Below are 144,179 nucleotides of genomic sequence, written 5' to 3'. Positions count from 1 at the left end.
AAGTGATGACGTGATAAATATTACATCAACAAAAATTATTTTATTTTTAAAGTAATTATATATAATTTTTTAATAATTGTCCCAATACAATGAACAGGAGAAGAAAACCAAAGACCAAAACCTACATAAAAAATGGAGAGTCGCGCCGATAGCATTGACCTCCCCCACCCCCCAAAAAAAGGTTGAGAGAGAATGTAGTCATTTATTTAATATACTTAAATAAGTGTTTAATAGAGATTTCAATGATCACTACTAGAATTATGGGAATATCTATTTTGTTTACTTATTACATAAGCCAAATATAATTCATTAAAAATGTTAAACTTCCAATAACTTTAACATATTTAATTTTAAAAAAATATTATCTTCTTTATTCTTTAAGCTCTTATATAGTTTTTGAAAAATGACTTTTAAAAATGCTATAAAAATTAACTTTTAAAAGTACTGGACAAAAGCGCAATTTAAAGTTTAATTGTTTAGATTATTGTTAAAAATTGAGTTTGAAAAAATAAAATGTCTAGTATAAACATTATGTTGTAAATTAAAAACACATCATTTAAATTACAATTACACTTATATATGAACCATGTCAATTTAAATTATAATAAAGATATAATTTAAATAACTCACTATTAATATTTTAATATATGAATCATGAATTTTATTATTTTAAATTGATAAAATAAATTATTAAAAGTAATAAATAATTTTTAAGAAAGTTAATATTAAATTATTAAAATGTAAATATACAATCGAGTAAAACTTATGCATTAGTAAAGGAAAATATAATTTGCAATGAAAAATAAAAAATCTTAATTTTTACGGTAAGTTTGAAATAATTGTTTTCACCGTATTTTCTCATATTTTAATTGTTTGACATTAGTTTTACGAAAAAATAATTTTTTTAACTAAAAGTCTTAAAAGAAAATTACCAAATGGACCCTAAATCTAACCCTGAACTCTGCTGTCTAATCTATGTCGGTAAGCTATTATACATTCTTCACGTAACTTGAGTCCTGAAATTATTGACAAATCAATAACATAACAAAACAAAACCAAAAAGGTGCTATTTGCTAAGCTTAATTATGAGACTTCACACTTGTCTTATATACGCAAACGATGAATGAATTGGAAAATAACCAATGACATGCTAAAATTTGTGCACGCATCATACGCCTTATCCACAAATACATGCACCGCAGCACACCGGACGAGCTGGGGTGACCATAGTTTGACCAGCCAGCAAAGGTTTGAATAGACCCACCGCATTGAGTGCCAGATTACTTTACTCATGGCCGCCCCACACTTATATAAACTCCTCTTGTACACACAACGAATCCACTTCCATCTCTCACAAACCATGAAGAACCTTTCTCCTTCATTCTCGCCTTTCCTTGTTTTGATCCTGACCGTCAGTTTCATCAAGATTGCCTCAGCGACCTGCCACGTGGATGATGAAGCGGGTCTCTTAGGCTTCAAATCGGGTATCACCCAGGACCCGTCTGGCATGCTCAGCACATGGAAACCGGGTACTGATTGTTGTAGTTGGGCGGGTATAAATTGCCTTTTCGACGATCGGGTTACCACCATTTCTCTATACGGCCAACTCGATCAACCCAACAGCTTCTTATCGGGTACGATCTCTCCTTCCCTGTCAAAAGTCCAAGATCTAAACGGTATTTACTTTCAGGATCTAAGAAATATTTCGGGTCCGTTTCCGGATATCCTCTTCCGGTTACCCAAGCTTACTTATGTTTACATTGAGAACAACAAGCTTTCGGGTCAAATACCTGTGAGCATAGGTCGGTTAACTCAACTTGAGGCACTGAGTCTTGCTGGGAATCGGTTCACTGGACAAATACCGAGTTCCATTTCTAAGTTGACTCGGTTAACTCAGCTAAACGTTGGCAAAAACCTTCTCAACGGAAAGTTCCCCGAAGGAATCAAACAGCTTAGGAATCTTACCTATTTGAATTTGGAGCAAAACAAGCTTTCGGGCACCATTCCAGACATTTTCAAATCATTCCCCGACCTTAGAATTCTTACACTTACCCGTAATGCATTTTCCGGGAAAATCCCAGAGTCAGTCTCGTCTCTGGCACCAAGATTGATGTATCTTGAGCTGGGCCACAATGCTCTCAGGGCAAATTGTTTTCTTGGAAATTTCAGGGCATTGGACACTTTAGATCTTACATGGAACTCATTCACGGGAGTAGTACCTAAAACCTTTGCAAACTTGACCAAAATTTTCAATCTGGACCTCTCTCACAATTCCCTAAACGACCCATTTCCCCAGATGAATGTGAAAGGGATAGAGTCACTGGATTTATCGTACAACAACTTCCATCTGAAGCAAATCCCGAAATGGGTCACTTCATCTCCGATAATTTATTCACTCAAGCTTGCGAAATGTGGGATTACAATGAAGTTAGACAATTGGAAGCCGGCAGAGACTTACTTTTATGACTTCATCGATCTATCGGAGAATGAAATCTCAGGTAGTCCTGTTGCATTATTGAATCGAACGGATTTCTTGGTGGAATTTAAGGCCGCCGGGAATAAGCTGAAGTTTGATTTGGGGAAGTTGAGGATCGTTGAGACACTGAAAGAGTTGGATATATCTCGGAATTTGGTGTACGGCAAGGTTCCTATGGCGGTGGTTGGGTTGAAAAGATTGAACGTAAGTTATAATCATCTGTGCGGCCAGCTTCCCAAGACCCAATTCCCAGTTTCTTCAGTAGTGGGAAATGACTGTTTGTGCGGTTCTCCGTTACCTCCATGCAAACTGTAGTTGGCTACCAAGTGTTTGTGGAAATGCCACTGAAGTTAATACTAGTAAATAAAAGTGTTTGAAGAAATGTCACAGCTCAAGCTGAAGATCAAATAAAAGCTTGTAGTACTGTTTTCCAGCTAAGATTTTGTATTTAATATGTACTCTTTGCCTTTGCGAAAAAAAAATTAATAGAACAAAATATGCAATAATAAATTAATCATTAGTGTTTTTTATCATATTAATCATTAGTGTGTTGTAATTTACGTTTTGTTAATGAAGTGGACCAGACCATTAATTCAAGGGTAAAGTATATAAATAGTCCATAAACTTTCAAGATGCTTATATTTTGATCACCCAACTTTTGAAATTTGTAATACAATCATCGAACTTTTAGTTTTTTTTAAAATTTTTTTATCCCTACCGTTACCTCCCATTAGTTTTTACTAACGTGACCGTTAACCCACCCTTCTTCTTTTTCTTTTTCACCCTTTATCCTTAAACTCCAATTTCTTCCTCAATCTCATCACGTAGCTTTCATGAACCTTTGTTCAACGAAGAAATGAACATATACATAAAAGGAATTTTTGTAACATAAAAAAATACACAAGCCAAGTTTAAAAATTAACTAAAGATTAATTTTTCCCCAAAATTATATATGGATGAATTACCAAATAGAGGTAAATGAGAGGGACGAAATAAGCAAGTGGATGGCAAAGACTGTAGTGAGAAAGCATCCAAAGTAGCAGCAAAACCAATCCAACGAGAAGCATTATTGAAATCTCCATTAAACCCATTTCAATGAACAAGGAAAAAGAAAACTCCACTTCAACAAAAATTACAACTTTTCACTCTTTCTGCTTTAAATGCCATATCAACAAAAATTAATGGGTAACTGCATGGACAAATGAAAACGGACTAAAAATTCGATGATTCTATTATAAATTTTAAAAGTTAGGTGACCAAAATACAAGTATCCTAAAAATTCAGAGACTATTTATATACTTTACCCTTACTTTAAAATTAAGTATATATGATTAAAATAATATTTAATTAAAACTGATTTTTTTTTTCTTTAAAAATTTTTCTTTCATTCCCCGTTTAAACTGATCCATAGCCAAGTCTTTCGGCTTGGACAAGCCATGAGATTGCAGTTATAGTTGTCACTCGATCACTATTCTTAAAATGATAATTAAATTTTCTTTAATTTACTCCTCCTTCCTTTTTCTTTGTGAATTTTTTACCTTCATTTTTTTCTTTATTATGATTTTTGTTATTACTTTTTAAGATATAATTATCATATTTTATTTATTAATCGACTAATTCATATAAGATATTATAAAAGACAAGACCAACCATCTCAACTTGTTAAGAATTTTGGAATGAAAAAAATAATCAAAACAATATCAACATAAAATAAAACATGCACAAAAAACAAGATTTAGCGTGGTTAGACCATGCTTACCTCCACAAACGAGATAAATAATAATTAACTATAAACATAAAGAATATGAATAATACAAATACATGATATCACATATATCTCAAAACCTGATATAGATACCAAAACCCGATATATCCCAAAACACTCTTCTAACATTTTTACAAAATTATATATGCAACATAAACCCCAAAAGTTGTAGAGATCCCAAAGAATATTGCGTCTCTTGAAAAAAATTCTCACACATATTCTATAGCATAAGACATTATCTCTATTTATAGAGCCAAAAATTTAGTCATCAAGAATTCTTATTTTATAAGAGTTATTGCCTAAATAAATATTTATTTTATTAAATAACCCTAATTACCAAGAAATCTTCAACCACTAGAATTACAATAAAATCAAACTTAATTATCAATTATAATTTACGTAAAAAATATAACAAATTTTTGACCTAAATTTAATCAAAAATTGATATTCAAATCTTCAACAACTTTAATCATTACGTAAGTCGCATATTAGTTGAAACACTGCTGCTAAGTCGTCAACAACTTCAATTCTTACATAATATTCATAGAAGTATCACTGGAACAGTTGAGGATTACTCCCCTGCAATTGAAAACTCATTGCAACAAATTCATCTTGCATGCCCCAAAAATCACATATAAAGTATGTATCAACAAATTTCTTTAAAACTCCACTGCTCGAACTAAAACTATAATACCACTTCTTAAGAATTTGGGAGCGAAAAAATAATTAAAGCGACGTCAACATAGAATAAGACATGCATAAGAGACAAGATTTAACGTGGTTCGGCCTTACCTACCTCTACAGGCGAGATGAACAATAATCCACTATAAACGTAAAGAACACGAAGACTACAAATATATGATATCACATGTATCTCAAAACCTGATATAGATACCAAAATTCAGTGTAACAACCTAAACCCAATTTGGGCCTAAAGTGCCATATTGGGCACCAGGATTACCCCTGAATTTCAAAACCTGCTCGTTTTGTTTTAACAATATTTAATGGTATCATACAACAATATAAAAAAATTATTAAAATATTTTACGAACCAGAGTGTAACACCCATAACTCGTATAATTATACCTATATAGATTATAGATGTCACCCGAATTTCTAAAACCATTTCCAACTCTCTTAATTGATTTAAAATTTATTTTCTTAAAATGATAAATGATATTATAAAATTATCATATCATATGAATTATATTTCATTATAACAAATTCAAAAAAAAAATATTTTTTATGAACATTACTGTGAATAGTGAACAGTGTACCGATGCATTGCTACAGTAATGTGAACAGCATACCGATGCACAAAATATTGAATTTAAAATGTGTATCGATGCACTGCTACAGTAATTTCAGCAATATATATATATATATAAATAAAATTCATAAAAACTTAACCTTTCATCACTATAAAGTTACAATTTTGTTTCCAAATATGTTCAACAAAACAAATAGAACATTAATAAGTACATGCCGCTAATAAAGTCAACATTACATCATAGGATGCCTTGCTGATATTGAAATATGCTCTTAGATGCTGATGACGCTTTGAACTCTTTATTCCACTACATGTTTTATACCTACGCGTGAAAATCATCACACCCTAAGTATAAACTTAATGAGGCAATTGAAACAATAAACAGTGCAATACAATTCATTCATAATTTCAATGTCAACATCAAATGCCATAAAATCATGTTACCAACATATCCAATATTTTACCATGATCAAAATAATATATCTGAATATAAAATTTCTTACCAATATACTTGCCATTTATTCTATAAGATCGTAAGCTTATTTGCATGCTTACCATTTATTAACCAATATACCATAAACCATAGACAATAGCCCAGTATAAAACCCTGAGGACCCTGGGTATTCGAGTAATATTTGCACCGTAGTGCTACACATAAGGTCGTGCCCACCATATACATCGAAGTGTATTATACATAAGGTCATGCACACCATATACACCGAAGTGTATTACACATAAGGTCATGCCCACCATATATACTTAGTTTCCTTACACACTATAGTGTAATATAAACCCGCAGCTGCTATACTCTATGGCATGCCAACTATACCCTGTCCCTCAATGACTTACTTGGGCATATAATCTATTTTATTTGGTCAATCCATGGCAAAGTATATTATCAATTATTTAACATTGGACAATTTATACCCAAAAACATTCATGGTAAAATATCACATTTTTCACGATCAATGCATTATAATTTCACACTATGACATATCAATGTCATATCGAAGTTATAAAAAACATAGATGATGTATAAAACATCCATGTATAATGTCATGCATGTATTGCACTCACCTTGACACTTTATATATTTCAAAATATATATGCCTCACTATTGTCTACAATAAACCCTTTTCTATTTAACTTGCTTCAGTCACAAATCAATCACGAGCTGTATAAATCACAAATTCATAACAATACATATGTTAGTATTATACTAACATAAACATATCCCATAAAAACTCCATAATATACTTGAAACTCACTTTCTATCAAAATACTCAATACTTAATAATTCATTTTAACATTGGAACCAACTCTTCCAATTTATATAAAATGATCCTTCACCTTTTTACCACTTAAAATTTCAATACAAAAATTCCAGTATTGAAAGTATTATCAAACAAGTACCCATACAAAGACATAATTACAATAAATACTCCCAAACAATTCAAAATTTGCATTACAATCACCAAACTTTCTAAACTTCCCAAAAAAATCAAATTTCACATTCTAACACTCATTTTAATTCGCAAATGCAATTTCTAGCATAGTACACCAATTATATAACACTTACACAATAACCCATCAATTTTCCAAAATTGTCGAATTGATCCCATATTGTTCAAAAATTACAAAATGGTCCCTAAATTTTTCTAAGGCTTGTAGAATACTTCCATCATCATTACCAACCCTTATATAATTTTTCCATAATTTTTCTCACTCAAACAATCCATGGTCGAAACTTAAAGAACAAGTTCTAGAAAGATTAAACATGTTCTAATCATCATACATGCTTGAATATGAATCAACTACCTCACAAATATCAAGATCCATCATTAATTTCATGATCCCTTATATGAACACAAACTGTATAATTTGGGATCTTTGAACACCATCAAGATTATCATGCAATATTGGTATCAAATGATAGCGTTTTTCGCATATACAATTTTCTATTTTACGACATACTCAAAATCCTAATAAATTTGCTTAAAAATTGAATTGAAGCTTTCTCTCATATTTGGAGAAACCCACGACAGTTTGGAGAAGAAGATGAGCAAGTTGGATGAAATGTTGGGTGCATTTCATATTAGTTTACATTTAATTCAACTATAAATGAATAAAATATTAATTTAATGGAGATAAGACCAAAACACCCTTAAAAAATCTTTTTATTCACCATAAAACCAAAAAACCTCATCCTTATCATCTTTCAAAGTCAAAGATGAATTAATTTGACTTTAATTTATGAAATTTCGCATGAAATTTTCAAAACTTGTGTTTTACTCACTAAATTCCATTGTTTCAGTTAAATCTGAAAAATTGCACATTTCCAAACCAAATTTCTATGATCTAAAATATTAAAATAATATTTCCAACCATTTTATAACATCCTTCAAATTTTCGTAAAATTCCATTTCGATCTGAATTACCGATTCCTTATCGGGCTTTACTCATTTTCTAATTTTTCTTTACTAAAATTCCAAATCCAAAAATATGATTTCTATAAAACCCACTCTCAAGAGTAAACCATCTATTTATGGAATAAAATTCTTTTTAGGAAATTTATCACTTAATTCCCTAATTTTCCCCCCAAGTTTTATACTTTGGCCACCAAACTTCAAAAGTTACAATTTGGTTACTAACCAAAATTTGGGGTATTACACAGAGCTCCATGACACTTAGTTGAAAATAAAATAATACATCTTGAGGTTTATAACTTAAATACATAAGTAAGGTTCTATGAATAGACATACCCACTAAAGTTACATTATAGTACTCTGAAGGAGATGCTGGAAATCATGTTGCAACAGTGCTCCACGAACTACTCAGGCTACTAACTTGCCCATGGAAAACATCCGAAGGCTGAGCTTACAAAACCCAACAGTATAATCACTAATCTAGAGCAACATTAAGAGTTCATAAACATAAGCACGCTAAAGATATGGTACTAAACGGTAGGTACATGCATGAACTAGATCAAGTGCTACCTATTTTAAGGCTTTACTATTCAATCACTGAAGTAGGAGTCTCACACTTCCCTTAGTCCTCTCCTAAGGGCCTCGCCACGAGTACATCAATAAAGAGTCTCTACCGTAATAATTGTGACTACTACACATTGTCTAAATGTGAGACAAACTATGCTATGCATCACACAAACATATACACATAGCTGAGGTAAGCATCATGGTACGACTGAGGGGCTACATCTCGGAGATCACGCACCCCTCTAGCCTACATATATTACTATACAACACACAAGCAGAGGTAGACATCATGGTGTGACTGAGGTACATCTTGGAGCTCACGCACCCCTCTATCCTACCTATACCTGTATGTAAATTAGGGTGAGATTCGGAACTACATCGAAAACGTACACCTTGCCAACTTACTCCATCGATTCTTGGGGCATCCATGCCCAGCAGGAAAAAGAAGTGTCGTGGCACTGACTGGTATATAACTGGACATACTGACAACAAGATAATCATCCTACTGCTAAAGTAACTCAGGTGTCCTGACTGTTTCTTGAGTGTCACACAAAGGCTAGTTTTATGATACTTATCTCTTTAGCTATTTAAGTTATTCGTGTTCTTATTTATTGTTCATCCTAGGTGCTATCTCTCTCGTTCCCTTATCTAGAACGTGTCACGATTGTTTGTCGGTCTGTTACTATTGTTATCTATTAGGCTGTGCTATTCTAGTCGTTTGATATTTAAGGGTGTTTTAGTCATTCTCTTCATTTGATGAAGTCTCTACATGCTCTCGAGGTTTTACGACAATTTCTGTGTTTGTTGTTCATTGGCTCACTATTCACTAGCCTGATACCTGAATCGGGTTCACTTCTGAGTAGCGACACTCTAGTCACTCCTTCTGTATTTACCTTTGAATTAGATGGATGATTTGAACATCAACCATTCACTGACATTTCTACCGTTCACAACCCCGCTGGCTCGTGATCTAATGACATCATATTATTTTTGTCGTTACATCCTCAGAAATGATCCATCATTCTTGGATACTTGCTACATGTTAGACTGAAGGAACTTGAATTTGTTACGTCTGTTATGGTTACGTCAGTTGTAACCCACTCCTATGAGTGTTTCTAGGTATGTTTAGGTATCCAGGTCCCTTACAGACATATTCTTACTATTACAGATCATTTTTAGCTCTTACTTGCCTTAACCGGGTCAAAACTAACAATCCAAAGTGAGTAGTATCGATACTCTACATTTAGTATCGATACCTAGGGTCAAGTATCGATACCCTTATGAGTATCGATACAAAAAATACATTCTGTTTTTAAATTTGAGGCCCAGTATGGATACTGCCACCCTGAGTATTGATACTCCCCTTGGCATTATCGATACTCCCATCTTAAAATCCCTAATTTTAGCCCTAATTCATCCAATATCAATATTATTCATCCTAATATCGATAATTAACCCTGAAAAAAGTTATTTTAGGCTCAAAAAACACCTAATATTTACCCTAAATGACTTGATTTGGTTTCTTACCTTATTTTGACGCTTTAGGGAGTTAACTAGGGTCTTAAAGTAGCATAAAAACATCTTTTTAATCTCTAAAACTTTATTTGATCATAAAGTCAAATATAAACCCTAAAATTCTTAAATACACATATCATAACTAAACTTCATACTTATGATAATCCTAACACTCCAACAGGATTATAAATACACTACCTTGATTTTAGAAACTTGAAATAAAGTCCCTTGCTTAGTTGAACTCTTTTCCTTGGAGATTTTGGTGAAAACTCTCACTTTTCTATTTAACTATAAAACCCCAAAGCTTTATTCATTAAAACAATGTTGCTGGAGAAATTATTAATGAAAATGAAGCATGGAAATGGCTCAAGACCTTACCTTTAGCTTGGTCTTTTAAAGAGGAAGAAGAAAAAAGAAAACGAGAGAAAATGGGAAGGAAAAGAAAATGAAAGAATATAAAGGCTCGTCTTTTGAAAATGGGGAAATAATGCTTTTGGTCATTCCTCATTTTTCTACTAATTAAAACCTCTTTTATATGACTAATTTGGCTCGATCCAGACCCAATTAAGCATAACAACTTAAATTATGAAATTCACTGTATCTACTTACCTCTTTGGGTAAACCTGAAACTACCAACCCTGAGTTTGGGGCGTTACAACTCTACCATCCTTGAAAGAAATTTTGTCCTCGAAATTTACTCAGTCCAAACAACGATACCTCTTTAAGTCAAACACTTAAAAACCTCAAAGCACCTAAACTCATATTAATTTATTATGCACTAAAGAAATCACTGCAACATGATTTGTAACTCAGTAACTCATAAACTGATCTATAACTCTCTCCCCCTTTCTTATAGGGTGCTAACTTCGTCGAACCTTAAGCAATAACCTTCGAGATGTGCAGAACTGTTGAGTCTTACTCTAGATGTCCCAACTCTGAATACTTAGAATATTTTGCAAGGAGGATGCTATTACACAACTCAACTACTATCATAAAAACCTTTTCAGTCTAACCTTACTCAATTAAGTTAATCCCCTGTATATCCCAGTAACCTCTTTTATCAGCTGAACATAGGCAACTCATCATGATACACCTTTTGATCTTGTTGCACTTGCCAAACTGTCCAGATACTGACTACTAAAGATATGATGACAATCCTTGACTAACGTCAATCTTTATGCTTCTACTGTGCAACTCTGATTTAATACTCATCCATGCTACCTCCTGACTTCTTTCTCAATCCTTTTGGCTTACACTTTCTCTACTCATATGATTTAGGGTCTAAGGTGCCCATAACTAAAAATTGACCACTTGCCAGGTGAACTAGAAACATCTGGCTCTCCCGGAGAGCATGCCTCACAAAATGGAGATCTCACGTGATCGCACTCCGACTTAAGGATTCTAACTCTATGTCTTAATGCTCACTAATGCTTACTACCCCAAAACTAAATGATGACGACTAACACTATTTGAACTAGCAATACTGTATGCTTCTATGTGTTGTATATGACTTGCGCTCATATACCAATACAAAGACACCACTGATGGGGCTTGGCTCTCCTAGCTAAATCACTTACTGCTCATACACGAATACACACTAACAAAACTGAAAGGTTCTCAACACCTCAAGAATCGTACCTCTAAACTAGCAACTTGTTATCTTACATATATTATCCGTAGTACTTAGAATGAAATTTTGGAACTACTACATCAAAATATACACTTTACTTACTCCTCGCGAGTACTTATGGCATCTACGTGTAGTTAGCAACTGAAGTGCCTTGGTACTAAATGAGATACATCCTGATACTTATGGCTAGGCGATTGGGGTACTCTTAGCGCTATCATGAATATCTTTATCTCCAACGCTGAACTTGGGATTACTAAATCGTTGCTGGTCGGTCACACGAACCCTCTCAACTGGCAACGTGAAAAGTCCTTATAGACCCACACATATATTCCTCTAGGGAACAAACAAGGGTAGAAGACTCTGCGGCTTGACATTCTCTTAGAGTTGACCTTCAACTTGGCTAGGAATAACTACTTATTATCCCATATTCAGATCCACAATCCTGAGGTCTAACAATACTTATGCTAACAATTTCCCTTAGGTTTAACTATTAAATCTAAATCGAGTCGTCAAAGAATATAGGTCACTCTGATCTATTTCACTAAGGTCCACCAACTAAACACTTGGATCCTCGCCCTTGGGTTCCCCATACAAATTTTTTTCTTAGCTAGCTCACTTGACCACCTAAGAATGCATGTTGTTACACTTATTGAAGCCAAATTGAGATAGTTGAAAACACACCTGACATCATTTTTGCAACATCAACATCCCAACTTTGCCCTCCAGAAATCTGACAAGCAGGATTGCGTATCATTAAACCGAGAATAGGTTGATTAACTCCTAAGCTATCCTACCCAGACATCGAACTGACACCCCTCTGGGTAATTCCTCTTCCTTGACGAGCTACTGGTATTATTCCTCTAAGTCGAGCAGACATATTACCATCCAAACTAGAGTAATCTCTCACCAGATGAACTAAGGATACACAAAACTCTATCAAAGGCTCCAAATCTCACTGCAGATGGTGACATTGGTGGTCTTCTGTGAGACCCTACATTTGACCTTTGACCTAATTGGAGTGAAAACGTTGACGTCACTATTCTGTATTTACTCAAAAATATAATCCTTAAACTTAGAGCATTGGACTCACTCAAAAAATTATTCCTCATACTTTGCATTCTCTCTACGGTCTTAGATTATCGTACAAATTCTGAAAATACCTTAGGCAAGTATGCTGCCAATTACTCAAGATCTCCTTATGAAGTCCCTCAAGGAACCTCTTGCACCTCAAGAAATCAGTTGTAACTAACTCTAGAGCGTAGCGACTCAAACGCATAAATTATCTCTCATACTCGTATACTCAATGTCCGCGATTTGTGAGTACTAAATATGGGTGCGAAAATATGTGCAAGTATACACAATTGAACAAGTAATACAATTATGAGTGAGTATCGTATTTTTAGCTCCTTTTCTCCAAATTTTTAGCTCTTGGCTGCTGGTCAAAAAGTTCAAAGGCCCCCAAGTCTCTAAAAGTCAGGCTTCATCTCCTATTTATAGGGGAGAATGAACCTAGGGTTTTGTGTTAAAATTACACTAGCACACTAAAGTTTATTCCTTTTATATGAGAGTCCGTGCAAAGATGGTAATTGGCCCCTCCATTATGGCTGATTGCAGAAAACACTTTTTATGCCATGACAACTGGCTCTTATTAAAAATATTCTTCTTTCGTTTTGATCGCTCTCGAAATGCCAACTGGTTCGGCATTTGCATTCTTCTCAACAATCTCCTTATGTCATGGCATTTCCCTTTCTCTTTTCCTTGCTCCCAAATCTTGTACATCACCAGACAAACACCTTCCCCATAAAACAACACTGATTATAAAATAAAATGCATCGACAAACAGAATTTCACCACATGCAACTATATGCTTCTAAATGCATCGATATGATCCTATATGAGCTCTTAGACAGTCAATAACTTAAGTGAAAAGGTCTCAAATATGTCCTTTTTACGAAGTTATCACACCCCCAAACTTAAGCTATTGCTTGTCCTCAAGTAATGAATAGTATTAAGAAAAATAAAAATACCATGGCAAGTTTAGAAGCATAATAGTTATATGGGATAGAATTTCAACCCTCGGAACATTTGGCTTCAACATGCTAGACTGGTTTGAGAAATCAAGTACTGTCCCCTAGGGCAAGATTCTTTGTGTGGGTGTGTGCGTGTTTGTATCAAGTCTATGCTTAACAAACCTAAAAATTTTCTACGCAAGTTTTCTTGTTTTTCCACGACATTTACAATTTTTACTCCCACATTATTTCTTTTCCTTTTTCCTTTTTTTAACACTACTATGAGGGGAGTCAGCCCATCACACCTACCATCCCATACTCTAGGTGAAAGAGAGTATATCTTCCACCCCAAGCTAGTCAAGTAGAGTTATCCCGTGACTACTTTCATTCACTCATATACCATAGCTGCCATTTATTTATTTGGAGTTTCCAGGAAATGTCATGGCATAGCGGAGTGTCCCTCTACAGATATGCCGAAGCATTTATTCACAACTTCAAAATTTTTTTTAAAGTGGGGTTTTCATCGTTTATGCCAAGACATGCAAGAATTATCTTATAAAAAATTTCTAAGTTCCTTAAGCATGAAAAAAACATACAATCGTGTATTCAAGGGTTTTAAAGAAGCAAGTCCTAGAGTTGGTTCTATTATCCTCAACAGTCATGTACATTCAATCCTAGCCATCAAGAGTTCATCATCGTTGGGCATCCTTAATTTATTCCAGAAAACCAATTCAACCACTTGCTAATGTCATGGCATATTCATTCTACTAATACTATCATGCAATGATTTAAGAACCCTACCTCCCCTAAACTTGAGAGAAGCATTGTCCTCAATGCTAAATAAAAACTAAGGAAAAACCTAAACTACATGAAGTTCAATGCAATGCAAGGTACCATGACTTCATGCTTGTGGTGGTGTGGCGGTCGTGCGACGTGTGCGCTTTTAAAATTGTGTAGGGCTGAAGTGTTCAGAATCTGATGCTGGTACAGTTGAAATTTGGATGAAACCTAACCTTGCAAAGAAAAATAAAATATTCAATTAAAAGGAAACTGAATAAAAACAGTAACAAAATAAACATTTATTTATGCACATGAGTAAATCCAAAATGTAATGGCATCTTCAAGATGCTTGGGAAGTCTCAATATCGTGCAAGAGGAGTGCAGATTTGTCGCGTTCAATCGGAGCACCAGTATAGACCAAAATGCCCCACACATATAACAGTTCCACATTCAAAGTATTTTGCCCTGACATTTTGTGTCTTTCACATCTGAATTGTAGGACCTTTTCAGTATTCCTCTCTTCTTCAAAGTGCTTTTTGCCTGAAGCTAAATGGTAGTGGAGTGAGATCTCTTTTCGCTCCTTTTTACCATGGCAACTTGAAATCATTTAGGCAGCAAATTCATTGGAGAGGTCGATGTCATCCCTATGAAAGTATCCACCATCATGTATGACCTTGTTCTTTCCTATGCTATTCAAGTAAAGAAGCAAAACAACACTAACGAGAAAATTGACAATGTTAGCATACCACAAAATTGTCGCGGCAAATAATAAATTCTCATTAGGGAATTTTTCCTTAATCTCTATTTCATTCCTTAATTCTTTTATAATTTCTAGTCTAGACAGATGGGCAGTTACTTGGGGTTTGGGATGAGTAAATTCAATAGAATCCAAAGGTTCAAATTTCATACCTGGTCTAGCTATGGGTGAGCTAGACTCACTCATCTCCTTTTGAATATCATCGAGCTCCTCTTCGTCTTCTTGATCAAGCTTCAAATGTTTATCAGTGCATAAAAATTTGTTGCGGTAAAAGTCTGTAACTTTCCTTTGGTCATCAACTCCTACTGATGGGGGCTTTTATTTTGCCGTGGTAAAAATTTTCTTATCTTCATTAGTTGCACTCTTCGAACCCTCATCATTGTTTTCCAAAAAATATGAAGCTTTTTGCACCTTCAGATCTTCGTGCATAATCTCATTACCGGTCTCTCTGAGTGTCTCCCCCCAAACTTAGCATCTTTGTCAATTTTAGTGCCACTCCTTAAGGTGAATGTACCACAATGTTCTATGTCTTGAGCCTTAGTGACTTCAGTATCACTAGGTAGACTGCCATGTGGGCGAGACTGTAATGCCGTGGTAATTTGGCCAACCTGACCCTCTAAGGCCCTTAAAGACGAACTGTGACTTTGAAGCAAAGCTTCTTGGCTTTTTATAGAGGTCGCATGGTCATGCAGCATGGTCTTCGTGGTTGCTATAAAATCTTGCATTGTGGCCTCCAAAGAACTAGTGTTGGATGAAGATGGCACTCACTCGTTAGAATTATGCCATGGCATATTCGTTTGAAAACCCTGGGTGTCATTGAAGTTCTGTTGCTTAGCGGGCTGACTAGCATTGTTGGTTCCTTGATTTCCCCAAGAGAAGTTTGGATGCTGACACCATCCAAGATTTTTAAAATAGGGGTTGTTGTTGCCTCAATTGTATTTCTCTACGTAATTGATGGACTCTAGATTGGTCGGACACTCGCTCTCATGGTGTTTGCCATGGCATAATAGACATGCTGAGTTGGATGTGTTCCTTCTAGTTCCAGACCTGAAATAGGGAAATTGGTAATCATGATTAGCAATTTGATCAAGAATTTCATAAGCCTCTTCAGGTGATTTATCGAGCAATGTCCCATTTGTCATGACATCTAGCATCATCCTCGTGGGTGCATTGACTCCATTGTAGAACATCAAACCTTGAGTCCAGTCGTGGAATCCATGATTGGGGAACTTGCAAAGAAAACTTTTGTATCAGTCCCATCACTCATGCATAGACTCTTCATCGCCTTGGTGAAAAGATGCTATGGTATTTCTGAGATAGTTGTTCATATTGGGTTGATTATGCCGTAGAAAAAAACCTTTGCACAAGTCATCCCAAGACCTTATCGAGTAGGAAGATAATCCATTGCGCCATGCCATAGCGTGATCTTTCAAAGAATATGGGAATAATTTCAATTTTAGCACATCTTCATGCACACCTTGTTGTTGAAAAGAGTCACAGACCTCTAAAAATTCCCGAACATGTTGCCTTGCATCCTCATGAGGAGCACCACCAAATTATCCAATCAAGTCCAACATGTCGAACATAACCTGTTTGAGCTCGAATTGGGTTGCCTGAATCTTGGGAGCTACAATAGCAGGTTTTAGGTCGTCTAATGTGGGAGTTAAGTGATCTCTAATAGTTCATGGTTGAGCAACATTCCCATCATTTGGAATTGTCGTGGGATTTAGAACTGCAGGATCCTTCACCTGATTTTTTATAACATGAGCCTCAGGTTCAATATGAAATAATGGTTCCTTGGGTCTTTTACGGGTCATGCGACAACGTAACACCTGAGAAAGGTAAACCCAAAAATAAGTAACTATGTACAAAGAAAAGAAATAAAATTGTGCAATAACTAAACTCAACATCATCAATTGCCAATCCCCGACAACAGCGCCAAAAACTTGTCCGCGATTTGTGAGTACTAAATATGGGTGCGGAAATATGTGCAAGTATACACAATCGAACAAGTAATATAGTGATGAGTGAGTATCGTATCCACAGGGATTGGAGAGATTTGAGTAAAGTTTATGCACTATTCTAAAGTAACTAAGTATAGCTAATGATATTCACAAATGAGAATGCTGTGGCAAAATGGATGGAGATGTCGTGACAAATTAAATTGTGTTTAGTGCAAACAATTGGAAATGAAAAGGTAATATAAAATGTAAATACTGGATTTGATTATCAGGACTTTAGACTTCCTCACATGACAAGCTACTATGGTAATGAGTGATAGAAGTCACTAAGGCAAATCTAAGCCCACTTCTCAGAATGGTATTACTTCTATGCCTAATCTGCCCGACAGAGTCTACTAGGGTGCCCTATGCTATCTCTAGTAAGGGACGCGATAGAGTGAAGATGCCTTGGCAAAACTGGTTGGCGTAACCCCTGCAGTGATCCTATTGGTCCATATAACAGGATATTTCTCGGCAATGCCTTTTTACGGCAACATCTAACCTATCGCTCATGCACAACTCCTTTTAGTCGAATGAAATCCTAGCCTTATCTCGAAGGTGGATTAGGCCTAGTTACTATCTAGAACCCCTTGCTTATATGGTTCCTCCCTAGTTTCTCTCAAACACTAAAGATGTGCTACCTAGACATTCTCTCGAACACTAAGAATCTCCTAAGGAACGTCTACTCTCGTAGATCCTACAACCTTAAGGCACTAAGCTTCATAAACAAAACAGAATATAACATAGAAAAATAATCATTCATTAAAGCAAAACTTAAATATCCAAAATAAACTCCCACCAAATAGGATTAGTTCATGGTGGGGGTTCAAAATAAGCAAGCACAAAGCAAGTTAATCCGTTCCTTACAACCCAAACGATAAAATATGAAAGCAAAAAGCAAAGGGAAGGAGGAAAAACCTTCGACGTGCACTGCCAGAGCTTCCCTCGGCCACCACGGACAGTCTCAGCGAACTAGCTCCTCTTGGACGCCTAGAACGCCACTCCCTCTAGCTTTTCAACGGAGGAATGCCTTGGCAAAAATGATTGATGGAAAAAGGGTAGATCTTTTTCTCTGAATTTTTAGCTCTTGGCTGCTGGTCAAAAAGTTCAAAGTCCCCAAAGTCTCTAAAAGTCAGGCTTCATCTCCTATTTATAGTGAAAATGAACCTAGGGTTTTGTGTTAAATTACACTAGCACCCTAAAGTTCATTCCTTTTATGTGAGAGTCGGTGCAAAGATGGTAACTGGCCCCTCCATTATAGCTGATTGCAGAAAGCACTTTTTATGCCATGACAGTTGGCTTTTACTAAAAATATTTTTCTTTCATTTTGATCGCTCTCGAAATACCAACTGGTCGGCATTTGCATTTTGCTCAACAGTCTCCTTATGTCATGGAATTTCCCTTTTGCTTTTCCTTGCTCCCAAATCCTGCACACCACCAGACAAAAATCTTCCCCATAAAGCAGCACTGATTACAAAATAAAATGCTGCGACAAACAGATTTTCACCACATGCAACTATATGCTCCTAAATGCATCTATATGATCCTATATGAGCTCTTAGACAGTCAATAACTTAAGTGAAAAGGTCCCAAATATGACATTTTTACGGAGTTATCACTCAACAGTCTTCTTGAACTAGCTGAGAGAACTGCCTCCTCAGACCATGCTCGAAACTATCGCCCATCACAAAACTCTACGACATAGATTAATGAATGAAGTACTATTAGAATTCCAGACTTATACAAGTACTTTCAGTACCTAGGGGTATGTATTCACTAACACCTTACTAAAATTGACCACTGGGTCCTAGGAATGGCTTAATCTGATGCTATGATACCACTAAATATAACACCCTAAACCCGATTTTGGCCTAAAATACTATATTGGGCTACCGATACAACCCTTAAATTTCAAAACCTATTCGTTTTCTTTTAAAACATACTTAACGGTATCATACAATAATATAAAATAGTTACTAAAATATTTTGCAAACTGAAACTCCATGACACTTAGTTTAAAAGAAAATAATACACCTTAAGGTTTATAATAGAAATACATAAGTAAAGTTCTATGAATACACATTCCCACTAAAGCTACAATACAGTACTCTAAAGGAGATTCTGGAAGTCCTGCTGCGACGGTGCTCCACTAATCTACCCAGGGAAAACATTCGAAGGCTAAGCATACAAAGCCCAATAAAAAATCGCTAATCTAGAGCAACATTAAGAGTTAATAAACAAAAGAGTTGTAAATATATGATACTAAACGGTAAGTACATGCATAGTCTAGATCAAGTGTTACCTACTGAGGGCATTACTGTTCAATTAATGAAGTAGGAGTCTCACGCTTCCCTTAGTCCTCTGCTAAGTGATTCTCCACGAGTACACCACTAAAGAGTCTCTACCATAATAATTGTGATTATTACACATTATCTAAATACAAGACTAACTCTGCTATAAATCACACAAGCATGTACATAGAGTTGAGGTAGGCATCATAGTGTAGCTGAGGGGCTACATCTCGGAGCTCACGTACCCCTCTAAACTACTTATACTACTATGCAACACACAAGCGAATTTAGACATCATGGTATGTCTGAGGGGCTATATCTCATAGCTCACACACCCCTCTAGCCTACCTATACATATGTGTAAACTAGGGTGATATCTGGAACTATATCAGAAACGTACACCCCGCCAACTTACTCCATCGATTCTTAGGGCATCTACGCCCAATTGGTAAAAGAAGTGTCGTGGAACTGACTGGTATATAACTGGACATACTAACAACAAGATAATTGTCCTACTACTAAAGTAACTCGGGTGTCCTAGATGTTTCCCGAGTGTCACACAAAGGCTAGTTTTATGATACTTATCTCTTTAGTTATTTAAGCTATTCATGTTCTCGTTTACTATTTATCGTAGATGTTATCTCGCTCGTTCCCTTATCTATAATGTGCCACGAGGGTTTTTGAGTTTGTTACTATTGTTATCTATTAGGATGTATTATTCTAGTCCTTTGATATTTAAGGGCATTTTAGTCATTCTCTATCTCTTATGAAGTCTCTATACGTTCTCAAGGTTTTACGGTAGTTTATGTGTTTGTTGTTCAATGGTAGTACTATTCACTATCCCGATACCTTAATCGGGTTCACTTCTGAGTAACGACTCTCTAATCACTCTTGTTTCATTTCCCTTTAATTCACCATTAATTAGAGGAATGACTGGATATCTACCTTTCACTGACATTTCTATTGTTCATAACCCTGATGGCTCATAATCTAATGACATCATCCTATTGTTTGTCGTTACATTTTTACAAGTGATCCCTCATTCTTAGATACTCACTACATGTTCGATTGAAGAAACTTAAATGCGTTACACTTGCTATGATTACTTCGGTTATAACCCACTCCTACGAGTGTTTCTAGGTATGTTTAGGTATTCATGTCCCACACGAACTTATTCTTATTATTACGAATCATTTTTAGCTCTTACTAGCCTTAACCAGGTCAAAACTGACCATCCTAAGTGAGTAGTATCGATACTTTACTTATAGTATCAATACCCTAGGGTTAAGTTTCGTATGAGTATAGGTACGAAAAATTCATTATGTTTCTGAAATTGAGAACCAATATCGTTACTGCCACACTGAGTATCGATGTTGTAGTGGCAATATCAATACTCCAGCTTGAAATCCTTAATTTTATCCCAATTAATCCAATATCGACACTGTTCATCCCAATATCGATACTCAACCTTGAAAATGGTTATTTTATGCTGAAAAACACTTAAAATTTACCCTAAATGACTTGATTTGGTTCTAATCTTATTCTAAAGCTTTAGGGAGTTAACTAGGGTCTTAAAGTAGCATTAAAACATCTTTTTAATCTTTAAATCTTTATTTGAACATAAAATCAAATATAAACCCTAAAATGCTTAAATACACATATCGTAACCAAACTTCATACTTATGATAATCTTAACACTCCAAAGGATTAGAAATACACTACCTTGGTTTTAAAAACCCTAAATAAAACCCTTTGCTTAATCGAACTCATTTTCTTGGTATTTTGACTAAATCAACGTTGTTGGAGGAATTATGAACGAAAATGAAGCATGAAAAGGGCTCAAGACCTTACCTTTAACTTGGCCTTTTAAAGAGGAAGAAGAAGAAGAAGGAAAATGAGAGAAAATATGAAGGAGAACAAAATTAAAGAATATAAAGGCTCATCTTTTAAAAATGGGGAAATAACGCTTTTGGTCATTTCTTATTCTTATAGTAATTAAAACCCCATTTTATGACTAATTGGGCCCGATCCCGACCCAATTAAGCCTAACAACTTATATTATGAAATTCATGGAATCCACTTACCTCTTGGGTAAACCCGAAACTACTAGCCCTCAGTTTGGGATGTTACATCCGGTATATTCTAGAACACTATTTTAACATCCACACAAAATTATCTCAATAATATAAACCCTAAAATTTACAAAGATCCCAAAAAGAATTACATCTCTCCAAAATAATTCTCTCGTATTATTAAGACTAAGACATTATCTCAATTTATAGAGTCAAACACTTGGTCACTAAGAATTCTTATTCATAAATATTTACATTATTAAATATGTAATTAGGTTTATCTGTTTTGAAGTGTGGTACACCAAAATCTAAGGTTTACTATTTTATTGATGCACCGTCTTACTGGTGATGGCTTATGGACTATGACTGTTATCTGATTATTGGTTTTCATTGGTATATGATTAGAATGATTTCAAATTTATGGAAATGTTGATTATTGTACAACTTGTATCTTTGAGATACCGATTTTGGATAGGATTGGTATATGGAAGCACATCTCTGATCAAGCTAGTAAAACTTTACGGACCTAATGTGACTCTCGTGTAGGCTCTATGGCCTCGAGATCATTCTTAGGTAGGCCCTGGGATTTTTCTTGGATAGGCCCCGTGTTCCCTGAGATCATTCTTAGGTAGGCCCTGCGGCCCTAAGATCATTCTTGGATAAGCAACGTGGCCCTGAGAACTTTCTTGTGTAGGCCCATAGGCCCCAAGATTCTCCTTTAGGTTGGATCCTTTTGTTGTGTGCTTAGGGTAAGCCCTTATGGATGCAGTTATGGGAAACTGCATAATGGAATATGGTTGGAGGTTTCTACTATGGTTTTAAAAGATTATATCTTTTCACGGGTTTTGGTTGGAACACACTAGATATCCTATTCGATCTCCTAAAAATGTGATACTATGAATGCTTCCTATGAACTGAGAACTTCATGGCTTCTACTCGATGAACTACCAGTGGAACCCCAGATTAACAGAAAAACTAGCATACGTCTGATTCAATAAGGAAAATATATGGTTTTCCATTTATCTGCATGATATGTAGCATTAACTGGTAGTATTGTATTACTGAGCTTTCTAAAGTTCACTTTGTTACTTACCTTTTCAGGTTAAGAGAATCGTATCAGCGCATCTATCGACATCAGTAAGGAAGTTCTTCCGACGTTACTTGTAGAGTATGGTACATGTGATTAGGGCGCATGTAATTGTATTTTGTTTTATATATATGAATTTGAAAATCTATTTTATCTATGCATACTGATAAATCATTTTATGGGTTATATGTTCTAGTAAAAGTTTTAAATTTTCTAAGATTTTTACATTGGGTCACTCCGGTGGGCTAATGCGACACTCTAGATCGAATCGAGTTACCCGCGTCTGTCTGAGGGGTTACATTTAGTGGTATTAGAGCCATGGTTGAGTCAAAAATTTCAAGATAGACCGGCCGATCGAATTTCAAAAGATTTTTTATCAGTATATGCCCCTAGAGTACAATCGTACTTCTCTGAACCGAAACTCTAAGGTTGAGTCCCTCTCTGAAATGATCAAACCTAAGTTTTCTATCCGTCAGGGCTCTACTTTTGCATGAAGGAATACCAGAAACGTTTGCCTAAATTTTATAAAGTACCTTACGAGTAATGTGAGAGTTACTCATCTGATAAATTTTGATCTTACTCCAGAAATGAAATTGGGATATTTTACTGCGCAATGAGCATTTTTTGTAACCAAGACTGAATTGATTCCACAAAGATATTTCCGTTCTGATTCTTTTATTGGAATGAGGGAGAGTTTTGATAAGAATGTATACTCAACTGGTTAAGGATTAGTGGAGGATCCGTACTTCTATAAAAGCTACTTGAAGATATGGAAGAACTGATGGAAGTTTCATTTCTGTATTTATGTGACTTGAATGAATTTCGAGGACGAAATTCTTTTAAGGAGGGGAGAACTGTAACACCCCAATTTAGGGGCTAAATTTTAGAAATTATAAAGTATTGAATTTAAGTGGTATTTTGGAAGAAATTGAGGATTAAAGTGTAAAAATTTCAAAGTTGGCAGACCATTTTATGAAGTATAGGAAATTCAGGGACTCAGTCTTGAATTTACCCATTTTTCTTATGTGTTGAATTATAAACCCCTTCCCTGTATGTTTTTGCAGAATGTTTCTCATTTTCTCTTCCCTGGTCAACTACTTTGAGCTCCGATTTTTTCATCGTCCGACCACCGTTCGACAATTTGAAACCACCATCATGTTCGTTGTCGATCGATGAACAAAACCCCTCAAACCTCTCATAGTGAATCGACGTCATTACCGTAAATCTCAACCGGAAGTATCGTCAGTTTTAACTCTATCGTTATTGGTTTTTCGTTGATTCAGGTAGATCCGGCCACCCGTTTTCGACACCTCCCGCACCATCGTGTTCCTTGCATCGTTCCGAGTCTTCTAGTGTTCTTCATGGCTCCCTCGTTGCTGGCACGTTAAGGGGTGAGGAAGTTAAACTTTTTGATGTTTCAGAATCGAGCTCTCCGTCGTTCAAAATTGTGAACCGAGCTTGGAAAGTGTCTCAAAATGCCTTAAAATATGTTTAGAATTTTTATGGAATATTTTGGACCCTCTAGGCCTCCGCACGCGCCCCTACGCGCCACCCCTGCGAGTGGGCTTCGTTTGACATCATAGGGGAGTCGATTGAGCCGAGCCGCCGAGTCAAGCCACCGAGCCGAGCCATTGAGCCGACCTAACTGAGTCAACCCGCGTGGAGGTAACTTGGCTGAGTTAATTCACTAGGTTAACTCATTGAATTTGAACGAGTCAAACTGTTGACTTTGACCAAAAAGTCAAAATTTTGAAAAGTCATATTTTATGTTTTTTGACGTCCTGAGTTCGATTCCGTAGTCTGTTTTGCCAAATTCGAACTTAAAAGCCTCGAATTTTTCAGTCAAACCTGTTAACTTTAGACTTTGACCAAAAAGTCAAAATTTTCAAAAAGTCATTTTTTATGTTTTTCGACGTCCTGAATCCGATTCTGAAGTCCGTTTTGCCAAATTTGAACCAGGAAAGCTGTTTTTCATTGATTTATCACCCGATTTGATTTGTTTTTCGCAATTAAGCTCCGTTTTTTATGAAATTTCTGTTGTTATGTATTTGAGGAATTATTGAAAGTTGAATTAAAGATCTAGGGCATTCGAATGGAATTTAAATGGTCGATTAGTATGGCACAAAAATTGAGGTAATACATTAATACCTCTTTATGCTTTATGTAACATGTTGATAATGGATAAATGCATGGATATATATATATATATGATTAGTCTATTATGTCTGTTTGATTATGGATGGATTTGAACCGAATAAAATTTAAGTGATAAATTATGAGAATACGTCGATTAGGTAAAATTACAAAAATACCCTTATGTTGTAAAAAAGATAAGAATTGACCCTGAAATTTGGATAAGAATATTGTAAAGACATATTGATATGATGAAACTACTGATGTGTATAGAAAATATTAGTTTTGTTTAGGAAACCAAATTCTAAACCCAAGATGGCTTGTACAAGATACTAGAAGTTTGATAAGGAATAATTTAAAGTTTAGAGATTATCCAGAAAAAATAACCCTAGAATCTCTAAATTATAATTATCTTTGTTAAGAGATTTAATACCAAAATTACATGGTTAAGAAATTACTAAATTACCCTTGAGAGGGAAAAGTAGCTCGAATTGACCCTATATGGATAAGTACTCAAGAGGTCATGCCTAAATCGATGAATTACTAGTTTCATCATTAAGTTCATACGTTGATATAAAAATTTCTTGATAATCCGTAAATCTCCGAGTTGTGAGTAAATACATGAAAGATAATTTATTGAGGGTGTTATTTTGTCAGAATTGTTTGAAAAGATTGAAATAAATGATAAATTCAGATTAAATAATAAGATCGGATGAAAATAAATGATTGAAATACCCTGTATCTATAAACTGACCAAAATACCCCTGGAATGCAAATGACCCACGAAATTCATCAAGCCCATGAAGGATTGGATATTTTCAATCTATGAAATTACAGGAACAACATTGAGCACCAAAAAGTCCAAAATACCCTTATGGCCAAGACTAAGTAAATGTCTTGGATTAATTAAGAAATGCAAATAAACATTAATGTTGTATTGTTCTTAAAAGTTATGGAACACAGATTACACCGGTTAACCAACACTAGTGATATATCAGTACCTGAATGATATATATACCACTTGAATGCTTGTTCGTCTCCTCAAGTTTGGATCGATGATAATTCTGGAAGTACTCAGATCAGTTCCACTCTAGAGTGCATTCGGTACTAAGAAGTGGATATTCATTAGACAAATCAACCACGACTACTAAATTGAATTGAATGGAAGTACAATATGTATCTAAAATTAATTTAGTATAAAGGTTCTTGAACACCTTCCGGATGAACCTAAATCATAGTGGGATTTTAAAGTATCAATTTAATTGTATGATTAAAACGACTAGTAATCGATTCCTTTCAATAGGACCTCATTCCTGGGATCTGATCAAAAGACGTCAACTTCATGTTACTCATCTTGATAACTACTAAGTGTCTCTGAAAAATACTTGGACCCTCTAGTGTGTTCCCTATGTATTACGTAATTGGTTTATCTGTTTTGAAGTGTGGTACACCAAAATCTAAGGTTTATTATTTATTGATGCACCGTCTTGCTGGTGATGGCTTATGGACTATGTATGTTATCTGATTATAATTTTTAATGGTATATGATTACGATCATTACAGATTTATGGAAATGCTGATTACTGTACAACTTGTATCTTTGTGATTTCGATTTTGGATAGGATATGGAAGCACAACTCTGATAAAGCTGGTAAAACTTTACGGACCTAATGTGACTCTTAGGTAGGTTCTACAGCCCCGATATCATTCTTGGGTAGGTCCTATGGCCCTGGGATTTTTCTTGGGTAGGACCTGTGGCCCTGAGATCATTCTTGGGTAGGCCCTACGGCCTTAGGATCTTTCTTGGGAAGGCCTCGTGGCCCTGAGAACTTTCTTGGGTAGTCCTATAGGCCCCAAGATGATTCCTTAGGTTGGATCCCTTTGTTGTGTGCTTAGGGTAAGCCCTTATGGATGCAGTTATAGGAAACTACATAATGGAATATGGTTGCAGGTTTCCGCTATGGTTTTAAAAGAGTATATCTTTTCACGGGTTTTGGTTGGAACACACTAGATATCCTATTCGATCTCCTGAAAATGTGATACTATGAATGCTTCCTATGAACTGAGAACTTCATCGCTTCTACTCGATGAACTACCAGTGGAACCCCAGATTAACCGAATAACAGGCATACGTCTGATTCAATAAGGAAAATATATGGTTTTCCATTTATCTGCATGACATGTAGCATTAACTGGTAGTATTGTATTATTGAGCTTTCCAAAGTTCACGTTGTTACTTACATTTTCAGGTTAAAAGAATCGTATCAGTGCATCTATCGATATAAGAAATGAAGTTCTTCCGACGTTACTTGCAGAGTATGATACATGTGATTAGGGGGCAAGTAATTGTATTTTGTTTTATATATATGTGTTTGAAAATCTATTTTATCTCTACATAGTGATAATTCATTTTATGAGTTACATGTTTTAATAAAAGTTTTAAATTTTCTAAGATTTTTATAGTGGGTCGATCCAGTAGCCTAATGTAACACTCTAGATTGGATGGGGTTGCCTGTATCGGTCTGAGGGGGTTGCATTTAGTGATATCAGAGCCATGGTTAAGTAAAAAATTTAAGATAGACCAGCCGATCGAATTTTAAAAGTTGTTTGATTAGTACATGCCCCTAGATTACAATCGTACTTCCCTGAGCCGGAACTCTAAGGTTGAGTCCCTCTTTTAAATGATCAAACCTAGGTTTTCTATCAGTTAGGGCTCTACTTTTGCATAAAGGAATACCAGTAACGTTTGCCTAAATTCTATAAAGTACCTTACGAGTAATGTGAGAGTTTCTCATCTGAGAAATTCCGATCCAACTCCAGAAATCAAATTGAGATATGTTACTACGCTATGAGCCTATTTTCGTAACCAAGACTGAATTGATTCCACAAGGATATTTCCGTTCTGATTCTTTTATTGGAACGAGAGAGAGTTCTGATAAGAATGTATACTCAACTAGTTAAGGATTAGTGGAGGATCCGTACTTCTGTAAAAGCTACTTGAAGATATGGAAGAACTGATAGAAGTTTCATTTCTGCATTTATGTGACTTGAATGAATTTTGAGGACAAAATTCTTTTATGGAGGGGAGAATTGTAACTCACCAATTTAGGTGCTAAATTTTAGAAATTATAAAGTATTGAATTTAAGTGTTATTTTGGAAGAAATTAAGGATTAAAGTATAAAAATTTCAAAGTTTGCAGACTATTTTAGGAAGTGTAGGAAATTCAGGGACCCAGTCTTGAATTTACCTATTTTTCTTATGTGTTGAATTATAAACCCCCTCCCCCGTATGTTTTTCCAGAATGTTTCTCATTTTCTCTTCCCTAGTCAACTACTTTGAGCTCCGATTTCTCCACTGTCTGACCATCGTTCGACAATCTAAAACCACCATTGTGTTCATTGTCGATCGATGAACAAAACCCCTTAAAGCTCTCATCTTGAATCGGTGTCATGACCGTAAATCTCAACCGGAAGTATCGTTAGTTTTAACTTGATCGTTATTGATTTTTCGTTGATTCAGGTTGATCCGACCACCCTTTTTTGACACCTCCCGCACCATCGTGTTCCTTGCATCGTTCTGAGTCTGCCGGTGTTCTTATTGTCTCCCTTGTTGCCGGCGCGTGAAGGGGTGAGGAAGTTAAAATTTTTGATGTTTTGGAATCGAGCTCTCCGCCATTCAAAATTGTGAACCGAGCTTGGTAAGTGTCTCTAAATGCCTTAAAATATTTTTATAAATTTTTACGAAATTTTTTGGACCCTCTAGGCCTCCGCACGCGCCCTCATGTGTCGTCTCTGTGAGTGGGCTTTGTTTGGTAGCTTAGGGGAGCCAATTGAGTCGAGCCACTAAGTTGAGTCGGCTGAGTCAACTCACTGGGTTAACTCGTTGACTTTGACTGAGTCAACCCGTTGACCGTTGACTTTGACCAAAAAGACAAATTTTTGAGAAAGTCATATGTTATGTTTTTCGACGTCTTGAGTTCAATTACGCAGTCTGTTTTTCCAAATTCGAACCCGAAAGCCTCAAAATTGTTAGTCGAACCCGTTGACTTTGACTTTGACCAAAAAGCCAAAATTTTTGAAAAGTCACTGAATTCAAACCAAATTTGAACCCGATAAGCTGTTTTTCACTGATTTATCACCCGATTCAATCTATTTTTCGCAATTAAGCTCCGTTTTATGGAATTTATGTTGTTATGTATTTGAGGAATTATTGGAAGTTGAATTAAAGATCGAGGGCGTTCAAATGGAATTTAAATGGTCGATTAGTATGACACGAAAATTGAGGTAATACATTACTACCTCTTTATGCTTTATAAAACATGTTGATAATGGATATATATATATATATATGATTAGTCTATTATGTCTGTTTGATTATGGATGTATTCGAACCGAATACGGTTTAAGTGATAAATTATGAGAATACTTCAATTAGGTAAAATTAAAAAATACCCTTATGTTGTAAAAAACACAAGAATTGAACCTGGAATTTGGATAAGAAGTTTGTAAAGACATATTGATCTGATGAAACTACTGATGTGTATAGAAATTACTAGTTTTGCTTAGGAAATATGGATAACCGAATTCTAAACCCAAGATGGCTTGTACAAGATACTAGAAGTTTGATAAGGAATAATTTAAAGTTTAGAGATTATCCGGAAAAACGATTAATCCTAGAATCTCTAAATTATAATTATCTTTGTTAAGAGTTTTAATACCAAATTATATAGTTAAGAAATTACGAAATTACCCTTGAGAGGGAAAAGTAGCCCGAATTGATCCTGAATGGAAAAGTACTCAATAAGTCATGCCTAAATCGATGAATTACTAGTTTCATCGTTAAGTTCATACGTTTATATAAAAATTTCATGATAATCTGTAAATCTTCGAGTTCTGAGTAAATACGTGAAAGATAATTTATCGAGGGTGCTCCTTTGTCGGAATTGTTTAAAAAGACTGAAATAAATGATAAATTTGGATTAAATAATAAGATCGGATGGAAAGAAATGATTGAAATACCCTGTTTCTATAAAATGACCAAAATACCCTTGGAATGCAAATGACCCACGAAATTCATCAAGCATAGGAATGATTGGATATTCTCAATCTATGAAATGACATGAACAATATTGAGCACCAAAATGACCAAAATACGCTTATGGCCAAGACTATGTAAATGTCTTGGATTAATTATCCAAATAAACATGGATGTTGTACTGCTCTTAAATGTTATGGAACACATATTAAGCCGGTTAACCAACACTAGCGATATATCAGTACCTGAATGGCATATATTCCACTGGAATGCTTGTTCGTCTCCTCAAGTTTAAATTGATGATAATTCTGGAAGTACTCAGATAAGTTCCACTCTAGAGTGTATTCGGTACTAAGAAGTGGATATTCGTTAGACAAATCAACCACAAATACTAAATTGAATTGAACGAAAGTACAACATGTATATAAAATTGATTCAGTATAAAGGTTCCTGAACACCTTCCGGATGCACCTGGATCATAGTGGGATTCTAAAGTATCGATTTAAATGTATGATTAGAACAACTAGTAATCGATTTCTTTCAATAGGACCTCATTCATGGGATCTAATCAAAAGACATCAGTTTCATGTTACCCATCTTGATAACTACTAAGTGTCTTTGAAATTTTTTTAGACCCTATAGTGTGTTCCTTATGTATTACTTAATTGGTTTATCTGGTTTGAAGTGTAGTACACCGAAATCTAAGGTATACTATTTTATTGATGCACCGTCTTACTGGTGATGGCTTATGGACCATGACTGTTATCTGATTATTGGTTTTCTCTTGTATATGATTACGATGATTACGGATTTATGGAAATGTTGATTATTGTATAACTTGTATCTTTGAGATACTGATTTTGGATAGGACTGGCATATGAAAGCACAACTCTGATCAAACTGGTAAAACTTTACGGACCCAATGTGAGTTTTGGGTAGGCTCTACAGCCCCGAGATCATTCTTGGTTAGGCCTTGTGGCCATGGGATTTTACTTGGGTAGGCCCCGTGGCCCTGAGATCATTCTTGGGTAGGCCCTGCGGCCCTAATATCTTTCTTGGGTAGGCCCCGTAACCCTGAGAACTTTCTTGGGTAGGCCCGTAGGCCCCAAGATGCTCCCTTAGGTTGGCTTCCTTTGCTATGTGCTTAGGGTAAGCCCTTATGGATGCAGTTATGGAAAACTCCATAATGTAATATAGTTGGAGGTTTCCGCTATGGTTTTAATAGATTATTTATTTTCACAGGTTTTGGTTGGAACACACTAGATGTCCTATTCGATCTCCTAAAAATGTGATACTATGAATGCTTCCTATGAACTGAGAACTTTATGGCTTCTACTCGATGATCTACCAGTGAAACATATTATCCGAAAAATTGTTATACGTCTAATTCAATAATAAAATTATATGGTTTTCCATTTATCTGCATGACATGTAGCATCAATTGGTAGTATTGTTTTATTGAGATTTCCAAAGCTCACTCTGCTACTTACCTTTTTAGGTTAAAAGAATCGTATCAGTGCATCTATCGACATCAGTAAGGAAGTTCTTCCGGTGTTACTTGCAGAGTATGGTACATGTGATTAGGGGGCATGCAATTTTATTTTATTTATATGAGTTTGAAAATCTATTTTATCTCTGCATACTGATAAATCATTTTATAAGTTACATGTTTTAATAAAAGTTTTAAATTTTCTGAGATTTTTATAGTGGGTCACTCCGGTGACTTAATGTGACACTCTAGATCGGATCGGGTTACCCGCATTGGTCTGAAGGGGTTAGAGTTGCGAGGTCTACTTGAGCTGGAGATAAGAGAAAAGTCGTCAATTATAGGTTAGAGGTACCTATAAACATCAAACAGTAGGTGACCCTACCATAAATACACAACTTTGGAATTTAATTGCACGATATCGTGGATTATCTCGTACATGCACACTGCTTTGGCTAATTAGTAAAGACCGACTCGAGACTAATGTGGAGCAAGTTCGACGTTATATATCGGATTGATAGGAACTATGTATGTTGTGGTGCACATATGGAATCACTAACCCATAACTTCTGAGACTCAGTGTCTGCATTATCGCAAGATCCACTCAGAACGAAATAATAAAGCCCAAACATTTGGAGGAATTCCTAAACATGGATTTGACGAATTGGCTCCAAGTGAATCTCCAACAACCAAAGTATTTTCTACTGCGTGAGAAAAATTATGACTTGTTGTTTGGTTCCATAATTTAGCATCTTTGGATTAGACATTGTTAGAACCAAATCATAATAAATATAAAAATTAATCAAGATTTAATCATGTCAAATTATCAAGAATAAAATACTAGATACAAAAGTGTACCTAAAGTAATTGATTGGTTGAAATATTTAAATATTTATTTGGTTATAATCATCCAAGAAGATAGAGTTTCCTTGAGTATAAACTCTCTCACAAGAATAAAAGTAATACGAGATAAATCTATTTCTTGGGGACCCCTTTATATAGCTAATTTGAGAATCGTTTATTGTTTATACTTATAACTCTGTCTCTTATCAACTTATAAATACAAATTTAATAGTATCTACACTTTTATTTTCATGACACTTCTAATACCTTATGATTTTATAACATAATTGGTCACTTAATTTATGTCATATTGTATGGTAACAATATACATTAAGAATATGTGCCCATAATTATAGATTTTAATTTAACAATCTCCCACTTGGGCAACATACGTTTCCTGATAAATGTATAACCTTATGAGCTCAAAATTTGTTATCTTGCAATAGATATATAACAATCTCGTCCATCAAATATATCCATATAAGATCAAACCGGTCTTTACCGTACCAATCATGACTAAACCCATCAATGGTCAAGTATACAGTCACAATCAAATGACATAAATCAATCATGGAGTATAACATGTAAATTACATGCAATGTGAACAACACATGTCTATTTCCAACTAGCACTCTTTAAATATTATTGAGATCAAATTTTACCAAAACCAGAGTGTGGATAAACCAAAACAAACTTTATTTCTACAGATAATAACCTTAAAATAAATATCTTTAAACTGAAGTAACTGAAATTGTGTTTGTAACAAACGGGCATTTTAATGTTACAAACTCCCACTAAAATTGAATATCCTTAAGTGATATTACATACATGAGTAGTGTGCCCATGAAAGACATTAGGTGACAATTTCTTAGTAAGCGCGTAATTATGAGTTTGTACTAATATGCTCTATACACACAACCATTGTAAATTTTCTTTAATAATCAGAAACATAATGACTATGTTCTTAGACTTTAAGTTTAAGGTGTTTCTGTTGTATATGGAATAAAGGACTGCAATTTTGTTGTCACCAAATAATTCAATTGCTCTTCTTATCAATCCATAATTAGCAATCCATGTGACAAAATTTTGCATCCATATTCCAAACAGTCAGAGTCCATAAACATGACGATCTCTTACTTACTAGACCTCTGATATGTGAGCATGTAACATTTTTTTTTCTTAAATCTATCATATGAATCAATTTGGTTACTATCCAATGATTCATACCTAAATTGCTTAAATACCTATTTAAAATCCTAAAATCATACTTTATGTCTGAATGCATATAAATTTGATTATACATTAAATTCTTTATTTATTTTAAAGCATAAGGAACTTTTTTTTCTTGCATTTCCTTATTTTCAAAATCATCCTTAGGGTGTTGATCAAGACTAAATTTATTTTCTTTAGTAATAAGAGGTATCATTTGGTTTACTACCACTACTCATATAGTATATACAATTATCAACCAAATTTATCTCAAAATCAAACGAGATAATCACTTGGTAAAATTTGTTATACAACTAACGAGAGTCATACTTAAACTTATAAATAAGTTTTCTTATGGATTTTATTAATTTACATATTAATTTTGTATTATCATACACAATTTTCTAATTGTACCGTATAAAACATCCTATAAATGTTACCATTGGGAACTAAAATTTTGAAATCCAACTTATGTATCTCAAAATCAAATATGAGCTACAAATATCACGATTATCATGAAAGAGTCTTTCAATGAAACCAAAGAGAAATTCTCTACAAAATTAATGCATTTTTTTAAGTATATCCTTTAGATACAAGACATGCCTTATACCTGTCATATCACCCTTTGTATTTGTATTGGTTTTAAATATCCATTTGCAACCAATCAGTTTTGCACCTACAGGTAATGAGACAAGTTCTCAAGCTTTATTATCTTATATAGAACTTGTAGTCTTCTTTTTCGCATTAATCTACTTTTGAGAGTCAGAACTTTATGACACGATGAAAGTTGATTAGACCATCTTTCACCATTCAATTGTCATCCTTATTTATTGGAGAAATATAACATGATAATCTAAATAACATTTATCTCATCTCGTAGATCTTTCTTAATGACACTTGTTCATTGAGGTTATTGAGTTTGTTCTTCTGAAATAATTTTTCATCTTAAATGGAGGTTTATTCAAAATTACCTTGTTGAGATTCTAGATGCACTTCTTGATTAAGGACATGTATATAATCAAAAGTGATAATGCAAATTGAGTTATAATTCAATTCCTCCTCAAAATCAATTTTTTAAACCATATTTCGTTTTCCAAACTCAACATCATAAAAAATAATGTTATAGTTCTCACCTTAAAAATATTCTTAATTATGAGAGCATAAAACTTATAACCCCTAAATCACTCAAAATAACCAAATTAGTGGCTTAATTTTTAAGAATTCAATATATTCTTATATGTCCTAACTTATTACAAAAGAGAACAACCCTTTATAACATATTGTTATCACTTTTGAGTTGGACCTTTAACAACTACATTATGATTTTATTTTTGCTCTTATATTTATATGCATTTTTTAAATGAGTACTTTCAAACTTATTATGCCTCAAAGCTCATTTATGAGTTCATTTCTCCCTTAGAGTTGATTAAACTCTATAGAAATAAATATTGAAATTATAAGAACAACAAATATTTCAAAAAAAAAAACAAAACTAGATCTTAAGTGTCTTAAGTCTTGAAGCAATATGAAATTTATCCATAATGTACTCCCTCGCATTTCTTTGACCCTTATACTTTATAGGCATCAAAGAAGAAAAAAATGATGTCCTTTAAACCTTATTATTTTTGGGAAAACATTTCTCAGTTTAGTCAAGGAAATCATTAGCCATTGTAATCTTTTCAGATTATGTACCCCTAAAGGCTTTTAAAATGTTGTTCTTTATGACTGCTAAACTCATAAAATTGGAATAAATTTCACTTCTCAAAATCTCTTATACCAATTAAGGATGTTATCCTCATGAGAGATGGAAATTGTTCTTTCCTTAGTGCAAAGTCTATATTCATACAATCAAAACCTTATGTAAGTGCATTTTCCATTACTTGAATTTTATCCCATTAAGCACGAGAATAAAATTCATATTAGTAGAAACTGTGACAACAAAAGAATTAGATGAACAAAATAAACAACAAGCTCACATAAGAAAACAATTAATTCAAAATAATGACTAATTGCTATCTCGAGATACCAAACGCTAAATTAATACCAAGTCTCTGGATAATAATACTAATAACAGACAATACTCTTATTGTGTAATCAAACATTGACAATAAACTATGTAGAACAAAAGATTAATTTTTGGATTACTGTAATGCTTATACAAAATACTTTATAATTGTCACATGTTATTACCACGTGTCTCTTGAAATTTGTTCAAATATTAATTTTCCTTTGGGCCAATTAATAAATGCATGAATCACAAGAAATACATCATTATCTTGATATTTTAAATAAATCAGTCTACACAAAAGAGGTCACTTTGGCGATATTATGTTTCAACTAATCTATCAAAATATCAAATACAACCATAATATGAATTCATTTGTTTCAAAATATATCTAATAACCAACAATCAAAATTGAAAAAATCAAATTGAATATACACATATATTGCACTAACAAAATATTCACCTTAAATAATATCTAATGCAATAATCAAACACTGATAATAAGAACATGTCAAGAAAAAATCTTCTTTTGGGCTGATTTATTACTAACAAATCAAACCGAATAATTATTACATGCTTATTACCAAAGTTTTACATACGATTATGTCAACTATTAATCTTTCTTTGGGTCGATCAATACTAACATATCCTAAGTTACACGTACATAAAAATAAGATATTTTTCATAACTGATGTCACTTTAACGACTTATTGCTTTAATTAAGTCGTCTCAAAATAAATATCAATCTTCAAATAATATTTCTGTAACAATCAAATGTCAAATTTGAAATTTTTGATTTAACTAAAGTATTCAAAATAATCTAAAATAATGTTGCGTAAATGGTGCTATCAAAAAACTTAAACACAAGTCTTTGATTGTTTCTAAATAATTCCTTAAACATGAAGTTAACTCATAACTTCATTATTATCAAAGACAAACCAAATTCAAAATAATCAATATTTAACTAAATGTCAAAATCAATCAAAATCAAATATAATTTCATTCCTAATATATATTCCATAGTCCAAATCGGTTAAAAATTAAAATTGAATTTTCTAATCACGTCATGGTTTTCGAAGTAACTCGTAATTATGTTGTCTAAAAGACGCTATTAGACACCAAAAACCTATTTTTTTTTCTCAAGAATTTCTTAATCATGTATTCTCCAAATCAATTCTAATTCATGATCACGAAAAGACTTAATAAAATAGGATTACTAAAGATACAAGAAACCAAAACAAAATTGAATTTTCCATAGAATAAATTTGATCAAATTAAATACGTATAAACTACTCATAAGCAAAATTAATACATGCTAGAATTAGGCCTTAGCCTACGCCATCTAGATAACGCATAACGTTTTTCCAATATTATGATCAAGATACTAGCATTCATTCATTCATAAAAGGTTTAACAACAAAAACACTTATGAATGCTAAAGTTGCATGAATTTCTAGTTAAAGGGCACCAAAAGGTCAAAGGTCATAATTCATCATTTAAGGCGTAAAAAATGGTATAGGTAACTCTAAATAGGTAAGGTAAACATGTTTAAGCAAACAAATGTACATTTAGGCATACTTTGATTTTAGTGAAAAATCTCAACTCCCCGTAACTAATTACATAGTAGGCATCAAAGGAGTCATTTAGCATGCTTTTTTCCACAAAATCATAAAAGTGTATAAAATGTTTAAACACAAAGTCAAGGTAGATTTGTTAAACCTAAATCTCTCCCAAGTGCCTAAAAATTTTCCTTATATTTAAGGTTTAGTAAAGATATTTGTTACATGATGCAAAGTATTTACATACTTTAGAACTATATCTTCGTTTGAGACATGATCTCTAATGAAATTATTTCTAATTTCAATATGCTTAGTTCTAGAATGTTGGATGTGATTTTTGGTGAGACAAATAACACTAGTATTATCATACTTGACAGGGATAATACCTTCTTCAATTTCATAGTCTATAGTTGTTTCATTCATAAAATTTGAGCACAACAACTAATAACCGAAATGTATACCACTCCGGTGGTTGATAATGATACACTAATTTGTTTCTTTGAAAACCATGAAATCAACATACTACATAGAAATTGAAAACTGTCGGTGGTGCTTTCCTATCTAATTTACAACCTCCATAATTTGCATCCGAGAAGGCATGCAAGATAAAATTATAGTCTCTAAGATAATGAAGTCCTATACTAGGAGTATCTTTAATGTATCTAAATATTCTTTTAATGGCATGTAAATGTGATTCCTTAGGGTATTATGAAATTTAGCACATAAGAAAATACTAAACATAATATATGGTTTACTCACGGTAAGATAAAGAAATGATCCAATTATAGGCCTATAAAGTGTAACATCTATACACAAACCTTTTTAATCCTTGTCAAGCTTTGTAGATATGCTCATTGGGGTGGCTTGAGGTTCCACATCCTCCAATCCAAACTTCTTGAGCATATCTTTGATTTACTTTTCTTGATTGATGAAAATGTCATCTTTTCTTTGCTTGATTTAGAGTGCAAAGAAGAATGAGAGCTCCCCTATCATGCTCATCTCAAACTCACCTTGCATTAACTTAAAAAAATTATCATTAGTAGACCCAGAAATAATATCATCAAAATAAACTTGAACTACTAACAAAACATTTACCTATAATTTTTATAAATAAGATACTGTCAATCTTCCCTTTTGAAAAAGCATTTTTAATAAGAAAATTGACAATCTTGCATACCAAGCTCTAGGAGCTTATTTTAAACCATATAAAGCTTTTGTGAATTTAAAAAAGTGATTTGGAAATTTTAAATCCTCAAAATTGGGTTGTACCACATACACTCTTCTTTCATAAAACTATTTAGAAAATCACTTTTAACATCCATTTGATATAAAGTAAAATAATAATAACATGCAAATGCTAATAACATTCCAATTACTTTTATCCTAGCTACGGGAGCATAAGTTTCATCAAAATCTATTCTTTTTTCTTTAGTATACCCTTGAGCAACAAGTCTAGTCTTGTTCCTCAATATGTTACCACTTCCATCTAATTTATTTCTAAATACCCATTTAGTACCTATAGTAGATTTGTCACTAGGCATTTCAACTAATGTTCATACTTGAATCCTTTCAAATTGATTTAACTTATCTTGCATAGTCAATATCAAGAATTCATCATTTAATACTTCTTTCGTATTCTTAAGCTTAATGCATGATATAAATATAACAAAGTTATAAATATTTCTAAGATAGGATCTAATAGTTACCCCTTTGGATAGATCACCCAAAATCTCACTATCCCTAACATAGTTGTACTCCATTGGGCATGAGATTTCCCTTTCCTATAAAGTTGGCTCCTTAAGAGCATCTTGTGTTTGTTCTTGTATATCCTCTATAGATGATGGTTCACCAAATTCATTTGATTTCATAATACCTACGTCATCTTCAACACAAGAATCCTTCCTCAAAGGGGGTTATCATAAAAAACAACATGAATAGACTCTTCTACCACTAGAGCTCTTTTGTTAAAAACTCGATAAGCTTTATAATTCATGGAATATCCAAGGAATATTTTTTCATCACTCTTTTCATCAAGTTTTCTAATATTGTCTTTTCTATTGTTTTAAACAAAACAGTTACACCCAAAGGGGTGAAAATATATAATGTTAGACTTTTTATTTTTGAAAAGTTCGTATGGAGTTTTCTTTAAAATATGCCTAATCATTACTTTATTTATAATATAGTAAGTAGTGTTTATGGCTTCCATCCAAAAATATTTTGGCAAATTTTTCTCTCCATAAAACATGGTTCTAGCCATTTCTTCTAAAGTTCTATTTTCCTCTCAATAACTTTATTTTGTTGAGGGGTTCTTGGGGCTAAATATTTATAGCTAATACCACAAGAGTTGCAAAAATATTCAAAACGAAGATTTTGAAAGTCGGTTCCATGGTCACTCCTAACACTAGAAATTGAGTAACATTTTTCATTTTGGTTTATTTTTTAAAATGTAATGAATTTGTCCAAAGCTTCATCTTTAATACTTAAAAAGAACACATGTGATCTAGAATAATCATCAACAAGCACAAAAGTATATTGTTTTCCACCCAAGCTAGTAGTCCTAATAGGCCCAAATAAATTCATGTGAATCAATGGCAATACTCTACTAGAGGATACATCATTAATGGATTTAAAGGGAACTCTTTTATGCTTACCCTTTACACATGCATCACAATTTTTTTAAAATCAAATTTTAGCTTTGGTAAACCTCTTACTAGACCACCTTTAACAAGTTTATCTAATATGCTCATGCTAGCATATACAAGCTTTCTATGTCATAATCATAAATCATTGTAACACCCCGAAAACCCGAATTAGTAGTTTGGGTCAACCCAAGACCCATAAACCGAACTCGATGACCCAATAAAATGGTTGGTTTTAGCTAATTAAGGAGTGGACTTGAGTTAGACAAAAAGGACAATAGTGATTTTAATTGATTTTGGAGTCAAATGGACTAAAAGTGAATTTACCCATTTTTATTTGGAAGATGAAAATCCCTTCTCATATTATATGATTTACGTGAACCAAACCCCCCAAATATCTCACCGAACACTCTTATTCATTCATTCATTTTTCTTCTCTTCCTCTTCCTTTCACAAGTAGAGATTTCAAGCATTTCGATTCTAGTTTGGTTAAGCCAAGGTAAGAATGTGAATCATCATCCTTTAAGCTTCAAATTAAACTCCTTTTTTGTATGTTTGTAGCCATAGTTTCCAAAATGAGTTTTTGAGAGGTTTAGTAGAATCTAAGGATTCTAGGTTATTTTGTTAGATTCAAGATGTAAGAAGTGTTCTAATCTTTATTCCTACCATATAGATAACTTAGAAATTTCTTTTTCTTACCCTTGAATATTGAAAGAAGTGTGAGAAAGTTCAAAAGCTAAGGGAAAAGATAAAACACCTCTTGAGTGAGTTGGGGCTTTGCTATTAGCCAATAAATTCAATGTAACCACACTTACAAATCTTTTATACTCTCTAGTGGGTCATTTTGAAGTACAAGGTAGCATAAAGATTGATATTAAAGCTTGATGAGCATGTTCATGGTAGATGTTATGTTTTATGTTATTAACATGTTTTAAATCCTTAATTATGAGCCTTATTGATTACATAAAACACTAAGGACATTTGGGAACCTGAATATAGAAATATGAGTGAGTTTAAGTTCCCAAATAGGGCAATCTCGAGGGTAGGTATCGGTACAGGAGGGGTCAATACCGATACTATTCGTGTTTCAAGCTTAAAATTTTAAAGTTCGTGAGGGAAATATCGATACCTCTTTAAGGAGTATCGATATTGGGGGTTGGGTATCGAGACTGGGATGCTTGGTATCAATACTACCCCCTTTTTATTTAAAAGAGTTTACCCTTGAGGTATCGAGACCTTGGGTAAGGTATCAGTACTCAATAGATAGTATCGATACAAATATTTTATTTTGGGCTTCAAATTTAGAGAAATTGTAAAGGTTAGTGAGGTTTCCCAACAAGCTCCATTTACCCTCAAATAGAACTATAGGTGGAACAATAATAATTCTTAATTACACATAAAAACAAGATTAAGCAGGGTGACATAAAATTAGCCTTATTTGATGCAAGTGAAATGATTCAGACACCCGAGTTCCCTTAGAAATATTAAGTGTATCGAAGTATAGAATCAATATGGATATCCTTAGGTAGTGTGCAAGGAACTATAAAATGACTAGCTAGGGTACAAGGTTCGACACTCGCAAGGGGTAGACTAGTAAAGGGTGTTGTGTCTGATGCAGAGATTCCAAGCCTCATCCTCTATAGACTAGAGGGGTGCATGAGCTCTAAGATGTAGAAATCCCTCAGTCGCACCATGATGTCTGCCATTGAGTAGAGAGTGAGTACATGTGTATACTCACTATATTATTTTATCAGTTGGCTTGAACATGTTAATGAGCACCTTTTAGTGTAATTTAATTGTTAATATGACACTGGACTAGTTAGCTCAGCGTTTGGAATTTGTTTCCTTACACAGATTCATAGGTGAAGCAGTTGAAGAGTTTTTGTACAGAGATCCAAATCCAAATTTCAGAGCATAATACATCTTGGTTCTTCTTAGAGGGCGTGTATATTTATAACCCTGTTTTATATATTTGAGTTATAACTCATTTTAAATTTATGGTCTGTATATTTTGGAATGTTATTTTGGGAGTTGTAAACTGATTTATATAAATATTATTATTTATTTTATTCTGAGAAATTTAAAATGAATGTTTTCAACTGATCATGTTAAAGAAAATTTTTGTTAGCCACTTGGATCCGTATGACACTATTATCGGTCGATTATGTGGCGTACTAGTGTAGGGTGTTACAATCATTTTTATCTTTAATTACTAGTATACATTTGAGGAAACAATTTTGTTGAGTTAATCGATTGATAGAATCGGCCAAGAGGGGGTGAATTGGCAATTAAAAATTTGGTGGAAGCTTTTGCAGAAAATTGAAAGTAATTGCACAACGATTTAGAGTGGTCTGACATTCTCAACCAAAGTCTACGTACACTACCTTAACTATCCACACTAAGGATTTTCCAAAAATTCACTAATTTGTCTTTTTTTGAGGACAAAATGTAACCTTACAAATCCCTCAATAATTATACCCCAAATTCTTGAGAACACTCTCTCCTAAAGAGAACAATACAAATTTTGCAAACTTACAAGAAAATCCTCACAAGGCAAGATGTTTGCACAATTCTAAAACAAAGAAAGAACACTCAAGAATAATACAATTGAGCACAATAAGTGTTCTTGAAAGAAAAAATGAATATTGAATGAAATAGGTTTGAAAATGCTCAAACTTGCGGTTTGATGCTTTCTCTTTGATTCTCTCTTGATTCTTGTTGAATGTTGTTTTCTTATTTTGATCAATGGCTTCTAATCTTGTTTAAATACTCCTTTGATCACTTCTGAATGTTGGAGATCATTAGTGGAGTCAATAGAGCTGTTATTGTGCGAAAACAATTAAGAATCTAGTTGGGAGCGTGGGGTGCATCGATGCATAGACAGGGTGCATCGGTGCATCAAGTGTAAAATTCAAATATTTCTACCGTTGGCTGACCAAGTGCATCAATGCACTGGGGTGTGTATTGGTGCACAAATCTTCTTCGATGTTTTCAAATAGCTGGGGTGCATCGATGCATGGATTGTGCATCGGTGCATAAAATCAATTCGATGTTTTAATAATACATGGAGTGCATCGATGCATGGTATGTGCATCGGTACACAAAAGCTATTCGATGTTCAATTAAAACAAGGGTGCATCGAAGTATTGATTTATGCATCAGTATACTTACCTGAAAAATTGATTTTAGGCTCGTTTTTTGTTCGAAATAATTTGTGAAAATTGTTTCAAAAATATTTTAAGTATAAAACACAACTTTACATTTTAGTAAGGATTAAAATTGAACTTTGAAAGACTTGGAGTAATATATTGATATTCGAATAATTATATCGAATATACTTGGAAAATATTTTGTAAAATCTTAAAATTTATTTATATTAACTTGTTATATTGAAACATCAAAATGTTTCAACAATCTCCCCCTTTTTGATATAATAAAACATTTGAGTAATTTTAAGATTTTTAAGAAAATCATTTTTGAAATCAAATTTGAAATTACTCCCCTTACTATGATACATCTTCTCCCCCTTTTTGTTAAATCAAAAAGACTCTATTAAAAATATTTGAAAGAAAAAGTTTTGAAATATAGCAAATTGATAAATATAGCTAAAGCTGCTAAGATCACAATCAAGAGAAAGATTAGCCATTAGTTTCATAAAACAATATTCATACATAAAATGTGTAATGGAGAATTGGTCATATATGTCTAAATGATGCAAAAATTAAAAAAAAAATTCAAACACAGCAAATATGTATTAAGTTCAAATATCCAAGCATCCAAAACATAAATCCAAACATATAATCATCCAAAATCAAACAATCCAAGAACATCAAAATGTTTATCAATCCAAGTTCTAAATCCAAGAAAGCATGGCAAGGAAAGATCTACTCCATCGGAGGATCGGGATGAGGAGGATAATGTGCTTGTACTTCAGATGTGAGAGCATCCATAGGTTCACGCATCTCCCGCTAAAACTCAGTCAGTTGAGATTCCATGGAAGCAAACCTCATATCAAATGACTCCATAAATGAACTAAAATATGGAGGCATTTGTTCCTCTTGATATGCTGGTTCCGGAGCAGGCTCATCGTCTGGTACGTGATCGTCAATATCTTGCGTTAGCTGTTAAAGCTCGGGATCATCTTCAGCAGCCGATGCCGGAGGAGGTGGAGCACGAGAAGAGCTGGGTGCAAAAGGAACTCGTGAAGAACTAGCTCCCGGAGTTTGCTTATTGGGTCAAAAAACCCATTTACAAGTTTCCTCGTCCTGTTTTCAATCAGCTTTCTTCAAGGAAGTGAGATTTATTTGGTTTTAAAGAGGGATGGTATTGTCAAGAGAAACTCTAAGATCGAGTTTGATAAAAAGATTACTAAGTAGACACCCATAAACTGAAGTTTCTACATGTTTGGATGGGACTACATTTATGGTGTCTACTAGTTCACTAAAAATGATTTGTGGCAAATTTATCTTTCTATTCTGCTGGATACAATGTATCCACCATAAATCTCTGACATGAAGAGTGGAGTACCTACCTTCGGATGGTCTAAACCATTAAGAAATCATCAAATGAATGAATCGATCGTGATGAGATCATAAAGTACTAACACTAGCATTGGGAAGATAGAGTTATGCCACTGTCTCTTTCTCATTATATAAACCATTTTCATCTAGCCCAAAGTGAGTAGCGATCGTTTCAGAATCAATATAAATGTATTGTCCTAAAAGATAGGATCTAATTCCTATGGTACCACTTTGACGCGCATTTTAAACACAACCCGCATTAGAGTAGAAAATGCGGACTAACTGATGATAGACAATTGGTTTAAGGTGAAAAAGTTTATCAAACTTCCAAGACTTAAGAGTTGGTAGGTATTCAAAGTTGATATCTACCATGGCTTGAACAGAGGGAATACGTTCTTCTCAGATTTTGTATGTTCGGAAGGAATCCATGTACCTATGGTAGAGTTCTTCTCTATGATGACCAGGCATATTAAAACAGGAGTTTAGAATGGTCATATTGGGATCGTTTGGATTTAGAGGTTGAGGAGGAATAGGATTAGGAGGTCAGTTAGAATGACTCGAAGAGGACCTAGGTCATTTTTGATTAGACATGGTTTAAGGAATGGAATGGGATAGGTATCCTGCAATTTGAAAAACATGTATGTAATATAATCAATCCCAATACTCAATTGAGTCTATAATAATTCAAGGTTCTCTAAATCGAATCCTAATGGGCAAGATTTTGAAAAACTATTTGAAAATAATAATATAATACGTATAGTTTACATGAAAACAACACAATTAAATAAAAAACATCAATAATTTTCGAAACTAATAATTTTTTTTAATTTCAAAATTTAAAGAACATTTTTGAAATATTTTTTTTTTACTAAATTGATTGTAAAATATAGTTTACAATCATAATATAATTAATGGCCAATATAATGTTAATCCTAGAACTAATTTAAACTAGTTCTAAAATCAAAATTTGATAAAATAGGGTTTTTTAGAAAAATACCTTGAAAAATCTAGGATTGAGAGGAATATGATGATGTTTTGCATGATTTAATGATGTTAGTAGGACTGGAGTTGAAATAGGAATGAATTCTGATAAAAAAAACATTGGTTTTGGAGCAATTTTGAGAGTGAGGTGAGGGAGAGTAGCGGTAACAGAGAGTTTAAGAGGTTAAGGGTTTGAGAAAATGAATAAAATTAGGCATTTAAACCCAAAACCCGACGAATGCATCGATGTATGGCATTGTGCATCGTTGCACATTCAAGGAGTGCATCGGTGCATCTTCATGATGTATCGATTCACATTCAAAGGGATGCATCGATGCACATTCATAGTGTATCGATGCATTATGCAAAAAAAAATGTCAAAAATCCGTTTTAAACACTTAAAATGCTAAATAATTTAGCTCTAGTGGTATTGGCAACTCATATATTGAAAATTAATCATGTTCAATCACTCAATTTTATCTTTAAACTACATTTGAACATATAATTAATTTTTCACTAAGAATCATAAACTCCCCCTAACTAATAGTACAATCAAAATTATTATTATTATAAGAATTTTTTTATTTATTCTTAAAAGTGCTAAAATTAATTTAAACACTAAGTGAAGATAGGTCAATTAAACCTAATTCTCTCCTAAGTGTCCAAAATATTTCTTTGTCTAAAGGTTTTGTAAAAATATATGCTAATTGGTGCAAAGTATCAACAAATACTAGAACTCATCTTCCTTAGCGACATGATCTCTAATGAAGTGATGTCCAATTTCGATGTGCTTAGTTCTAGAGTGTTGGATGTGATTTTTAGTGAGACAAATAGCACTAGTATTGTCACACTTGATAGGAATGGTACCTACTTCAATTCCATAATCAAAAAGTTGTTGTTTCATCCATAAAACTTGTGCACAACAACTACCGACTGAAATGTATTCCGCTTCAGTGGTAGATAATGCAACACAATTTTGTTTCTTTGAAAACCAAGAAATCAACATATTTCCAAGGAATTGAAAAGTACCCGAGTGCTTTTCCTATCTAATTTGCATCCTCCATAATCCACATCAGAGAAGGCATGCAAGCTAAAGCTAGAGTCTATAGGATACCAAAGTCCTAAACTAGGAGTGTCCTTAAGGTATCTAAAGATTCTCTTAACATCTAGAAAATGTGATTCCTTAGGACATGATTGAAATCTAGCACATAAGCAAACATTGAACATAATGTTTGGTCTACTTGCGGTTAAATAAAGCAAAGAGCCAATCTTTGACCTATATAATTTAACATCCACACATTTACCTCCATCATCTTTGTCAAGCTTTATAGATGAGCTTATTGGAGTGTCATGAGGTTTCCCATTTTCCAGTCCAAACTTCTTGAGCATATCTTTGACGTACTTAGCTTGATTGATAAAGATGCCATCTTTTCTTTGCTTGATTTGGAGTCCCAAGAAAAATGAGAGCTCCCCCATCATGGTCATCTCGAATTCACTTTGCATTAGCTTAGAAAATTCTTGGCAAAGAACATCATTAGTAGAACCAAATATTATATCATCAATATAAATTTGAACTACTAATAAATCTTTACCTTTATGCTTTAAAAACAATGTAGTGTCAACCTTCCTTTTTGAAAAACCTTTTTCAATTAAAAAGTTTGACAATCTTTCATACCAAGCTCTATGAGCTTGTTTTAAGCCATAAAGCACTTTTGTCAATTTAAGAAGATGATTTGGAAATTTTGAATCTTCAAAACCAGGAGGTTGTTCCACATACACTTCTTCTTTTATAAAACCATTTAAAAATGCACTTTTAACATCTATTTGATATAATTTAAATTCATTGAAACATGCAAATGCTAATAACATTCTAATTGCTTCCATCCTAGCTACGGGAGCGTATGTTTCATCATAATCTATGCCCTCTTCTTGAGTATACCCTTGAGCAACAAGTCTGGCCTTGTTTCTCACTATATTACCACTTTCATCAAGCTTATTTCTAAATACCCATCTAGTACCTACAGTAGATTTATTATTAGGCCTTTCGACTAATGTCCATACTTTACTTCTCTCAAATTGATTTAACTCTTCTTGCATAATCATAATCCAATGTTCATCATTTAATGATTCTTTAATATTCTTAGGCTCTATGCATGAGATAAATGCAACATAATTATAAATATTTCCAAGAGAAGATCGAGTTGTTACCCCTTTGGATGGATCACTTATTATTTCACCATCATTGACATAGTTGTATTCCTTTGGGTAAGAGACTTCCCTTTCTTCAATGGTTGGGTTCTTGAGAGGATCTTGAGTTTCCTCATCTTTCGTTTCTTCCTTTGATGATGGTTTTCCAACGTCATTTATGTTTATAATACCTACATCATCATTTACACAAGAATCCTTCCTCGGAAGGGGATTATCATCGAAAACAACATGTATAGACTCTTCTACAACTAAAGTTCTTTTATTAAATACCCGATAAGCTTTAGAATTTAAGGAATAACCCAAAAAAATTCCTTCATCACTTTTAGCATCAAATTTTCCAAGATTGTCTTTACCGTTGTTTAAAACAAAAAATATTTACATCCAAAAGGATGAAAATAACTAATGTTAGGCTTTTTAATTTTAAAAAGTGCATATAGAGTTTTCTTCAAAATAGTCCTAATCATTACTCGATTAATAACATAACAAGCAATATTTATGGCTTCCGCCCAAAATTATTTTGGCAAATTGTTTTCACAAAGCATGGTTCTAGTCATTTCTTCTAAAGTTTGATTTTTCCTCTCAACAACTCCATTTTGTTGAGGGGTTCTAGGTGCTGAAAAATTATGGCTAATACCATTAGAATTACAAAATTCAGTAAATCCAATATTTTCAAATTCAGTTCCATGATCACTCTTAACACTAGTTATAGAGTAACCTTTTTCATTTTGGATTACTTTTGAAAACGTGATATTTTTCTAATACTTCATCTTTAGTACTTAAGAATAGAACCCAAGTATATCTAGAATAGTCATCTACCAACACAAATGCATATTATTTTCCACCCAAGCTAGTAGTTCTAGATGGCCCAAAAAGATCTAAATGAATCGATTATAATACTCTACTAGTGGATACATCATTAATGGATTTAAAAGAAATTCACTTTTGTTTTCCTTTAGCACAAGCATCACAGATTTTACCATTATCAAATTTTAGTTTAGGCAACCCTCGAACTAAATCTCCTTGAATTAACCGTTGCAAAATACTCATGCTAGCATGTCCTAGTCTCTTATGCCATAACCAACTATCATGCTCATCCTTAGCAACTAGGCATAAATTTGTCATATCTATAGAATCTAAATGCACCATGTAAATCTTTCCTATTCTATGACCAACAAGCATAATCTGATTAGATGCAATGTCAATGACTTTACAACCATTAGTATCAAACATGAAATTGAATCCCTTATCGCATAATTGATTAATACTTAATAGATTATGCTTTAATCCATTTACGAATAAGACATTCTTAATTTGTATGGAAGAGGTATTACCTATAGTGCCTATACCTTCGATGTGACCTTTTAAGTTATCACCAAAAGTCACCTCTCCTCCATTTTTGGCGTTGAGCTCTATGAACCGGCTTTTGTCACCAGTCATGTGTATTGAGCATCCTCTATCAAGGTACCATGAGTTTGAATTTGTTTTTCATGCCTTGTAGCATTGCTCCTTTCCCTATAAACATAGATTAATTTTTTATTTTTGGTACCCAAATTCTTTTGGGTTCATATTCATTAGTTTTCAAAATTCTAGTCCCCTTAGGTATCCATTTGTGTAGGATATCCTTATCTTTAGTAGTAATGAGTTCTTTAAGAACACATATACTTCTAATTATTTTTCCATTAGAGGTTCTTTGGGGACCTCTATGATTGTAGTTTTTAAAACTTTTTATAACAAAACTGGATTTTGAATTTTCTCTATTTTCAAAACGTTTTGTTCCAACTTTATTAAAAAAACCTTTAAGATCATCAATTTTCTTTTGATGATCATCATTGACCTTTGAAAGTAAATTATGAAAATCAGAATTTTTCTTTTCAAACTCTTCTAGTTTGATTTGCAAATTTTTTATTTTACTTTCAAGATCATTGTTGGTCTTGGTTATGAGATTATTTTCATTTTTCAATTTCTAAATATCATTTTTATATTTTAAAAACAATTTCTCATAATCCGAAGCCAACCCATTATAATCCTCTAATAACTCATCATAAGATAATTCATCCGAATCGAATGAGTTAGAGGTTACCTTAGAATCTTCTCTGAATGTCATCAAGCACAAGTTTGCTACTTCTTGTTCCTCTTCATCGGAACCTTCTTCATCGCTCCATGTAGCCACTTGAGCCTTGTACTTATTCTTTGATTGACCCTTTCTCTTCAATTGTGGGCAATTATATTTGACATGCCCCAGTTTCTTGCATTCATAGTAAATGATCGGGTCTTTCTCTTTTGGTTCATTCTTGAAGCCTTCATTTCGTTTGAATTTTCTTCCTCGGTTTGGCCTCATTAATTTTCTGAACCGTTTGGAAAACAATGCCATTTCCTCATCATCGTCATCTTCATCTGAATCACTCTCCTCCTTTGTTGATTTAAGAGAAACTCCTACGTTCTTCTTCTTCTCCATCTCCTTCTTTGGCTCATCTCTTTTCTCGAGGTCTTCCTCTTCTTTAAGCATCATATCATGCATGAGAAGAAAGACAATAAGCTCATCAAGAGTCAAGGATTTTAAGTTCTTAGCCTCGGTGATCGTTGTCTTCTTTGATTGTCAAGCTTTTGAAAGAGAGTAAACTAACTTCCTTACAAGCTTGTCATTTGGAAGGATTTCTCCATATGATTTGAGACTATTGACAATCATGGACAATCTATCCCTCATAGCTTTGACATCTTCATTCGGTTTCATCCTGAAATTTTCATAGCTATGAGTTAAAAGACTAATTTTAGATTCTTTTACCTCGTTTGTGCCTTCATGAGTGACTTGTAGTTTTTCCCATATCTCCTTGGTGGTTGTACAAGATGAAACTCTCATGTATTCATCCAGTCCAAGAGTACAAAAGATAATATGGATGGCTTTGGAGTTGAGCTAGAACATTCTTGTTTCTCCTCCACTCCACAATCCTAGATGAGTAGAAGGTTTGATGTATCCATCTTCTATAATATTCCATGCCCGTATGTCATTTTCTTGAATGAAATACATCATCATATTCTTCTAATAAGTATAATTAGCTCAATTGAAGAAAGGAGGTTTGTTGACGGGAAATAAATCAAGACTGAAGTCGAAGTTTGAAGTGGAGGCCATTGATGACTTGATTATCGATGTATCTCTTCCCGGATCTACTCAAGAGACGATTAAACCTTCAAATGAGTCAAGCTCTGATACCAATTGTTGAGTTAATCGATTGATAGAATCAGCCAAGAGGGGGTGAATTGGCAATTAAAAGTTTGGTGTAAGCTTTTGCAGAAAAGTGAAAGTAATTGCACAACGATTTAGAGTGGTTTGACTTTCTCAACCAAAGTATACGTCCACTACCTTAGCTATCCACCCTAAGAATTTTCCACAAATTCACTAATTTGTCTTTCTTTTGAGGACAAAGAGTAACCTTACAAATCCGTCAAGAATTATACCCCAAATTCTTGAGAACACTCTCTCCCAAAGAGAACAATATAAATTTTGCAAACTTACAAGAAAATCCTCACAAGGCAAGATGTTTGCAAATTCTAGAACAAAGAAAGAACACTCAAGAATAATACAATTGAGCACAATAAGTGTTCTTGAAAGCAAAAATGAATATTGAATGAAATAGGCTTGAAAATGCTCAAACTTGAGGTTTGATGCTTTCTCTTTGATTCTTGTTGAATGTTGTTTCTTATTTTGATCAATGGCTTCTAAGCTTGTTTAAATACTCCTTGGATCACTTCTGAACGTTGGAGATCAGTAGTGAAGTCAATAGAGTTGTTATTGTGTGAAAACAATTAAGAATCTGGTTGGGAGCATGGGGTGCATCGATGCATAGACAGGGTGCATCGGTGCATCAAGTGTAAAATTTAAATATTTCGATTGTTGGCTGACCAAGTGCATCAGTGCACTGGGGTGTGTATCGGTGCACAAATATGATTCGATGTTTTAAAATAGATGGGGTGCATCGATGCATAGATTGTGCATCAGTGCATAAAATTAATTCGATGTTTTAATAATACATGGAGTGCATCGATACATGGTATGTGTATCGGTACACAAAAGCTATTCAATGTTCAATTAAAACAAGGGAGCATCGATGCATTGATTTATGCATCGGTACACTTACCTAAAAAATTGATTTTAGGCTCATTTTTGGTTCGAAATACTTTGTGAAAATTGTTTAAAAATATTTTAAGTATAAAACACAACTTTACATTTTAGTAAGGATTGAAATTGAACTTTGAAAGACTTGGAGTTATATATTGATATTCGAATAATTATATCGAATATACTTGGAAAAACTTTTGTAAAATCTTAAAATTTATTTATCTTAACTTGTTATATCGACACATTAAAATGTTTTCAACAAATATCTTCTAAATGCACTATGTAAATGTTTCATGTACTATGTCCAACAAGCATAATCATGTTAGATTTAATGTCAACTATTTTACAACCATTAGACTAAAAAATGATGTTGTATCCTTTATCACACAATTGACTTATGCTAAGTAGATTATACTTCAAACCATTTATATATAACACATTTTCAATTAAAATGAAAGAATTGTTACCAATTGAATATATTTCTTCTATGTGGCCTTTGGAGTTGTCACTAAAATTTACTACTCATCCACTTTTAGGTTTGAGCTCAATAAAATGGTTCTTGTCACTGGTCATATGTCTTGAGCATCCACTAGTAAGGTATCAATGAATTTGTACTTACGTTGTGTGCCTTCTAGCAATTCTCCTCCACCTACAAACACATATTAATTTTTTTTTATTTTTGGTGACCAAATTCTTTTGGGTCCATAGACATTAGTTCCTAATAATCTAGTCCCCTTAGGTATCCATTTTTCTAGGATATCCTTGTTCTTAGTAGAAATGAGCCCTTTGGGGACACATATGCTCCTAATAACTTTCCCACTAGAGGATTTTTGGGGACATATATGTTTTTATTACCTAAAGTTATTTTTAACATAATTGGATTTTAAAGTTTGACCCTTTTGAAAATAGTTTGAACTAACTTTGTTAAAAGAAGCTTTGAGATCATCAAGTTCCTTTTGATGATCATCATGAACTTTAGAAAGTAGGTTATAGAAATCTTGGCTTTTCTTTTCAAACTTATCAAGTTTAACTTGCATATCTTTAATCTTACTTTCAAGTTCACTATTGGTCTTAGCTAAGAGATCATCTTTATTCTTCATTTTTGAAATATTTTTCTCATTCTTTGAAAGCATGATCTCAAATTCTAAGGCCAATTCATTATAAGTCTCTTGTAGTTCATAAAAAATTCATTTTAAATTGGATGAACAAGAGATTACCTTAGTTTCTCCCTCGCTGGCCAAAAGACACAAGTTTACTACTTCTTGTTATTTTTCATCGGAGCATTCTTATCACTCCATGTAGCTAAATGTTCCTTTTATGTCTTCTTGTTTGATCTCTTTTTCTTCAATTGAGAACACTTAAACTGATATGTCCCAGTTTTTTGCACTCATAATAAATGACAGGGTCTTTCTCCTTAGATTCATTCTTGAAACCCTCCTTTCTTTGAAATCTTCTTCCTTTATTGGACTTCATGAATCTTCTAAATATTTTGACAAACATTGTCATTTCTTTATCTTCTTCCTCAATAGAATCACCCTCTTCCTTGGTGGACTTGGGAGCAATCCAAACTTTCTTCTTCTCTAGCTTATTCTCTCCCCCATTCTTGAGTCTTATCTTATGGGTGAGAAGAGACCCAATGAGCTCATCAAGTGTAAGAACTACCAAATCTTTGGCTTCCTCAATAGTCATCCTCTTGGATTCCCAAGTAACTGACAAGCTATTAAGAAATTTTCTAACAACTTCTTTATTGTTGTAGAATTTTCCAAAGGCCTTCATGTAACACCCATAACGCGTATAACTATACCTATATAGATTATAGATGTCACCCGAATTTTTCAAATCTATTTTATAATTCAAAAGCGATTTAGAATTTATTTTCTTAAAATAGTAACTGATATTATAAAAATATCATATCATAAAAATTATGTTTCTTTATAACAAATTTAATTCAAAAGATTTTTTTATGAATAGTACCATGAACAGTGAATAGTGAACAGTGAGGGAATCGGTACCTGTAGTAGGGAATCAGTACCTCTTAAATATTCTGGGAATTTTGTTTAAAACATGGTTACTGTTCATTACTATTCACTGCTACAGTAACTTCCGAAAAATACATATAAAACTCATAAAAATTAACCTTTCATCACTATCAATTTACCAATTTGTTTCCAAATTAATTCAACAAAACAAATTAAACATTATCAAATTACATGCCACTATCTAAGTCAAATTCCATCATAGGATGTCTTACTGATATTGAAATATACTCCTCGATGCTTGATGTCACTTTGAACTCTTTAATCCACTACTGGTTTTTACCTATGTGTGAAAATCATCACACGCTAAGTATAAACTTAGTGAGGCAATTTAAACAATAAACAGTGCAATACAATTCATGTATGAATTTCAATGTCAAAATCAAAATGCCATAAAATCATTTTATTTGCATATCCAATATTTTACCATGATCATCATAATATAACATTTCTTATCAATCTACTTACCATTTATCCCATAAGCTCGTAAGCTTATTTTACCAATATACTTATCATTTGTTCCATACGCTCGTAAGCTTATTTTACCAATATACTTACCATTTGTTCCATAAGCTCGTAAGCTTATTTTACCAATACACTTGCCATTATTCCATACTAACATATGTATTATTATGAATTTGTGATTTATACAGATCATGATTGATTTGCGATTGAAGCAAGTCAAGTATAAAAATGGTTTATTGTGGAACATAGTGAGGCTTATATTTTGGAAATTTTAAAGTGTCAAGGTGAGTGCAATACATGCATGACATTATACATATATGTTTTATACATCATCGGGAAGACTTGTGATAAGTCAACCTTGTTTATATCAACATGATAATATGTCATAAATTTATAAATTGACATGACATTGATATGTCATAATATGAAATTATAATGCATTGATTTTGGAAAATGTGATATTTTACCATGAATGTTATTTCGGGTATGAACTGCCCAATGTTAAATTATGTTAATATACTTTGCCATGGATGGATCGAATAAAATAGACTATATGCCCAAGTAAGTCATTGAGGGACAGGGTATAGTTGGCATGCCATAGAGTATAGGAGCTGCAACTTTATAATACACTTCGGTGTATATGGTGGGCACGGCCTTATATGTAATACACTTCAGTGTATATGGTGGGCATGACCTTTTGTGTAATACACTTCGGTGTATATGGTGGGCACGACCTTATGTGTATTACACTTCGTTGTATATGGTGGACACGACCATATGTGTAATACACTTTGGTGTATATGGTGGGCACGACCTTATGTGTAGTACTACGGTGCAAATATTACTCTTAATAATTTCTTTTAACATTGGAACCAACTTTTTCAATTTACACAAAATGGTCCTTCACCATTTTATCACTTAGATTCTTAATACCAATAATTCCATCATTGAAATTATTACCATTCAAATGCTTTTACAAAAGAATAATTACATTTAAGTACCCCAACTATACAAATGTTGTACTTAAATCACAAACCTTTTCAAACTTCCAAAATAGTCATTTTTCACATCTAACACTCATTTCAATTCTAAAACTACATTTTCAGCATAGTATATCAATCATACAACACTTACACAACAACCCATCAATTTTCCATATTCAGACAACTCGCACTACCTTTAAAGAATCAATATTCAATATTGATATACACATTGTAATTCAATTATACTTCTTCCGTTGAAAAATATACTCGAACACGAATCTATCCATATAAAGAACTCCTTCTAATTCATTTTTTACAATTTATGGTGAATTTTCAAAGTTGACCAACAGAATCTGTTTTGCAGAATCTGCTGTTCGATTTTTTTCTGACATTTCCTTGGTTAAAAATTTATATCTTTTTGTATACACCTTGAAATTGATCACCGTTTGTTTTAAACAAAACTATATCGATATTTGAACACAAATATATAAATATAACTTCCAAATTATTTTTATATAATTTCTGATGAATTTTTGAACCCACTACTAAATTCAAAATCTAAACTATTTTCTTAAACTTCATCCTTAGGTTATTCATCAATTCTTACAACCAATTCTTTAAAATCACTTAACTCTTCATAACCCCTAAAATACAAAAATCAACATCTCCTTCATCATTTCCAAACCATATAAAATTTTTCTCATTCAAACAATCCATGGTCGAAACTTAAAGAACAAGTTATAATCATCATACATGCTTGAATATGAATTTACTATCTCACAAACATCAATATTCATCATCAATTTCATGATCCCTTATATGAACACAAACCCTTACATTTGGGATCTTTGAAATCTAGCTAGATTATCATGCAATATTGGTACTAAAAGATAGCCTTTTTTGCGTATAACAATTTTCTATTTATAATAATTTTCTATTTACAACATACTCAAAATCCTAAATAAATTGCTTGAAAATTGAATTGAAGCTTTCTCTCACCTTTGGAGAAAACCCACGGCAGCTTGGATGAAGAAGAAGCTGAAAATGCTCTACCATTATTGATATTTCTAATATTAAATAAAACTAGCACATGGCTTAATATAGTATAATGGAATGTTTTTATTCAATTCAATAGGAAATTCCATTTTTACCATTAATGAATCTCCATATTCACCATAAAACCATGACAAATCATCCTTATCATCTTTCAAAGTCAAAGATGAATTATTTTTTCGAAATTTCCCATGAAATTTCAAAACTTGCGTTTTAGTCATTAAATTCCATTATTTCGGTTAAATCTGAAAAATTACACAATTCCAAACCAAATTTCTCTGATATAAAATATTAAAATAATATTTTTGACCATTTTACAACATCTTTCAAATTTTTGTAAAACTCTAATTCGATCCAAATTACCAATTCCTTATCGGCTTTAACCCTTTCTAATTTTTCTTTACTAAAATTCCAAATCCAAAAAATATGATTTATGTAAAACCCCACTCTCAAGAGTAATCCATCTATTTATGGAATAAAATTTTTTTTAGGAAATTTATCATCTAATTCCCAAACTTTTTCCAATTTTGTACTTTGACCATCAAACTTTCAAAATTTTCATTTTGGTCATTATCTAAATTTTTGGGGTACTGCGCTTCAATTGGTTGATGATGACGGTAAAACGATCTGACATGGTCTTAATGTCTTCATCAACTTTTATTTTGAAATTCTCAGAATTGAGTGTGAGAATTCCAATCTTCTATTTATTTACTTGAGTTGCACCCTCATGTGTGATGTAACACCCTATACCCGATTGGGCCTAAAGTACTATATTGGGCTACCGAGGTAACCCTTGATTTTTAAAACCTTATCATTTTCTTTTCAAACATAATGAATGGTATCAAAATTAAAAACATAAACAACAGTTGTAAAAATAATTTATAAAATTGAAGCTCCATGACACATAATTTAAAATCAAATTAATACAAACTTTGAGTTTAATAAAATAAATATATAAGTAAGGTTATATGAATACATATGCCCACTAAGCTGTGGTACATTACTCTGAAGAAGCTGTTGGAAGTCATATTGTGACAATGCTCCACGAATTGCTCATGCTACTAACCAGCTAACGGAAAACATCCAAAGGATGAGCTTACAAAGCCCAACAGTATAATCGCTAATCTAGTGCAGCATAAGAATTTCATAAACGTAAGCATACAAAAATATGGTACTAAGTAGTAGGCACATGCATGATCTAGATCAAGTACTACCTACTTAAGGCTTAGTTCTCCTATCACTGAAGTAGGGGCCTCATGTTTCTCTAACTTTTCTCCTAAGGGCTTGGTCATGAGTACACCTCTAAAGGGTCTCTAACCATACTGACTGTATCTGCTACGCATTATCTAAATGTTATACTGACACTCATGTGTGTGATCTAAATATAACACTAACTCTGCTATGCATCATCTAAATACAATACTAAGTCTGTTGTGCATTATCTAAATGTTATATTGATTTTGATGTGCATTATCTGAATGCAATACTGAAATTACTATGCAACACACAAGTTGTGGATGACATCATGATATGGATGAGGGTTCTATATCTCAGAGCTCACACACCCCTCTAGCCTACTGGAATACCCTTGTGGTACCTGGGTGAGATCTGGAACTACATCAGAGACGTACACCCGACCCCTCGGATATATGGGGTAAGATACAGAGTTGCATCCGAAACGTACAACCTAGCTGGCGAAAGAAGTATTGTAGCACTAACTGGTATATACCTGGACATACTAACAAACAAGACAAACTTTGTACTGGTACTGTGCCTCGGGTGTCCAGGCTATTTTCCGAGTGTCACACAAAGGCTAGTTTTATGACATCCTAGCTATTATTGTTTCTAACTGTTACTATTACTATTTCTGTTTCTAGTTCTTATCTTGCATGTATTCTTATCTAGAACATTATGCGAGGGTTAATTAATATGTTACTACTAAAAATCTATACTACTCTGGTTATACGTTATTTAAGGGTATTTTATTCATTCTCTGACTCTGAGGAAATCTCTACGCTTTTTTAGACTTCACAACAATTATTATGTTTACTATTTATTGGTTGTGGTTCTGGTTGACTGGATATATGATGTGAGTTCATTTTTGGGTAGCGATACTCTATTCACTATTACTACACTTTCCTTAAATTCATATTCGGATTAAAGGAATGAATGTACGTCAAACACTCTGGGTCGCTCTTGCGCTATACAACACTGTTGTCTCACAATCTGATTACTTAGTCATACCTCTCATGGGTATACCCTGTGCACTAATCCTCCATCCGTAAATACATGTTAAGTGCTCAATGAAGATACTTGGATGCATTACGCCTGCTATGGTTACACTGGTTGTAACCTACTCCTACGAGTGTCACTGGGGCCCTTTAGCCATTTATGTCCCTCACGGACTATGTTTTATACTTACAGACCGTCCCTAACTCTTACAAACCTTAACTAGGTCAAATTTGGCCATACAAAGTGGGTAATATCAATACTCTAGCTGTAGTATATATACCCTAGGGTCAAGTATCGATACCCCTATAAGTATCGGTACCAAAAATGTATTTTGTTGTGAAAATAGGGCATCAGTATACTACTACCTTAAGTATCGATACTGCAAGGATAATATTGATACTCACCTTTGAAAACCTTAATTTTAGACCCAATTCAACAAGTATTATTGATTTTTAGTCTAGTATTGATACTCAAACCCTAAAATTGATATTTTATGCTCAAGAAATCACCCAAAATCATCCTAAACAACTTGGATTAGTTTCTAATATTTTGTTCTAAAGTTTTAGTAAGTTGTTTAGGGTCTTAAGGTGTCTTAAAAATACATTATTAACACCTAAACTTGGGTTGATCATGAAATCAAAGGTAAACCCTAAACATACTCAAATATCCAAATCCTAGCAATTTATTAAAATTTATGGAAACTTAAAACTCCAAAGGATTAAAAATATACTACCTTGATTATTGAATCCAAAATAGAGCTCATTTAGCTAGAAAACATCCTCCGCCATGACTTTGATGATAAAACCCTTTTTTCTTGCAAAATAAAACCCAATCTTGAATCTTTATAATTATGCAGTTGGGGGTTTAATTATGATGAAATTGAAATATAAAAGAGGCTCAAAACCTTACATATGTTATGGCTTAGAGAGAAAGAAGAGGGAAAAGATAAAGAAGATAAATGAATAGAATGAGAATATGAAGAAATAAAAACATTCATCTTTTTTAAAATGGGTTAATTACTCTACTGGTCTCTCTTCATCTTTCTACTATGCAACAATCTCCTTTTTTATGACTAGTTAGACTCAATTCCAACCCAATTAAGCCCAACAACTTAATTTATAAATTCTGTTGGGTTCACTTACTACTCGGGTAAACCCAAAACTACTAGCCTAAAATTTAGGGTGTTACATGTGATTTCAACCTTGTTCCATTTTTCTTTTGCATTTGAGCAAGAAGATACCCTATTATACTCATCAGGGCCTAGTGCACAAAATATGATGTGTATCCCCTTAGCGTTGAGTTGAATGAGTCTTTGGTCTTCATCGGTCCATTCCAACTTGACCTTTGGTATAACTAGCTCTCCTTGCATCTTGAAGGAATAGATGCTCTGTCGGTAATGACATCCCATATTGAATAATCGGTGGCTTGAATGAAAAACATCATCATATTTTTCCAATAAGAATACTTAGTACCATTGAAATAAGGCAACTTTGAAATGGATTGAGACTCACAAAAACTTTTGGAAGTAGATGGAGTGGCCATTGATGTTAATATGATTGACTTCTTCCAAGGATCTTCTCAAGAGGGTGTTAAGCCTTCTAATGACATTTTTCATTTTATTTTGTTATTCAGTACCTTGAATTGCAGACACATATTGAGTTTTGGGATTGATGTTAGCATACATATATGTTATCTTCTTGTATATTTTTTTCCTGATTTCCATAGCCCATAACAAACGTCCTCATAATCCCATTTCTAACTCAAATTCGAACCCAATTAACCTAACCATTTAAAATTCATGTTTTAACGAATCCAATCACCCCCATCTTTTTTAACGTTATTCGCGATATTTTGAGTCATATCCCCTTAAGAGTGATTGTATCCATACCATTCCCGTCATGACTTCTGTATAATTCAAATATCTCTCTCCTCAAAGCTTGGAAATTAGACAATATCTTCAAAGTTAAACCCATTATCTATCATCAGGTTATCCGTATTTTCTATTCTAATGCGTTTTGTCTCCATAATAAAGTTAGAACCCATATCGAGAGTATTCACTCATATCTTATAGGGAAATACATCACTATTGATGTATAGACCATAGCTACCGACCTTGCTATAGAACTAGTAGGGATTGATAATGTGCATGACTCCGTCACATCTTCCTTCTAAGCGGCAATGTGTGCTAGTCTCTTTACTATCAAAAGCACATCCTTTATTTGATTATCTCTTGGTGGTTTCGACCATCTGGAGGTAAATGTTCTAATCTGAGAACCCGTAAAAGATCTATAATTTGTTCATTTTTACTTAGGTTGTTGGTTGTTTAAAATCTCATTTCATTGCATATAGTTATATATAATATATTCATTTGCATTTGGTGGTGTTTCGTTACCTTACTTTTTATTTTTTTCTGAAATTAGTGATGCTTTAAGAAGGTTTGCTTTGTTTTGGTGATGTGCAAGTATATTAAGGAAAGCAAAAGGGAGAGGACGATTATGTTACGGCAAAAGGCATAGCATTTCTGGGCATACTAAAAGACAAAAAAAAGAAGATATTTTGTTTTGGCAGCCCATATGTGACACCTGCCAGCTGACCCCCACACGTGAAGGGTATATTCCCTTAGGGAAACATTAAGAATGAGGTCACAAAACCCTAGGAACCCCCACTATTAAAAGAAAAAGAAAACCATATTTATGATAGGGGAGTGCGTGAGATAAGAAAGAGAACGAAGAAGAGGCGACCACTCTTCAACCTTCTCTTCTCCATCGAGGTAACCTCCATTCTTAAAGCTCCAACGGGGAAAAACATGCTGGATTTTGATAGAAGCATCAGCACTTAGGATGGTTCACAGTGTTCAATAGCAGCTCTCAGTTTGAGAGTCTTCTTCCTTCATTTTGTTGCTTTTATTTCCTCTATTTATTTCTGAAATAGGTTGGATTAAACGAATTATTATGGATGCTTGTTACCCAACCATGAACTAACTTGAGTTGGCTTGGGTTTATTTTGGATGAATATGTTTTTTCTTTTGATTAATTTCATGGTATTTTCAGTTTACCTCATGCTTTGTTCACTATTTTATCACTTGGATATGTAAGAGCTTTCAAGAGATAACCTTTATCTTTGTGTGATGCTTGATATCAGGAGAGTTAAGCCTAGATCTACATGAATAATGGGGTGGATCTGTTAAAAAAAACCATAACTTCCCTTAAAGATAAAGATAAAGTTTCAATGACTAAAAGGAGTAGAGTTTAAGTGAGAGTATCTTGCTAGGGTTTACACTGTCATGTTTCTTGCTAGAGATAGTTTAGAAGCAACTTAGAAAACTCTTTTGAGCAACGTATAGATTGGAAATTATTGATATTCATTAAGGGTAAGACATAGGATTCCAAGGTAAACCTAGCTATTTATCCTTAGTGGTAGTTTCAATCATGTGAGGTCAGATCGTGGTCTTATTTCTTTAGCTTTTCTCAACTTACAGTTTTGTTACAGTATTTCTCATTTAATATTTGTCATACTAGCTAGATGATACTTGTCATAACACTCATATTTTTTTTCATATTATCCTTCTTTAGTTTGTTAATATTTTAAGTGCACAATCTTTACTTGAAATCCCTCCAATCCCTGTGGAGATGATACTCACTCATCACTTATTACTTGTTCGATGTGTGTAGTTGCATAATTTGTGTATCAAAATTAGCACACTATTACACGCAACACGTTTTTGGCACCGTTGTTGGGGATTGGCAAGTGGTGATTTTAAGTGTTGTTTATGCACTGTTTTGTTTCTTAGATTTTGTATATATTTAGTAGTTATTTTTGTTCAAAGAGTCATGTATGGAGTCAGAAATCAAGGTGAACAACATGTTAAGGATCTGGAAAATCCAGATGCTATAGAAAATCCTAATGAAAGAATAGTTTCTCATCCATGTGCTATCAGAGATCATCTAAATCCTATTTTGGATAATTTAAACCTTATTATTGTAACTCCCGAGATTTAGGCAGCCCACTTTGAACTTAAGCCAACTATGTTCAATATGTTGAACTCGATAGGACAATTTGGAGGCATGCCGAATGAAGATGCAAGGCAGTATATTAGAGCTTTCTTGGAAGTTTGTGACTCTTTTTTACAGCAAGGAGTACATGAAGATGTATTGAAGCTCAAACTATTCCCTTACTCCTTGTGTGGTTGAGCTAGAGCATGGATGAGTGGTGTTCCATCCGATTCAATGGAATCGTGGGCAGACTTGTGTAAGAGTTTCTTGTTATAATACAACCCACCTAACATGAATAACCAACTAAGGAATAACATAGCTTCCATCTGCCAAAATGATGATGAGTCCATGTACGAGTGTTGGGACAAATATAAGGGGTTGCTTCGCAAATGTACTAGTCATGGGTTTCATGATTGGACACAAGTGGTGATGTTTTGTAATGGTGTTAATGCTCCTACAAGAATGAGGCTTGATGCTTCAGCAAATGGCAGTTTGCAGGAAAAGTCACCCGAAGAGGCCTTCAACATCTTGTTTTCTATGTCATGGTAACTATCATGTAAGTGAGTGCCCTAAAAACCATGAGTTTACTAACTATGTGGGGAACTTCAACTGAGGCAATAACAATCCATATTGGAATACTTACAATCCAGGATAGCACCAACACCCCAACTTCTCATAGGGAAACTAAGGGACTAATAATGCAAATAGTTTAAATCAACATAATACTATGATTAAACCCCTAGGTTTCTAGCAAAATATGCCATGGTAAAATAAAAACAAGGGGTCAGGATCCTCTTCAAACATAAATTCCTTGAAAGCCACTATGCATGACTCTATGGCTACTATGAGAGCATTAATGCAAGACCATACTACATCCATAATGAATCATGGAGCCTTGTTACATAGTCAAGGAGCATCATTGAGAGCTTTGGAGACCCAAGTGGGTTAAATTGCGCAAGCATTATATGTGTGTCCTCGAGGAAGTTTACCTAGAGACATTGAAGTCACTAAAGCTTCAGAAAAAGAGCAGTGTAGTGCTCTTACTTTGAGGAGTGGAATGAAAATCAAAAAAAGAGATAAGTTTGAGGGAAGTAACATAGAAGATTCAACCCCCAATTTTATCCAAGAAGCACCTGAGTTACAAGCTGACGAGGTTCAAGATCGAGAAATAATGAAGAACATACGAGTAAATATGCTAATGAAGGATAGAGAAATATTACAACAGAAGAATATACTCTATTAGTTATGGAAGAATTTAGACTCCCACCACCCTTCCCTCAACGATTAAAGAAGAAAATTCAAGAGATTCAATTCAAGAAATTTGTTGATGAGCTTGACCAACTGTATATTAATATCCCTTTTCTTGAGGCTATTGAGCATATATTACGTACATGAAGTTTCTAAAGGATTGTTACAAAAAAGAGTAAGGTGGAGCAAAATTAAAATGTGGAGCAAAATTCAAAAAAGTGTTGTTCTGTGCTGAGCAAGTTTCCACTAAAGCAGAAAGGCCCATGCAGTTTCATTATTCCTTGCATAATCAGTTACACTTATGTCGAAAAGGCTTTGTGTGATATAGGGTCAAGTGTGAACCTGATGCCAAAGTCTGTATTTCTTAAGTTAGGGATAGGAAAAGCACGACCAACCATTGTCATCTTACAATTAGCTAATTGATCTCATGTTTAACTTAAAGAAATGATCGAAGATGTATTGGTAAAGGTGGATAAATTTGTTTTTTCAACTGACTTCCTTATTCTTGATATTGAAGCAGATGCGAATGCACCCATCATATTGGGACAACCATTTTTAGCCACCGACCAAATTCTAATTAATTGTGATAAAGGGGAATTTACCATGAGAGTTTCTGACCAAAGTATAACCATTAATGTGTTCAACACTCTTAAATATATAGGCGATCATGAAGAGTGTCAATATGCTCTTGACATGGAGGAAATTTTTGAAGAATGAGCAAAATAATTATGTTACAGTAAATTCCTGAAGATTGAGGATTATGGAAAGCTTAATGAAGATAGTGACAAGGAGATCGAGGATTTTCCTTTGGAGGTACAACAGTCTAACATGCTTGCAACAAAACCAGGTATGCATTTTGAACCTCTGGAATTCACTGAGATTACCACCACAACTATCCCTTTAGCATGCACCAACTTTGGAATTAAAGCCTTTTCCATCTCAACTTAAGTATGCATATTTGGGTAACAATGAAACATTACCTGTGATTATTTCGTCGAGTCTTAAGACTAAATAGGGCATAGCTTGATTAATGTTCTAGCCTAACATAAGTGAGCTTTAGGTTGGACCATGGCTGACTTGAAGGGGATAAGTTTCACTACTTGCATGCATAAGAATCTACTAGAAAAATACCACAACAATTTGCTGAGCCACAAAGAAGATTAAATCCTATCATGAAGAAGGAGGTGATGAAATTGATCATCAAATTGCTCGATGTTGGAGTTATTTACCCTATATCCAACAGTTCATAGGTCAGTCTGGTACAATGTGTACCCAAGAAAGATGGAACGATTGTAGTAAGCAATGAAGAAAATGAGCTTTTACCTACAGGAATTGTTACGAGATAGAGAATATGCATGGATTATCGCAAGCTTAATAATGCTACCAAGAAAGATCATTTTCCTCTCCCATTCATTGATCAAATACTGGATTGGTTAGCAGGGAAATATTTTTTTTGTTTTGTCGATGGTTAATCAGGGTATAACCAGATTGCTATAACACCAGAGGACCAAGATAAGACCACATTTTCTTGTCCTTATGGCACATATGCATTTCGAAGAATGCCTTTTGGTTTGTGCAATGCTCCATCTACGTTTCAAAGATATATGTTGGCAATATTTTTGGATATGGTGGAGGACTTTCTAGAGATTTTCATGGATGACTTTTCTGTATCTCGAGATGACTTTGATTCGTGTTTGGGTAATCTAGAAAAAGTGTTAAAGAGACGTGAAGAAGCTGGCTTGGTTTTCAATTGGGAGAAATGTCACTTCATGGTGGCTGAAGGGAAAATTTTAGGCCACAAAATTTCTAAGAAGGGGATAGATGTTGACAAGGAGAAAATTGAAGTGATAGAAAAATTGCCTCCCCCGACTACAGTAAAAGTCATTTGGAGTTTTTTGGGATATACAAAGTTTTATAGACGATTCATAAAGGAATATACAGGCTTTTGTGTTTACCGCTACAACAAAATTAGGCCTTTGTTTTCAATTATGTTTGCTACAATGCAGTTAAGGAACTCAAGAAGAGACTCGTCATAGTCCCTATTGTTGTTGCACCTGATCGGACCCTACCTTTCGAGCTTATATAAGATGCAAGTGATTACACAGTAGGAGCAGTGGTTGGCCAGCGTCGAGGTAAAATTTTCCATGTTATCTATTATTCTAGTCAAACTTTACATGAGGCACAAATCAACTACACGACCACTGAAAAAGAGTTGTTGGTTGTGGTATTATATTCGATAAGTTTAGTTCGTACTTGATAGGCACTAAGGTTATTGTTCATACTGATCATTTAACCATAAAATACCTAGTGACTAAAAATGATGCAAAACCTAGACTTATTAGGTGGATACTCCTTTTACAATAGTTCAATTTATAGGTGAAAGATAGGAAGGGCACTGAAAATCAAGTAGTCGATCACCTTTCTAGGTTAAAGAATAAGGTCCATAGCTATGGCACCCTTAAAATTAAAGAGTTCCCTGATGAGAAAATATTAATTGCTACAGTAATTCCATGGAATACTAATATTGTTAATTTTCTTGTTAGTGGTATTTTGCCTCGTAATTTAAATAGCCAAGGTAGGAAGAAGTTCAAGCATGATGTGTAATTCTATTATTGGGATTAATCATATTTGTTCAAGCAATATGCCAACCAAATGATTCAAAGGTGTTTCCTCGAGGAAGGGCAATAATATATCATTTTTCAATGCCACACAACACTATGTGGAAGATATTTCAGATGTATGAGGACTGTAGAAAAAGTCTTTTAATCGGGATTCTATTAGTCCTCTCTGTTCATAGATGCACAAGGATTTTATAATGCTTGTGACAAGTATCAACGCACGGGGAATATCTCTAGGAGACATGAGATTCCATTAAAAAATTCTAGAGGATAAGCTTTTCGATGTTTGGGTATAGGATTTATGGGCTCATTTCCTTCTTCTTTTGGAGACTTGTACATTTTGCTTGTCGTCGATTATGTGTCCATGTCGGTTGAGGTAGTAGCTACTCTAAGAAATGATACTAAGGAAGTATTTAAGTTCCTTCATAAGCATATTATTACAAGGTTTGGAGCTCCTAGAGCCATCATAAGTGATGAAGGAACCCACTTTGATAACAAGTTGATTGCAAAGGCATTATAAAGATATGGAGTGAGGCACAAGATTTCTACAACATATTATCCTCGAACGAAAAGGAAAGCTGAGTTCTCCAATCATGAGATTAAACAGATGTTGGATAAGGTTGTGAATTCAAAGAAGAATTATTGGTGTCTAAATCTTGATAAAGCATTATGGGCTAACCGAACAGCCTTTAAGACATCCCTTGGTATGTCCCCCTTTAAGTTAATCTATGGGAAAGCCTGTCACCTCCCAGTGGAGCTCAAGCATAAAGTATTTTAGGTAATTAAAAAGTTTCATATGTATTCTCAGTTGGCTAGAGAAAATAGGTTACTAGAGTTGAATGAAATTGAAGAGTTTAGGGATCAAGCTTATGATAATTCCAGGTTATAAAAGGAGAAAACAAAAAAGTGGAACGACAAACATCTTTTGCCACGACATTTTCACAAAGGACAACAGGTGTTACTCTACAATTCTAGGCTAAAGCTATTCCCTGGGAAACTCAAGTGAAGGTGGTCAGGCCCATTCCTAGTTCACAAGGTCTACCCTCACTGAGCAATTGACATAAAGATTTGGAGGATAGTACAACCTTCAAGGTCAATGGTCAAAGACTGAATGCTTACAATGGATCCCTTATTCTACGTGACAAGTCTTTTTTTCTTCTCCAAGATGCATGAGAGTTTGATTCCTTTTCTTTTTATTTTTTATTTTCATTTTACTATAGTATATTTGTATTTTTAGTATAGCTTAGTACATAAATAAATATATGTTATTGTCTTTGTCTTTTAGCTATTTATTTAACCTTATGGTTTAATATGTCTCATGTTAACCCTTTCTATTCAGCGGCAGATGGAGGCTTGGCTTGTGGATAGAGGAACTTTCTAATTTGAGTTTAGGGTTTTTTCTTTACCCTAATAGAACCAATGAAAGAAGGAGCAATTCTTCCTTGACTTTAGGACAATGTGAAGATTAGAAAAAAAGGGGGGAAATTTTGTCTTTTCACTTTTCATAACCCCACCAAATCTTTAAAAAACCCTTTTTCTTTATTATTTTCTCTATCCCCTTTATATCTTACATTTAAACCCAAACACGTCACAACTCTTCCCCAAAAATCTCTTCCCATCACCCTCATTATTACCCCCACTATTTTTTCAATTTTCTCTTCATAACTTCTTGTCTTCAACCTCTCTCCATATTCTCTCGCACGAAAACCCTCTTTTACTTTCTTATTTTACTTCTTTTCCTCACGGTAGTAAAACCCTAAAAACCTTAACCTTCTTTTTGTTTCTCTTCCACAATGTCTCGGTGCAAGAACGTTATTGCATATCTCGTGCTCCTAATACCCTAAGAATCAAATAGTTTCTTAACGAGGGAGCACGCTTAAGGTTCAAGAACTTCAAGGATATGAAGGTATATCCTGAACAATGACTGATTTTTTCCTCGGGTGATGAGAAGGGTTTCGATGAAGAAGTGATGGAGGTTATCTCTAATCAAAACTGGGAAACTTTGGTTTCTTATCCTAGTTTGATCTCTGTGACACTGGTAAGAGAGTTCTACGCCCATCTGACGAGTCCCACACAGTCTAGTATGGTAGTAAGGGGTGTCAACATCAAGTTCACTGCTGCAACAATCAACAAATTTTACGGTTTGAAGGATGTTGTCGACCTTCATACTTCATTTACTGACAATGTTACACCCAAAACTCACCAAGAACTCTTGGAGGACATTTATTTTGCAAGAACTAAGTAGATTGTCTCCCCTGAGATGCACAATATAACAGTGGAAAGAGCCAACCTCAAGCTTGAAGCCAAACTATAGAACCACTTTTTGAAGACTTGATTGATGCCAACTTCCCATCATACCACGGTCTCACTGAAGAGGATGATGCTTCTCCACTCCATTATCAAGGGTCGATCCATTGATGTGGGAAAATTATTATGGATGAGGTTTATAGGGTTCTAAAAAGGAAGTCAAGTCCTCTGGTTTTTCCCAATCTAATCACTGCATTTTGTAGATCGAATCATGTCTATGAGGATAACACGGATGAAACCCATGTTAGCAAAGAAAGCTTAACTCCAAAGAAAATCCCAAGCTTGAGGGGATTCAATCAGGATGCTCTGGCTAAAATATTTTATGGTGGAGCAAAACCTTTTGCTGCAGTAAGATTGGCCTCAGTGGTTGCATCCACTCGTAGCACGAAGGAGGAATTGGACGAGATTAAGCACATCCTCCAGACCTTCTTCACTTACGTGAAGTGGCTTGATGAGCTGCTGAACACTTATTTTTAGGAGATGTTGCCTCATGTCTCTGGTGACTTCCCTCCATTCCCGAAGTCGTTATTAGCACCATCGATAGTATCCCACCCTTCTATAGATATCCCAGGCCCTCAATAGGAAACCACTCAAGCTTCAGACCACTTGAACCCCTAATACCCAACCCCAATAGTAAAAAGACTAGGGTAAAGCCCCCATACAATCCCTTTAAAAGCCAACAATTGAAAAAGAGCATGCCACTGTGGAGAGTGATGATGATGACCATTACGATCCTCCTACTGAGCCTGTACCACCACCACTACCGGTATCTACACCGACAACCAGGCATCATTTGAAGTGCACTACTGGTCATATTTGGAACTCCCTCACTGAAGGAAATGCTTATTCGAATGATGGCCAAGCTCCCCTACCCGCTGAACTAGAGCCACCCATCGTAGCATTTTGGAAGAAGCGAGTAAAGTACATGGCCACGAAGACTCCACCACCACCATAGTAAAGTATTTCTCTTTCCCATTGTATTTCATTTAGTTAGTTCAAATATTTTTTTCTTTTTATGCATTGAGGACAATGTTCCCTTCAAGTTTGGGGGAGGCAGTGTTATTAAATAGACATTTTCATTTGATAGTTATTAGTAGAGCATTTGTTATGGCATTAGTTAACTTTTAAGTTTTCTTTTGGAATAAATTAATAATGTCTGATGATGAGAATTTTTTATGGATGTGACTGAATGAATGTATATGACTGTTGAGCTTAATAGAACCAACTTTAGGTTTTGATTCTTTGTGATTTATTTGGACATGAGTGTATGCTTTTTATACTTAAGAAACTTATAATTTTTTATGAAATAACTCTCACATGTGACAACATATTCTGTTAATTAATGAATTGAATTATTAAAACTCCCTTATGTTATGAATTGTATTGAATTGTGAATAAATGCTTCATCATAACTGTAGAGGTACACTCCTCTATGCTACAACATTACCTAGATATCGCATTTCAATAAATAGCAGTTGGATGCACATGAGTGAATAAAAGTAGTCACAGGATTACGCTGTCTGACTAGCTCTGAGATGGAATGTTTGCTCCAGTTCATCAAGATTATGGGATGTTAGTTGTGATAGGCTGAATCCCCTCGTAGAAATACTTTAAAAGAATAAAAAATAAATTAAATTGAGTTGAACTTGAATGAAATGGGAGTAATTGTGCACTTAATGGGTAAAGAATTACTGGAGTAGAACAGAGGACTAGCTTAGAAATTTTCTAATTTTACTAAGCATGGATTGGATACACTCACGTACACACACATGCAAAGGATTTTGACCTAAGGGAATGTTCTTGATACCTAGACATGTCTAGCTTATTGAAGCCACTTTAGTTCTGAGGGTCGAAATTTAAACCACACAAACTGACTTTGCTTGAACTTTGCCATAGCATTTTATTTTCTGTTAATCATTATATATTGCTTGAGGACAAGTAATAGCTTAAGTTTGGGGGTGTGATAACCCCATAAAAAGGCTATAATTCATGTCTTTTTACTTAGGTTATTGGTTGTTTAAAAGTTCATTCCATTGCATATAGTTACATATAATACATTTATTTGCATTTCGTGGTGTTTCATTGCCTTACTTTTTATTTTTTCTGAAATTAGTGCTGCTTAAGGAAGGTTTGCTTTATTGTGGTGATGTGCAGGAAGCTTAAGGAAAGTAAAAGGGAGAGGGCGATTATACTGCATCAAAAGGCATAACATTTTTTGGCACACTAGAAGACAAAAGAATAAGATATTTTATTTTGGCAGCCCACATGTGACACTTGTTAGCTGACCCCCACACGTGAAAGGTATATTCCTTTAGGGAAGCATTAAGAATGAGGGAATAAAACCCTAGGAGCTCCCACTATAAAAAGAAAAATGACACCACATTTATGGGAGAGGAGTGCGTGAGATAAGAAAGTGAAAAAAGAAGAGGCGACCACTCTTCAACCTTCTCTTCTCCATCGAGATGACCTCCATTGTTGAAGCTCCGAAGAGAAAAATCTTGCTAGACTTTGAGAGAAGCATCATCACTTAGGATGGTTCACGGTGTTGCACTGTAACTCTTGGCTTAGGAGTCTTCTTCCTTCCTTTTGTTACTTTATTTCCTACATTTATTTATGAAATTGGCTGTATTAAACGAATGATTATGGATGCTTGTTACCCAGCCATGAACTAAGTTGAGTTGGCTTGGGTTTATTTTGTATGAATATGTTTTTTCTTTTGATTAATGTCATGGCATTTTCAGTTTACCTCATGCTTTGTTCACTATTTTATCACTTGGATATGTAAGAGCTTTCAAGAGATAACCTTTATCTTTGTGTGATGCTTAATATCGAGAGAGTTAAGCCTAGATCTACGTGAACAATAGGACATATCTGTTTAGAAAAATCCTAACTTACCTTAGAGATAAGGATAAAGTTTCAACGACTAAAAAGTGTAGAGCTTAAGTAATAGTATCTTTCTAGGGTTTATGCTGAGAGATATTGCTTTAGCATTATTCTGCCAGGTTTCTTGCTAGATATAGTTTAGAAGTAACTCAGAAAACTCTATCGAGCAACGTATAGGTTAAACATTATTGGCATTCATTAAGGGTAAGACATAGGATTCCAAGGAAAACCAAGCCATTTATCATTGTTTGTAGTTTCATTCGTGTGAGGTCAGACCATGGTCTTATTTCTGCTGCTTTTTTCAACTTACAGTTTTGTTACAGCATTTCTCATTTAATCTTTGCCACAAAAAATTATATAATTGATACTTGTCGCAACACTCACAGTCATTTTTTCATATCATCCTTCTTTAGTTTGTTAATATTTTAAGTGCACAATCTTTACTTGAAATCTTTCCAATCCCTGTGGAGAAGATACTCACTCATCACTTTATTACTTGTTCGATGTATATACTTGTACAATTTGTGTATCAAAATTAGCACATTATTACACGCAATACACTCTCCGTAATATTAACATTTGGTGGCTTCATTGCTTCAAAAATAATCAAAGAATAAATTTGTTCAAATAGTGTTTGGTGAGCTTGTTGACACCATCAACAACATTCTTTCCAAGTGAGTCGAGTCATTAGTCTATGTATATGGATTCGAGGCACGACTCTCATGCTCAGTTCGACACTTTGACAGATCGGATCAACACGATGTCAAGTAGGGTTGAGGTTATTACTCGTGACTTCTCATCTTTCCGCACGTCGTCCTCTGATGTCGCTTAACCTCCTGCATCCACGAATGATTTATTGCTCTTATGTTGTTGATGGAACTACTAGACTTATGCTCTTCTTAATTTTATAGTATTTGATATTTGTGACATGCTTATCTTTTTTATTATGACCATGTTTATTTCTTAGGGATATTATTTATGTTGAAGATTTGTTTTGGAAAATTTGATCTTCTCAGCTTATATATAACAAAAAGGATAAATGTTAGAGTAAGGGGGGTATTTATTTTCAAGAAAATCTTAAAAATCTTATAATTTTTCAAAGGGTTTATTATATCTAAAAGGGGGAGATTGTTGAACCATGCTTTGATATTTTGATATACCAAAAATTAATATTTTTAAAGAAATTTTAAGATTATTTTCAATTCGGTTTTCAAGTTTATATTCACAAAAACTCCATTTTTACTTCTTACTCGTTTAAAAATTCAAGTCATATACTGGAAATAATTTTCAAACATTTCTATAAAGGGTTTTAAAATTCAATCTAGTCAAAAATTATTTTTTAACCCAACAGTATCGATACTTCAAGAATAGTATCGATACAATTAACCTGAAAATACACTGAGGTATCGATACTGCTCATAGGAGTACCTATACTACTGGAGCTTTACAAATTCTAGTTGGTTGTTTTAGTACATATATTGTGCAAGTATCGATACCAGTATCAATACTCAAGCTGGAGTACCGATACTCCCTTTATGTTTTTGACAATTACAAATTACAAAAGCCTATTTTCGTATTGATACTATACAAGTATCGATACCAATATCGATACTCATATTGAAGTACCGATACTCCCCTCTCCCAATGGATAGATTTTTGTAATCAATGTAGGTAGTACCGATACTATAAACATGAGTATCGATACTCAAGGCGTTTAGGCAGAATTTATTGCGAAAACTCTCATCCCAACAACTCTATTAACTCCCACGACAATCCAAACAGCTAGAATTGAATGAAGGGTATAAAAACAAGATTCAAGTCACATATAAAAACAAGATTCAAGACACATATAAAAACAAGATTCAAGTCACATGTAAAGACAAGAGATCAAAGAGAAAGACAAAGCAATCACATTAAGCCAAAATCAAAGTCAACATTCTTTAACATTCCTTTCGCTTTCAAAGAACATTTTGGCACTCATTTGTTTTTTTTGTCAAGTGTTCTTATTTGTTCTTGAATTGTGAAACAATTTCTTTGTGAGATTTTTCTAAGTTTGCAATTTGTAATTTTCTCTTTGAGAGAATGTATCAAGAATTTGAGATATAATTTTTTAGAAAATTGTAAGGTTGCATCTTATCCTCAAAGGTTGATACAAATTACTGAATTTGTGAAAATCCTTAGTGTGGATAGCTAAGGTAGTGGATGTAGACTTTAGTTTAGAAAGTCGAACAACTCTAAACTCTTGTGTTTAATTTTTCATTTTTCCTTTAACAACAACAACAAAACACAATTCCCATATGTATGGGGTAAGGGGGAGGTAGGGTAGTAGGCTGCCCCCCAACGCCAGGTTGAGAGTAGCTTCCGAGAAAGACCTCCGGCAGTCAGAAAATTAAAAATATAGATAAAATGCAATGCATGTATAAATAAATACATAAATACATATCTAAAAAGTATTCATATGCAGTCATTAAAATCATATGTGCGTTTGTAATGGGAATTAATCCCTGCAAAATAATCCCTGCGAAAGAATCTCTGCATATAGACAGAAACATAAGACCCGGCTAAATTTAAAAGAGGAAACATGAAGAGAATGATACACAGAAGTCAACGATATCAAGCCCAATTCTAATCCTTCATAAATACCAATAACAGAAACGTATAAAAAGTAGAAGTCATGGAAATTACTACAAAGGCATTAAAAGAAGACAGAGATGATACACCATATAGATGTGACCCACATTACTCGACTACCCTAGTTTTTAGCCTCCTTATTTTCCTATCAGAGGTCGTGTCTTCGGTAAGGGCTAAATCCATCAAATCAGATCTCAAGCAGTCTTCCCACTTCCGCCTTGGTCGACCTTTCCTTCTGGCACAGTCGACTGTAATCGACTCAACCCTCCTGACCGCATCCGATGGTAGTCGCCTAAGGACATCCCAAACCACCGTAGCCTTCCCTCCCTCAATTTTTTGGAAACAGACACCACCCCCCAAGGACATCCTAATAGCAGAGTTTGTCGTCATATCCCACAGAGTCCTACCACATGTCCATCGAAGCATTCTCATTTCTGCGGCCTCTATCCTCCTTACGTGATCCTTCTTGGTTGCCCAACATTCTGATCCATACAACAGCGCTGGTCTTATTGCCATTCTATAAAATTTTCCCTTAAGTTTTAGAGGCACCTTCTTGTCACACAAAACTCCAGTAGCGGCCCTCCACTTTAGCCATCCCGCCTTTATACGGTGTGTAACGTCATCATCTACACCCCCATCTTTATGTATCATAGACCCTAGGTACTTAAAACAATCCTTTGAGGGGAGAACGTGTCCTTCTATGCATACTTCTACATCTTCATCGTTTTGGTTCCCATTGAAGTTTGAACATAAATACTCTGTCTTTTAAATATTGATCCTTAAACCTTTTTCTTCCAAAGCAGTCTTCCAGGTAGCCAGTCTACTATTCAACTCAGATTTTGTTTCAGCAACTAGGACAATGTCGTCAGCGAAAAGCATACACCATGGTACACCGTCTGGTGTCGCACAATAGATGTCGTCCATAATCAAGGCGAAGATGTAAGGGCTAAGAGCCGACCCCTGGTGGAGTCCGATTTCCATCGGGAAAGCCTCGGTGCCGCCAACTGTAGTCCTGACGTAAGTAGTAGATCTACAGTACATATCACGAATTGCCCGGATATAAGCAGTTGGGATCCGTCTCGTTTCCAAAGTCTTCCAGATCGTATCGCGGGGAACGCTATCATAAGCCTTCTCAAGGTCAATGAACGCCATGTGAAGATCTCTAGACTTTTCCCTATATTTCTCCATAATCCGTCGAAGTAGATGAATCGCCTCCGTGGTAGACCTGCCTGGCATAAAGCCAAATTGGTTTTTCAAAACCCTAGTAACTTGTCTCAACCTAGCCTCTATCACCCTTTCCCATAGCTTCATGGTATGGCTGAGTAGTTTAATACCTCTGTAGTTACCACAACGTTGGGGATCTCCTTTATTTTTATAGATTGGTATCACCGTAGACTCTCTCCACTCCTCTGGCATCTTGGCAGTCACTAAAATAATATTAAAGATGTTGGTCAACCACTTAACTCCCTCTTCTCCTAGGGCCAACCACACAGTGATAGAAATTTGATCAGGACCGACAACTTTGTCCTTTCCCATCTTTCTAAGAGCCATTTTGACTTCCTCAAACCCAATCCTACTTGTAGGGCAGTCATTGGCCGTAGTATGATAGTCGGATGACCCATCAATGATACTATCTCTACATGGAGAGGCACCGTCATTAAATAAGCCAAAGAAGTAACTACCCCAAACCCTCTTAATATCGTGATCTTTCGCTAAAAGAACACCATTGTTGTCCTTAATAAACCTAATGTTACCTAGATCCTTTTTCCTAATCTCCCTAGATTTTGCAAGTCTGAAGATTCCATTTTGTCCTTCCTTGGTGTCTAATCTCTTGTACATTTCCTCGTATGCCTTATCATTTGCTTTAGCTACCGTTTTCTTGGCTTCCCGCTTTGCCTCCTGGTATCTTTGTTTAGCTCTCGACCTTTCTTCGTCGTCATTGCATTGTAGAAACTCCTTGAAGCAAGTTTGTTTTGTCTTCACCTTAGTTTGGACTTCGTCGTTCCACCACCACGATTCTTTATGTTCCTTGGCCTTCCCCGTCGACAACCCAAGGGTGTTTTTGCCCACCTCTCTGATGGAATTTGCCATATTTTTCCATAACATATCTGCATTATTTGAGTTTGTAGTTTCAAAACCTGTATTAGACAAAACCTTACTCCTAAAGTCATCAGTTGTCGCTCCATGTAAGTTCTTCCAGAGGATCCTAGGTTTACCAAGTTTAGCCCTCCTATGAGTGCTCCGCCCGTGGGGTACGCGGAACACCAAAACCAACAATTTGTGTTGTGATGCACATGCCTCTTCAGGGAACACCTTACAGTCAATGCAAGCCCATCGTTCCCGATTTCTAACCAAGATGTAGTCGATTTGGGTACAATGTCCCCCGCTATGAAACGTAAGATGTGAAAAATCAAAACCTATAACATAAATTCATAATCCATAAGGGTTTTATAATAACGCAAACAGATATTCAAAACTTGATTGCTTAATTAACCGAATCTATATTCAAAATTAATATCAAGACATAAAAATCAATTATTATCAAGTTTTAATTTTTCTAAATGTAATAATCATATACTAAACTGTCATGAAATCTATTTTTTTGAATCTTTGGTTATTATCTTTCAATAAGATAGAGTTCCCTTTAGTATAAACTCTCTGACGGAATAACAGTAATACGAGATAAATCTATTTCTTGGTGCCATAACCCCTTTATATAGCTGATTTAAGAATCACTTGTACTTATAACTCTATCCCTCATCAGATTATAAATACAACATTTATAGTATCTACACTTTTATTTCCATGACACTTCTAATACCTTATGATTTTATAACATAATTGGTCACTTAATTTATGTCATATTTTATGATAACAATATACATTAAAAATATATTCTCATAATTATGGATTTTAATCCAACAGGCATAACAATGGTATTTTTAATAATGATTTCGTTCAAGTAGAAAGTATCATTCAAAGCAGCAAACGCTAAGCTAGAAATGCCCTACTCGTGCAAAATTCAAGTAGAGCTGGAGGTACAGTGGTCATGCGTCGGAATGTCATCACCTCTCATAGGAGCTCAATTTGGATGGAGAAAAGAAAACAACGTCGGGTTAAGCGATGTGTAGCGGAGTGCTCCGGGATTCCTCAGGCCAATGGATTCAAGGGTTTGCGAAAGCCACTTCCTGCTGCTATTCAACTTTAGATGCGGAACTGTGGGAAGTCTAAGAAGGCCTATGTTTAGCACAGTGGATGGATTTAGGACACATTACAGTGGAGTCAGAAAACAAAGATGTGGTGATACTGTTAGATCAAGGAGCAAACATGGAGTGTACATCGGACATCGTAGATATGATAACGAGAGATTGACACGGAAAAATCTCTCATCTACTTCAACAAGGGAACAAGATAACATTAACATACCGTATGGGGAAATTGGCGTGGGACATTCCCTTCCGGTTACAAGCTTTCTTTCCTTTACCTGAACAAATAAAGCTCATCTCGTTAGAAGAAGCTTTTACTTCTGTGGTTCAATCTGTGGCCTGAATCCCTAGGCTTTGCGTGCATTAAAAAAATGATAACCGCCATCATAAAGGCTCAATTTAACATATTTTTTTTAGTAATAACCCAATTGTTCCATTTACGAAAGTAAAAACTCATTTGATTTTTGGATATAAACAAAGAAGCTAAATGATATATATAATTTTTGCATGATTAAATTTAAATGTGGAATTGAGTTAAAACTATAGATCAAATCTTTATATATATATATATATATATATAGGAACTGTTATTATGAATATCACTACTATAGCTATTTTCGATCCAACTCAAATTTTCACCAAAAACGAATAACAAAATAAGGATCCTCCGGCTAATAAAAGACAAAATAACAAATTACCAACTCGGGCACACAGCTTATTATAATCGCGTCGCACCGCAACGCTCTTAGCCTCTTCTATTATTTCTCCTTCCTTTCATTCGTTTCTTTCATAGTAGTGGAAACGATACAAAGAAACCTCGCTCTCTCAATTCTCGTCTCTCCGTCTTGATTACCGAGAAAACGTTCGGACTCCGGCTCCTCCATTTGTTTTCTTTCGGTATGGAAACGGAACTTTCGGATTAAATTGTTTCCCCTTTTTGATGTGCACGCTCTGTCTTTTTAGATCCGTAATTTGACTGTTAGCTTCTGTTTTCTCTTTTGTATTATTTCTCACGAATTCAGTGTTTTGGTTTGAGCTCGATTCGATCTTTTCTTTGTTTTTCTCTGTGTAGGCAACAAGCGTCTGAATAGCCAGCACGATGGTTTCCTTTGAAATGAGCGATCGAAAGAGTAAAGCTCCTCTGTTGATTTGTTTTTGTTTTTTTTAACTTTGATGCTTCTTCCATTCAATTAATGATTCTATGAATTTGTGATTGTTTTTGTGAGAGTTCTGGTGATTTGGTATGATCCCTTGAAATTCTAGGGAAATACGTATAATAGCTAGACTTGGGTATTATAGGCTTATATCATAAGTACCTAAAGTATATCACCTTTTTCATTTAAATATCTAAAGTATTTTTTTGGTCAAATTAAGTATTTAAACTTTTTTTTATCAAAATAGGTACCTAAATTTTTCATTTTTTTCATCTAAGTACATAAAGTATTCTTTAATTAATATCACTTGTCAACTTTTTTAGAACTTAGATGAAAAAAATTGAATACTTTGGGTACCTATTTTGACCAAAAATACTTTAGGTGCCTATTTTGACCAAAAAGATAAGTTTAAGTACTTATTTTGATCAAAAGTTACTTTAGGTACTTAGATGAAAAAAGGAGTATACTTTAGGTACTTATTTTTAATATAAGCTGGTATTATATGCACTCTACGGACCCTTTTAGGTTATTATGCATGTACGTTCTAACTGCTGCTTAGCTGGAAAATTCTTTCACTTGTTCATTTTATTTTATATTGATGTTATTTGGGAATGATTTAAAGGGTGATTTATGTTTATAACTGCTAAGTTTTAATACTCTCGTTCTTTCAATAAATTAGGTATTTCAATAGAACGCAGTTCCAATTGTTCGCTCTAATTTTGTATTCACTTTGTTTTTTCCAAAGTTTGTGCACCATGCTAATTCGATGGTGCTTACAATGATATTGCTCAAGGAATACAAAGTGATAAACCCTCAAGCATTTGGATTTTGTATATGAGATGCTAATTGAAGACCGTTTAGGATCATGAAATTTTCCTAGGAGAATTTTAGAATGATCTTATAATATTTAAACAATATATGAATGATTTCTGGTAAACAAAACTTCTTCCAACACCTTGGATAAATGGGTATGGAACCATGTACTATTTAGTTTACTCTGGTTATCTAAAACTCTAATCTTTTAGTTTAAACTAAACCTGTTTTCTGAACAAACTATATGTTTAGTTATGTGGATTGTTGAGATAGAAAATGCTTGGAGTCAAATAGAAGTTGTGACTTACATGGATTTAGCAATTGGAGGCTTGTAACTTAGTTTGTCATTAATATTTTGATTTTTGTTTGTTTTATTCTATTAACCTTCTGACATCATGAAAAACAGAAATTGGGTTAGGATTAACGGGATTTGGTGTATTTTTCTCAATTTTGGGAATTATCTTCTTTTTCGACAAGGGATTGCTCGCCATGGGAAACGTAAGCTAACTGACCTCTATTCCAAACTGTTTCATTTTCCCCTCAATTCAATGCTTAAATAACACTTTTTATTTTTCTTTTAAAATAGATCCTTTTCATATCAGGAGTGGCCTTAACCATTGGTCTGAAATCCACAATGCAATTTTTCATGAAGCGCCAAAATTTTAAGGTATCACTTGCTCTCTCTCTCTCTCTCACACACACACACGCACGCGCGCATGCGCGCGCACATACACACACATTATGCACTCATTGTTCATTTTTCTATCATCTGTTGCTATTGAATGCAGGGAACGATTTCATTTTTTGTTGGCTTCTTTTTTGTTGTCATTGGTTGGCCCATCCTCGGTATGATATTTGAGGCATATGGATTTATTGTGCTCTTCAGGTGTAAATGAAATTTTAATTATTTTGAGTTATTGCAAACCAGTGCATGATATTTGTACTTCTCATTTACCATCCTTTTTTCCTTTCCTTTTGCAGTGGCTTTTGGCCGACATTGTCAGTGTTTATACAAAGGATACCTATTCTTGGTTGGCTTTTCCGGCAACCATTTATCCGATCGGTATGTTTAGTTTGAAAGTCGAGTAAATTTTCTTTATAAACTGTCTGCTGGAATTACATGCTTGTATTCTATAATTTTATTAGTTCTTAGTAGGTTATTTGCATGGTTCAAAATCTGTGCAAAATATTAAAAGCATCCTAAAACAGTTTTAAATTTTGAAAGGCTAGAGAATGTGATCTTTAGTTATCTGAGAGTATGAAAGAAAACTTGAGCACTATCTAAACCCTAAGTTCACATTGATATTCATGACTAGCTCATAGGAGTGAAATCTGATGACATTTTATTGTGTATTTAATACATGAGCTCCTGAATTGACATTTCTTTTATTTGCTGAAAGGAGAGAGTTATTCTGTGTTTCTACGTGACTGAGACTGGAATAGAAATTGGAATCGTGGAACTGTAAAATTATAGTCAATTATTGGATTGTTTAATTCATTAACCTCAATTGAATAGGTTGTTTACTGAGATTTTGGTTGTTTTCATCTTGCTTTTCAACGAAGTACCGTTTCCTGTTGCAAGTATTAATATGATACAAACCCTTGGTTCAAGCTCTCTCTTTGATATAGGAGAATGATGGCATAAGAATATAAAAGAATTTGTGAAGTTCACAATATTGCCAGGTGCACATTTACTTCCTCTCGTCAGGTACCTTAAGGCAATGATGACTTAAACAATTGATGATTGCCTTTGAGACCTGCCTCAGTACCTCACTATCTAAACTATATTCATTTCGTTTTCTCGATTGGGTAAACTTAAATTCAAGACCTTATTTAAGAAGTCTTAAAGTTTGTTGTGTTCGTTACTGAGATGTGAAAACCTTGTGAGATGATATGCATTTAACCATCTTTTGTGTGTATCTGAATGGTATTCATTTAACTATATTTTGTATGTATCTGATACTTGAGTTGCTAAGTTCCGGGTCATATGGCTTGAATTGAATCACAGCTGATATGATGGTTAAGAAGAAAATCAGCAATAAAATAGCAAAATTATGACTGAAATACGAAGATGGAACTCAAGAAAAACTTAGGGTTAAGGAAAACCTCTTGTATTCTATTAAGTCGAAGAAAATAATATGGATAATTGTTTTGGTCGTCAAGGCTACAACTCATTTATATAGGCTAACTTTCTTGCAAGCAAAATTTAATCATAACCCTAGATCTAAAGCACTTAACAGCCCTATCCTTAGCTTTCTACCATAAATATAATAATTAATAAATATTATAAAATAAAACTGTATTTCAAAATTATGCTCCTGCATCATGATGTGACCCCTCTTTTAATCTAGTATTGAAGGTGTTTCTTTAAGGAAATGAATGAACGAACATTTTCCCTCTTTTTCCATGGTGCAGTGGTTAGACAGAAACCAGGGCAAGAGGGTACCTGTGTAATCCCACATACAAGAGGAAGTGGAACAAGTGGTGGCCTAGATGACTTGCAAGTCTGTAGAAAATCTCTTTAAAAACTGTTCTGCTATTTTCATTTTTAATTTCCTGATTTGTTGATATGGTGATGTAGAAAATTCATGCTATACGAGTTAGGAAATATTCTGATTGAAGCAAACAGAAAGAAAAAGAACAGAACTGCAGTAATTCTAAAAGAAACTTTGTGGGTTTTGAATTTTGTCTAACCAGGTTTTGTTTGCTGAACTAGAGACTTAAATTGGAGAGTTGAGTTGAATTGACCGTTTTAAGGCCATATATTTTCAGTTGAGATGGGTCCGGATTCTTTCCATTTTATTACTTTTCAATACATTTTGAATCATTCTTTACAAATACGATTTTCGTGACTAACGAGTCGGTTTTACAAATGTGAAGAGAAGTAAAAGTAAAGGGAGAATATCTTAAAAGAAATATGAGTGAGTGCGCAGGGCAAGAGTTAATACTGTAATTTAGTTGTGATGTGACGAAATTCAGTTAATATCTGAGTGCACTTCTAATTTCTGCTTAATACTTATTATTATAATTTTAAAAAGCTAATCACTTCTACTTTATTACACCCTTTTTACTGTAATTCGATTTGTAGTCAATCGAATGTTCTTTGGTTTTAATTTTAGTCTTAATATAAAAATAAGTTTCTAAATTATATTCAGAATTAACTTTTTGGTGTATGAATTTTTCGTTAAAAATAGGTGCATAAAATTTTTTCCATTAACTTTCAGGTGTCTAACGTTAAAAAATCGTTACGTTGTGTCCAGATTTTTTTTTAAAAAAATATATTTTTAAAATCTAGACACGACACGTGTTATTTAACGGTTTTTTAACGATAGACACCTAAAAATATAACGGGGAAAAATTTATTCACTTATTTTTCACAAAATTTTAGGCACTAAAATATTTTTCGATACATTCTTTAGGCATTTATTTTTATATTAACCCTTAATTTTATAATAAAAGTAATAATGTGCAATTAATTATTTGTTCAATTATTATTTTTTGGTTTGTATCTGTACAAAAAGTGTACCATCGACTGACCACATGATTAAGTATGGCTAATACAAGGTTCTTACGTCTTGGTCGAGTGTAGTTATGCTATGTATTGATATCCATTTTTAAGCTGAATTAAGGTGTAATTAGTATTACGAGATTCACGTGTATATTTATTAGAAAATGTTTCACTTCCTTTCAGAAGATTTAAACATATGTAAATAAGCGTAATTATATATGTTCAAATAAATGAAGTAAAATTAAAAAAAATGAATTAATATAACAGATTCTATAAAATTATCAATTAAGAAAACATAAATACCTGTCATGACTCGCCTATCATTAATATTTAAAAGTTAATCCAAGTTTTCCAAAAAAAAAAAAAAAACAGGCATAGTATGACATCAAAATACATACATGGGTTGATTTTCCCTTAGCTATCCATTACACTTACGTTGACCGATGATGGTGGCAATGACTAATGATCAGACGGTGACAACAGCTGTTGACGGCGGCAGCAGCTAGGGATGCAAAGAGGATTGAGAATTTTAGAAGCTTGAGACACATTTAAAATTTTAAAAATACTATGGCTGATTTGAAAATTAATAATAATTTTCAAAAGATTTGCCAAGTATTTTACTTTGAGTGATTCACGTAATTTATTAACATTCGTTACGTAGTAAACACTTCAAATAATTACTTTTATAACATTAGACACATACATTGACCAAAAAAATTAGGCACCTAAATGAGAATCTTTAAGCTAATATTCTAAAATGACATTCATTCATGCTGATGTTGTAAAACAAGAGCCGAAGTGAAACAGTACAGCTAGCAAAGGATGTATGCAAGCCACTGAAATTATTAAATTAGGAACACAGGCCTAAGAGACCGTCTTTAAGCTAAGCAGAATACTAGATTGATATTTCAAGCCTTCGTCACAAAATATGATGAAACAACATCAAAGCCTCTTCGCAGTTGCATCAAGCGCCACAATGATCCTCCCAAGAGATTTTGACACCAAACACTGCCAACTATACCATCTGTATATTAACTCGCAAACCTGGAAAGACTACAAAGCTCCTAATCAATTCGAGTTTTCCTTCCCCATAAAAAATATTGCAACATACGGTACTAAAGGAGCAAAGATATTACTATCAACTTGCATTTGAGTAACAAAGAACGCTTAAAACAACCTTCAAGTTGAAACTCGCATTTAACAACCTTCAATCAGATACATAAAACAGACTTCTATTAGACACTACAACAGGCACCAATGTTAACATACACAGACCTTATAAGCCGGGAGCATTCAATGCATAACTCCATGTATTTTGCTAAACTCTAATGCCATAGTATTAACCAAATGGGTGATATCTTATCACTGTGGTGCTTAGAACAATCTACACACACCATCAACGGAAAAACCTTCTAAACATTATTAATGATATGATAATACCACCTTTGAGTACAGTAGACTTCGAATAGTCCAAATTCTATGAACATGTGGCTACAGTATAATATGGAAGCTGACATTTATAAAAGTCATTACAGGTTTAAACGAAATATTGACTTCAATGCTCGTCCATGTTCCTTCCATTTTGTGCTACTAACTTTTCTAGCCAAAACCAGAAGAGAAGGTTTATATCACATTACAATACAACTCTCTTATTTTGCGACTTTATATCTTAAATTCCAACAAAGTCTAAGCATGCTAGGGTACCAAAACCTTTTATTTTTCCCGAAAATTGCCTTTCATCAAAAAGTGGCAAATGCAGGAGGCTGAGATGGGTAGGGATTGTTAACTTTTTGAAGTAAACACTGGTTGGTCCAGATTAGGTTTCATGCAACTTCACTAATTTAGATCACCTTCTGCCACCACATTATTTTAGAAGAATACATAAAAATATTGATAGATTGGCAGAGTGATATCTCAATAGAAAAATACAGATGCACAAAATTACTAATAGATCACATCAAGAGGTGGCAAATGAGAGATGTTCATTGTATTAAATGACAGTACAAAATAATCATGCAGCTACAATCATATATATTAACTGGATATTAAGATTGAAAAATATATGTTCTCTCTTTCTAGTCGTATGATAGAATTAATATCATAATATAAACTAAATGATAAGAAATGATATATAAAGCCAATAATATTCAATGTTGTGGCAATAACCACATGGGAAGAGCAACGTTGTTGCTAAAAGTGTTGAGAAACCTCACATTATTATTATTTGCAATTTTACACTGAGAAATTTTAGTAGTGTTAACCAAAAGCTCCGGTATTTAAAGGTAATAAATAATGAATATTATAAATATTAGTGTTTAATGCTAACAAATAAACCCTAACTGCCAATTATCATCATCATCATAAGTAATCTAAGAAAAGAAAAGAAAGTAACAATGAAAATGCAATCAATACTGACAAAATAGATGAACAAAACAAGCACCGACCATAGCAACCTTGTCCTAACAAGTTAAGGGTGACATAACACTTAATAAAAGAGAAACTAACCATTTATCATTTTTTATTTTCTGGTTTTATCAAGAACTTCAATGTATCTCTTTGGAATTCCATACTGTTCAAGTAGATGTCTTGCAACATCATCAATCACACCACCTTGGATAAGAACCTCAAGCCCTTTCTTACCTACAAGACAAATCCATTTACATAAATAGTGCAAATATCTTGCATTCATGTGCTTGTTTAAAATTCAAGTGAATGGAAGTAAAACGGATAACATACAAAAAGAAACATGAATTTGGTTTTAACTTTCCGAAGGTTGACTTAAGTTCGAGCCATTTTGAGATTCTCGTAAAGAGATGTTTCTGATTTAGACTGGGGCAAGTTCAGGTTTTTAACTTCTTTAGGTGAAACTGAATTGACTTCATTTTAAGAGTTCTTTCTCTCTTGGGTTCAAATCAGAATTGAGAGGTTTAATATAGGTATGGAAGAATGTTATCATGCGAAACATGCAACCACCAAAGGCACTGCTGATTTTGATATTTTAAAAGAAAGAATTGATCATGAGAGAAGTCATGGAAAAATGTTGACAATATGTAATTTGATGAAACATGATGCAAGCAGATATGCCAGAAAGGTAATTATCCAATAAAACCCTACTGGAATATTGCGGGAGATGCATTAAGTTAAATGTATACATATATATATATGGAACTATTATTAGGTAGACGGCTACTAGAAAGTAAAAATATAATAAAAGCAAGGACAGGACAATGAAAAGAGTCCATTGAAGTGTTCTTTAGTATCTAAAAACATATATAACGGGACACTTGCAGCTGTTCAAACCCCGCTTATGGAATTTTTACTTTTCACTGGCAGTGTACCTAATAATAATTCTTACATATAATTGCTCTTGAGCGTGAGCAAGTAGCCAAGCTCAGGAATAGCTCTACTATTTCTATACTGGTCAAGCAATATGATCATATCTCATAAAAAATAAAGCATAAAACCAACCTGGCAATTCTGCTACTGTTGTACTGCAAGCAAACTTCTTCTGCAACTCTGATGCCAATGCTTCTGCACCTACAAGGAAAGTTTCTAAACCTGAAACTTTTGTCACCTTTTTGTTCCCTTGCCTTCGTTCAGTCAATATCTGAACAGTTTTCAAAGCACCTTTCCTTACAACAGATTCACTTCCTCTAGTAACAACGTGGTGGGCCTGCATCCGGCTTATAAATGTTGCACCTAAATCTTTCTTGTGGATCTCAGTAGGATATGTTGATCCTTTCTTGATGGCTCCCTTAAATAATGCATCACACAAAGATGCATCTAGTACCACAATGGCTTTGTTTGTTTGCTTCACCAGATTTTCTTTCTCAACGTACTTGAAGACAATATCAGTAGCTTCAGAAGCTAAGTGCAGTTTCCCAGTGTCAGCACCAACAGAAGCAAAAATGGGATTAACGTGCACACTTGACTTGTAGACCTCTACCACTTCAAGCACGTTCTGTGAAGGGCTCTCACTAGCGGCAGCATCACCAACCTGAACAACTTTCTCTACTGGTCTCTTTTCTGGCTTGAACTGTAAGTACTCCGGGTGACGTCGATTAACGGCAATTAACATAGATTCTTTTTTGTACTTGTCTTCTTTTACTGTGATCTGTTCAAACATTAACAATGATCATGAAATGCAAAATAAAACAATTAAAAGAAAAAAAAAACAAAGCAGCCCTTTCTAGGGAGAAGCCTATGGATGATTTTAGATTTTTCTGCTTGATCAAGATTTAAACATCTATAAACTAGGATGCACTTTTTATATCAATTTCCAGTCAGCATAGCACTTTTAGATGGATTAAATATGAACAGAGACTTCACCAGTTTGAAACTAGACTGTAGATTCCAATGCCATTAGTATTGGTTTCATCATTTCATGGGAGTTTGAGAATTTTCAAGACTATGAAAGGAAAACTGTGGTTAATTTCTCTGACGACAACAAACTTTCAAGGCAGAACAAAGTATTTTTACAAAAACGTTGTTTCTCTAACCAACCAGTAGTTCACAACCATCTTCTTAGAAAGTTTCTTACCTCATAAAAGCCCTAAGCTTTTTAAGTCTTTTTAGTGCCTAAACTCACAGAACCTCAAATCCCATAACCTTATTTTCAAGTGCAATAATAGATCAAAAGAGAACAAAAATCAAGATGCAGCCGGTGGCCCAATGTAAAGATCAGAATAAATGCATTTGTTTTCAGTTTCACCAATAATTTTTTTCTTATTCAGTTTAAGAAACTACATGCCAATTGTCAAACTTCATAAATTGAACCAACACTTGAAGAGAAGAGCTTAAAACTTGGCATCTACTTAAAGAAGCTTAATTAGATCTTAGTGGACACCTTGTTGGAAGTATACGTAAACATGTCACTTATGACTTAACACTGTTGTTTATTATAACTTTATTTTCAAATTTCACACAACACAATTTAACTCACAGAGGCATTATAAGACATTTCTATCAGCTTCCAATTATGTCAAGCTAATGACACTTGCAACATCAAAAGATAAAGGCTAGCTCATTCAACCCTCACATGACAGACTCTGCTTGCTTTTTTACCTTCTGATAAAGAGCATTGATCCAAATAACTGAGTAAAACCCAGATTATACAATAACACAAACTATTAAGTAAATGTGTGTAAGTGCACCCAATTTGTAAAATATCACACACTACTTTCAAGAAGAAAAAAATGTAGGAAACAAACCAGTCCTGTAGATGATTTGGCTTGTAGCCACTTTGATAACTTCTTATGAGATGATTTCTTGATATCTAATGTGATTCCTGAAGGCCTACAAGGTAACACATGGTTTGACCTACACCAATCACAAAACCCGGAAAGTAAGAAATTAGAGAAAATAGCGATTCCTGGTTAAATAATGAGAGGAAAAGAGGGAAGGGCTTCTAATCAAGTTTATCCATAACATTGACATCTAAAAACCAGTATCGTCCCATCAAACACGTGAGAAAATTTGGTCAAGCTTGTGTAGAAAATTGAGGTACCCTAGGCGTGGTTTTTGTTTTTTCTAGAATGCAGTGTAGAATAGTCATGAGTATATCTAGAGAAACAAACAAAAAGAAGCAAGTACTCTTTAGTTTATTCATAAATATAGATCATGCTTGGGTAAGCTTTTATGTGTCCCAGAAGTGTGTGACTGAAGAAGAGAGGAAGGGCCAAGAGAAAGAAAAAGATAAGAGCACTAATACCAATTTAAGTAATTTTACCATAGCGTGCTTCCAGGAATTGGAAGGTCTTTATCCTTTATTGTTGTATGAAATGCCTGTAAAAGGCAAATGTCCAAATGGGAATCTACGTACTCAATGGAGAGAGACGAGAGGTCAATATCTGATTTCATATCAGTAACATTAGCTGACTTCAAATCAGAGTCATCAGTGGTTATTTTGTTTGCAGATTTATCAGAACCATTTTGTGTGGAGGCAGAGAATGTATCAGAAATAGAATGATCAACATCAATGAATTCCTCAGTATTTTCATTGTCTATGAAACTTTCTGGAACATCGGATCCACGTGTTGCACCTTCAGATGAATCAGAAGGTTGATTTGATGTCAACAATGACGGATCCTCCACCACAACATCCTCCAAGAAACCTGGATTAGGAACATAATGACCCTCAACTGACTCCCTGCAAAGATCTCACATGCATGTGAATAACAAAGTCACTCATTAATCAACTTCTCAATTAGTTTTCAGTTATACTTGCCAAAGTAAATCGCGGTAATAGTGCATTATCCGTAAAGCCTTTCCACGCAAACCAGCTTTAATTGCTTCAGCACTACTCATAGTGGTGGAGCCAACCTGCATAGAAGATATCAAATTTTAAATAGATATAAGATGTGAAGCATAGAGAACTAGCAAAGGAAGAAAAGCAGATAAACTTTCAACATGCTTACTGCAATAGGCGCTGGATTGCCAGGAACTTTAACTGCCCATGGTTCCCCAGTTGAAAATGGAGTTAGACCTTCAGCAGGTACACTAATGCCAGGGAACATCAGATCTGCACCTCCAATGACAAATCGAGAAACCTCACCCCCCTTAAGCATAAAAGAAGGTAAAAGATCAGGGAGCTTCCAGAGAGCAAAAACTGCAACATAGAAAATTAAGATAAGAAAACATCGTACATAATGAAAGAAAGAGCTTCACCATTCGACGTTTCCAAATAAAGTTTATCTGAAGTTAATATCATTAGCATTCCTACGGCCTTTATGTTTTATCCATCAAATTTTATTTTGGCCAGGCATTAGGTTAATTTAAGTAAAGTTGACAGAAACAAAAATGCCAGCCATGCCACAGAAAACAACAAATTTCATCCAAATATACTAGAGAATAGAAGATACAAACCAGTGGGGTAAATTTCGGAGCCACGGCCATCAACATCGAAAAATAGCGGGTAGCCCCCTTCCACACCATACACAAGGACTCGATTTGGAAACTTGGAAACAGTAATCTCAGCCTATTAAAGAAGGAAAGATGTTGAATAAAAAGGATCTGAAACGCAAAGGAGACTAACAAAAAAGAAAAAGAAATGGGTACCTTGGGAGGAAGCAAGGCTTCTATGTCAGTATCGGAAGGCCTGGGGAACCGGTCGCGGATGGTGCGCTTTAGCTTCTTCCTGTCGGCTCCCGATAGCCTCTGCTGGGCCTTAGCTTCTACTGCCTTCTTGAACATTTTGTTACCGTCGATTAATGAGACAATGTTACTTTCTGGAAGTAGACGATAGGTTTACGTACCAAGACTGAAAAAAAAAATTGGGTTTTTTTTTTGGGTGCTTTTTAAATAATTAAAGATGTTTGAGTAAATTTTTTATTCGCCTCCATCAATCTTCAAATAATCAATTGATCCTAATATTAGTTGAATAACACAGGTTGAAGATCTTCCTACTTCCTCACTTGATGCACCCGTGACCGAAGAGGTAGGACCACCAAATGATCGAGATAACCTTATTGACGATTCAGTGAAAGCCTTACTAATTTTAGTGAAAGATGATAAAACTTTTATTCCACTAATTCTAGACGATGACACACTAATAATTGATGATTTTGATAACGCTGAGACTTTTTCAAAGGGACAAGGTTTTGATATAAAGGTGATGTCTGAGAGGCAACGGTTTCACGTGGTAATGTATTGTAGAATACTCCGCGAGGTTAGGCATATTCACCAATACCCAGTCAACCCCAAATGCCTCACTATCATCATCTAGTTACAATGCATGAAATAAAATATAATGCCATGAGGAATCTTGAGATTCCTGATATGCCAGATATATGTGCAACCCACTCACGTACCTTCAACGACGGATCAACAGAGTTGGCAGTTGGTCCTAGTTTGAAACTAAGAAGGATGCCCAACTAACAGTAAATGAGTTTTGTATCAAAGCTCATATAGAATTCAATGTGGTGAAGTCTGATCAAAAGACATATTTTCTCAAGTGTATAAACAACAATGTCGGCTATAAGTGGAGGATACATGTTTTATACTTACAGCAGAAAATGTTGTGGAAAGTCACAAGGTTTCACAGCCAGCACAGTTGTATGTTGAGCTCCATGACAAAATACCACAAACACTTAGATTTTGATGTCATATGTTCATACGTTAAGCTATTGATGGAGAAAAATCCAAGGATCCTAGTTTCAATGATAGTGGCATCAATCCGGAATACATTTGGTTATATTTCATCTTACTATAAGTTGTGGATGGCGAAAAAGAAACCTACGGCACTATTGTACGGTGATTGAGATCAGTCGTATAATGAGCTTCCACATATGTGGCACACAATGGAATTTTTCATCCCAAGAACCATTGTTCGATCTTATACTTATCCCGCGACCACGTTTGATAAACATGTTATCACGGGAAGAGAGTTTTTGGAAGCTTGTTTCGAATTGTAGATGGCATTTTTCTATATGGTGTATACAAACACGTCCTAATGATACTGTTGCACAAGATGGTGGCAGAAACATTTTCCCCATTTCTTTTTCCATTGTTAAAAATAAGTCAGATGAAACATGAAATTTCTTTTTGTCCAACTTGTGTTCCCATGTTGTCACTCAAGATGGGGTTTGTATGATATCATACTGTTCACCTTGGTTATTGTCCACGATTAACAGATCGGGAAATAGGTGGTCGCCTCCCCATGCATTTCTGGCATATTGTATATGTCATATTGCTTCCAATACTATGACGAGGTTTAAGAATAAGAAGATCAAGAAAGAGATTATCAATATATGTAACTTATTTTTTTCTCCTTTATTTATGTTATTCATTTATTATTATTCTTAAATCTAACTTTTTTCCAAGATATACTTTACTACAATTGAACTTCCGTGCAAGGCTGGAAAATCTGAGTAAATATGGAGAAGAGGTTTATAACTTTGAAGCTAAAGTATCTCAAAAAAATGGTCACATACGTATGATGATCAGAGTCGATGTTACAGTTGTAGACACTAGTTTTTGTCCGCCTTTTTGTAATTAAATATATTAATATTATAAGTATTTATATTTATTATTTATTATTTTATCCTTTTTTTCAAGTCACAAGCCCAATTACAAATAGGACCCAAAATACAAAGATCCAACACCAAACCCAACATTATAACTGACCTAATTTTTTAAAGCCATGGTATGTGTTTTGGGGTTTGTTTTGAAACCCTAAGGTTTCCTACAATAGTCTCCATTGCCTTCCACTCGCGTCGTGTCCCACGCTGCCAGAGCCTCTATCGTCAGTACCACTGTTGCTGAAGCCATCCCTAACAGCTCCATCTTGCATCTACAATAACAAGTCAGTAAAAAAACAAATCAAATAAAAAAAATCAATCAATCCACCTAACACCCGATTTTCCTCACCAGACACCCACCAAACACGCCACCGTCATCATATATGACATGCAACAACATATTAAAAGGGGAATGAGGAAGATAACTAAAAGAAATAAAGGGCAGATTCGAGCCAAATGAAAAATAGAAAGAGATTCAAAGGAAACCAAAAAGAAAGAGAGCAAGAGATCAGTTCGAAAGGAAAAAGAAAAAGAAGAAGAGAAAGTCTTATTGTGTTCGAAGCTCATCGGGAAGCTTGATGGTCACCAAAATCGAAATTATCGAAAGTTAATTTCTTAGATCTAGGGTTGGTTGTTTGGTTTAGGGAAAATGCGCTTTATATTCAAGCTTAGGAGAAGGAGATGATCATTTTGGATTAAATATCTTAAGCCTCGACCACCGTACATGGCCGATGAGGGTGTTAACGTACGGTGGGAACTTCCCCCTAAAGAGGCAACGATGGAGATTGTTGAGAGAGTCTCTCTCTCTCTTTCATTTTAGAAAATAGGAAATAAAAATAGTGCTAGGTTAAAAAAATTATAAAAGCATGTATATATGTCATCCAAAACGATATCGTTTCACCCTCCCTACCCGTGTTTTTTAGCTTTTAGGGGTAAATACTCGTTTAGGTTCCTCGCGCTTTGTAACCTTCTATTTTAATCCTTAAATGAAGTGCATTATTTGTGTTTCGAACCTTGCAAGTTATTTATGTTTATGTTTTGACCCCTGCTTATTTTAGATCTCGTTTTAATTATTTACATATGATATTTGGGTTTATTTTCATCTCTGTCTTTATCATTTTTTTTATTGCGATATAATCCCTATCTTAAGTGGTAAATATATATAGTAGTCCCTGTACTTTTATTACTTTCCTTTTTAGCCCTTATACTTTATTACGCGTGTGTGTGCATATATTAGTTTCAAGTAGTAATGTGATATATGATTATAAGTACTTAGTGTTAAATGTATAATATATTAAAATAGGTATTTAAATCATATTAAAGGTGATATTATTATTATTATTATTGTTATTATTATATGTTTAATAAAAAAATCAACTATTTTTATTATTTTAATTTTACAATTGTTTCTTGAAGTACAACTGTAGACACTCATTTTCGTCCATATATATATATATATATATATATATATATTATATGGTTTGCAAACGGTTTTTGAAAATACGTATATAATATATAGTTTTTAAAATAAACATTTTAGAAAAATTATATAATATATGGTTTTTAAAATCATTTTGAAAACTTATATAATATATAGTTTTTGAAAACTTTTTTTTGAAAACTTATATAATATATAGTTTTTTGAAAACATTTTTGAAAACTTATATATAATATATAATTTTTAAAACTTTTTTGGAAATTATACAGTTTTTAAAAACTTTTTTGGAAATTATATAGTTTTTTAAAAAACATTTTTGAAAATTTTTATATAATATATAGTTTTTAAAAGAAACATTTTTAAAAATTTATATTATATAGTTTTTAAAAAATAATTTTTATATTTATTTATTATTATTTCTTATTCATTTATTTCCTTTTTGTTTTTCTGTCCAGGGTCCAATGCAACGGGTCCAATAGGTTTTGGGGCCTAATCCAGCCCAGTCCGTTAGGGTTTTCACAACCCTAACATATTATCACATATTACACAACACCGCACAGCAAGGTTAAGCGTCAAGCCCGAACCGGTCGGCCGAGAAAATCGAGACTGCACCATCCCGAGAATCCCGACCACGTGACATCGAGGGGAACTGACCCCGTTATCATCGAAATCAACCTTCGCCGAGGGGGTTATAAATACCCCGGTGAGGCCATGAACGAGGGGACAACAGAAACACAGAACCAACAAGCGTCTACACACGGCTATAGCATCAACACCAGAGAACTGACCACAAAAACCACATCAGAACAAGATCGAAACCAAACGCAAAAACCCAAACCACACAAGCCAACCAAAACTGAGATCCTACATAAACATCAAAACCACACACACAAAAATACCAATAACCAAACAACACCACGTCATCGAACATCAAAAACACAGTAAAACCGAGAACGTTAGGGCAAAGAAACGAAGCACAAAGACCAGACAACGAGAACATAAGCGGAAAGATCGTCGGAAAGATAAAAAGTCGAGCATGTTTTTGTAGATCTACGCCGATTGAGTGATTTATTGGAATATCGAGCAATAGTTTGGGGTTCGCAAGGTTGAGGGCTTTCGAAAGAGGCTATTTGGGTTCTTTTCGACCCCTGTCGACGGCGGCCGACGTGGTGGCCGGCGTGGCGGAGATGACCACCGGAACGGTGGTCGAAAATCTCCTTGAGGAGAGAGTTTCAGTTCTCTCTTTTTAGAGAGAGACAAAGGTGAGAAATGAGAATTGGGGATGGGTTCTGGGCCATTTTAGGTAAATTTATCCCCCCATGCGACGTCGTTTTGGAATGGGTTTTGCATTTTTATCTGCGGGTAAACTCCATCAGTTGTCCATGTAATTTATTGTCTTCACGTTTTTAGTCACTAAATCTATTTTTACAGTATTTTAATTTGGTTTTCGAATTTAATGTGTTTTCATTTTAGTCCTTAATTTATGTTTTATTTGAAAATGGCCTAAATATTTTTTTGCATGTTTTTATCTAGCCACTATTCCTTTTTTTTCTTTTTTTATTTAGCTACTGTTTTTTAAATTCTTGCATTTTGATCATTTTTTATTTTTATTCATTTTTTCAGTTTATTTTTTAAGATTTATTTTCATAACATTCTTTTATTTAAATATTTAACACTTTATTTTCATTTTTTTTTGGTTTTTTCTATTTTATTATATTTTTTATTTATCATTTTTTGGCTTATTTTTATATATATATATTTTATTTTCGTTATTTCTTTTTTTGTTCTTTATTTTTTATTCAATTCTTTTTTCTTTTAACTTTTTTTATTTATCTATTTTATTTTTATTTTTATTTTTTTCCTTTGATTTATTATTTTAGTATTTTATTTATCAATTTATTATTTTTCCCTTTTCTTGTTTGGTTCTTGGAATTATTTAATATTTATTCGCTATTTTTTATCTAATATTTTTGACCCCTTTTTTTATAAGATTTCTCAACCAATCAAAGGTATGGAATTCGAATCGGGTAATTTTAAATCTTAATTTAAATTTTTCAATTTTCGCAATTAAAGACAACCGAAAAATTAATTGGTACCGAAAGGGCGGTTCAAGGGTGTTGATCCTTCCTTAACCGTAACCGACTCCTGAACCCGACACGTTTCTGGAAAAACGCAGATCAGGTAAGATGGTGTCCGATCCACCTAAATTCGTTTTAAAATGGTCGTTGGCGACTCTAACCCAATCAATCCAAGTCGAAGCCCAATTTCGGGTCCAACCGAAAGACGGTTACGACAGCTTGGCGACTCCACTGGAGAAAGGTAAGTGAGGTAGGCCAGAATTAATTTTCGGATGTCTTTTTATGCGAAAATAGTAAATTTAAATTTATTTATTCGATTCCAATTATTTACCTTTGATTATTTTTCAAATAAATAGTTATACCGACATTTTTTAATGATTTCAGATTTTTGAAAAATTTCTATCTCTAACTCTATACCCGAGCTCCAAACCCGTCTTAAGTGGGGGTGAAAGCGACACTCTCGTGAGAATTTATTCTCCGTATGAGCCTAGCAAGTAACCTTCGAGATTCATATACCTTATGTTTTTGTGTGAATTTATTCTCCGTATGGGCATAAAGGAATGTATCCTCTCGAGTTTAACTTAGTCTATACAAGCTTGTAATGGGCTTAGGACTAAGGGTCTGGCAGGCCCAATGGGGCACCAGCAATGAGAACTCGAGTACCTTTTTTAGAACCTAAACTGGGAGAGTACAAGGAATAAGAGCCCACCCCAAAACCTCATTCCAAACCCTAGGCTGCTTTGTTTCCTACTTTACTTTATGTTCAAAGCATGCGAACTAGATAAATATGCAGTTAGGATTTGTTTGAAATTAACATGCGAGGTAGAGATAATGTCCGGGTAAGAATAATAACCATGTGGGGTAGGACTTTTATCTTCATGATTGTTTTTTTCCACCTTACTAACTTTTTTCCATTTTTGTTCTCTTTTATTTTATTTTTATCTTTTGCATCATTCATTCAAAAGAGGTGTTAATCCATAAAAAACGTGTTTATTAAATGTAAATAATCTATATTAATGGACAAAGGGGTTATAATACAAATAGATGAAAAGCTCAGAAGTCCAGTTATAGTCAAAGAATACTCGAGGGCAAAGGTTGCAGGGGCAAGACAGGAAAAATATTATTGACCCGGAGAGTCCTTTTGAAGACTACGATGGCGCTTTCGTTAGGAACAATTGTAACAGAGAGTGAAAGCCGGAGATGTAGTCCTTCACTTTTTGGGGCAAGCAGATCTTCACTTGTGCAGTTTAGCCTGAGAAGCTGGAATGGTCCGATAGGGCGTTCAATTGATGACAATGGCGGAAGACAAATCAACTTGTCAGGGGCTGTTCGGGATCTATACCATCAAAATGTTTTTTTATCTCTTCAGGCGTAACACTTTTGTCCCCAATAAGGATTATTTATAATAACAAACATATTTTTCGGATTAATGCCTCGAACATTGCATGCATCATGCATTTAAACATATTTTGCATTTTGTTATTTTCATTTATTTGCATTCGCATTAACTAACGGAAGAATGTCTCATCAGAGGAACATATACTGGATACACCACCTAAAGCATTGCACACACCCCATTCGCATAACGCTCGCCTAAAAAAGAAGAAGATGGAAGTAAGAATCACACAAATCGAGGAGAATATGTTGAAATTACAGAGAGAGCTAGAATATAAGATAAACCAGAGTAGTCTTAGTACTCTGAATACAATCATTAAAAACCAAGAGTCATTGGTCTATCAAATTGTGGCCAAGTTGTCTGGTTTACATCAAGCGAGTGCACCTGGGGCAAGTTCATCGGAAGGGTAGCTAAGTCACCTACCCCACAAGTGGTTATCACACCTGGAATCTTACCGGAACTTCAATGGGACTTATCCACTACAAAACCAAAGACCCCATCTACTGTAAAACTAAAGCCCTCATCCTATGTATTTAACCCTGAGAACAATCTGGGTTATTACCATATACTGGATTCAGACGAAGACGACAAATCAAAGAAGATGGAGGAGAAAATCATGCAATTGGAGGACCAAATGAAGGTAGTTAAAGGAGACCATGAATACCCTGGAGTCGATGCCGCATAACTCAATCTAGTCCTAAGCTTGGTTCTTCCTCCAAAATTTAAGTCCCAAAATTTGAGAGTTCGATGGAAACAGTTCCCCATCCGCTCACATCACCATGTTTTGCTGAAAGATGACAGGATATGGAGGAAACGACCAACTCCTGATCCACTGCTTCCAGGAGAGTCTGTTGGGGTTAGCCATCCGATGGTACAATCAGCTAAGTCGATCAAATATCAAGCCTAGAAGGACCTGGCCAAGTCATTTCTGGAATAATACAAGCATGCCAATGACATAAGACCAGATCGAGTTATGCTACAAAGCATGAAAAAGAAGCATAACGAGAGTTTCAGGAAATACGCCAAAAAATGAAGGGATTTGGTTGTGAAAGTTCATCCACCTTTGGATAAAAAGAAAACCCGAAAGCTTCTCGTACAGACCCTTAAGGCTCCATACTTTAGACACTTGGTCGCAATCACATCAGAAATCTTCTCAGACTTAGTTATGGCCGGAGAAATGATTGAGTCAGCCATAAAGCAAGGCAAGATTAAGGATGGGGAGGCCAATAAGAAACCTCCCATGAGGGAGAGGGATGGAGAGATTAACAACATCAAACACGTCAGTAAAGGTATTACAATCTCCAACCCAAAATCAATTACAGTTTTACTGGTAGGTACTTCTAAACAAGATTCCAGAGAACCTATGAGGGAAAGGGAACATTTCGACCTATTCCCATGACCTACAAAGAACTTTACCAGTAACTTCTTGATACCCACGTAGTGTCACCATATCCGGTGGCACCCATGAAGCCCCCATACCCCAAGTGGTATGATGAGAATGCTCATTATGAATATCATGGCGGTGTCCCAGGGCACACTATCGAGAACTGTTATAAATTCAAGAGAGTCATATAGAAGATGCGTAACCAGAACTGGATCGACTTTAACAACTTGGGGGCATCCAAGTGAGGAATATCATTTCATCATTTGAGGCATTCTGTTTGAATTTGTTTTTTCATTTTTTTCTCATGTTTTTGAAAGGACTTTTAAATAAATTTATGTTACTTTAAAGATGCTGAGCAATGAATCACATTTGCAAACTTGCAATTATTTGAATATCGACTGAATTAAAAATTTCGTAAATGATTTAGAGTTACAGATCTTTGACAAGTTAACATGATAAAAAACTAATAAAACAATGACTTTTGACCTTACCCAGAAGATGCGCTCAAACACCGTACCCTTCTCTTGCAAATAACCAATGTAGTCTTCTCCATTCTAAGGCTTGGTATTTAGATGTGCATAGGGGCGGATGACATGGGGCATCGTTTGCATATGACAATTACTATACTTTTTGTTTAAAAAGTTCAGTGATGATAATGATCTTCACAGATGGAACAGCCGAGTAAGCAAATCTAATTTAGGTTAGTTGTTTGGAAATTAAACTCTAAAGATTAGATTCATTTACTTTCAAAAAAACCTAGACTATAACAGGTTCTTCTTGACAAACTTAAGAAATTGGGCCCGTATACCCAAATTACATATATATATATATATATATATATATATATATATATATATATACAATAAAGCTTGAGCTGTCCCTCTAAAGCAATAGGTTAAGCACCTCAGCTTTATGGATAAGATTCAGCTAGCCTGATAAAGGTGATTATAATAAAGCTCGAGTTGTCCCTCTAGAGTAATTGGTTAAACGCCCACTTTATGGATAATATTCAGCTAGCCTGATAAAGGTTATTATAATATTTATATAATGATATTAAGTTATCCTCTAGAGCAATTGGTTAAACGCCCCGGCTTTATGGATTCAACTAGCCAGATAATGGCAAATTTAAATAAGGAGTTTCGGTAAAAATGGACTAAGAGAGTTAAGGAACACCTGTTATAGTCAAATTCACACGAGCACTCAAGAATTTCATTTTAGACCGATATTTCTGCACTACCTTTGTTAGAGGAGCTTACAAAACTTGAACAAATGGAAGATTTCAAAGAACTGAAATAGAAGGTCTAGTAATTGATAATGCTAGTTGCGTCATTTTGTCTGCATCCGATTAAAATACCAAGCCAAAGAAAAGGATGTTGCAATAACCTAAAAGTGACCTTTTTATGGCTGAAACCTTAGGTCAACCTAAAATCAACTCATCCTTTTGAACATTTGTCAAAGAGCCATAACTCTGAAAGCATTAAAAGAGCTATTGATTCCTTTGTTATACTTTGAACTCATGTTTATAATTTGATTCAATTGCGGACAATATTTTACAGAATTTTTATCCTTTTCCCTCCTAGAAACAATAAAAAGGAGAAAAACATTTTCAAACAGGACAATCTCAAATATGAAAGGTCTGTAAAGCCAAAGCTCGAGAAGCAAATGGGGCACGATCGATTCCAAGGACCAGATTGGCAAACAAAACATGAGACTCCAATCCAAGAGATAAAACATAATTCATTCATGTTGCATGCATCTTAGGCATACTTAAGAGCATCACATTTATTATTTTTCGCATACATGATTTTTTACAGCTTTTAGAGTCAAGTTTCGACTTCAAGACGAAGGATACTCGATTCAAAAGCACCTTTAAAGATCGATGGTGGTTGCTTAATTCAGCAGTGAGAAGCTACACCTCAACCAACTCGACAGATTGAAAGATTGACAATCAACTTTAGATGGGTTCGAGAACTAATTTAGAAAAAATATATTTCAGCTTAACTCAACAATGAGTAGCGTTTTCAAGTCTGATTTCAATTCCACGACGGAAGATAACTAGCTGACAGAATTTATCAGTGGGCTTTCCCGTGAAGGGGAGTCATATCACTTGGTTCAGACCCACTCAGAGGAACCACCTGAAGAATTATGACCGGCTTAGAAAAAAGGTCATTTCTTCATTTATTTGTAGCATAACTCAAGGCTAGAAGGGTTATCTGCCAACAAAAGACCTTCGAGTTCAATTACACTCAGCTTCGATGGCACATTATTTGCAACATAACTCAAGGCTAGAAGGGTTATCTGCCAATAAAGACCTTTGAGTTAGACTATGTTCAGCTCAAAGGCACATCATTTACAGCATAGCTTAAGTCGAGAAGGGCTATCTGCCAACCAAAGACCTTCAAGTTCGATTACACTCAGCTTCGAGGGCATATCATTTACAGCATAACTCAAAGCTAGAAGGGTTAACTGCCAACAAAGACCTTCGAGTTCGTTTACGCTCAGCTCAAAGACACATTATTTACAACATAGCTTAAGTCAATAAGGGCTATCTGCCAACCAAAGACCGTCGAGTTCGATTACACTCAGTTTCGAGGTCACATCATTTGCAGCATAACTTGTTGCGTGTTGTGAGTACTATAAAATTATATGCAAATAATGTGCAAGTATACACAATCGCACAAGTAATAAAATGATGAGTGAGTATCATCTCCACAGGGATTGGGTGAAATTACAAAAGTTTAACCAAAGCAAAACACTAATCTATCTATGTATAGTTAGTCTTAATATATACAAATGTCACGGCAAATGAAAAGTATATGAAGGTGGATATGGAGTAATGGTCTGATGGTGTAGTGAATGGAAATGCAGTGGCAAGAACAGATGTTTAGTGTTGAAAATGGTGTAATGTCGAGGAAATAAGAAATGGAAAAAATAGTAAATAAAATGATAAGAAGATAATCCTCACGTGACAAGCTTCTAATGGAATGAATGGTTGGGATTGATTCAAGGATGCTAAACTTATCTCTCAGGTAGATTTAACCTATCTAATCTTTACTTGTTTGGCAGGGCTTTCCTAAAGTGTTCTCAAATGAACCTAACAGAATAGGATGCCAAGGCATCTGCTCTCACTCAATGATGTTGGTCAGCCTACCCTATTGATAATGTTAAAAACATTTTTGATATTTCGATATAACAAATTAAATGATTTTTAAGATTTTTACAAATGATTTTACAATTTATATTCGATTCAATTTATCGAATATCAAATTATTACTCCAAGTATTTGAAGATCAATCTTAATCCTTACTAAATGTGTAAAATTGTGATTTGTACTTAAACTATTTTTGAAACAATTTTCACAAAGTATTTTAAACCAAAATCAAGCCTTAAATCAATTTTTCAAAGGCATGCACTGATGCATCAATACCATGCATCGATGCATCAATGAATAAATTAAAACATCGAATGCATTCCATGCACCGATGCACTCTCCATGCATCGATGCACTCTGATTTAATTAAAAAATCGAATGCATTTGGTGCATCGATGCACCAGGCTATTTTTCAAACATCGAATGCACTTCATGCATCGATGCACTCTTAGTGCACCGATGCACTAGGAGTCCAACAGTCAAAATATTTGAAATTTTACACTGACGCACCGATGCATAATGGTCATGCATCGATACATGAGACGCTCCCACCCAGAAAATTAATTGTTTTCACACAATAACGGCTCTATTGACTCCACTAATTATCACCAACGTTCAGAATTGATTCAAGGAGTATTTAAACAAGTTTAGAAGCCATTGATCAATAACAAGAAACATCAAGCAACTAGAATCAAGAGAGAATCAAAGAGAAAGCATCAAACCTCAAGTTTGAGCATTTCAAGCCTATTTTTCATTCAATATTCATTTTGCTTTCAAGAACACTTTTTTTCTCAATTGTATTTATTCTTGAGTGTTCTTTTCTTTGTTCTAGAATTGTGCAAACAATCTACCTTGTGAGAATTTCCTTGTAAGTTTGCAAATTTGTATTGTTCTCTTTGGGAGAGAGTTTTTCTCAAGAATTTGGGGTATAATTCTTGAGAGTTTGTAAGGTTACTCTTTGTCCTCAAAAGAAAGACAAATTAGTGAATTTGTGGAAAATCCTTAGTGTGGATAGCTAAGGTAGTGGACGTAGACTTTGATTGAGAAAGTCGAACCACTCTAAATCACTGTGCAAATCTTTTCATTTTTTTGCAAAAGCTTCCACCGAAATTGTTAATTGCCAATTCACCCCCCTCTTGGCCGATTCCGTCGATCGATTAACTCAACAATTGGTATCAGAGCCTCACTCATTTGAAGGTTTAATCACCTCTTGAGTCGATTCGGGAAGAGTTACATCGATTATCAAGTCATCAATGGCCTCCGCTTCAGATTTCGACTTCTGTCTCGATTCGATGCTCGTCAACAAGCCTCTTTTCTTCAATGGAGCTAACTATGCCTATTGGAAGAATAGGATGATGTACTTTATTCAAGCAAGTGACATGGGAGCATGGAATGTCGTAGAAGAATGATACATCAAACCTCTCACACATCCAAGGTTGTGGAGTGAAGGAGAGACAAGAATGTTCCAGCTCAACTCCAAAGCCATCAATATCATTTTTTGTGCTCTTGGACCAGATGAATACGGAAGAGTTTCATCGTGTACAACCGCCAAAGAAATATGGGACAAACTTCAAGTCACTCATGAAGGTACTGATGAGATAAAGAAATCTAAAATTAGTATTCTAACGCATAGCTATAAAAATTTCAGGATGAAACCCAATGAAGATATCAAAGTTATGACGGATAGATTTTCAACGATTGTCAATGGTCTCAAATCATATGGAGAGATCATTTTAAATGAAAAGCTTGTGAGAAAGTTAGTCTACTCCCTCCCAAAATCGTGGCAATCAAAGAAGACGGCAATCATCGAGTCTAAGGACTTAACGTCCTTAACTCTTGAAGAGCTAATTGGGCCACTCCTCACTCATGAAATGATGCTCGAAGATAAGGTGGACCTCGACAAGATTGACGAGACACCAAAGGAGAAGAAGAAAAACATTGGAGTTGCTCTCAAATCCACAAAAGATGAGAGTGATTCGAATGACGATGACGATGATGAGGAAATGGCATTGTTTGCCAAATGGTTCAGAAAAATGATGAGACCTTATCGAGGAAGAAAATTCAAACGAAATGAATGCCTCAAAAATGAACCAAAAGAGAAGGACCCAATCATTTGCTATGAATGCAAAAAGCCGGGGCATGTCAAATATAATTGCCCACAATTGAAGAAAAAGGGTCAATCAAAGAATAAGCACAAGGCTCATGTGGCTACATGGAGCGATGAAGAAAGTTCCGATGAAGAGGAACAAGAAGTAGCTAACTTGTGCTTGATGGCATTCGGGGAAGATTCTAAGGGAAAGGAGTATTGCTACAAGGCACGGGAAACAAATTCAAATTCATAGTACCTTGATAGTGGATGCTCAAGACACATGACCGGAGACAAAAGCCGGTTCATTGAGCTTAACGCCAAAAATGGAGGAGAAGTGACATTTGGAGACAATTCAAAAGGTCACATTGAAGGTATTGGTACAATAGGTAATACCTCTTCCATACAAATTAAAAATGTTTTATATGTGAATGGATTAAAGCATAATCTATTGAGTATTAGTCAATTATGCGATAAAGGATTCAATGTCTTATTTGAAATTAATGGTTGTAAAGTCATTGACATTGCATCTAATCGGATTATGCTTGTTGGTCATAGAATAAGAAACATATACATGGTGTATTTAGATTCTTTTGATATGACTAATTTATGCCTAGTTGCTAAGGATAAGCATGATAGTTGGTTATGGCATAGGAGACTAGGACATTCTAGTATGAGTGTTTTGCAATGATTAATTCAAGGAGACCTAGTAAGAGGGTTGCCTAAGCTTAAATTTAATAATGATAAAATCTGTGATGCTTGTGCTAAAGGAAAACAAAAGTGAGTTTCTTTTAAATCCATTAATGATGTATCAACTAGTAGAATTTTACAATTGATCCATTTAGATCTTTTTGGGCCATCTAGAACTACTAGCTTGGGTGGAAAACAATATGCATTTGTCTTGGTAGATGACTACTCTAGATATACTTGGGTTCTATTCTTAAGTACAAAAGATGAAGCATTAGAACATTTCATCACATTTTCAAAAATTATCCAAAACGAAAAAGGTTACTCTATCACTAGTCTTAGAAGTGATCATGGAACTGAATTTGAAAATCTTGGATCTATTGAATTCTGTAATTCTAATGGTATTAACCATAATTTTTCAGCACCTAGAACCCCTCAACAAAATGGAGTTGTTGAGAGGAAAATCGAACTTTAGAAGAAATGGTTAGAACCATGCTTTGTGAAAATAATTTGCCAAAATATTTTTGGGCGGAAGCCACAAATATCGCCTGTTATGTTATAAATCGAGTAATGATTAGGCCAATTTTAAAGAAAACTCCATATGAAATTTTCAAAAATAAAAAGCCTAACATTAGTTATTTTCATCCTTTCGGATGTAAATGTTTTGTTTTAAAAACGGTAAAGAAAACCTTGGCAAATTTGATGTCAAAAGTGATGAAGGAATTTTTCTGGGTTATTCCTTAAATTCTAAAGCTTATCGTGTATTTAATAAAATAAATTTAGTTGTAGAAGAGTCTGTACATGTTGTTTTCGATGATAATCCCCTTCCGAAGAAGGATTCTTGTGTTAATGACGATGTAGGCATTGTAAATACAAATGACGTTAGACATGACGTTGGAGAATCATCATCAAAGGAAGAAACAAAGGATGAAGAAACTCATGATCCCATCAAGAATCCAACCATTGAAGAAAGGGAAGTATCTTATCCAAGAGAGTACAACTATGTCAAGGATGGTGAAGTTATAGGTGATCCATCTAAAGGGGTAACTACTCGATCTTCTCTTAGAAATATTTGTAATTATGTTGCATTTATTTCATGCATAGAGCCTAAGAACATCAAAGAAGCATTAAAAGATGAACATTGGATTATGGCTATGCAAGAAGAATTAAATCAATTTGAGAGAAGTAAAGTATGGACATTAGTTGAAAGGCCTAGTAATAAAACTACTGTAGGTACTAGATGGGTATTTAGAAATAAGCTTGATTAAAGTGGTAATATAGTGAGGAACAAGGCTAGACTTGTTGCTCAAGGCTATACTCAAGAAGAAGGCATAGACTATGATGAAACATACGCTCCCGTAGCTAGGATGGAAGCAATTAGAATGTTATTAGCATTTGTATGTTTCAATGAATTTAAATTATATCAAATGGATGTTAAAAGTGCATTTTTAAATGGTTTTATAAAAGAAGAAGTGTATGTGGAACAACCTCCAGGTTTTGAAGATTTAAATTTTCCGGATCATGGTTTAAAATTGACAAAAGCTCTTTATGGTTTAAAACAAGCTCCTAGAGCTTGGTATGAAAGATTGTCAAATTTTTTAATTGAAAAGGTTTTTCAAAAGGAAAGGTTGACACTATATTGTTTTTAAAGAGAAAAGGTAAAGATTTATTAGTAGTTCAAATTTATGTTGATGATATAATATTTGGTTCTACTGATGATGTTCTTTGCCAAGAATTTTCTAAGCTAATGCAAAGTGAGTTCGAGATGAGCATGATGGGGGAGCTCTCATATTTCTTGGGACTCCAAATCAAGCAAAGAAAAGATGGCATCTTCATCAATCAAGCTAAGTACGTCAAGGATATGCTCAAGAAATTTGGATTGGAAAATGGGAAACCATATGCCACTCCAATGAGTTCTTCTACAAAGCTTGACTTGGATGAAGGAGGTAAATGTGTGGATATTAAATTATATAGATCCATGATTGGTTCATTGCTTTATCTAACCGCAAGTAGACCAGATATTATGTTTAGTGTTTGCTTGTGTGCTAGGTTTCAATCATGTCCTAAACAATCACATTTACTAGCTGTTAAGAGGATCTTTAGATACCTTAATGACACTCCTAGTATAGGACTTTGGTATCCTAGAGACTCTAGCTTTAGCTTGCATGCCTTCTCAGATGCAGATTATGAAAGATGCAAATTAGATAGGAAAAGCACCTCTGGTGCTTGCCAATTCCTTGGAAATATGCTAATTTCTTGGTTTTCAAAGAAACAAAATTGTGTTGCATTATCTACTACTGAAGCAGAATACATTTCAGCTGGTGGTTGTTGTGCACAAGTTTTATGGATGAAACAACAACTTTTAGATTATGAAATTGAAGTAAGTACTATTCCTATCAAGTGTGGTAATACTAGTGCTATTTGTCTCACTAAAAATCCCATCCAACACTCTAGAACTAAACATATTGAAATTAGACATCACTTCATTAGAGACCATGTCGCTAAGGAAGATGTAGCTCTAGAATTTGTTGATACTTTGCACCAGTTAGCGGATATTTTTACAAAACCCTTAGATAAGGAAAGATTTTGGACACTTAGGAGAGAATTAGGTTTAACTGACCTATATTCACTTAGTGTTTAAAATAATTTTAGCACTTTTAATAAATATTGAAAATTGCTTATAATAATAATCTTTGATTACATTCTTGCTATCAGTTAGGGGAGTTTATGATTCTTAGTAAAAATTAAAATTATGTTCAAATAAAGTTTAAAGATTAATTTGATAGATTGAACATAATTAATTTTGATATATGAGTTGCCAATACCACTAGAGCCAAATAATTTAGCATTTTAAGTGTTTAAAATGGATTTTTGACATTTTTGTGCTTAATGCACCGATGCACTTAACAATGAATCTGTCGGGTGTTTGGTTAAAAACCTTGATTCTCTTTATTTTTCTCAAAAACCTTTAAACACTCCCTCAGCCGTTCGTCCCTCTCTATCTAAAAACACCATTCTTGCTCAAAATCAACGATTTTTCGTCGGATTCTTCAAGTTTTTCATCTCCCAAACCTGCTTTTATCATCAAATCGTGCAAAACATCTCTTCATCCCTCTCAATCCGAAATTTTCAACGTAATATTTCAAAAACCTCTACTTTATTGATTTTTGATTTTAGAACTAGTTCTGATTAGTTCTAGGATGAACATTATATCGGGCATTGATTGTTTGATGATTAGAAACTCAATTTTACAACTAATTTCATCAAAAACTCACAAATTTTCAAGATTTTTTTTTAATTTTCGAAATAAAAAAAATCGAAATTTTGAAATTAATTTTTAAATTTGATGTTTTTGATACATCTTATAATTTTACAAACATTATTTTCAAATAGTTTTTCAAAACCTTGCCCATTAGGATTCGATTTAGAGAACCTTGAATTATTAAGGACTCAATTGAGTTTTGGGATTGATTATTGCACATACATGTGTTTTCAATTTACAGGTTATATTACTTATTCCGACTCCTTTACCATGTTTAATCCTAAACGTCCTAGGACTTCCTCTAGTCGTTCACATCGTCATTCCGTTCCTCTACCTTCTAATCTCGTTCCTCAAACTTCTAGTGGCCTATTGAGTTCCTGTTTCAATATGCCAGAGCGTCGTAGAAACGACCTTTACAATAGATACATTGAGTCATTCCAATCCTATAGAATTCCGGAAGAACGTATTCCCTCACTTCAAGCCATGAACAAAATTGACTTTGAATACCTCCCAATTCTTAAACAATGGAAGTTTGATAAACTTTTTTCGCTTCAACCTATCGTTTTCCACCAATTAGTCCGCATTTTCTATTCCAATGCGGTCTGTATTCAAAATCAAACCCAATGTGGAACCATCGGAATTAGATCCTATCTTCTAGGACAATACATTGTTGTTGATTCTGCAACAATTGCTTCTCATTCCGGGTTAGATGATGATGGTGTGTTTGATGAAAAAGAATCTGTGGCTTATCCCTATACTCCTAATGCTAGTATCAGTACCCTTCGAACCCATCACAACCGTTTCCTTCATTTTATTATTTCTTGGTGGTTTCGTCCTTCTGCTGTAGGTACTCCACTCTACGTGCTAGGGATTTATGGTGGATATATTGTGTTAAAAACATTTTTGATATTTCGATATAACAAATTAAGTTAAATGAATTTTAAGATTTTTACAAATGATTTTACAATTTATATTTGATTCAATTTATCGAATATCAAATTATTACTCCAAGTCTTTGAAGATCAATTTTAATCCTTACTAAATGTGTAAAATTGTGATTTGTACTTAAACTATTTTTGAAACAATTTTTCAAAGTATTTTAAACCAAAATCAAGTCTTAAATCAATTTTTCAAAGGCATGCACCGATGCATCAATACCATGCATCGATGCATCAATGAATAAATTGAAACATCGAATGCATTCCATGCACCAATGCACTCTCCATGCATCGATGCACTCTGATTTAATTAAAACATCGAATGCATTTGATGCATCGATGCACAATCCATGCATCGATGCACCAGGTTATTTTTCAAACATCGAATGCACTTCATGCATCGATGCACTCTTAGTGCACCGATGCACTAGGAGTCCAACGGTCAAAATATTTAAAATTTTACACTGATGCACAGATGCATAATGGTCATGCATCGATGCATGAGACGCTCCCACCCAGAAAGTTAATTGTTTTCACACAATAACGGCTCTATTGACTCCACTAATTATCACCAACGTTCAGAATTGATTCAAGGAGTATTTAAACAAGTTTAGAAGCCATTGATCAATAACAAGAAACATCAAGCAACTAGAATCAAGAGAGAATCAAAGAGAAAGCATCAAACCTCAAGTTTGAGCATTTCAAGCCTATTTTTCATTCAATATTCATTTTGCTTTCAAGAACACTTTTGTGCTCAATTGTATTTATTCTTGAGTGTTTTTTTCTTTGTTCTAGAATTGTGCAAACAATCTACCTTGTGAGGATTTCCTTGTAAGTTTGCAAATTTGTATTATTCTCTTTGGGAGAGAGTTTTTCTCAAGAATTTGGGGTATAATTCTTGAGAGTTTGTAAGGTTACTCTTTGTCCTCAAAAGAAAGACAAATTAGTGAATTTGTGGAAAATCCTTAGTGTGGATAGCTAAGGTAGTGGACGTAGACTTTGATTGAGAAAGTCGAACCACTTTAAATCATTGTGCAAATCTTTTCAATTTTCTGCAAAAGCTTCCACCAAAATTTTTAATTGCCAATTCACCCCCCTCTTGGCCGATTTCGTCGATCGATTAACTCAACAATTGGTATCATAGCCTAACTCATTTGAAGGTTTAATCGCCTCTTGAGTCGATTCGGGAAGAGTTATATCGATAATCAAAGTCATCAATGGCCTCCGCTTCAAACTTCGACTCCGGTCTCGACTCAATGCCCGTCAACAAGCCTCCTTTCTTCAATGGAGATAATTATGCCTATTGGAAGAATAGAATGATGTACTCATTCAAGCAAGTGACATGGGAGCATGGAATGCTATAGAAGAATGATACATCAAACCTCTCACTCATCCAAGGTTGTGGAGTGAAGGAGAGACAAGAATGTTCCAGCTTAACTCCAAAGCCATCCATATCATTTTTTGCGCTCTTGAACCAGATGAATACGGAAGAGTTTCATCGTGTACAACCGCCAAATAAATATGAGACAAACTTCAAGTCACTCATGAAGGTACCGATGAGGTAAAGAAATCTAAATTTAGTATTCTAACGCATTGCTATGAAAATTTCAGGATGAAACCAAATGAAGATATCAAAGCTATGACGGATAGATTTTCAACGATTGTCAATGGTCTCAAATCATATGGAGAGATCATTTCAAATGAAAAACTTGTGAGGAAGTTAGTCTACTCCCTCCCCAAAATCGTGGCAATCAAAGAAGACGACAATCATCAAGTCTAAGGACTTAACGTCCTTAACTCTTGAAGAGCTAATTGGGTCACTCCTCACTCATGAAATGATGCTCGAAGATGAGGTGGACCTCGACAAGATTGACGAGACACCAAAGGAGAAGGAGAAGAAGAAAAATATTGGAGTTGCTCTCAAATCCATAAAAGATGAGAGTGATTCGAATAACGATGACGATGACGAGGAAATGACATTGTTTGCCAAACGGTTCAGAAAAATGATGAGACCTTATCGAGGAAGAAAATTCAAACGAAATGAAGGCCTCAAAAATGAACCGAAAGAGAATGACCCAATCATTTGCTACGAATGCAAAAAGCTAGGGCATGTCAAATATGATTGCCCATAATTGAAGAAAAAGGGTCAATCAAAGAATAAGAACAAGGCTCATGTGGCTACATGGAGCGATGAAAAAAGTTTCGATGAAGAGGAACAAGAAGTAGCTAACTTGTGCTTGATGGCATTTGGGGAAGATTCTAAGGTAACCTCTAACTCATCCGATTTTGATGATTTATCCTATGATGAGCTATTAGAGGAATATAATGGGTTGGCTTCAGATTATGAGAAATTATTTTTAAAATATAAAAATGATGTTTCAAAATTGAAAAATGAAAACAAACTCATATCCAAAACCAACAACGATCTTGAAAGTAAAATCAAAGATTTGCAAATCAAACTAGAAGAGTTTGAAAAGAAAAAATTTAGATTTGCAAAGTTTACTTTCAAAGATCAATGATGATCATCAAAAGAAAATTGATGATCTTAAAACTTCTTTTGATAAAGTTGGAACAAAACATTTTGAAAAAGGTGGAAATTCAAAATCCAACTTTGTTAGAAAAAATTTTAGAAACTACAATCATAGAGGTCCCCAAAGAACCTCTAATGGAAAAATCGTTAGAAGTATGTGGGTTCCTAAAGAACTTATTACTACTAAAGATAAAAATATCCTACACAAATGGATACCTAAGGGACTAGGATTTTGGAAACTAATGAATATGGACCCAAAAGAATTTGGGTACAAAAAATCAAAAATTAATCTATGTTTGTAGGGAAAGGAGCATTGCTACAAGGCACGGGAAACAAATTCAAATTCATGGTACCTTGATAGTGGATGCTCAAGACACATGACCGGAGACAAAAGCCGGTTCATTGAGCTTAACGCTAAAAATAGAGGAGAAGTGACTTTTGGAGACAATTCAAAAGGTCACATTGAAGGTATTGGTACAATAGGTAATACCTCTTCCATACAAATTAAAAATGTTTTATATGTGAATGGATTAAAGCATAATCTATTGAGTATTAGCCAATTATACGATAAAGGATTCAATGTCTTATTTGAAATTAATGGTTGTAAAGTCATTGACATTACATCTAATCGAATTATGCTTGTTGGTCATAGAATAGGAAACATATACATGGTGCATTTAGATTCTTTTGATATGACTAATTTATGCCTAGTTGCTAAGGATGAACATGATTGTTGGTTATGGCATATGAGACTAGGACATGCTAGCATGAGTGTTTTGCAACGGTTAATTCAAGGAGACCTAGTAAGAGGGTTGCCTAAGCTTAAATTTGATAATGATAATGTAACATCTTAAATCAGGGTCAGTGACTAAATTGCAAATTTTAAAAACTATGTGCTCGATTTCGAAATAAGTTAAAAGTTCATGGATTTAACTGAAGAAAGTTGATGTTGGATTTAATGGTAAAGTTTGGAAATAACAAGGGTATTATGGTCTTTTCTAAGAGAAGATTTTTTTATTCTCTTTTAAGGGATATAAAAACGTGGGAAAGGAGATAATTTCTCCAGAGTCTTCTTCTTCCTCCTCTCCACCGTGAAGCCTTGTATAAGGTAAGTGGGTCTTCAGTTGGTTAATTCTTTCGTTTTAAAGCTTGTTTTGATTCTTGGGATGTTAAGAAAGATTAAGGAAAGCTTTAGGTGGCTTAAAACTCAAAGATTAGCAAGTTATGAGAAATTAAGAAAAATGAGTTTTTAAGTGAATTTTTGAAATAGAAGGAATTAATAGATTTTGAAGTTTAATTTGACTTGTCAAGGGTTAAATTAAGAGATATGAAGTGTTAGAATTGGATTTAGAACACATTGAAAATTTAGTGTGATTCTTGAATGCCATGTAAATGATGGAATTTTAGGTTTAAAGAAGTGATTATGGAGTAGAAATGAGTTTAAGTATGTGTATGAAAATTTGGAATATTAAAGGGAGTGAAGTATAAAGTGTTGAGCTGAAAATGAAGTGATTTTCGAGCTAAAAATATGATTTCTGGGTAAGGGGAATCGGTACCCATTCAAGGGGAACCGATACCCCTTCAAACGAACAAAAATTTCCAGAATGTCATGAGGGAATCGATACCCCCTTAGTAGGGAACCGATTCCCCCTAAAGGAAAAATGTGAATATTGGTTTAATAAGTTCGTTTAAGTTGCTAGTATCCAATTACAAGGTGTAGGTATCTAATGATTGCCTCAAAATGTACATTTATGTAGATTCTGCGCGTAAAGCAATTTCAGAACATTTGGCAAGTAAGATCGATCAAGGGAAAGATAAGAGATTGGAATTGACTAGTGAGGCCAAGGTGAGTGTATACTAGTGATATGTAGTGTTTAATGGAAATAAGACTTGCGATGAGTCTATTTCCTAGAGTAATATGCATGAAGTCATGGACATGATTATGTGTTGTTATAATTATATGAGATTATCTGTATTACATTGATTGTATGTATGCATGACTAAAGATAATGATATGCTTTGTATATGTTATGTGATTATGAATAGGTAGAAAGGAAACAAATGATGATATAAGAATCTATTATAAGATATATGATATGAAAATATGATAGTGAGCTATGTGAAAGAACTATGAGATATATGAGTTATATAGAAAATATATGCGAACAAGATATGACATTTATGTTTATATGAAACAATGCAAGGTGATATGAGCTATGTGAGATATGAATATAAAATCATATGAGAAATGAAAAGAATTACATGAAAATAGACTAAGTGATTACATGCAACATATGATATTAGATATATGTTTACACATACATGTGGTATGTGACAGAAGAGAAGGAACGTGTGATTATGAGATCAATGATTACACGTACATGTGATACGTGACTGAAATGAAAAGATATGTGTTTATAAGAGAAAGAATATGAATAAATAATGTGAACTGTTATAAATGATAATGCCCATGTTATGTGATATGAGAGCTAGGGGTATAGTTGGCATGCCAAGGGTCGAGGGTTTACCTATGTTCTTCGGGACATATGGACTGTTTACCTATGTTCTTCGGGACATATGGACTATTTTCCTATGTTCTTCGGGACATATGAACTGATTACCTAGGTTCTTCGGAATCTATGGACTGGTTCTTCGGGACATTGATCGAGCTGTGGTGACAACATATATGTGCACAACCTCAATGTACTCACATACCTTAAGTTCTCACTAGTGTACATGGGCTAATAAAGTGATCAAACAAGCATACTGAATGTGATATGTATACGATGGGTTTATAAATGGTTATCAAAGGTAAGTGGTTTGAAATGTGCTACATGAACCATATGATGTTATGTGTGTTTCTTAATGATAATGATGATATATGTTTATATATGATTTTTATGTTATATGAAATATTATATGTTTTATATGCCTCACTAAGTCAACGACTTAGCGTGTGATTGTTTCACACGTAGGTTTCGAGAAGAGTAAAGAGTAATGCGAATTAAGACAGGTCAGTTCTCCTTACTAAATGTCATATCAGAAAATATATGTACTGTATATAGAGTGTAGTTGGCATGTAGTCTAAAGATATAAATTGTATGAACTCTGATATATTTTGTAAATGTTTTGAATAAGTTAAATGTTATAAAAGTTTTTAAATTACTCACTATTTTATACGAATAAATGTTTGAAAAGTCAATGTGACACTTCGGACTCGTATCCGGGTCGGATACGGGTTGGGGGTGTTACAGATAAAATCTGTGATGCTTCTGCTAAAGGAAAACAAAAGCGAGTTTCTTTTAAATCCATTAATGATGTATTAACTAGTAGAGTTTTACAATTGATTCATTTAGATCTTTTTGGGCCAACTAGAACTACTAGGTTGGGTGGAAAACAATATGCATTTGTCTTGATAGATGACTATTCTAGATATACTTGGGTTCTATTTTTAAATACTAAAGATGAAGCATTAGAACATTTCATCACGTTTTCAAAAGTAATCCAAAATGAAAAAAGTTACTCTATAACTAGTGTTAGGAGTGATCATGGAACTGATTTGAAAATCTTGGATTTACTGAATTTTGTAACTCTAACGGTATTAGCCATAATTTTTCAGCACCTAGAACCCCTCAACAAAATGGAGTTGTTGATAGGAAAAATCGAACTTTAGAAGAAATGGCTAGAACCATGCTTTGTGAAAATAATTTGCCAAAATATTTTTGGGCGGAAGCCACAAATACTGCTTGTTATGTTGTAAATCGAGTAATGATTAGGCCAATTTTAAAGAAAACTCCTTATGAAATTTTCAAAAATAAAAAGCCTAACATTAGTTATTTTCATCCTTTTGGATGTAAATGTTTTGTTTAAAACAACGATAAAGAAAACCTTGGCAAATTTGATGCTAAAAGTGATGAAGGAATTTTTTCTGGGTTATTCTTTAAATTCTAAACCCTATCGTGTATTTAATAAAAGAACTTTAGTTGTAGAAGAGTCTATACATGTTGTTTTTGATGATAATCCCCTTCCGAGGAAGGATTCTTGTGTGAATGATGATGTAGGTGTTATAAATACAAATGACGTTAGACATGACGTTGGAGAACCATCATCAAAGGAAGAAACGAAAAATGAGGAAACTCATGATCCTCTTGAGAATCCAACCATTGAAGAAAGGGAAGTATCTTATCCAAGAGAGTACAACTATGTCAAGGATGGTGAAATTATAGGTGATCCATCAAAAGGGGTAACAACTCGATCTTCTCTTAGAAATATTTGTAATTATGTTGCATTTATCTCATGCATAGAGCCTAAGAATATTAAAGAAGCATTAAATGATGAACATTGGATTATGGCTATGCAAGAAGTGTTAAATCAATTTGAGAAAAGTAAAGTATAAACATTAGTTGAAAGGCCTAGTAATAAATCTACTGTAGGTACAAGATGGGTATTTAGGAATAAGCTTGATGAGAGTGGTAATATAGTGAGAAACAAGGCTAGACTTGTTGCTCAAGGGTATACTCAAGAAGAGGGCATAGACTATGATGAAACATACGCTCCCGTAGCTAGGATGGAAGTAATTAGAATGTTATTAGCATTTACATGCTTTCATGAATTTAAAATTATATCAAATGGATGTTAAAAGTGCATTTTTAAATGGTTTTATAAAGGAAGAAGTGTATGTGGAACAACCTCCAGGTTTTGAAGATTCAAAATTTCTGGACCATGTTCTTAAATTGACAAAAGCTCTTTATGGTCTAAAACAAGCTCCTAGAGCTTGGTATGAAAGATTGTCAAATTTTTTGATTGAAAAAGGTTTTTCAAAAGGGAAGGTTGACACTACATTGTTTTAAAAGCATAAAGGTAAAGATTTATTAGTAGTTCAAATTTATGTTGATGATATAATATTTGGTTCTACTAATGATGTTCTTTGCCAAGAATTTTCTAAGCTAATGCAAAGTGAGTTTGAGATTAGCATGATGGGGGAGCTCTCATTTTTCTTGGGACTACAAATCAAGCAAAGAAAAGATGGCATCTTCATCACAAGCTAAGTACGTCAAAGATATGCTCAAAAAGTTTGGACTGGAAAATGGCAAATCTCATGACACTCCAATGAGCTCTTCAACAAAGCTTGACTTAGATGAAGGAGTTAAATGTATAGATGTTAAATTATATAGGTCAATGATTGGATCTCTACTTTATCTAACTGCAAGTAGACCGGACATTATGTTTAGTGTTTGCTTATGTGTTAGATTTCAATCATGCCCTAAGGAATCACATTTACTAGCTGTTAAGAGAATCTTTAGATACCTTAAAGACACTCCTAGTTTAGGACTTTTGTATCCTAGAGACTCTAGCTTTAGCTTGCATGCTTTTTCTGATGCGGATTATGGAGGATGCAATTAGATAGGAAAAGCACCTCCGGTACTTGCCAATTCCTTGGAAATATGCTGATTTCTTGGTTTTCAAAGAAACAAAATTGTGTTGCATTATCTACTACTGAAGCCGAATACATTTCAGCTGGTAGTTGTTGTGCACAAGTTTTATGGATGAAACAACAACTTTTTGATTATGGAATTGAAGTTGGTACCATTCCTATCAAGTGTGACAATACTAGTGCTATTTGTCTCACTAAAAATCCCATCCAACACTCTAGAACTAAGCACATTGAAATAAGACATCACTTCATTAGAGACCATGTCACTAAGGAAGATGTAGTTCTAGAATTTGTTGATACTTTGCACCAATTAGCGGATATCTTTACAAAACCTTTAGACAAAGAAAGATTTTGGACACTTAGGAGAGAATTAGGTTTAACCAACCTATCTTCACTTAGTGTTTAAAATAATTTTTAGCACTTTTAAGAATAAATGAAAAATGCTTATAATAGTAATTTTTGATTGCATTCATTGCTATTAGTTAAGGGGAGTTTATGTTATTTGGTGAAAATTAATTTTATGTTCAAATATTTTTTAAGAGATTAACTTGATTGATTGAACATGGTTAATTTTCAATATATGAGTTGCCAAAACCAGTAGAGCTAAATAATTTAGCATTTTAAGTGTTTAAAATGGATTTTTGACATTTTTGTGCTTAATGCACCGATGCACTTAACAATGCATCGATGCATCCCTTTGAATGTGCATCGATGCATCCGCATGATGCACCGATGCATGCCTTGAATGTGCATCGATGCACAAGACCATGCATCGATGCATCTGTCGGGTTTTTGGTTAAAAACCTTGATTCTCTTTATTTTTCTCAAAACCCTTTAAACACTCCCTCAGCCATTCGTCCCTCTCTATCTAAAAACTCCATTCTTGCTCAAAATCAACGATATTTCGTCGGATTCTTCAAGTTTTTTCATCTCTCAAACCTGCTTTTATCATCAAATCGTGCAAAACATCTCTTCATCCCTCTCAATCCGAAATTTTCAAGGTAATATTTCAAAAACCTCTACTTTATTGATTTTTGATTTTAGAACTAGTTCTGATTAGTTCTAGGATGAACATTATATCGGGCATTGATTGTTTGATGATTAGAAACTCAATTTTACAACTAATTTCATCAAAAACTCACAAATTTTCAAATTTTTTTTAAAATTTTCGAAATAAAAAAAATCAAATTTCTGAAATTAATTTTTAAATTTGATATTTTTGATAAATCTTATAATTTTACAAACATTATTATTTTCAAATATTTTTTCAAAACCTTTCCCATTAGGATTCAGTTTAGAGATCCTTGAATTATTAAGGACTCAACTGAGTTTTGGGATTGATTATTGCACATACATGTGTTTTCAATTTGCAGGTTATATTTCTTATTCCGACTCCTTTACCATGTCTAATCCTAAACGTCCTAGGACTTCCTCTAGTCGTTCACATCGTCCTTCTGTTCCTCTACCTCCTAATCTCATTCCTCAAACTTCTAGTGGACTATTGAGTTCCTGTTTCAATATGCCAGAGCGTCGTAGAAATGACCTTTACAATAGATACATTGAGTCATTCCAATCCTATAGAATTCCGGAAGAACGTATTCCCTCACTTCAAGCCATGAACAAAATTGACTTTGAATACCTCCCAATTCTTAAACAATGGAAGTTTGATAAACTTTTTTCGCTTCAACCTATTGTTTTCCACCAATTAGTCCGCATTTTCTATTCCAATGCGGTCTGTATTCAAAATCAAACCCAATGCGGAACCATCGGAATTAAATCATATCTACTAGGATAGTACATTGTTGTTGATTCCGCAACTATTGCTTCTCATTTCGGGTTAGATAATGATGGTGTGTTTGATGAAAAAGAATCTGTGGCTTATCCTTATACTCCTAATGCTAGTGTCAGTACCCTTCGAACCCATCACGACCGTTTCCTTCATTTTATTATTTCTTGGTGGTTTCGTCCTTCTGCTGGTAGGTACTCCACTCTACGTGCTAGGGATTTATGGTGGATATATATTGTATTAAAAATAAAATCAAAATAAATCTTCCACATGTCATTTTTTAGTCAACTAGTAGACATCGTAAACATTGTTCCTTCTAAACATGTTGAAAGATTAGCCTACGGATGTCTACTTAGTAACATGTTTATCAAATTTGGTCTAGACGTTTCTCTCGACACTACCATTCCTCTCCAAAATCAAATCAATCTCACTTCTTTAAAGAAAATGGATTGGGTTCAAGATGAACGCACTGGTTTTTGGGTCTTCCGACCAAATAAACAAACTCCAGGAGCTAGTTCTTCTCGTGCTCCTCCTCCTCCTCCGGCTGCGAATGTTGATCCCGAGCTTCAAGGGATATTTCAAGATATTGACGATCCAGCTAATGCACAGGAACTCACTCGGCAAGAAGATCAAACACCACCTTATTTCTGATCTTTTTTAGAGGCATTTGATCTACGATTTGCTTCCATGGAGTCTCAGATTACTGAGTTTCAGAGGGAGATACGTGATCGTATGGATCCTCTGACTCTTGAAGTTCGAGCTCATTATCCTTCTCCTCCCGATCCTCCGATGGAGTAGATTTGTATTTCTTGTCATGCTTTCTTAAAATTAAAACTTGGATTGATTTTGATATTTCTGTTTCTTTGTTTTTGGATACTTTGAATTTGATTGGTTGTTGAATGTTTGGACTTATTTTATATTTATGGATGCTTGAACTTAATATATATATTTGGTTTGGTAAAATTTTCTTATTTTTGCATCATTAGACATATATGACCAATTATCCATTGCATGTTATATGAATATTGATTTATGAAACTAATGGTTAACCTCTATTTTGATTGTGATCTTAGCAGTTTATAATTAATAAATCAATTGGCTTAAGTTTTTCAAAACATTCTTGTTTAAAACGTTTTATAGTCTTTTTGATTTAACAAAAAGGGGGAGAAGATGTGTGTCATAGTAAGGGGAGTAATTTTTCAAAAGTTGATTTCAAAAATAATTTTCTAAATCTTAAAATTTCCCAAGTGTTTTGTTATATCAAAAAGGGGGAGATTGTTAAAAACATTTTTGATATTTCAGTATAACAAATTAAGTTAAATGAATTTTAAGATTTTTAAAAATGATTTTACAATTTATATTTGATTCAATTTATCGAATATCAAATTATTACTCCAAGTCTTTAAAGATTAATTTTAATCCTTACTAAATGTGTAAAATTGTGATTTGTACTTAAACTATTTTTGAAATAATTTTTCAAAGTATTTTAAACCAAAATCAAGCCTTAAATCAATTTTTCAAAGGCATGCACCGATGCATCAATACCATGCATCGATGCATCAATGAATAAATTGAAACATCGAATGCATTCCATGCACCGATGCACTCTCCATGCATCGATTCACTCTGATTTAATTAAAACATCGAATGCATTTGATGCATCGATGCACAATCCATGCATCGATGCACCAGTTTTTCAAACATCGAATGCACTTCATGCATCGATGCACTCTTAGTGCACCGATGCACTAGGAGTCCAACGGTCAAAATATTTGAAATTTTACACTGATGCACCGATGCATAATGGTCATGCATCGATGCATGAGACGCTCCCACCCAGAAAATTAATTGTTTTCACACAATAACGGCTCTATTGACTCCACTAATTATCACCAACGTTCAGAATTGATTCAAGGAGTATTTAAACAAGTTTAGAAGCCATTGATCAATAACAAGAAACATCAAGCAACTAGAATCAAGAGAGAATCAAATAGAAAGCATCAAACCTCAAGTTTGAGCATTTCAAGCCTATTTTTCATTCAATATTCATTTTGCTTTCAAGAACACTTTTTTGCTCAATTGTATTTATTCTTGAGTGTTCTTTTCTTTGTTCTAGAATTGTGCAAACAATCTACCTTGTGAGGATTTCCTTGTAAGTTTGCATATTTGTATTGTTCTCTTTGGGAGAGAGTTTTTCTCAAGAATTTGGGGTATAATTCTTGAGGGTTTGTAAGGCTACTCTTTGTCCTCAAAAGAAAGACAAATTAGTGAATTTATGGAAAATCCTTAGTGTGGATAGCTAAGGTAGTGGACGTAGACTTTGATTGAGAAAGTTGAACCACTCTAAATCACTGTGCAAATCTTTTCAATTTTCTGCAAAAGCTTCCACCAAAATTTTTAATTGCCAATTCACCCCCCTCTTGGCTGATTTCGTCGATCGATTAACTCAACATATTTTATTAAAAATAAAATCAAAATAAATCTTCCACAGGTCATTTTTAGTCAACTAGTAGACATCGTAAACATTGTTCCTTCTAAACATGTTGAAAACATTAGCCTACGGATGTCTACTTAGTAACATGTTTATCAACTTTAGTCTAGAAGTTTCTCTCGACACTCCCATTCCTCTCCAAAATCAAATCAATCTCACTTCTTTAAAGAAAACGGATTGGGTTCAAGATGAACGCACCGGTTTTTGGGTCTTCCGACCAAATAAACAAACTCCGGGAGCTAGTTCTTCTCGTGCTCCTCCTCCTCCTCCGGCTGCGAATGTTGATCCCGAGCTTCAAGGGATATTTCAAGATATTGACGATCCAGCTAATGCACCAGAACCCGCTCGGCAAGAAGATCAAACACCACCTTATTTCCAATCTTTTTTAGAGGCATTTGATCTACGATTTGCTTCCATGGAGTCTCAGATTACTGAGTTTCAGAGGGAGATGTGTGATCGTATGGATGCTCTGACTCTTGAAGTTCGAGCTCATTATCCTTCTCCTCCCGATCCTTCGTTGGAGTAGATTTGTATTTCTTGTCATGCTTTCTTAAATTTAAAACTTGGATTGATTTTGATATTTATGGTTTGTTTGTTTTTGGATACTTAGACTTTGATTGGTTGTTGAATGTTTGGACTTATTTTATATTTATGGATGCTTGAACTTAATATATATATTTGGTTTGGTTAAATTTTCTTATTTTTGCATCATTAGACATATATGACCAATTATCCATTGCATGTTATATGAATATTGATTTATGAAACTAATGGCTAACCTCTCTTTTGATTGTGATCTTAGCAGCTTATAATTAATAAATCAATTGGCTTAGGTTTTTCAAAACATTCTTGTTTAAAACGATTTATAAAGTCTTTGATTTAACAAAAAGGGGGAGAAGATGGTGTGTCATAGTAAGGGGGAGTAATTTTTCAAAAGTTAATTTCAAAAATAATTTTCTAAATCTTAAAATTTCCCAAGTGTTTTGTTATATCAAAAAGGGGGAGATTGTTAAAAACATTTTTGATATTTTGATATAACAAATTAAATGAATTTTAAGATTTTTACAAATGATTTTACAATTTATATTCGATTCAATTTATCGAATATCAAATTATTACTCCAAGTCTTTGAAGATCAATCTTAATCCTTACTAAATGTGTAAAATTGTGATTTGTACTTAAACTATTTTTGAAACAATTTTCACAAAGTATTTTAAACCAAAATCAAACCTTAAATCAATTTTTCAAAGGCATGCACCGATGCATCAATACCATGCATCAATGAATAAATTGAAACATCGAATGCATTCCATGCACCGATGCACTCTCTATGCATCGATGCACTCTGATTTAATTAAAACATCGAATGCATTTGATGCATCGATGCACAATCCATGCATCGATGCACCAGGCTATTTTTCAAACATCGAATGCACTTCATGCATCGATGCACTCTTAGTGCACCGATGCACTAGGAGTCCAACGGTCAAAATATTTGAAATTTTACACTGATGCACCAATGCATAATGGACATGCATCGATGCATGAGACGCTCCCACCCAGAAAATTAATTGTTTTCACACAATAACGGCTCTATTGACTCCACTAATTATCACCAACGTTCAGAATTGATTCAAGGAGTATTTAAACAAGTTTAGAAGCCATTGATCAATAACAAGAAACATCAAGCAACTAGAATCAAGAGAGAATCAAAGAGAAAGCATCAAACCTCAAGTTTGAGCATTTCAAGCCTATTTTTCATTCAATATTCATTTTGCTTTCAAGAACACTTTTATGCTCAATTGTATTTATTCTTGAGTGTTCTTTTCTTTGTTCTAGAATTGTGCAAACAATCTACCTTGTGAGGATTTCCTTGTAAGTTTGCATATTTGTATTGTTCTCTTTGGGAGAGAGTTTTTCTCAAGAATTTGGGGTATAATTCTTGAGGGTTTGTAAGGTTACTCTTTGTCCTCAAAAGAAAGACAAATTAGTGAATTTATGGAAAATCCTTAGTGTGGATAGCTAAGGTAGTGGACGTAGACTTTGATTGAGAAAGTTGAACCACTCTAAATCACTGTGCAAATCTTTTCAATTTTCTGCAAAAGCTTCCACCAAAATTTTTAATTGCCAATTCACCCCCCTCTTGGCCGATTTCGTCGATCGATTAACTCAACATATTGTATTAAAAATAAAATCAAAATAAATCTTCCACAGGTCATTTTTAGTCAACTAGTAGACATCGTAAACATTGTTCCTTCTAAACATGTTGAAAACATTAGCCTACGGATGTCTACTTAGTAACATGTTTATCAACTTTAGTCTAGAAGTTTCTCTCGACACTCCCATTCCTCTCCAAAATCAAATCAATCTCACTTCTTTAAAGAAAGCGGATTGGGTTCAAGATGAACGCACCGGTTTTTGGGTCTTCCGACCAAATAAACAAACTCCGGGAGCTAGTTCTTCTCGTGCTCCTCCTCCTCCTCCGACTGCGAATGTTGATCCCGAGCTTCAAGGGATATTTCAAGATATTGACGATCCAGCTAATGCACCAGAACCCGCTCGGCAAGAAGATCAAACACCACCTTATTTCCAATCTTTTTTAGAGGCATTTGATCTACGATTTGCTTCCATGGAGTCTCAGATTACTGAGTTTCAGAGGGAGATGTGTGATCGTATGGATGCTCTGACTCTTGAAGTTCGAGCTCATTATCATTCTCCTACCGATCCTCCGATGGAGTAGATTTGTATTTCTTGTCATGCTTTCTTAAATTTAAAACTTGGATTGATTTTGATATTTATGGTTTGTTTGTTTTTGGATACTTTGACTTTGATTGGTTGTTGAATGTTTGGACTTATTTTATATTTATGGATGCTTGAACTTAATATATATATTTGGTTTGGTTAAATTTTCTTATTTTTGCATCATTAGACATATATGACCAATTATCCATTGCATGTTATATGAATATTGATTTATGAAACTAATGGCTAACCTCTCTTTTGATTGTGATCTTAGCAGCTTATAATTAATAAATCAATTGGCTTAGGTTTTTCAAAAACATTCTTGTTTAAAACGTTTTATAGAGTCTTTGATTTAACAAAAAGGGGGAGAAGATGGTGTGTCATAGTAAGGGGGGGTAATTTTTTAAAAGTTAATTTCAAAAATAATTTTCTAAATCTTAAAATTTCCCAAGTGTTTTGTTATATCAAAAAGGGGGAGATTGTTAAAAACATTTTTGATATTTTGATATAACAAATTAAATGAATTTTAAGATTTTTACAAATGATTTTACAATTTATATTCGATTCAATTTATCGAATATCAAATTATTACTCCAAGTCTTTGAAGATCAATCTTAATCCTTACTAAATGTGTAAAATTGTAATTTGTACTTAAACTATTTTTGAAACAATTTTCACAAAGTATTTTAAACCAAAATCAAACCTTAAATCAATTTTTCAAAGGCATGCACCGATGCATCAATACCATGCATCGATGCATCAATGAATAAATTGAAACATCGAATGCATTCCATGTACCGATGCACTCTCTATGCATCGATGCACTCTGATTTAATTAAAACATCGAATGCATTTGATGCATCGATGCACAATCCATGCATCGATGCACCGGGCTATTTTTCAAACATCGAATGCACTTCATGCATCGATGCACTCTTAGTGCACCGATGCACTAGGAGTCCAACGGTCAAAATATTTGAAATTTTACACTGATGCACCGATGCATAATGGTCATGCATCGATGCATGAGACGCTGCCACCCAGAAAATTAATTGTTTTCACACAATAACGGCTCTATTGACTCCACTAATTATCACCAACGTTCAGAATTGATTCAAGGAGTATTTAAACAAATTTAGAAGCCATTGATCAATAACAAGAAACATCAAGCAACTAGAATCAAGAGAGAATCAAAGAGAAAGCATCAAACCTCAAGTTTGAGCATTTCAAGCCTATTTTTCATTCAATATTCATTTTGCTTTCAAGAACACTTTTGTGCTCAATTGTATTTATTCTTGAGTGTTCTTTTCTTTGTTCTAGAATTGTGCAAACAATCTACCTTGTGAGGATTTCCTTGTAAGTTTGCAAATTTGTATTGTTCACTTTGGGAGAGAGTTTTTCTCAAGAATTTGGGGTATAATTCTTGAGGGTTTGTAAGGTTACTCTTTGTCCTCAAAAGAAAGACAAATTAGTGAATTTGTGGAAAATCCTTAGTGTGGATAGCTAAGGTAGTGGACGTAGATTTTGATTGAGAAAGTCGAACCACTCTAAATCACTGTGCAAATCTTTTCAATTTTCTGCAAAAGCTTCCACCGAAATTGTTAATTGCCAATTCACCCCCTCTTGGCCGATTCCGTCGATCGATTAACTCAACAGATAAAGACACCCTTTTTAGTCATTGTAATCATATCCTAGTCTCTCCCAAGATCTAAGGGATTAGGTTATGATATTCCTATGCCGGTTCAAAGCCCCTTGAAAATACTATAACCCATTGCTTATGATGATCTTGTCTTACGTTTCTCTCGAATACTTACAAGTATTTTTAACTTAGGTTTCTCTCGAACACCTAACCTTCATCTAAGAAATGGACACTCCCATACCTCTTACAAGCCTAGATGGTGAAGCATTCATAAGAAAAGGAAATAAAGAACCAAAATAAACTTAATTATACCATTAAAATAAAGTTTAAACATCCATTAAACCAACCACCACCAAATAAGTTAGTTCATGGTGGGGTTCGAAATATCCATAGAAAAATTCATAAAATATTCGTTCCAAAAACCCACAAATAAAATAAATAAAATAGCAACAAAGGGAAGTGAGAAAAAGCCTTCGACGCACGCCACCAGAGGTCTTCTCGACCACCACGAACCACCTTAGCTCGCTAGCTCCTATCGGCTCGCTAGCTCCTATCGGCACCTAGGTCGCCACTCCTTGAAGCTTTATCAATTGAGGAAAACCCCAAGGAAGAAAAAAAAAGAAAAAAAAAACTGATTTTTCTGCTCTGAGTATGTGTGTGTCTCTTCTTTTTTATTCTCTCCCTTGAGGTGTCATATATAATAAAAAATATCTAGGGGTAATGATGAGGTTGTTGGGTGTAAAATACCTCTCATACCCCTAGAATCAAACCACGTGAACTTTATCCTCCTGGTGGCAGTGGTCCTCTGGCAGGCGGTTACATCAATCATTTCACGTGCAGTGCCAGTTGTCCTGGTACAGCTGTATCTTTTTGTCATTTTCTGCACCAGAAATGCCAAGGCATTTCAATCTGCTTTAGCAACGTGTGATGTCGCAGTATTACTTCCCAAAGAATCCTTTTGCTTGCTATTCCCTGCACACCACAAACAACTGCACCTTTCCCTCAAACATCACCATTAAGAAATAAAATAGCACTACCACCACAAATGCAACTATATGCAACTGCATGATCCTAAAATGGGCTTTTAACCAAACAATAACTCAAGTGAAAAAGGCCTTAAAAGTATCCTTTTTAGGAAGTTAACACACCCCCAAACTTAAGCTATTACTTATCCTCAAGCAATGGATAATAGTTACATAAGAAAAATGTCATGGCAATGTTCGACAAAAAGACAGTAGGACAAAATTGAATTTCAACCCTCAAAAAAATAGACTTCAACATGTTAGACTTATCAAGAATTCAAGTACTTTTCCCTAGGTCAAGATTATTTGTGGTAGTGTGTGCGTGATTGTATCCAATCTATACTTAGCAAATTTAGACAATTTCTAATCAAGTCCCCTAGTTTTTGCCAAGGCATTTACTCATTCATTAAGCACATTTTTTTACTCCTTTTTTCTTTTCTGAATTTCTTTTAAATGTTGTTACGAAAGGAGTCAGCTCATCACACCTACTCTCCCACACTCTAGGTGAAAGGGAGCATACCTTCCACCCCTGAGCTAGTTAAGTAGAGTCATCCCATGACTTCTTTCATTCACTCATATGCTTGAGGCTGCCATTTATTAAAGATAGTTCCAGGCAATGCCACGTCAAAGAGGAGTGTACCTCTACAGCTATGCCTAAGCATTTATTCACAGTTTCATATATAAGGGAGTTGTTTTTGATTTTTCATTTAAGCACAATACTATATTTGCCAAAACTAGCTAGAGTTCCTTCATAAAAATTTTCCAAATTTTATAGAGATCATACAATTCGTGTAAAAAAATTCACAAAGCATCAAGCCCTAGAGTGAGTTCTATAATTCTCAACCGTCATTTACATTCAAATTCTAGCCTAACAAAATCATCATCATCGGGTATCCTCAAAACATTCTACCTAACTGTCCTACCATTTACTGATGCCATGGCATAATACTACGCTAATGCTATCATGGATATGACCTACCAAGAACACTACATCCCCCAAACTTAAGGAAAGCATTGTCGTCAATACTTAAAGAGAACTAAACTAAATAAAAACTAAATGCCATACAATGAAATACAAACTAAATAAAAATGAATGCAAGTGAGGTACCTCAGGATTTGCGTGGTGGTGTTGCCTTGGAGCTACTAGAAGCTCCTCGTCTGGTGCGCTTGCGTAGGGGTGTTGGGCTAGACTCGGAAGAACTGGAATCATGACGCGCAATGCTTTCAGCTGTGGTCTTGGTGTGACGACCACTTCGTGGTGCAAGAGAAGGATCGGGTGCAAGGACAAGACTAGGTGTTTCTTCGACAGGTACAGTGGGTGGATATTCAGGGGTTTCGAAACGGTGTGGAGTAGTTATCTCAGAACGGTGCTGATAAGGAGTCGGGTCATCAAGTGGAGGATCGGCTGCATCTTGCTCGGGCTCTGGAGATACCTCGGCATTAAATGTCTATAGAATTTCATCTTGAAAGCTAGGGAAATTCCGTTAACCATGGGGAATAATTTCTTGAAACATCGATTCCACCACAACATCTCTATGCTTCACATATCCAAAGAAATTATGGATGTCACTGTGTAAAGCATGCAGGTGAGTCTGAGTCTGCATCACAACTTCCTTGAGAGTAATCAATCTTGCCTCGGCATTCGATTGTGTAGTACCTGTAGATTGCTCATGAACAGGGTCTTTAGACTTGGGATTTTCAATTCCCAATAGCAGTGGAAGTCTGGCCCTAGTAATGCGCGATAATCTAGGTAAAATCTCATCAAAAGCATTTTCCTCGACATTTTTCTTACGACACAAAGCAGTAATTAAGTTAGGAAAAACCAAAGCACTTGCTTTTTTACCCAAAGAGTCATTAACTTGTTGAACAATAATACAACCAACATTAATAGGACGGGATACCATTATCAAATGTAAAAAGCATTAAGCGAGAAAGTGATACTGTCGTATTGTGGGAAGCATACATAAGTTTATGCTTTAGAAAGTGATTCCATAATTTGGCGCGCGGATGAAGTCGCTCACGGTTGAAGGAGTATCAACTTGTTTGGCACCCATTCCACTCGGTGTTTGCAAAGCATAAGTCCTCAAGAATCCCAATGTAAGTGCTGCTATTTCAAACGCGGCATGTCGGTCCACCACATCCTGCAAATGATAATACCGATTAATCGCAGTGGGTGTAAAATGGATCTGCTTACCTCGGACGAAAAAGGAGTATTGGTTGGGCTCGAAAATATGTGCATAAAACTCCTTAACCAATGAGGCATTCACTGAACCCGGATAGCGTGCAAATTTCTCCCATTTGATTGGCGTGACGATGTCCATTACGTCGGGTCCAAAGCCACAATCATTCTCCTCGGTAAAAATAAAACCCAACTCGAAAAAGAGTTTGAGGTTCTTAAAGTTTTGGAACCGAGCCTTGGCCTCGTCATCCTCGAACTATTGCCAAGCGGAAACGTCGGTTGGAGCCGGTCTTGAACGTACCATTTTCAGTGTTGTTGAAGCAAGAAAAACGAAAAATGACAAAGCTTTTGAATACTTTAAAAACCTTGGAGGAGTTTCGGCTATGGAGAAAATAAAAGAGGAAGGAGATGAAGAAATGAGAGAGAAAAGTAAAAGTTAAAGAGAAAAAAAAAATTAAGGATGAAAGTGGAAAGAAAAAGTTAAAAATTTGAGAGGGAAAAGGGGTGATAGGACTGTTAAGAGATGAATTAGTGGGTGGGGGGTTATGTATGTATGGGGAAGAAAAAACTGCCAAAAGGTAATGATGATGATAGGACAAAACTGTGGAGAGAGAAAAGTAAATGTCAAAATTAAAAAAAAATTAAAAATAAACAAAATAAAATAATATCTTCCTCATTTAATTCTCTGTCCTTTCCTCCATATGGGTAACCGCTCCTTGCACGGTTTGTAGTATTGTGGTCCCTACAAATCAGATCAAAAATTAATTAAAAAATAAAATAAAATAAGAAAAACTTAAATTTTAAATTTTATTTATACACAGACACAAATTCCATGCCGTGGCATCGAATTTTGGTTCTCCTCTGGGCACGCTTAAGCATCGTGCAGATGTAACACTTCCTTGTTGTATAGTGGTGGAACTCCATTGTAGGCTTTCAGACGCTGGTCATTTACCTTGAAGATGATGTCAACAGCTCCATGGGGATAGACATAATGCACCTCAAATGGTCCTGACAATCGAGATTTGAGCTTCCCAGGAAAGAGTTTGAGTTTGGAGTTGTAAAGCAAGACTTGTTGGCCCACATGAAAATGTCGTGGCATCAATTTCTGGTCATGCCACTTCTTGGTCTTCTCCTTGTATATTTGAGCATTCCCATATGCTTGTCCTCTAAATTCTTCTATTTCATTAAGCTCCAGTAATCTCTGCTCCCCAGCTAGTTGAGCATCAAAATTCAATTGCTTGATGGCCCAATAAGCTTTATGTTCAAGTTCAACCGGGAGGTGACAAGCTTTCCTATATACTAGCTTGAAGGGTGACATCCTCAAAGGAGTTTTGAATGTTGTCCTATACGCCCAAAGTGCTTCATCTAACTTTGACGACCAATCCTTACGCCTTGGGTTCACCACTTTCTCTAAAATCTGCTTGATCTCGCGATTGGATATCTCAGCTTGGCCATTTGTCTACAGATGATATGTCGTGGCAATCTTATGTCAAACTCCATATCTCTTCAATGCCTTGGCAATCAACTTGTTATCAAAATGGGTTCCCTCATCACTTATAATAGCACGAGGTACTCCAAATCGAGTGAAAATATACTTGTGCAAAAAACTTGAGTACGGTCTTGGAGTCATTTCTTGATGTTGTTATTGCCTCCACCCACTTTGACACATAATCCAAAGCAAGCAAGATATATAATTTTCCTTCAGAAGATGGGAATGGTCCCATGAAATCGATGCCCCAAACATCAAACAGTTCTATTTCCAGAATATTTTGCAGTGGCATCTCATGTCGTTTGGAGATGTTTCCAGTCCACTGGCATCGGTCACAAGCTTTATAAAATGCTTGGGCATCTCTGAACAGAGTTGGCCAATAAAAGCCAGATTTTAGGACCTTAGCAGCAGTCCTTGCTCCACCAAAATGACCTCCATATGGGGCTTAATGACAATGGTACAAAATGTCGTATTGTTCCTCTTCGGGTACACATCGTCTAATGAGCTGATCAACACAATGCTTGAATAAATATGACTCATCCCAAAAAATAGTGCCTTGCATCATGCTTGAACTTCTTTTTAGCCTGACTATCTAAATCAAAAGGTAGAATTCCACTAACAAGAAAATTAACCAGGTCAGCGTACCAAGGGATTGTCGCGGCATATACAATTTTCTCATCAGGAAATTCCTCTTGAATATCTATAGTATCATGGCATTCAGAATTGTTCTCTAGCCTAGATAAGTGATCAACAACTTGATTTTCAGTCCCTTTTCCATTTACCACCTCTATGTCGAATTCTTGCAAATGTAAGATCCACCTAATAAGTCTAGGCTTGGCATCCTTTTTGTTCACTAAGTATTTTATAGCTGAATGATCAGTGTGAACAATGACTTTAGTGCCTTTTAGGTAAGGTCTAAATTTATCAAAAGAAAATACCATGGCAAGTAATTATTTCTTAGTGGTGGTGTAGTTCAATTGTGCTTCATTTAAAGTGCGGCTAGAGTAATAAATAACATGAAAAAATTTACCTCAGCGTTGCCCTAAAACAGCTGCTACGGCATAATCGCTTGCATCACACATCAACTCAAATGGTGATTTCCAATCGGGAGGAACTACAATGGGTACTGAGATCAGTTGTCTTTTTAGCTCAGTAAATGCACCGAGGCATAACTCGCCAAACACAAAGTGTTGGTTTTGTTGAAGCAATGTGTACAAGGGGTTAGAAATCTTGGAGAAGTCTTTGATAAACCTTATATAGACTCCAGCATGTCCAAGAAAACTTCTTATACCCTTGACCGAAGTTGGTGGTGGCAACTTTTCAATCACTTCAATCTTCACCTTCTCCACCTCAATACCCTTGTGAGAAATTTTATGGCCTAATACAATGCCTTCAGTAACCATGAAGTGACATTTTTCCCAGTTTAAGACCAACTCAGCCTCTTCGTATCTTTTGAGAACTTTTGCTAAATTGTCGAGGCATCGTTCAAAATCGTCCCCACAAACAGAAAAGTCGTCCATGAAAATCTCCAAAAAATCCTCAACCATGTCTGAAAATATGGCCTGCATACAACGCTTAAACGTTGTCGGGGCATTACAGAGTCCAAAAGGCATCTTCCTAAAGGCAAAAGTGCCATAGGGATAGGTAAATGTGGTATTTTCTTGGTCCTCTGGTGCGATGGCAATTTGATTGTACCCCGAGTACCCATCCAAAAAGCAATAAAATGCTTTACCGGCCAATCGATCCAGTATTTAGTCAATGAAAGGTAGAGGAAACTGGTTCTTCATTGTAGTTTTGTTGAGTTTTCGATAGTCCATGCATATCCTCCATCCGGTAACAGTGCAAGTGGGTAATAGCTCATTATCCTCATTAGTAACCACAGTCGTGCCTCCTTTTTTTGGAACACATTGGACAGGGCTCACCCATGAGCTATTTGAAATAGGGTAAATCACTCCAGCATCAAGCCATTTCAGAATTTCTTTTATCACCATTTTTGTTCATAACAGGGTTGGGTCTCCTTTGTGGTTCGATTGAATTGTCGTGGCAATCTTCAAGCAGAATCTTATGCATGCAGATCGTGGGACTAATGCTTTTCAAGTCGACCATCGTCCAACAAATTGCTTTCTTATGCTGCATCAAAACACTTAACAAACTTTGCTCTTGATTAGCAGTAAAGTTAACGGAAATAATCACTGGTAAAGTTTCATCGCTACCTAAGTAAGCATATTTTAGATGCCCTGAAAAAGTCTTAAGCTCTAAAGTAGGTGCATGCAATAATGAAGGCTTAGGAGGAATAAATTCGTTAAAATTCAGAGGTTCAAAATTCATTCCTAATCTAACTTGTAGTAAGCTAGATTGCCCCTCCAAAATTGGAAAGTTGTCGGACTCCACCAAGCTTTCATCATCCACCTAATAATTATTTTCTACTAGCTGAATAAATTTGTTCTGGCAAAGATGTTCAGTTTCTTCTTCAATCACTGAGCTCAATTCAGAAATGCCTTGGCATTCTTTAGTGTCATCGGCATATTTGAGTGTTTGAAACAAATTGACAGTCACACACTGACCAACCACTCTCATGGTGAGTTCACCTTTTTCAATGTCTATCAATATACGTCCAGTGGCTAGGAAAGGTCTTCCCAGAATAATTGGTGCCTTGGCATCAACTTCGCAATCCAGAATTAATAGTCAACTTGAAACACAAACTTATCCACATGTACTATAACATCCTCAACTCTCCCTTCAGGTTTCACATGGGATCTATCGGCAAGTTGTAAAATAAATGAGGTGGGTCTTGCATCTCCTATGCCAAGCTTTAAGTATATCGACTTCGGCATTAAGTTGACACTTGAACCAAGATCACAGAGTACATTTCCAACGAAATTAGCTCCAATCGAACAAGGAATAATGAAGTTGCCCAGATCATTTTGCTTTGGCGGTAACTTACTCAATGAAGAACAAAATTCTGTTGTCGTGGCAATAATCTCTACTTTTCTCTTCTTGGTATAGATTTCCTTCAGAAATTTGGCATACATCTGCATCTGTTCAATAGCTTCCAAGAGAGGTACATTGATATGGAGCTGATCAAGGATATCCATGAACTTCTTGAACTGAACTTCATCACTATGCTTCTTCAATATTTGCGGGAGGGTGGTGGAGATCTAGCTTCCTTAACTGTAGTAGTAGGAATTACTTTTGCCTTGGCATCAAAATCTGGTACCTTAGGCAAATCATTAGTAGAACCCTCCTCCTTGTCCTTCTTAACAATACTATCATCATGCAATTCAGCTTAAGCATTGTCAATAGTAGGAGTATAGTCATCTTATTGTGGCCCACTAGCCTTGACTTGTTGATTGATTTGTGTTCCACTCCTAAGAGATAACACATTGCAGTGCTCTTTTCCAAGTGCTTTAGTGACTTCAATATCACTTGGAAAACGTCCTTGCTGACGCTCTTGCAATGCCGTAGCAATCTGACTAACTTGACCTTCCAAAGCTCTCAAAGGTGAGCTATGGCTTTGAAGTAAGACACCTTGACTATGAAGTAAAGCTCTTTGATTTTTAATTGAAGTATAATGGTCTTGCAGCATTGTCTTCGTAGTAGATATGAATTCTTGAATCGTAGCTTCCAAGAAACTCATACTTGCTGAAGTTGAAGCTTCTTTGTTAGCATTATGCCATTGTATAACATTCTGGTAACCTTGAGGCTCATTGTGATTCTGCTATCGAGTGGGTTGACTAGTATTGTGGTCTCCTTGATTTCCCCATGAGAAATTGGGATGCTGATGCCATCTAGCATTATAAGTTTTAAAGTAAGGATTGTTGTTGCCTCGATTGTAATTGCCTACAAAGTTGATGGACTCATGGTTGGTCGGGCATTCACTTTCATGATGATTGCCTTGGCATAACAAACATGCCAAGCTAGTTGCTTTCACTTCCTTCATCTCAGTGGATCGTTGTAAAATTTTCAACATATTGGTGATAGTTGAGAGTTGAGCGGACACCAAATCTTTGGTATCTAATTCAAATGCTCCAGGTGATCTCCTCTCACTCCCAAGTCTTGAGGAAGGAAATTGATAATCATTGTTAGCAATTCTGTCCAAGATAGCAAACGCCTCAGTAGGTGATTTATCCAGCAATGTCCCATTTTCCGAGGCATCAAGTAACATCCTCGTATGTGCATTGACTCCATTGTAGAACATGACTACTTGAGTCCAATCGTGAAAACCATGGTTTGAACACTTTCAAAGCAAACTCTTGTAATTATCCCAGCACTCATACATGGATTCGTCGTCGCTTTGGAAAAAATATGTTATATCATTCCTTAGCTGCGTATTCAAGTTCGGTGGGTTGTACCTCAATAAAAAAACTCTTACAAATATCAACCCACGATTCCATCAAACCAGATGGTACACCACTAAAACAAGCCCTTTCTCGGTCACGTAATGAATATGGAAACAACTTTAATTTTAGAAAATCCTCATGCACTCCTTCTTAGCGGAAAGAATCACAAACTTCTAGAAAATTTTGAATGTGATGCCTGGCATCTTCATTTGGCATACCTCCAAACTACCCAATGGAATTCAACATGTTGAACATGACTGGTTTCAGCTCGAAATGTGCAGCTTGAATGTCGAGTGCCACAATTCTAAGATTCAGATCATCCGGCATCGGATTTAAGTGATCACGAATAACGCGCGGCCTACCAACAAGTTCAGCATTGTCTATTGCCACGGCATTATGATTTCCGTCATCCTGACTAATGCATTGGTTTCCAATATGATACATGTTTCCTCTAGCGCATTGAGCACGTCTCCTTTGTCTAAAGAGTCTTTCAATCTCAGGTTCTCTCGGTTCCAAAAGCTCTTCAGAATTTCTTCTAGGCATACACTAATTAAACCTATAAAATAAAACAAAAATATCAAGTAAACTATACACAAATAAAAATGAAAAACAAAATAAAATGCTCTAGCAAAACTAAATAAATTCAGGTTGCCAATCCCCGGCAATGGCACCAAAAACTTGTTGCGTGTTGTGAGTACTATAAAATTATACGCAAATAATGTGTAAGTATACACAATCGTTCAAGTAATACAGTGATGAGTGAGTATCGTCTCCACAGGGATTGGGTGAAATTACAAAAGTCTAACCAAAGCAAAGCACTAATCTATCTATGTATAGTTAGTCTTAATATATACAAATGTCACGGCAAATGAAAAGTGTATGAAGGTGGATATGTAGTGATGGTCTGATGGTGTAGTGAATGAAAATGCAGTGGCAAGAACATATGTTTAGTGTTAAAAATGGTGTAATGTTGAGGCAATAAGAAAAGGTAAAAACAGTAAATAAATAGCAAATAAAATGATAAGAAGATAATCCTCACGTGACAAGCTTCCAATGGAATGAATGGTTGGGATTGATTCAAGGATGCTAAACTTATCTCTCAGGTAGATTTAAGCTATCTAATATTTACTTGCTCGACAAGGCTTTCCTAAAGTGTTTTCAAAGGAACCTAATAGAATAGAATGCCAAGGCATCTGCTCTCACTCAACGATGTTGGCCAGCCTACCCTATTGATAAAGACACCCTTTTTAGTCATTGAAATCCTATCCTAGTCTCTCCCAAGATCTAAGGCATTAGGTTATAATATTCCTAGGCCAGTTCAAAGCCCCTTGAAAATACTATAACCCATTGCTTATGAGGATCTTGTCTTGCGTTTCTCTCGAATACTTACAAGTATTTTTAGCTTAGGTTTCTCTCGAACACCTAACATTTATCTAAGAAATGGACACTCTCATGCCTCTTACAAGCCTAGATGGTGAAGCATTCATAACCAAAGCAAATAAGAACCAAAATAAACTTAATTATACCATTAAAATAAAGTTTAAACATCCATTAAACCAACCACCACCAAATAAGTTAGCTCATAGTGGGGTTTGAAAAATCCATAAAGTATATGTTCCAACAACCCACAAATAAAATAAATAAAATAGCAACAAAGGGAAGTGAGAAAAAACCTTCGACGCTCGCCACCAGAGGTCTCCTCGGCCTCCACGAACCACCTTAGCTCGCTAGCTCCTATCGGTACCTAGCTCGCCACTCCTTGAAGCTTTATCAATGGAGGAAACCCCAAGAAAGAAAAAGAGAAAAGAAAAATAAAAATATGATTTTTCTGCTCTGAGTATGTGTGTGTCTCTTCTTTTTCATTCTCTCCCTTGAGGTGTCATATATAATAAAAAAATATCTAGGGGTAATGATGAGGTTGTTGTTGTAAAATACCCCTTATACCCCTAGAATTACACCATAAGAGTGAACTTTATCCTCCTGGTGGCAGTGGTCCTCTGGCAGGCGGTTACAATAATCATTTCACATGCAGCGCCAGCTGTCCTCGTACAACTGTATCTTTTTGTCATTTTCTGCGCCAGAAATGCCAAGGCATTTCAATCTGCTTCAGCAACGTGTGATGCCGCGACATTACTTCCCAAAGAATCCTTTTACTTGCTATTCCCTGCACACCACAAACAACTGCACCTCTCCCTCAAACAACACCATTAAGAAATAAAATAGAACTACCACTACAAATGCAACTATATGCAACTACATGATCCTAAAATGAAAAAATGGGCTTTTAAACAAACAATAACTCAAGTGAAAAAGGCCTTAAAAGTAGCCTTTTTAGGAAGTTAACACACAAGGATAGAAGGGTTATTTGGCAACAAAGACCTTCGAGTTCGACTACGCTCAGCTCAAAGGCACATCATTTGCAGCATAGCTTAAGTTGATAAGGGTTATCTGCCAACCAAAGATCTTCAAGTTCGATTACACTCAGCTTCGGAGGGGATATCATTTGTAGCATAACTCAAGGCTAGAAGGTTTATCTGCCAACCAAAGACCTTCGAGTTCGACTACGCTCAGCTCCAAGGCACATCATTTACAATATAGCTCAAGACAAGAAGGGCTATCTATCAATAAAATTGTCGAGTTCGATTCCATTCAGCTCGATGACACCTCAATCACACTACTGTCCTACTACAATCCAGGTTTTTAATTCGAGAAGAAGACATGGGTTAATCATGCCTTATTTACAAAAAATGGCTTTTCGGCAACATAGCTTTAGTCGATAAAAGCCATCTGTCAACGAGGACCTTTCGAGTTCGATTTCATTCAGCTCGAAGGCCTATCAACCACATGGTGGAGTCAAGGAACTACTTTCTAGTAGAATTTTTTAACCAAGGTCTTAAAACCGAGAAGAAGACCGAAGTTGACTACAATTTAGCAACGAGAAGCCACGTTCCAGTTCAAATTCCGAACTACGGCTTTAATTTCATGTCACTTCAAGATGGACTCGACTTCGCAACTCAATTCGACAGGGAGTTGTTTTTAACTCCACAAAAATTTGTGTATTCTTATCTTTATCCTACTTTTCGTTCCACGAAAAAGGACAAAGAGGACCAGCTGTAGACACTCATTTTCATCCATTTTTTATTTATATATATATATATATATATTATGGTTTCAAACGGTTTTTGAAAATACGTATATAATATATAGTTTTTAAAAGAAACATTTTAGAAAAAATATATAATATATAGTTTTTAAAATCATTTTGAAAACTTATATAATATATAGATTTTGAAAACATTTTTTTTGAAAACTTATATAATATATAGTTTTTGAAAACATTTTTGAAAACTTATATATAATATATAATTTTTAAAACTTTTTTGGAAATTATATAGTTTTTTAAAAACAGATTTGAAAATTTATATATATAATATATAGTTTTTAAAAGAAACATTTCTAAAAATTTATATTATATAGTTTTAAAAAAATAATTTTATATTTATTTATTATTATTATTTATTATTATTTATTATTATTATTTATTATTCATTTATTTCCTTTTTGTTTTTTTGTCCAGGGTCCAATGCAATGGGTCCAAAAGGTTTTGGGGCCTAATCTAGCCCAGTCCACTAGGGTTTTCACAACCCTAACATATCAACACATATTACACGGTGCCACACAGCAAGGTCAAGCATCAAGCCCAAACCAGTCAGCTGGGAAAATCGGGACTGCATCATCTCGAGAATCCCGACCATGTGAACGTCGATGGGAATCGACCCTGCTATCATCAGAAACAACCTTCACCAAGAGGGTTATAAATACCCCGGTGATGCCATGAACGAGGGGACAACAGAAACACAGAACCAACAAGCATCTTCACACGGCCAGAGCATCAATACCAGAGAACTGACCACAAAATCCACATCAGAACAAGATCTAAACCAAACGCGCAAACCCAAACTACACAAGCCAACCAAAACTGAGAGCCTACATAAACATCAAAACCACACACACAAAAATACCAATAACCAAATGACACCACATCATTGAACATCAAAAACACAGTAAAACTGATAACGATCGGGAAAATAAACGAAACACAAAGACCAAACGACGAGAACAGAAGAAGAAAGGTCATCGAAAAGGTAAAAAGTCGAGCATGTTTTTGTAGATCTACGCCGATTGGGTGATTTATTGGAACATCGGGTAATAATTTGGGGTTCGCAAGGTTGAGGGCTTTCGAAAGGGGCTATTTGGGTTCTTTTCACCCCCCGTCGATGGCGGCCGGCGTAGTGGAGATGACCACCGGAACGGTGGCGAAAATCGCCTTGAGGAGAGAGGCCAGAGAGAGTTTCAGTTCTCTCTTTTTAGAGAGAGATACAAAGGTGATAAATGAGAGTTGGGGATGGGTTCTGGGTCGTTTTAGGTAAATTTATACCCCCCCATACGACGTCGTTTTGGAAGGGGGTTTTGCATTTTTATCTGTGGGTAAACTCCATCAACTGTCCATGTAATTTGTTGTCTTCACGTTTTAGTCACTAAATCTATTTTTACAGTATCATAATTTGGTTTTCGAATTTAATGTGTTTTCATTTTAGTCCTTAATTTATGTTTTATTCGAAAATGGCCCAGATATTTTTTGCATGTTTTAATCTAGCCACTATTCTTTTTTTGCTTTATTTTTATTTAGCTACTGTTTTTTTTTAATTCTTGCATTTTGCTCATTTTTTTATTTTTATAACATTCTTTTTTTAAATATTTTACCCTTTATTTTCATTTTTTTCATTTTGTTTTTTCTATTTTTTTCTATTTTATTATTTTTTATTTATCGTTTTTTGGCTTAATTTTTATATATATTTTTATTTTCATTACTTCTTTTTTTTCTTTATTTTTACTCAATTCTTTCTTCTTTTGACTTTTTTTATTTATCTATTTTCTTTTTCTTTTTCTTTTTTTCCTTTGATTTATTATTTTATTTATTAATTTATTATTTTTTTCCTTTTCTTGTTTGGTTCTTGGAATTATTTTAATATTTATTCACTATTTTTTATCTAACATCCCTTTTTTAGAATATTTCTCAATCAATCAAAGGTAAGCAATTTGAATCGGGTAATTTTAAATCTTAATTTTAAATTTTCAATTTTCACAATTAAAGAAAACCGACAAATTAATTGATACTGAAAGGGTTGTTCAAGGGTGTTAATCCTTCCTTGACCGTAACCGACTCTCGAACCCGACATGTTTCTAGAAAAACGCAGATCAGGTAAGATGGTGTCTGAACCACCTAAATCCGTTTTAAAATAGTCGGTGGCGACTCTAACCTAATCAATCTAAGTCGAAGCCCAATTCCGGGTCCAACCGAAAGATGGTTACGACAACAACTAACATATGGAAGACTTCCAAAATTTTGGGTGCTCTTTTTTAAAGTTATTTGAATGAAGTCGATATCATATTGTTATTCAAAATGTACTCATATTTTTATTATAAAAGTATTTCATTTTAAAGATATCATTTTACATATTTATTCTACTATATATATAATGAAATTATCCTAAACACTATTAAATAAATATTCATCTTTACTATTATTTTATTATATTGTTTATTTTAAATATTATCATTATTTTGTTTAGTTTTATTCTATTAGTTATCTTTTTACATCACCCTCTGTATCTTTTTATGAATTGCGTGTCATATGACTGAATTTTAATTTCTTTTAATTCACATACTAAGGGAACATCCTTTTTAAATAAAACCAGGTGAATTAAATCATTTATATCGAGTAAAATATTTTTTAAAAAAATAGATTCACTCATTCTTCAAAAATTCATAGAAATAAAAGGATCGTAATTCAAATTTTGAATTCTAATTCATAAAATTTCACCATTTTAGACAACGTATAATCGAAGGTACCAATTATGGGCGTTGTGGGGGTGCTTATCCTTTCCCACGCGTAATCGACTCCCGAATCCTTAAAAACAAATTTATGGTAATACGCAGATCAATTTTTGTCTTAAAAATAATTTTCCTTAATATTTTTTTTAAATATATATTTTTTAGTTATTTAACCTACCTAACCCGAAGGTCGATGACGACTCCAAAAATCAAATTTCATCAAAAATCTCGATTTTCCCAAAATAAAGTCGTAATTAGTTTTGAAATTAATTTCGTTAAAAATGGTTATGACAGCTTGGAAACTTGGTTGGGGACATTTTTTTAGAGTCAGGCCTTACTCGATTATACGATGTCTGAGTAGTTGGAATTTTATAAATTGGAACATTTACTTGAATTACGATCCTTTTAATTTCAATTTTCAATTTTCATAATCATGTATCATTTTTACTCTTGTAAATAGTTGTACTGATGTTTGATTTTATTGTTTTCATACTTGTTACGATTTGCAAAATTGAGTCTTTATTTTTCTTTTTATCAAAAGGTTTATGAGTTTCTCCTCACACACATCACGTGCATTTACATGTCATAAGCTCTATACACAAGCTTTTTCCTATTAAGTGGGAGTGAGTCGCTAGTGCTTTTGTGAGCATCCCTCCGTATAGGCTAGTGAATCACTCTCGGAGTACATGCCCTTATGATCTTCGTGACCTACTTGTTAGACATAAGGAATGTACTCCCTCGAATTGAACTCGATCCGCTTTAGTCTATAATGGATGAGGATTGAGAGTTTTGCGTCTAAAGGGGGCACCAAATCAAGGATAATTGGATTACCCTTTCTTTAGAGCCAAAACCATGCATATAGTGAACCTTAGACTGGTCACCTTAGGTAGAGCTATGTCAAACCTATGTCCAGCAATAGGTACCAAAATAAGTGTACACAAGGGATGAACAACTCTAAACCTTCACTTTTTGCTTTAGAATCATATAATAAATTATTTTCGAATGAAAGCATGCAAACCAGATACCATGTAGCTAGGATTTACTTCTTGAAACAAATCATGTCGAGTAGAAAGCTTGTCTGGATAAGATTTTTATTTTAATAAAAACATGTTTAGGTAGATACCATGATGGGGTAGGTGTTATATTTATCTTTAAATATCACTTTTATTTTTATCCATTATCTTATATGAACTAACTTAATTTTTTTCTCATTTTTGTCCTTTTTTGTCTTTTTGCATTGCATCATCATCATAACATAACATGAAGGTGTTGATCCGCATATGACTTTCTAATTGGAAAATTTTCATAAATAGAGAAAAAGTTTATAAATCAAGTAGTTGCATACACATACATGCAATTGTTGGCTAACTGAAGCTTAGAGAAAATGAGGAGGAAGTTCACTTGAAGATCAGACATCAAATTGATCGATAGAACGACAGCCAAGATTTGAGAGGTTTCCACTTGATTCAAGCAAAGATGCAGTTAAAAAATATTGCCTACAAATATTCAACCTTTAATCATCAAGACATAAGACACACGACTCCATCACTCTAGGGGCATCAACTGAGATAGGTCATAGATTACTTGAGGGGCATAATTTTCAAGGAAGAAGCTCCAAGATGAAGTATCGAATCAGTCCAAACCCAACATCAAAGCAAGAGCATATTTGTGAAAAAAAATGAATTATCTTGTAAAAATGAAAACTTTTGTCTCTAATGAAACTTGTTCTATGATATTCATCTTTGGGATCAATACATTTTTTCATTGCATTCGCATTTGTATCTCTGCATTATATTCATTTAAGTCATCATTCATGAAAACTTGGGATTAATTTATAGAGGATTCCATGGCAGTAGTCTTAATCACACGAATGAACACTAAAAATAGAAGCAATATTTTAGCAAATGAAGAATGAACTGTAAGAGAATTTGCAAAAGGTGCAAATAGAGTGGGAAGCCAAATTAGAATAATCATAAAAGACTACTATGGATCTCATCTGGCAAAATCAAGCCATCATGGTCGACTATATCATTGAGAAATTGGTTGGGCTCAACAAGGCAAAAGGCAATGATAAAATTTCCCCTACTGGGAAAAACACTAAGTGTGTGAAAATGCATAATACTCCTCAACTAATCATCTCACCCAAGAGGTTTTAAAGCCACCAAGTAAGTTTCTCCACCCCTAGGACTAGAATTGTCCCCACTGAATACAACATGCTTGATTTTGATAAAATGAAAATAGATAAGAATGAGATCTCCGAGAACTTAAAAGACTGGTGCAAAGACTACCTCAAAGGATTGAAAGGACAAATCTCCAAAAAATGGATAAAAGAGACTTAGCCTTGGTTCTCGACTTGGTGCTCCCGCCCAAATTCATATGTCTGCTTTTAAAAAATAAGATGGAACCAGTTGTCCTTATTCACATCTCATGATGTTTATTCGAAGCATGATTGAATACACTAACAATGATCAAATGCTAATCCATTATTTTTAATATAGTTTGATTGGACACGCTTCTAAGTGGTACAATCAACTAAATCGCGCTCTGATTTGTTCCTGAAAGGATCTGGCCCATGTATTTTTGGGTTAATATAAACACATGACATATATGGCCCCTGATTGAACAATGCTACAAAACATGGAAATAAAGAATAACAATATTTTTCGACGATATGAACAGTGATAGAGGGACGTTGCATCCCAGGTGCATCCACCAATGACTGAAAGAGAGTTTATCACTATGTTCATCGACACATTGGAATATCCCTACATCAACCATATACGAGGGGTTCCGACAAGGAAATTCTCCGACATCATCATGTGTGTGGAGATGATTGAAAGGGTTATCAAGAATGGTAAATTAAGGAGCGTAAGTAGTACTAACACTAAGAAAGAAGCTGAAATCAGCATGGTGGGATCCTATTCAACTAGTAACAAGACCAAGCCTCATAAGATGATCCGAGAAAAGATTTACTATGATCGAATTCCAATGACCTATGAGGAATTACTTCAAACATTGGTTGAGAGAAACCTTATAACTCCAGTCCAGTCTGAGTTAAAAGATGCCCCATACCCTGAAGGCTACGAAGTTAACACCATATGTAGTTGTCACATAGGAAGCTCATGGCATACCACTAAGAACTATGGAGAATTAAAGTGAAAGGTCCAAAATTTTATCGATTTAGAGGCATGGATGTTCGATGAGTGATGAAGCATTCTGATGTGTATCAAGATGAAATCGTTACGTCCACCATACAGTTTTGTTACACTTGTATGAAAAGAATTTCATCTTGTTTGAACTTTTTTTCTTCTTTTCTTTCTATGTTTAAATGTTTGCAAGTCCCTTGAAATTTGAAAATATTAAATAAAATGTCACCTTCTGAGGTTATGAGCAATGAACAAATTTTAATCTTGTAGTCCTTTAAATATCATTTAAATTAAAATCTCTCTTAAGAATCAAGGTTATGACCTCTGGGTAACTGTCAATATTAAACCAGTATTATCTCGTTTTAAGCCAAAAATACAATTACTTGATTTTTTCCCCTAAATAATTCATGGTCACTACCTAAACCAAATTTTGACACCATCTCTCTATGAGGAACCTAATTCATACTTTTACCTCTCTTTGAGGCAATAAAGTCACACCCTTGTCTTCTCAGACACAAAACCCTATTTTTTTACACTACCATAAAACCTAAAGGCATTGAGTACAAGATGTTCACTTGCATGAGAATTGTTCTACATGGGAAACAAGTTCTAAGATGAATTCCATGTCAGTAAACCAAGTATGGACTTTGGTTGAACCACTTAAAGGGTTCAGACCTATAGGGTGTAAATGGATTTTAAGAAGAAAACGGATATGGATGGTAACTTACAAACATAAAAGGGGCAATTAGTCGCTAAAGGTTTTCGACAAGTTCATGGTATAGACTATGAAGAAACCTTTTCCCCTGTTGCTATGTTTAAATCCATCCAAATTTTGCTTACAATAGTTGCATTCCATGATTATTAAATCTGGCAAATGGATATCAAAACTACTTTCCTTAACAAAATATTCGAAGATGATGTGTTTATGACACAACCAGAAGGTTATGTCGCTCTAGGAAATACTGGAAAGGTTTGCAAGCTACAGAGGTCTATTTATGTTCTCGAAGTTGGAATCTTCGTTTCAATGATACAATCAAAGAGTTTGGTTTTATCAGAAAAGTATATGAGCCTTGTGTTTATAAGATATATAATGGGAGCATTGTTTCTTTCCTAGTCTTGTATGTATATGACATACTCATCATAAGAAATGATATAACTATTTTACAGTCTGTTAAGACTGGAGTATTGTTTCTTTCCTAATCTTGTATGTAGACGACATACTCATCATAAGAAATGATATATCTATTTTACAGTCTGTTAAGACATGGTTAGCTAGTTACATTCTATGAAAGATTTGGGTGAGGCAGCTTATGTCTTAGGAGTTAAGATCTATAGAGATAGATCTAGATGACTTCTAGGTCTAAGTCAAAGTACATGTATAGATAAAGTGTTGAAAATGTTCAGTTTAAAAGAATCCAAGAAAGGATTCTTTCCTATGAGACATGTATTTTTCTTTCGAAGGAAATGTCTCATTCGACACCATAAGAAAGAGAACGAATGAGTAAGATTCCATATGCTTTGGCTATTGGATCTATCATGTATG

At 34.5% G+C, this 144,179-nt stretch overlaps 3 protein-coding genes and 1 pseudogene across 5 annotated transcripts; 2 read left to right on the top strand and 2 right to left on the bottom strand.

The window, feature by feature from the left end:
• Positions 1-1,329: 1,329 nt before the first annotated feature.
• On the top strand, positions 1,330-2,858 carry LOC120174137 (receptor-like protein 53). Its single transcript, XM_039181100.1, has one exon. The coding sequence runs from the start codon at positions 1,361-1,363 to the stop codon at positions 2,789-2,791; it is 1,431 nt and encodes a 476-aa protein (XP_039037031.1). The 5' UTR covers positions 1,330-1,360; the 3' UTR covers positions 2,792-2,858.
• Positions 2,859-77,766: 74,908 nt separating this feature from the next.
• Positions 77,767-81,831, top strand: LOC120174131 (vesicle transport protein GOT1-like). Its single transcript, XM_039181094.1, has 8 exons — positions 77,767-77,928; positions 78,104-78,161; positions 79,405-79,496; positions 79,585-79,665; positions 79,787-79,884; positions 79,980-80,061; positions 81,414-81,498; positions 81,580-81,831. The coding sequence occupies exons 2-7, from the start codon at positions 78,131-78,133 to the stop codon at positions 81,450-81,452; spliced, it is 423 nt and encodes a 140-aa protein (XP_039037025.1). The 5' UTR covers positions 77,767-77,928; positions 78,104-78,130; the 3' UTR covers positions 81,453-81,498; positions 81,580-81,831.
• A 1,480-nt stretch (positions 81,832-83,311) lies between these two features.
• On the bottom strand, positions 83,312-89,763 carry LOC120174077 (eukaryotic translation initiation factor 2D-like). 3 transcript variants are annotated; one of them, XM_039181049.1, is made up of 9 exons: positions 89,563-89,763; positions 89,371-89,482; positions 88,923-89,113; positions 88,733-88,827; positions 88,235-88,654; positions 87,717-87,825; positions 85,975-86,620; positions 85,005-85,146; positions 83,312-83,560 (listed from the first exon to the last, which is right to left on the bottom strand). In XM_039181049.1, the coding sequence occupies exons 1-8, from the start codon at positions 89,695-89,697 to the stop codon at positions 85,025-85,027; spliced, it is 1,830 nt and encodes a 609-aa protein (XP_039036980.1). In that variant the 5' UTR covers positions 89,698-89,763; the 3' UTR covers positions 83,312-83,560; positions 85,005-85,024. The 3 variants fall into 3 exon arrangements, with proteins under 3 accessions (XP_039036980.1, XP_039036981.1, XP_039036982.1); XM_039181050.1 differs by having other exon boundaries at positions 83,312-83,559; positions 85,012-85,146; XM_039181051.1 differs by having other exon boundaries at positions 83,312-83,550; positions 85,012-85,146.
• Positions 89,764-91,687: 1,924 nt separating this feature from the next.
• On the bottom strand, positions 91,688-134,138 carry LOC120174064 (annotated as a pseudogene).
• Positions 134,139-144,179: the final 10,041 nt, after the last annotated feature.

The sequence above is a fragment of the Hibiscus syriacus genome, unplaced genomic scaffold (genome assembly GCF_006381635.1).
Source record: "Hibiscus syriacus cultivar Baekdansim isolate YM2019G1 unplaced genomic scaffold, ASM638163v2 tig00112000_pilon, whole genome shotgun sequence".
Taxonomy (NCBI): domain Eukaryota; kingdom Viridiplantae; phylum Streptophyta; class Magnoliopsida; order Malvales; family Malvaceae; genus Hibiscus; species Hibiscus syriacus.
This window is presented reverse-complemented; position numbering and strand designations above follow the sequence as displayed.

Bases quoted from the DNA above. Each gene is read 5' to 3' on its own strand.
- LOC120174131 (XM_039181094.1), top strand. From the start codon at position 78,131: ATGGTTTCCTTTGAAATGAGCGATCGAAAGA. The intron at 79,497-79,584 runs GTAAGCTAACTG...CTTTTAAAATAG, and splicing joins GATTGCTCGCCATGGGAAAC to ATCCTTTTCATATCAGGAGT. The intron at 79,885-79,979 runs GTGTAAATGAAA...TTCCTTTTGCAG, and splicing joins GGATTTATTGTGCTCTTCAG to TGGCTTTTGGCCGACATTGT.
- LOC120174137 (XM_039181100.1), top strand. From the start codon at position 1,361: ATGAAGAACCTTTCTCCTTCATTCTCGCCTTTCCTTGTTTTGATCCTG.
- LOC120174077 (XM_039181049.1), bottom strand. From the start codon at position 89,697: ATGTTCAAGAAGGCAGTAGAAGCTAAGGCCCAGCAGAGGCTATCGGGA. The intron at 87,826-88,234 runs GTAAAATTACTT...TGATTGGTGTAG, and splicing joins ATTCCTGGAAGCACGCTATG to GTCAAACCATGTGTTACCTT. The intron at 85,147-85,974 runs GTTGGTTTTATG...TTTGTCTTGTAG, and splicing joins AACAGTAGCAGAATTGCCAG to GTAAGAAAGGGCTTGAGGTT.